The sequence below is a fragment of the Onychomys torridus genome, chromosome 8 (assembly GCF_903995425.1).
Source record: "Onychomys torridus chromosome 8, mOncTor1.1, whole genome shotgun sequence".
Taxonomy (NCBI): Eukaryota; Metazoa; Chordata; class Mammalia; order Rodentia; family Cricetidae; genus Onychomys; species Onychomys torridus.
In genome coordinates, this window is record NC_050450.1 from 89,651,898 (window position 1) to 89,794,382 (window position 142,485).

The following is a 142,485-nucleotide window of genomic DNA, read 5'->3' on the forward strand; positions in this document are numbered from 1 at the left end:
GAAAAACAAAAAACAAACAAACAAACAAAAAGAGCAATTGCTGTTCTTGCAGGGAACATGGGTTGAATTCCCAGCACCCACATGGAGACTCATAACTCTCTAACTCCAAAAAGTATTTTTAATGAAAACAAAACAAAACAAAACAAAACAAAACAAAACCAATCTTTAAATAAAGCCACAACAAAAGAACGGGCCTGGGGAGATGGAGAATGGGTAAATGGGCTTGCCATGCCAGCTTGAGGACCAGAGTGGCTCAGGGAACCCAGAGCTCACACATTTGGCTAGTCTGGCTAAGCAACTTGCCTTAGGGACCCGAGGTCTCTAGTCTCTGTCTCTCTTGGTGGCAAGTGCTTCTACCCCCTTAAGGAAGTCCAGGGACACCCTGTTCTGGTATTAAATGTGGTCCTGGGAACCCAGGGTCTTGTGAATACTAGGCAATTACTCCACCACTGAGCTACACCCAGATCCCCACGTGGTATCCTATAATAATAATAATAATAATAATAATCATCATCATCATCATTATTATTATTATTATTATTATTATAGTTTTGTTGTTTTTGAGTTTTGAGACAGGGTCTCTGTGTGGCTTTGACTAGTCTTAGACTCTATGTAGACCAGGCTATTCCTGGAACTCACAGAGATCTGCCTGCCTCTGCCTCCTGAGTGCTGGGATTGGCTCCTGGTGGTATTTGAGCTGAGTCCCACAGACTGGAAGGACCTCCAGGAACTGAGATGAGCGTGTTGAAAAGGCAGCAGATGCTCTTTGGAAACCCGTGTTTGCCTGGTCTTACATTCGGCCCCAAAGAGGGTAGTTTCTCCTCTCTCCCCTGTTCCGTCCCCTCCCTCTTCATCCTGGGCTTCTCCCCTGCAGCCCTTCTCCCTCATGTCCTCTCTCTCATCTCATCTCCTGTGGCCTCTGGCGTCCTTGGCTTTTTTAAAAGGTCACTGAGTTTTGGGTCAGTGCTTGTCCGAGCCACAGGGTCACCTTTGTCCGCTTATCAGGACACCGCTTCAGGGTTCTCCTGCTGCAGCCCGGTGCCAGGGCTCAGGGCTCAGTGAGACTTTGGCCGGGGGAGTGGGGGTAGGGGGTGTGAGGGTGGGAGGTGGGGTATGGGTGGGGTGGGGTGAGGATGAGGGGGTTCATTTCCAGTCCAGATTACTGAGTGAGTTTCAGGGCAGCTATCAGGCCTGTGTTGGAACTGCAGCTGTACCAGTCCAATCTTGTTCAGTTAATAATTTACTGCCGGGGAAATGGAGTAAAATGAGCCCGGAGGCATATCGTATGCGAACTTTGGGGGTACCTCTGACAGCAATTTGTGTAATTTGTCCAGGCAGATCCTAAAGCTGTCTGAATTCTAATGTTCTGCCTGCCACCCTGACCCCGTGGGCCCATTTTATTAACATGGTTGGCTTTGATTTATGTTTATTTTATTGCCCTGGTTTCTCTCTTAACTCATGACCGGTATGGTGCTGAGTGAGTGTGGAAATGACTTTGTGAGGAATTAGGTTCCCGGGTGTCTTTGTGTGAGGAGACCCGCCAGCAGCTGCAGCTCTCTGTTCCACTTTGCATTGCTGAGATGTCTGGCAGCAAACCCCTGTGTGCAGGGCTAGCTTTAACATTCTGTACTGAGCGTCTGCGGTGTTCCTTACTTCCAATGCTGTGAATAGAGTTTAGGGACCTCTAAGGTCATCATGTCATTTTCTCCTGTCCCGAGGCCATCCTGAAATCCTGATTGTTGAAGACCTTCTAGAAGGTCTTGGCAACTGTGTCCAAGAATCCTACAGTCCCATCCATTGAAGGTATTGTAAAACTTACACAGAAGTAAAGGATTTGCTTAGTTGAAAATGGAAATATATATCTGTAATTCCAGCATGTGGGGAGCTGAGACAGGAGGATTACAGGTTACAGAGTGAGACCCTGTCTCAAAATAAAAACAAGAAACAAAGGAAAAGTGAGAGCGAAGGAAGGAAGAAGGAGGTGGCCAGATACAATAAATTAACACAGACCGGAAGCCTGTAGGTGCTCAGGAGGCTGAGGCAGGAGGGTGGTAAGCTTACATACAGCCTGCCTGGGATGTAGAGTAAGTTTGGGCAGGGCAGCTTAATGGGCCCTTGCCTCAACCCAAAAAGCTAGCCAGGAGTGGTGGTGCACACCTTTAATCCCGGGGCTCCAGACGCAGAGATAGGGAAATTCTTGTGAGTTCACCCAGCCTGGTTTCCATTGAGAATTCCAGGACAGCCAGAGCTAAATAGAGCGACCCTGTCTCAAAATAATAATGATAATAATGAGGGTTGGGGATTTAGCTCAGTGGTAGAGTGCTTGCCTAGCAAGTGCAAGGCCCTGGGTTCGTTCCTCAGCTCTGGAAAAAAAAATGATAATAATGAATAATAATAGCAATAATAATGGTGATAATAATAATAATAAAGGGGTTGGAGATTTAGCTCAGTGGGAGAGTGCTTGCCCTGGGTTCAGTCCTAAGCTCTGGGGGAAAAAAAGGAAGAAAAAAGGAAAGAAAGAAAGAAAGAAAGAAAAAGAAAAGAAAGAAAAGAAAGAAAGGAAGAAAGGAAGGAAGGAAGGAAGGAAGGAAGGAAGGAAGGAAGGAAAAGTTCCACTTAAAAATTCTAGTGTATTCTGGCAAATCTCCGTCTACAGGCCAACACAGTCAGTTGTCTAATCATATTCTTACAGTCACTTAAAGTTGTTCAACCTTTGGAGAAACACCACCACAACCAGGCTGCCTTAAGTGAGGGTCAAAGGAACTGAAAGCGCTAAGCCCATTAAGCCAGCCCTGCATGCCTCTTCCATCAGTCCATGCTGGGAAATGAGGAATTTCAGATGCAAATGTCTGGAGGTCACATATGGCTCATCAGTGCCCCCCCCCCCATGACCCGTCTCCAGAGGCGTTGGAGGAGTCCAGTGGGTCCTGTCAGCTCCTGGTGATGGATGGCTCACATCAGCTGGGCTGTCCCAGGGGCATTCTTCAATGCATCCATCGTCTGCCTGCCTCCTGGACTTCCAATCTGTCACTACCACGGGACAGTTTAATCACTGTAAAGAGGCTGCCACTGGGCATGTAGTCCAATGACTCTAGAGGGAGAGCCAATTTCTCCTTCACCTCAGCTATCCTAAGCACAGGAGGTTTCCATTTGCCAGTCACAGGTCAGGGCAGAGAAGGACCCAAGGCAGCCTTGAACTCAGAATCAGAGCACCTGGATCCAGGTCTTAGCACATCAATTCTGTACCAGCAGAACTGATGGTCACTTAACCTTTCTGATCATTGGTGTCCCCTGCAGTAAAATGAAGCTAACGACTCCCAATTATCACATGAGTTTGTCACAGAACTCAGACAAATAATTTAGTGGAAAAACAGCATATGAACTTAAAGTGTTTTTGTTTTTGTTGTTATTTTTCAAGACAGGGCTTCTCTGTGTAATAGCTCTGGCTGTCCTGGAGCTTACTTTGTAGACCAGGCTGGCATTGAAGTCACAGAGATCCACCTGCCTCCGCCTCCTGAATGCTGAGGTAAAAGATGTGTGCCACCACTGCTTGGCCCTTGCTCTGCTTTTTAAATTCAGGCTGGGCTGGAGCTCACTATATACACAGTCCGTGGTTGCCTCTAACTCACAGAGATTCTTCTGTTTCAGCCTGCTGAGTGCTGAGTGACAGATGTGAGCCACTACCCACCTGTGTGTGTTGCATCTTTTACTGTGTATATGTTTACATGTGTATGAGCATGAATGTGTGTGCACACAAGTGTGTGGAGGCCAGAGGTGACATTGGGTGTCTTCTTCCACCTTATTTTGTGATAATGGGTCTCTTACTCAACCTGGAGCACACTAGACTAGCCTGGCTGGCCACCTAGCTCCAGGGGTCTGCTGGCCTCCATTTCCCCAGGCCCAAGGATCATAGGTGTGTGTGTCACTGAGCCTAGCTTTTATGGGTGCTGGGAAGGGAACTTGGTGCCTCATTCTTTTTTTTTTTTTTTAATTTTATTTTTAAATATGTTTATTTATTAAAATTTTTTTCCATTTTACATACCAATCCCAGTTCCCCTTCTCCTGCCTCCTCACCTCCCTCCAACTCTACCCCCATCCACTCCTCAGAGTGGGTAAGGCCTCCCATGGTAGTCAACAAAGTCTGGTATACTAAGTCAAAGGAGAGCCTAGCCCCTCCCCATTGTATCAAGGCTGAGCAAGGTATCCCACCACAGGGAATGGGCTCCAAAAAGCCAGTTCATGCACCTGGGATAAGTCCTGGTCCTGCTGCCAGGAACCCCACAAACAGATCAACGGTCACCCACATTCAGTGGGCCTAGTTCGGTCCCATGCAAGTTCCAGAGCTCAGTCCAGAGTCAGTGAGCTCCAACTAGCACCGGTCAGCTGTCTCTGTGGGTTTCCCCATCATGATCTTGACCCTCTTCTTCTTCTTCTTCTTCTTCTGAATGCCGAATGCCATTTATTGAAGGAGGGAGGTCTTAAATATTGGCTTACCGCACAATGGGAGAACCCCCCCTTTTTTGGAGCTGAGGATTGAACCCCCAAGCTTGCTAGGCCAGCACTCTACCACTGATCTAAATCCCCAACCCCGCTTCTGATGTTTTACAATCTTGCATCTAAGCTGTTAATGCCCAATATGCTGGATACACAGACAAGGAGCTTCCCTTTAGCATTCAGGCGGGTGGAATCTCGCAGGGAATTAGGTGCCTCATTCTTGTGTCACAAGCATTTAGCCATCACCCCAACCTCATCTGTTTTGTTTTGGTTTTTGTAAGGATTTCTCTTTGTAGCTCACACTGGCCTCAGACTCACTATGTGGAAGAGACTAGGCTTGAACCCTCAAACTCACTATGTGGAAGAGACTAGGCTTGAACCGACATTAATTCTGCTGCCTGAGCCTCAAAGGGCTGGGATTCCAGTCACGTGCTACCATGCTCAGTGAATGAATTGTGAAATGTTCTGTAAATGTAAAGCATTTTGGATCTGAGGGTATGGACAGCAGGTCTTAAGTGACTTCTTTAAAAAGGATTTATTTACTCTGTATGTGACTGCATGTGTGTATGTGACTGCATGTGTGTATATGCATTGTGTGTGTGGGTGCCCACAGAGGCCAAGCAGCAACAGCCCCATTATCATCTAGAAACTTGCTAAGAAGGCAGCGTTCCAACCTAATTAAAGCTAGAGTTTCTCCCAAGCTCTTACCTTGGCACCTGGCAGTCCCTGGAGAATGATGTTCTTGCAATTGAAAAAACCAGGCCACTTTCTCAGCACTCCTGGGAGGGAGTATCTTCCCAAAAGTGCCTGGGAAGGGAGGAAGTGCTGGGCCCTGGGGCCAGGGAGGGAGGCTTTCTCACACCGTAAGCCTAGAGAGTGTGCTGCAGTAAAGGCTGGGAGCCACCCTGTCCACTGTCTGGCAGGAAACCCTTTTATCCTCCAAAGTGAATAGACAGTGGTAATAACAATTTGGCGGGGGCCGAGTGTGTGTGTGTGTGTGTGTGTGTGTGTGTGTGTGTGTGTGAGTGAGAGAGAGAGAGAGAGAGAGATTTAGTCTAGATGGCCCCATACCTACTATGAGGAACAGTTAGGTCTGTCCTGTAGTGAGCTACAAATTAAGACTGTGAGAGGTTCAGTGGGTAAAGGTCCTTGCCACTAAGGCTGATAAACTAAAGTTCATCCCAGGAACTCACACGGTGGAGGAAGAGACAACTTTGACTGCCATATGAGATGCTCCTATGCCCTCCTGCCAACAAATACATTAAAAACAAGAAAACAAAAAACCAACCTAAAACCTCCAGGGGCTGGGGAGAGCAGAGCTGGTAAAGCACTTGCCACACAAGCAAGGAAATCTGAGTTCAGATCCCTAATTCCCACGTAAAAGCCAGACACCGCAGCAAGCAGGAGTCTGTAATCCTAGTGCTGGGGTAGGCAGGGACAGCTGATCCTTGGAACTCATTGGCCAGCTAGCCTAGCTGAACTGATGAGTGCCAAGGGTCAGTAAGAGATCTTATCTGGCCAGGGCAGTGGTGGCACATGCCTTTAATCCCCGCACTCTCGGGAGACAGAGAGACAGGTGGGGATCTCTGTAAATTCAAGGCCAGCCTGGGTTACAGAGTGAGTTCCAGGAAAGGCACAAAGCTACAGAGAAAGCCTGTCTCGAAAAAACAAAACAAAACAAACAAACAAACAAAAAAACTTATCTCAAAATGAGATGGAGAGTTATGGAGGAGGACCCCTCTGGCCTCTGAACACATCATGTGTATACAAACACAAGAACATGTACATAACACTCCACAAGGGGGGGGGGGGGGGTAGGGCGGGGATATAATTCCAGCAGTCCAGCAGGGCAGGTGCAATAGCCACACTATAGATCTCAGCACTTGGAGGTAGAGGCAGAAAGATCTTAAAAGTTCCATGCCAGTCTGATTAACCTAGTTAACCTTGTCTCAACAACCCCCAAACCAAACAAACCAAAGATAAAAAAAAAAACAAGAAAAAAGGAGAGGGAGGGAGAAATTAGCTTCTAGCACCTTCCATTTCCAGGGTAAATATGGCACCGAGGCTGCCAGTTGCTCTGTCTTTGCCAGTGTCAGACCCGACACCTTCCCACCCACAGGTGGGGAAGACACAGGAAGAAAGCAGGTTTGCTCTGGACTGGGAGGGAGTCCGAAGGTGGGAAGACAATCAGGCCCAGCCAGGGCAGATCAGGCCTCAGTGGAGCTCACGTTGTTTCATACTCAGGACAGAAATCAATTCTGAACTCTGACAAAGCCTGGAGGTGAGAAGTGGCTGGTGCTTGGTGTGGGATGATGTGCTTGAAATGAAGTAAGTAGTACATGCTGGGAGCGAGGTGGTGAAGCGCTAGCCCTGGGTTCCATCCCCAGCAGAGCAGGAAAACGGAAATGGAACTGTAATACTCTAGCCTCCATAGCACAAGCTCCAGAAGCAGGGGTAACTCACCAGGCTGAGGAAGGCAGTGTCTGGCTCCTGGTCTGATGGCAGACGCTAGCGGCCCCTCATCTGTTCTCTCCTTTCTCTGGGACTTGGGGTTAGAAACTGGATGTGAGTTAGGTATCCTGGGGCGGACATGCAGCCCCAGCACGTGGGAGACCGAAGGAGGAGGAGCAGTGAGTTTGAGGACAGCCTGGGCTACACAGAGAAAGTGTTTCGGGACTGGAGTGCTGGCCCAGCTGTTTAAGAGCACTAGCTGTTCTTGCATAGGAATCTAGCCAATTATGTGCGTGCGTGCGTGCGTGCGTGCGTGCGTGCGTGCAAACAAATGTGCATGTGGGTATAGTACAAGAGAAGAAAGGAAGAATAAATGTAAGGGAGTGAAGGACTGAGTGGATATGAGTTATGAAAGAGGACATTAACATAATTAAGAGGACACGAACATAACTTATTTTTCTGGTTCCAGTTCTGTCATGGATATTTTAGTTTTGATGATTGTACTGGCTGGTTTTGTGTGCCAACTTAACACAAGCTAGAGTCATCAGAGAGGAAGGAGCCACAGCTGAGGAAATGCCTCCATGAGATCCAGCTGTAAGGCATTTTCTCAATTAGTGATCAATAGGGGAGAACCCAGCCCATGGTGGGTGGTGCCATCCCTGGGCCGGTGGTCCTGTGCTCTATAAGAAAGCAAGCTGAGGGCTGGAGAGATGGCTCAGAGGTTAAGAGCACTGGCTGCTGTTCCAGAGGTCCTGAGTTCAATTCCCAACAACCACATGGTGGCTCACAACCATCTGTAATGAGATCTGGTGCCCTCTTCTGTCAGGCATACATGTAGGCAGAACACTGTATACATAATAAATAAATCTTAAAAAAGAAAAAAAAAAAAAAAGCAAGCTGAGCAAGCCATGGGAAGCAAGCCAGTAAGCAGCACTCCTGCATGGCCTCTGCATCAGCTCCTGCCTCCGGGATCCTGCCCTGCTTGAGTTCCTGCCCTGACTTCCTTCAGTGATGAACAGCAATGAAGAAGTGTAAGCTGAATAAACCCTTTCCTCTCCAACTTGCTTTTTGATCCTGGTGTTTCATGACTCACAGCAATAGAATCCCTAAGACAGTGATCCATAAGTACATAAAATATGCTAGATACTGTAAAATTTAATGTGAAGGTCCACAACTATTCCAAATGTCCAGTTGAACTGTTCATGGGGTTGTATAGTTTTCAGTATGGTTAAATTTGGTATGTAAAGCTGGGTGGTGGTGGCGCACCCCTTTAATCCCAGCACTCAGGAGGCAGAGCCAGGTGGATCTCTGTGAGTTCGAGGTTAGCCTGGTCTACAGAGTGAGACTCAGGACACAAACCAAAAACTACACAGAAAAACCCTGGCTCAAAACAAACAAACAAAAACAACAACAACAAAAATTTGATATGTGATATTTTAATTTATGTGCAATTATTTTTGTAATAAAATTTATAAACATATGTATTTGGAGAGCTGATTTAGTGGTTAAGAACATTGCCTGCTCTTATAGACGATCCAAGTTTGGTTCCCAGAATTCACATGGCAGCTTACAACCATTTGTAACTCTGGCTCAGGGTGTCCATCACCTTCTTCTGGCCTCCATGTGTGCTTGCACTCATGTGGTACACATAAACTTGTGCAAGCACACACACAGGAAAGTTACAAATACATAATTTTAATAAGTGCACATTTATTCTTGTTTGCTTGTTTGTTTTTAATTTATTTTATGTGTTTTGTCAGGTGTCCACCTATATGCCAACATGCATGCTTTTTTGTCCATGGAGATCAGAAGAGGGCATTGGATCTCCTGAAGCTGGAGTTACAGACAGTTGTGAGCTGCCGTGTGGGTGCTGGGAACCGAAACTGTCCTCTGCAAGAACAGCCAGTGCTGTCAGTCACTGAGCTGTCAGTCACTGAGCCGTCTCTCCAGCCCCTGTCCTTGAGCTGCGTGTCTTCGAAGTTGGGTTTGACCATGCACTACATTGTCCTGGCCCACCAGGCACAGTATAGTAAAAGATGGTCAGAGGAAGCATGACCTCTTTCTCTTTCTGATAGAATTGCCTGTAGTCCAGGTTGGCCTCAAACCGTGGCTAAGGGTGATTTTGAACTTCTGAGGCTCCTACCCCTCCTTCCAGGGGGCTGAGGTTACAGGCCTATACCACCATGTCTGGCTATGATGTGATGCTTCCTGATTCAGGATTAAGGTGCCAGGTGGAATAGTTACACTCATCCATACTGACAAGCATGACACAAAGTGGGTGAGGAATGTGTACTAAAACTACAGTACCATAGCAAAGACTAGAAAAGAATGTAAACTATAGCAACATCCACCGCTACTCCTGAACCGGGTAGTTGGAGAAACAAAATACCATCTTGTTCACTTTTCTTCTTTTCTGAGACTTGTAGCCCAAGCTTGTTTCAAATTTACTATGTAGTCCTGGTTATCTTTGAACTAGCAGCAAAACAAACAAAATGTATCCATTATTAGTGTGCGTGTGGGTGGGTGCATGTTCCGTGACACACACCGTGGAGGTCTGAGGACTTTACAGAGTTCTCACCTTTCACCTTGATGTGGGTTCTGGGAACGAAACTGGTTTCCAGGTTTGCGTAGCAAGCACCATTACCTGCTGAGCCATCTTACCAGCCCCGTTTCCATTTAAGAGATGAGAACATGGAAGTGGAGAAGTTAAGTGATTTCTCTAAGGTTAACTAGGTAGGAAATAGCAGATTCAGAACTTGAATCCAGGTTCCAGATCCTTCGTTATATTGTTCTGCATCTGGATGGCCAACTTGTCCCGCATTTGCCCAAGACTCCCACAATTTGGGATGCTAAAAATCCCATCCTGAGAACATCACCAACAGGCAACCCGAGAAGGTTGGTCACCTTGAATCTCAAATACAGATTTTCAAGGTCAGCTCTTTGGTAAATAAGGCCGTAATTACCTCTAGATAGAGCAGCACCCAGTTTGCTGATCTCTACTAAGATAGAGGGTTGTAAAAATGACCTTGTGAGGCTGTTGCTATTAAAATAGATGCTATGTAGAAGAAATCTGTGGAGGGGATAAAAACGGGAGCCAAAGAAAACAATTCCAAATGAATGATAATGACCGGGAGAGAAAGGGCTTGGCAAAGGGCTGGCGTGGTGAGGACAGCTTGTGGTAACCAGGGATAGTGAAGGTGATGACGGTACTAGCTTTGCATCACATGCCAGGGTCCGTCTTGTCAACTTTCTGAGGCAGCCATGTGATGACACTTTATGGTGATCCCACTATACCGAGACAAGACTGGGGTTCAGAGAAGTTACAAGAATCCTTTTTGTAACTGTGGAGGCAGTCCACCCTGCTGGGAGGTTATTTGACATGGCCCCAGGAGGAAAGATATAGACTTCGTCTCCGTCTTGACCCAAATGGTTGCTTCCAAATGTTTTTGAGGTGCAGTTTGTCTTGGATCCCCTCAGGACAGGTTTTTGCAGGCCTGTGGTCTTGCCCACATTGGAAGTGGAAATCCCAATAGGGCTAAAACACCAATCTAGTCCTTTCACTCACCAAAGACGTTACATTCCTATAGTCAGTAACCTTGTATTCAGAGCTTGCTGCATGACTCACGGTTTGTGACTTGGCAAGAGCCAGCTATCTCCTGGGTGACTGACTTGGCTGGATACTTGGATGGTAATGAGTGACCCAGGAGAACACACGGAAATGGGTGTCCCACGATTTGTCCCCTTGCTTCAGGCAAAGCTCCACCCCTCTGGCAGAGCTAGTTTCAGTTCACACACCTTGGTGTGTCGGTCATCTATCACCCTAGATGCTTTGCAATTAATCTTCATTTGTCCCAATCTCTCTCTCTCTCTCTCTGGTTTTGTTTTGTTTTGTTTTTTGAGACAAGGTTTCTCTGTGTAGCCCTGGCTGTCCTGGAACTCACTCTGTAGTCCAGGCTGGCCTCAATCTCAGAGATCCGCCTGCCTCTGCCTCCCGAGTGCTGGGATTAAAGGTGTGCGCCACCACCGCCCAGCTGTCCCAATCTCTTTTTACAGGGGTTACCACTGGCTTCCTTCCTACTGTTTCATAAGATTCTTTCCTTTTGGGCAGGAGCAAAGGCTCAGCAGCCAAGAGCACATACTGCTCTTGCAGGGGACTTGAGTTTGATTCCTAGCACCCAAGTCAGCTCCAGGAGATCCAATACCCTTTTCTGGATTCTGAGGGCACCTGTACTCACATGCATGCAGTTAAATAACGTGAATACACATAATTTAAAAAAAAATCTCTCCTTTAAAACCAGTGACAGTCAGAAGTGGAAAAGAGCTCTTTAGAGCTGATAAACCCACAAAGAACTTCTGCACTAGTGGGTGGTATGTTTCAGAATTCAAATGGCTACAATTGGATTTGCCATAATTCTGTTTTGTTTTGTTTTTTTGAGACAGGGTTTCTTTGTGTAGCTTTGGCACCTTTCTTGGAACTCACTCTGGAGCCCAGGCTGGCCTTGAACTCACAGAGATCCGCCTGGCTCTGCCTCCCAAGTGCCTGGATTAAAGGCATGTGCCACCACCACCTGGCCATAATTCTGTTTTTAAAAGATGACTCAATGGTTAAGAGCACTGGCTGCTCTTCCAGAGAACTGGCGTTCAATTCCCAGTACTCATATTGCCGCTCACAACTGTCTGTAACTCCAGTTCCAGGGGATCTGACACCCTCACAGAGACATACATGCAGGCAAAACACTAAATACTCTTAAAAAATAAAAATATAATCATTTAAAAAAGAAAAAGAAAAAAACAAAAACACACATGTTGGGCTGGGCATGGTGACACATACCTTTAATTCCAGCAGAGGCAGACAGAGCTCTGTGAGTTTAAGGCTAGCCTTAAACTCTACAAAGTGACTTCCAGGACAGCCAGGGCTATGTAGAAAGCCCCTGTCTCAAAAAAAAAGTGGGGGAAGGGGGACAGGGGATAGCTCAGTCCTTAAAAAGTTTGTGGTTTGTGTGCTTTGACACACACTTTTAATCCCAGCCTGGTCTACAGAGCAAGTTTCAGGACACCAAGACTACACAGAGTACCCTGTATGAAAACCCCCCAAAAAAGAAAAAAGAAAGCTGGGTTTAGTGGGGTTTGGTGGTGCACTGCTTCAATCCCAGCATTTGAGAGACAGAGGCAGTAGGATCTATGAGTTCAAGGAGGCTAGCCTGGTCTGTACCGTGAGTTATAGGCCATTGCCCCCTAGACTCAAAAGGGGTGTCATTACTGGAGGTGTGGTTTTATTTGATTAGGCGTCTCCCTTCTTGGAGGAAGTACGTCACTGGGGGTGGGCTTTGAGGTTTCAGAAGCTGAAGCCAGGCCCAGTGTCACTCTCTTCCTACTGCTGCTGATCCAGTTGTAGAACTCTCAGCTACCTCTCCAGCACCATGTCTGCCTGTGTGCCGCCATGCTTCCCGCCATGACAGTAATGGACTAAACCTTTGAAACTGTAATTAAATGTTTTCCTTTGTACAAGTTGCTGTTGTGATGGTGTCTCTTCACAGCAATAAAACCCTAACTAAGAGCCATCCAGGCTTGTAAAGTGAAAACCTGTCTCAAAAACAAGGAGAAGAAGAGGAGGAAGAGGAGGAAGTGGAAGTCAGGAAGACAGGGACATACGTGAATGCACAAACAACATTTTTTTTTTCCGAGGCAGGGTTTCTCTCTGTAGCTTCGGAGCCTGTCCTGGACTAGCTCTGTAGACCAGGCTGGCCTCAAACTCACAGAGATCCACCTGCCTTGCCTCCTGAGTGCTAGGATTACAGGCGTGTGCTGCCACCACCGCCCGGCTACAAACATTTTTTAAGAGAGGAGCCACTGTTGGTATTGGAGGGCTTTTCTTTATTATTAAAAGTTTTGCCCCATTTGTTAGTTCCTGTAAGGATCATGCTGAGGACCTGATGTGCATGCTCTGTCCCTGTACTATACCCCAGACCCAGTTTTTAAAAGGAAACCCCGGCTTAGTGGATGTGTGGGACATGATTTAGTCGTTATGAGTAGCTATCTTCATGTCTCCAAAACTCTGTGACAAAGCACATGTTAACATGAAATTTACCTTCTTAGCTGCTTCCTGGAATCAAGTTCAATGACACCAAGTCCATTCATGTCACTGTGTACCCACTGCCACCTGCCATCCAAAGAACCCTTCTCTCACAAAACTGAAACTCTGAAATCATTGAACTGTAACCCTCATTCTTCTCCTCCAACTTAAAAAGAGAAAACAAATTATTTTAGGATGTCCCTAGAGAGCATTAAAAGTATGCAGTTGTCTCCCTCAACTGCTCAGGTCTCTTTCATCACTGTTTCTGGGAAGAGATTATATAGTTGTATATTTATTACATAGCATCTACCTATATGGAAGTTAAATTTCAAAAAAAATTCCCCTGTACAAACGTGGAAAGGAAAGGGACCTCAAAGCTCAAAGTCATAATTCCTTGAGGCTGATCAAGTTGTTTGTTTGTTTGTTTGTTTGTTTGAGACAGGGTTTCTCTGTGAAACAGTCCTGGCTATCCTGGAACTTACTTTGTAAACCAGGCTGGCCTCAAATTCACATCTGCCTGCCTCTGCCTCCCGAGTGCCACCCTAGCCCAGTGGCAGCTTATCAAGTTTAACAGCAAAGTCACTGGGTAATCAATGGTCCAGACAATAGTTAGGTGGGATAGATGGTTGCTGGACTGACAACATTCTGAAGTAAGATAGGTCGAGTTGAATTTGGGGGGTGGGGGGAGGTACGGTCAGAGAGGGAGTTCAGTGTGAGATGGAATCCATGACCTTGCACATGCTAGACAAGCATCCTACATCACCAGTCTGGAAGATAGTCTTCCTCCTCCAGTTCCTCCTCCTCCTCTTAAAATAGCATCTTGCTATGTAACCCAGGCTGAGCTCAGATTTGGGATCCTCCTTCTCTAGCCTTCCAAGTGTTAGGGTTCCAAGTGTGAAACAGCCGTGGCTGACCCTTCCACAGAGAGCTTTTAAATTGCTCTTAGCTGGCCCACAGGAGTCAGTTTATACTCAGTTCTCAGTTTCCTGTCTCCTCTTCTTCTTCTTCTTTTTCTTCTTCTTCTTCTTCTTCTTCTTCTTCTTCTTCTTCTTCTTCTTTTTGTTTTTTGTTTTTTGTTTGTTTGTTTGTTTGTTTTGAGACAGGGTTTCTCTGTGTAGCTTTGCGCCTTTCCTGGAACTCACTTTGGAGACCAGGCTGGCCTGGAACTCACAGAGATCCACCTGCCTCTGCCTCCCGAGTGCTGGGATTAAAGGCGTGCGCCACCACTGCCCAGCTCTTCATTTTTTTTTTTTTTTTTTTTTTTTTGAGACAGGATCTTGTGTAGCCTGGGATAGTCTTGACTTCATCATGTAACCAAAGGGCTATAGAAATGGTTCAGTGGTTAGAAAGAGTTTGAGTTTGAGATTCATACCCAGTTCATTTATCTGTTGCTGTAACAAGATATGTTACAGGCTTCTGCCAAGGCATCATAAACAGAACATTGGTGGGGCTGGAGAGATGGCTCAGGGGTTAGGACTACATATTGCTCTTGCAGAGGGCTGGGGTTCAGTTCCTAATCACAACTGTTAATGACTCTAGTGCCAGGAGATCCGATGCCACCTTCTTACCTCTGAGGGTAAGACTTACACATGGCACACAAACTACATGCAGGCAAAATACTCACCTGAAATAGAGTAAATAATTTAAAAAAAGAAAGCAGAATATTGGGGTCTGTGTTGCAGCTTAATTGGTAGAGTGCTGGCCTAGTGTGCACAGAGACCCAGATTGCATCCCCAGCACTACATACACTGTGATTCCATCACTCTGGAGCTGGACGGAGGAGGATCAGGAGTTCTAGACCAGTCTAGACCACTTTCTCAAAAATAAAACACAAAGTAGAATAGGGCTGGTGAGGTCACTCAACAGGTAAGGGTGCTTGCTGCCAAAGCTGACGGCCTGAGTTCAATCCCCAGGACACCCAAGGTAGAAGGAGGAGGCAGATTCCTTTCGGGAGACCTTCTGACGTCTGGTGTGTATGTGCCTCTCCTCCTAAGAAAAAAATAAAAAGCAATCAAAATTGCTCCAAAAGTAGAGTAATGGGCACCAATGGCCAAGCCTGTGGCCAGAGAGAGCTTAGAAGCAATTTCTCCTGAACAGCTAACTGGTTTGCTTGCTTCTCCCAACACCTCCTTTAAAATTCAAGGATTAAAGGGATCATGGGCATTTGCCCTGGTGCTTAGTAACCCAGATCCTGTTCCATACACACTGCTCCTCCTCTGGCTCTTCACGCTTACCTTTCAAGACCTGGGATGGAGAACTGCCCTTAACTCTGTGTCCTTCCTTGCCCGGGATTTGTATGTCAAAACCATTGCATGCCTTTTCCTTTTGTGGTTGTATGCTGCATGTGTGCCTTCCATCTAAAGAGCTAGCAGATACCCACACTGGATATCCCCCAGGGATGCCTGGGGCAGGGGACATTCCAGTAAGAGTCACATAGGCAAGCCGGGCGGGCGGTGGTGGTGGTGGCGGCACACGCCTGTAATCCCAGCACTCTGGAGGCAAAGACAGGTGGATCTCTGTGAGTTCAAGACCAGCCTGGTCTACAGAGCTAGTCCAGGACAGGCTCCAAAGCTACAGAGAAACCCTGTCTCAAAAACACACACACACACAAAAGTCACATAGGCATAAGTGGAACATAAGTCAGCTAAGAGACACTGAAGACTCTGCTGGGAGAAACAGGTTTCCTGCATAAGGGACCCCTGGTTGTGGGTCAGGTGACTGGGCATTAAAGTACCCTCCCAGTCAAGGGAGCCTGTAAAAGGCACATTGCAAAGACCTAAGCCCTCCTCCTCTTTCTTCCCTGCTACAACATGGTGGCTATCTGCTCTGCCATCAGAACCCCAATTTAACGGGCGTTCTCCAAACACCAGAGAACATAAGCATCTGTCAGGTGCCAGGAGAGTGAGTGACAGATGCCTCTTAGGGGATGCAAGAAGGCAGCTTCAGCTGAGAGGTGGGGGTGGGGAGATTCCCCAAGTGACAGTTACGCCTCTGCCCACATTTACATCTTGATCTAATTTCTGCATATGATTTCAGAATCAATATTCTTCTGGTGGCAAGGGACTCAAAGATTGACAGGCCTGAATCATGTTCGTGCACAGAGCAGGGGCTTCCCATGATCTGTTCCTGGGATTGACTGCTAATAAAAGGGCAGAGGTTTTCACCTCCCTGGGGTTTAGGAGATGGAATGCCCTGCTGTCTTCTTCGATTAATATCACTGACCGCAGAAAGCAGCAAAAAGTGACCTGGGCTCTGTGCCCAATCACTTGCCAGCTCCTGCTATAATCCTCCTTCCCCCTTGAATGTTTTTGTGCCCGAGTCACAGGGTCTTGATAGAATTTGCTTGAAAAGTGAGACTTTGCAATATTAGATCTGGATCTCCTAAGACTGCAAAGAAACAAGACAAAACAAAACCCCGGGCACCCTGGGCAGCCAGCCCTGGCTTGGCAAGTTCCAGGTCAGTGAGAGACCTTGTCTCAAACATCAACAACAACAACAATGGGAATAAAACCCGATCCTTGCATCTGGCCTCTACATGAATACACACACACACACACACACACACACACACACACACACACACACGGCGGGGGTATTCACAGCTTGGGACTTGATCTCAGTGCCCCCTTGCTAGCTGCTTTACTGTTTTTTGTTTTTTCAAACAGAATTATGTAGACTGGACTAGTGAACTATCCTTGAACTTCTGATCCTCCTGTCTCTATCTCCCAAGATCTGGGATTGTAGGAATGTAACACAATACTTGGCTTTGTTTGTTTGTTTGTTTGTTTTGGTTTTTCGAGACAGGGTTTCTCTGTGTAGTTTTGGTGCCTGTCCTGGATTTCGCTTTGTAGACCAGGCTGGCCTCGAACTCACAGAGATCTGTCTGGCTCTGCCTCCTGAGTGCTGGGATTAAAGGCATGTGCCACTGCTACCTGGCCATGCTTGGCTTTTTTTAAATGTGATTTATTTACTTGGTTTGTTTGTTTGTTTATTTATTTGTTTGTTTTGTGTTGGGGCTCGAACCCAGTCTCGGACATGCTGGGCAAATACTCTCTCTTTAGCTTAGCTGTTAGGGTAGATAGATAGTCACTTCATGTCATGAAGCCATATTTTCTCATTTAAAGTGGTCTGTACTGGAAGTTTCTCGGGTCCTGCCTAGCCCCGTGGTCCAGACAAATCTCTCCCACTGCAGTCCCACAAGCTGCTTATAAAATAATCACTCAGAGGCCTAATATTAATTACAAACTGTATGGCCTGTGGCTCAGGCTTCTTGCTAGCTCTTATAACTTAACTCAACCCATTTCTACTAATCTGTGTATCACCACATGTTCCGTGGCTTTACCTGTGTTCTATTACATGTTGCTCCTTGGATGATGGGTTGACGCCCTCCCTCACTCTGCCTTTGTCTTCTCGCTGTCTCTTGGATTTTCCCACCTGGCTCCGTTCTGCTCTGCCATAGGCCAATGCACCTTTATTTATTAGCCAATGGGAGCAACACATATTCACAACTTACAGAAAGGCATCCCACAGCAGTGGTCACTGAGTTTTGGGAGCCCATGGAATGAACAAATCGACTGAGCGAATGCTATGCCTCTGGCACTGTGCTAAGTGCCTTTTACCTCTTCTGTGAAATGTAGTCAGAACTGTACCTGCTTTCTGTCCCTCCTGGCTTGCCACAAGACAAGACCACGGGCAGGAAAGTGCTCTGCAACAGCAGAGGATGTAATCGTGTAGAGGCCTGTTACCTTTGCCCTTTGCTCTGGCTTTCTCCACCCTGTTATGCCCTCTCATCCCTCTGCGTCTGCAGGAGTTTGCCTAGGTGTGTCTTCACTAGGCTGATTGAGTCCAAGGCTGACTGTCACACTCTGGGAATGTAGCACTTCCTTCTGAACTCATGCCCCGAGGCACACAAGTCATCTTGAAATGTTCTACATCGGTAGGGCACCAGCAGATTAAGGCTGAACTGTGTGTGACTCACGTGAAGTCCAAGGGGCTGGGTTTGGTGGCTTGGCCCTGCTCATTTCCATGTTGTCTGAGGCAAGAGCTGTGCCTGTGATCTTGGTCTCCTGGAGGAAATAAAGCAAGGGCTTTGAAGTCCCACCCTCCCAGCCAGGCCTCCGCCCCCTGCCATTTTCCAGTTGTGTAAAGATGGTTTTATTCAATGTGGACAGGAAGTTGAAGCATCTTAGGGCTCTTAGAATCAGGGATGCTTACTAAGGGACTTGTAGGGCATCCTGGTTTTTGTTTTGCTTTGCTGGGGAGGGCTTGAACCTGGGGCTTTGTGCATGCTAGGCAAGTTCAATTCACATTGAGCTACACTCCAGACCTTCCTCCGCCTCCTCTATTATTCTGTCCAGCTTTCTCTCCAGAGAGATCATGGTTTCCAGTAGCTCTGGTGTCTCATGGATCACAGCGGTACTATCAGAGGGGACCTTGTCTCTTCCTTCAATTCCAATTAAAAAGAAAAAAACAAACAAACAAACAAAAACCCAAAAAACCATGGAGTAGAACTCTGATTGGCCTCACCTGGGTCTGTTGTCTTTTCCTACCAATCAAGTGTGGCAGGTAGGCAGGGGTAGGGGGATAGGGAAGTTGGGGATGGAGGAGGTAAAGGAGGTAGAGAGAATGGTTAGTCGATTAACCAGACTCAAGAAGACAGTAAACTCAGAGGTAAGACCTTGGGAGCACTCCCAGGGCCTGGGAGGTCCCCTTGAGCGTGCAGCCCTCCTAAGACAGTCCCATCATGTCTCTACACCTCTTCTCTCAGATGTAAAAAGAAACTAATTGTGGTTGCCGATATAGCTAAGTGATAGAGAGGGCTTGCCTAGATAGAATACGTGGTCCTGGGTTTAGTCTGTAGTTTTGTAAACAAATTAAAAATTTAATACGGAAGCTGGAGAGATGACAGTAGTTAAGAGCACTGGCTGGGGTTGGGGATTTAGCTCAGTGGAAGAGCACTTGCCTAGCAAGGGCAAGGCCCTGGGTTCGATCCTCAGCTAAAAAAAAAAAAAAAAAGAGCACTGGCTGCTCTTGCAGAGAAAGGACCCGAGTTCAGTTCCCAGCACCCACAATGGCAACTCACACTGCTGGTAACTTCAGCTCTCTCTTCTGAGATCTGTAGGTGTCTGTGTGCACACACACACACACACACACACACACACACACACACACACACACATACACCATGTATTAAAGGCTTCTGCTACCACTGCCCGGCTAAGATAAAATTTTATTAAAAATAAAGAAGATGCAAGCTTGTCCCATGAATTAACAGAGCTGACAAAAGACACTAGTGGAGGATACTGGAACCTGAGTGAATGTGAAATTCTTCGTTTACATAACCCAGGTTTTCAATTCATAAAGGAGAAGGGAAAATGTAGAAAATGTAAAAGATTCTTTCTTTCTTTCTCTCTCTTTCTTTCTTTTTCTTCTTCTTTTTTTAAAAACAGGGTCTTTATATATAGTTCTCTTCTGGAGCTCACTACATAGCCCAGGCTGCCCTTGAACTCATAGAGATCCTCCTGCCTCTGCCTCCAGAGTGCTGAGATTAAAAGCTGTGCTCCACCATGACTGGCTAAGAGATTCTTTCCATGTTAAGAAATTTAGGCTTTCATCTCAGCACTTAGGAAGCAGATGCAGGTGGATCTCTGTGAGATTGAGGCCAGCTTTATCTACAGAGTGAGTTCCAGGACAGCCATGGCTACACAGAGACATCCTGTATCAAAACAAACAAATTTAAACCAGGCAGTGGTGGCGCACACCTTTAATTCCAGCACTCACGAGGCAGAGGCAGGCGGATCTCTAAATGTGAGGCCAGCCTGGTCTACAGATTGAGTTCCAGGACAATTAGGGCTACACAGAGAAACCCTGTCTCAAATAAAACAAAACAAAATTTAATCCAGGTCTAATGGTGCTTGCCTGTAATCCCAACTCTTGGGAGGCAGAGGCAGGAGGACCTCCAAGTTTAAGGTTACCACGGTTTTCATCGCAAGTTCCAAGCCACATGGGGCTACATAGTGAGATCCTGTCTCAAAAAGACAAATAAGGGGCAAGGGAGACCGCTAAATGGGAAAATTGCTTACTATACAAGGGTGAGGACCTGAGTTCGAATCCCCAGAACCTGCATAAAGCCAGTAATGTTGCCTGTGACCACAGTACTCCTCCAGGGGGATGGAGGCAGCAGCAGGAGAAGCTCCTGAACCTTCATTGAGACTGGAGCACACAGCAGCAAACAGGAAGTGCTGTCTCCAAGAGAAAGTTAAGGACCAACACTCCAGGTTATCTTTCGCTTCCACATATGTACACCTGCGCTCACACATGTGAACATAGATACTCACATGCACGCACACACATCATGCATACACATCACACACGTATAAAATGCATGGGAAAAACCCCTTAAAGCTATAGTAAGCCAATACGTTAAAAATGTTATTATGGGGGTCTGGAGAGATGGCTCAGCGGTTCACAGCACTGACTGCTCTTCCTAAGAACCCGGGTTCACTTCTCAGCACTCACACAGCAGCTCATAACTGTCTGGAACTCTAGTTCCAGGACATCTGACACCTTCACACAATTGCACATAAAATTAAGTTAAATAAACTGTAAACAATAGTATTGTGGGTCTAGGGAAATGGCTCAGCAGTTAGCATTGACTGCTCTTCCAGAGGCCATGAGTTCAGTTCCCAGCACCCACACAGAAGCTCTTAACCACCTGTAACTCAAATTCTAGGGGATCCGACCCCCTCTTTTGGCCACAGTGCCCACGTAGAAGTTGGAGGACAACTTTGGGGAGCCAGTGGGTCTTGGGGAGTGAACTCAGATGGATGGCTATCTTGGCAGCAAGGACTTTACCTATTAAGTCAATCTCCCTGGCCCCAACTGGGCTTTATTTTATGTTAACAAAAATAGCTGGACATTGCCTGAAGAACATGTTTCCCTGTGTTCTGAAGGAAAAAAAAAAAAGATCTTGTGAACAAGAGTGATAATAAATTTAAGTGGTTGAGGGGATAATTTCTTTGTTGTTTTTTTGTTGTTGTTTTAGTTTTAAATTTTTGTTTTATTTTACTTTTTTGAGATAGGATTTCTTTGTGTAACCCTGGCTGTTCTGGAACTTGCTCTGTAGACCAGGCTAGTCTCAAACTCACAGAGATCTGCCTGCCTCTGCCTCCTGAGTGCCTGTTTTAAATTTTGATTACATTTGTCTATCTGTCTATCTATCTATCTATCGTGTGTGTGTGTGTGTGTGTGTGTGTGTGTGTTTGTGTGTGTGTGAACACTCAAGATACTGCAGGAGTACAAAAGTCTGAGGTCAACTTGCAGGAATCACTTCTCACCTTCCATCAAGTGTGTCCTGGGGATCTAATCAGGACCTCAGGCTTGGAGGCAGGTGTACTTACCCACTAAAACACCTCACTAGCCCAAGGGGACAATTTCTTAGTCACACACCCAGATGACATTTCCAGGTATCTATGGATGACTAGCCTTGAGCCTCTTAACTGGGGCAAGATGGCTGTTAGGAGTTAGAGCATACAGTTAGGGTTTAAATCACTCTGCATAAATTTACTTCTGAAAAGCAAGCCAAGGTAGAGATTCCATCATTTGAGGTCTGGCCGGAAGTCCCTGAGGCTCATCTTCCCACCTCCTTGTATCTTCTTGCAGATCCAGGATTATAGTAACAACAAAGTATCCAGACCTGTGCCCAAACAGGTGCTTGATAACAGTGATTTGCTTTCTTTTTCTGATGCTTAAAACCCTCTGTGTGGGGTGTGGTCATAGACAAGGAGGCACACTGTTGTATATGTATAGTCAAAGCTTCTTGGGGCAGGGGGGCTGAGGCAGGAGGACCATTTGACCCCTCAAATGAGTTCCAGGCCAGCTTGGGCAACATAGGCCCTACAGAGCTTATATTAAAATTATCATGAGCACACAAACAAGGCTATCTGCATGCATTCTACTATAAATGTGACTCATGTCGCTCAGATATTGGCTGTGGTACCCTCTGATTTCTTTTAACTGGACGCACAGGATCTCACCATGTTCTCAACTGGGCCTGAGCAAGTTTAGTTTGATATCCCCCCCCCCCCCATCCGAGACAGAGTTTCTCTGTGTAGCTTTAGGAGCCTGTCCTGGAATTCACTCTGTAGCCCAGGCTGGCCTTGAAATCACAAAGATCCACCTGTCTCTGCCTCCCAAGTGCTGGGATCAAAGGTGTGTGCGCCACCACCGCCCAGCCAATTTGATCTTTTCAACGTTTTGCCTGGCCTGTGAAGAATCAGGCAGGCATCTAGTCCATGTCAATATAAAAAAATGCTTGTATTATTTACATGGCGGGATACAGGCACATAGATGTAATGATAGCGTGTGGTGTGCCAAAGACTCAAAATAGCGAAATGGCTTTCTAAATTGCAGTTTAAGTATTCTCAAATCACTGCTTTTCCCTAACAAGCCTGTGTCCTTACGACGCTGTCAGCACAATAAAAAAAGGAGGGATTATAGCTCTCCTCATTTTCTGGCTTCTGAATGTATGTCTTCTACCACGTGACAGAATATTTGTGACTAGCCACGTGGCTGTGGGCAAGCCAGGGTATTTTCAATTTGGAAAACATTTGTGTGTTGATGGGATTCAAGGCTTTGGGATGGACTTCTAAGAGATGACTCAGACAAGCCTTTAAAGAGAAGGGCATAATGGGTAGGGACTTTCAGCAGTCCAGGGTCTGAATTGTTTGAGAAGTGTAGGACATATTCAGGAGTGGGACTAGGAAAAGGTGTAAGGCCATGGTGAGAGTGCAGGAGGCTAAGGAGGCTGGACACTGTTAACTAAAGGGGTCATCAGGGATTGCGGCTCAGTGGAGGAATGTGTGAGGTTCTGGGTTTGATTTCCAGAACTGTAAAACAAATGAGCATGTAAGTAAGTAAATACATAGAGAAGTCCTAGCTGGGACAAGCACCATCCCTGCTCCTTCATCTTTGACGAAGGTGTTGAAGGAGGCAGTGTTTCCTGGCCATCTGCAGCTGAAAAAGAAAATGTGTGTTGTGTATGTATGCAGAGGCCAGAGGTCATTGTCGGTTTTCTGCAGGCCATTGAACTCCAGGGTCCTCTTGTCTCTGCTTCCTCAGGACTGAGATCCCAGCTACAAGCCCCTGTTTGCTCCTGCCTGGCTTTTGAATTATATTTCTTAATGTTTTTGTTTTAAAGATGTATTTATTTATTATGTACACAGAAGAGGGCGCCAGATCTCATTACATGGTTGTGAGCCACCATGTGGTTGCTGGGAATTGAACTCAGGACCTCTGGAAGACCAGCAGCTAGCGCTCTTAACCTTGGAGCCACCTCTCCAGCCCCTACTTCTTAATTTTTAAAGTGAGTGCTGGGGATTGGATTCAGGTCTGGGTGCTCGATGTGGCTTTATCAGCTGAGCCATGGTCTCCCTGTCTCATATAAATTCAGCTGACACTAAAAGAGCCAATACAAGGCGAAAACAAAAGAAATCATCTTTGCTCCAGATGTACCCACATAATAGAGGGTTATTTCCCCTTCTTTCTCCCTTTCCTCCTTTAGCCAATTTGCAGTTAAAAAAAAAGAAACAAAACAGGGCAAGATGGTCATATCCTGGGGCAAATGACTTTGTAAGGCCAAACCGCAAGTTGGTGTTTATGACTAGCTCAGACTCACACTAATGTGTGGCAATTGGATGCTTGTTAGGGACCTGGGATCCCTGTTGGTCGGGGGGGGGGGAGGGGTGGGGGACCAGTCCCCTCCTAATTGCCCATATGCTGTTTTACTTGGTGGCTCATCTGGGTGGAGGGAACTCTGGGAAGAGATGAATTCATTCTTAGTTACCTCACCAGACTGCTAATTTTCACTGGGGTGGCATAATTACTGCGGTCCCCAAATGGAGAGACAGCTATTCTGGCCAAGGGCAGCAGCTCTTGCCAGTACTAAGGCTGTCCTATCTGGGGTCCATGGAGCATGTGGCAAGCTTTGCTGAGATGCTCTGGGATTTGGGATACAGTGCATGCAGGGCCATTACTCTCCATCACCAGGAAGGCATGACAAAGGAGGAGCCTCTTCTGGGTTAAGGACAGGGGCCTGTGGCTTATCACAGACCTTTGACTAAACGGAGCTCAGCGGCAATTGTCATACTTAAGAAAGTCCAAGGTCCTGAGCCCAATCCCTAGCACCTAAATAAACAAGCAAATGACCCTTGGCTCCAGCCCCACCCCCAGCTGCTTTATACTTGGCTCACAAACAGGTCAGTCAGCACAGTTCCAGGCTCTTCTCCCTCTTCTCATGAACTCACTTGTTGGTGTGGCTTGGGTTGTCTTTCTCCTGAGGAAAAATGACCTAAAGCAAAAGTCAGAGGCTGCAAAAATAGCCAGTCTCTAGATGGGGAGGCTAAATTTCATTAGGGATAGGGCAAAAAAACTAATGTAAGTAGTTACTTTGTCTATTACCTGTAATGTTGATTTAATCACACACATACCCAACCCCCCACACACCATACCACACACATAGCATACCCCCCCCACCACACACACATACCATTAACCAACACCCACCTATCCATACCATACACAAACCACATACCACATTACATACCAACCACAACATACCATACCACATAACCACATACACACACACAACACTACACAGCACACCACACACACCACATATATACCATACCACACCACACACATACAACCACCCTACACATCAACACACACTATACCCCCACACTACCATCCAAACCCACACAACACAAAACAACCAACAACACATACCAACACAACATAATACATGCACACCACACACATACCATATCACACCTCACACACATATCACACCACACATACACCATAATACCACACACACACAAATACAACCACACGACACAAACCAACCATACCCATACTCACACATACACACACATACATAACACCCACATCACACACAAACACACACACATACACACAACACACACAACACACACACACACACACACAACACACACACACACACCCATAATATACTCACGCAGAAAACAACATACATCAAAACATCACACATCTCACAAACATACAGAACAAAACACAACCATCCCTCCCACACTAATGTGCTATAAATTAAAAAAAAAAAAAAAAGAAAGTGAAAATCTAGTGTTAGATAAAATCAGTGTTAGAATGCTTGCCTGGCAGCTAGATGCCCTGGATCAATCAATCAATCTTAACACTACAATAAATAAACAAACAAACAAATAAATAATGGAATAAATAAATACATAATGGAATAAACCTATAATGAGATCAAAATATAAAATTTCGTAAACAAATATGCAATAATGACTTAGCAGTCGCACAGAAGGTGGAGAGGTAGACAGCACAAGAGCCACACTTTCTTTGTTGCTGTTCCTTTTTCTGAGACAGGGTTTCACCGAGTCCAGGATGGCCTCACGCTGTGCTGATCTGGGACTGTAACTCAGTTGCTAGCTTGTTGGCCTGGCTTGTAGGAAGCCAAGGGTTTGATTCCCTGAGCTGTATAAATTACCCAGTTTATGGATGGCTCCCGGTTGGGATCCCAGCACTCTAGAAATAGAGGCAGGAAGATCAGAAATTTAAGATGATTTTCAACTATACAGGAAGTCAGAGACCACCCTGGGTGACATGAGACCTGTCTCAAAAACAAAACAAAACAACATCAGAAATGAAGACAAACAAAAACCTAGCTCTGTGGCTGAGGACGACCTTGAACTCCTGATCCTCCTGCCTGTACCTCCCAGGTGCCCGGACTTACAGGTACTAGAGAGCATGCCAGCTAATGCATGTGCTTTCTGCCTCTGTTTTCCCTCATATCCTTTTGTTACTTTTTTGACATTTATTTGTGTGTGTGTGTGTGTGTGTGTGTGCGCGCGCGCGCGCGCCTTTACCTGCTGAGCTGTCTCATGGACCCTCTTTTATATTTTTGGTTAGCATGCTAAGGAAAGGTTTTCACTGTAACATTTTCATATATGATCTGCATAAGAATCATTATACTTCTTGTTCACTCCATCCTGTTTATGTATTCCATTACCCCATCTTGTCCCTCTCCTTCAAATCTCTCTTTCTTCTCTTTCACTGTCCCTTTTTTTACTTTAATGTCTTACAGATACAGATGAAATACATAGTTTGCTTTTATTTTTAAGATTGGGTCTCAGCTGGGCATGGGGCCTCATGCCCATCCCAGCACTAGAGAAAGGGGTGGGGAGGCGAGATATTCGGTTCTCTGAGTTCAAGGCCAGCCTGGTCTACAAAGAGAATTCCAGGACAGCCAGGGTCACAGAGAAACCCTCCCTTGAAAAACAAAACAAAACAAAAACAAAAACAAAAACAAAACACACACACACACACACACACACACACACACACACACACACCCACCAAAAAAGATAGGGTTTAACTATGTATCCCTGGTTGGTCTCAGGAGCTCACTTTGTAGACCTGGATGGCTTTGAAATCACAGAGCTCCACCTGCCTTAGCCTCTTGAGTGTTGGGATTAAAGGCGTGCACATATGAGAGAAAATACACAAAGTCACACAGTTTCTTGACTAGTCCATATCACAGTGTCTGTTTTTTCACTTTATTTTTGCTTTTTTTTTTTTTTTTCTTTTGGCCTGGCATTTTAAACACAACCACCAGGAGATGCGGGTGGGGGCTGATTAACAAAAGAAAAGGCCTGCTGAGGAGGAATGTTTTTTTTGCCTAATACTCTAAAGCTGGATGGATTTAGAGCCCAGAGCATCTGTTATTGATGGCAAGTTGATGGCCTAAGAACAGAGAGAATTTTAGGTCAGGAATGTTTTGTGCAAAATCGAGGCTGCGCCTGGCCACTGGAAGATAACAGAGACGAATAATGGATCGAGATGGGATAAGTGGTCTGGCTAGGGTATGCTCCTCCCTCTCCTGCCCCAGCTGCCCTCGGAAGACAGGGAACAGACCTGCTTGTGTTTTTCTGACTTCCAATCACCTGCCTCCGTGTTTAGGCAGCAGACAGACTTGTGTTATAAACACAGCTCAGCAGAAAGCGCCCTTGGTCAAGTATGACATTTCTAGTATTATAATTCTTTTGATGTTTTTCACTATCCTTTACGTCCCTCACGATTCTATCTGGAACACACCACAGTGCCTAGACACAAAGTAGATGTCCAATACAAAATTTGATAAATAGGTTCCAATTTAGAGAAGAATTTGAGGGTCGTTGTAGAGCGACAAATGGCTCCCTTCTCTGGCGTCTGTCTCTCCCCATGAGTGCCTAGATGAAAGGACTGAGGTCATTCTTGGTTGCAGGATAGTTCAAAGGCTCTCCAGTGGGGTCAGGCCATGTTTTATGAAGCAACCCTGCCTTAAAGACAATGGCTGTTGGGTGGTAGTCACACACTTGGAAGCAAATGATTGTGATTTTGCCTTCTAGAACAGGGGTGTTTCCCTCAGCAGCTCCTTTTCACACCTGCACAAAAGGCCACAAGTAAGGGCTATCTTGGTCACAGCAACACTGTTTTGGTGTCAGAAAAGCCTGTGGTTTCTCTTACCAATCCCAGAAGACCTACAATCTCCTTGCTCTCAGTCCCTGGGGTCACTATGAGGTTCAGTACCTTTTTCTCTGCTTCTCATCTCCTTCCGAGCCCCAAATTCTTACCCAGATGTCAGCATCTGGGACAAACCAGCAACAACGTGAGAGTTGGGGTTAGGGATGAACACATATATCAGCCTAGGAATGGGCACGAAGGCTGAGGCTGGGGACGCAGCTTGGAGCACAAGGCTCTGGGTTCAGTTCCAGGGAAGGAGGGAGGACAGGGGTGAGGGAAAGCGAAGCAGTACTGCTGTCACTTTGAGGATAATGGCAGGAAATCATGTTTTGGTTTCATTTTTTGGTGTGTGTGTGTGTGTGTGTGTGTGTGTGTGTGTGTGTGTGTGTCTTCATGAATTCATGCACACCCATATGTGCACAGGTGTCCATGGAGACCCAAAAAGAGTTTCAGATATGTACCAGGCCTTTTTCTTTAGGGCCATCAACCAGCTCCCAAATCATGACACAGAGGCTTATTTTGAATGCTCAGCCTAGTTTAGGCTAGGCTCTGGCTAGCTCTTTTACCGTCAATTAACCTGTTTATTTACCTTTGCCTCGGGCCTGTTAACCTTCCTTCAGTCTTACTTTCTCTGCTGCTGGCGGCTGGCTGGGGCTGCCTGGCTTCTGGCCATGGGCGTGGCCCTCTTTCTCTTCTCCCTTCCTCTCTGGTTCTGCCTTCTCTGGAGCCTAGATTGCTCCCCCTATCAGCCCCAGGAACAATTGTTTACTATATTTATTATTGTGTGTGCATGGATGCAGGTGTGCACATGCCCTGGAGTGTGAGGGTCAGAGGAACAGCCTGCAGGAGTCACTTCTCTCTTCCGACCACGTGGGGCTCAGGGGTCAAACTCAGGTTGTCAGGCTTGGCCACAGGTACCTTTGCCCACTCATCTGTCATCCAGCCTGGTGATAATGTCTTTTTCCTTCCTTCCTTCCTTCCTTCCTTCCTTCCTTCCTTCCTTCTTTTCTTTCTTTCTTTTTTTTTTTTTTTTTTTGTTGTTGTTGCTTTTTTTTTTTCAAGACTGGATTTCTCTGTGTAACAGCTCTGACTGTCCTGGAATTCACGCCATAGCCCAGGCTGGCCTCGAACACACAGAGATCCACCTGCCTCTGTCTCCCCAGTGCTGGAATTAAAGGCTTGCACCACCACCACTGGCTGGTGATAATTTCTTATTCAACTCAAGTTATGAATAAGTAGTGACTGCATATAGGCTGTTGGTTTTAGTTTTTTTGTGGTGCTAGGGAATCTCAAATTCAGGGCCTCAAGCTTGCTAGGATTTATCATTAAGGGAGGGAGAGAGGGAGAAAAGGAGAAAGAAAAGAAGGAAGGAAGGGAGAGAGGGAGGGAGGGAGGGAGGGAGGGAGGGAGGACAGGCCAAGTAACATCTTCCATGTGCTAGGATTTCAGTTGTGTGCTACTATGTCCTCTATGTTCACTTTAAAAAAGATTGAGAGCAGGACGGTGGTGGCGCACGCCTTTAATCCCAGCACTCGGGAGGCAGAGCCAGGCGGATCTCTGTGAGTTCGAGGCCAGCCTGGTCTCCAAAGCGAGGCACAAAGCTAGACAGAGAAATTCTGTCTTGAAAAACCAAAAAAAGAAAGAAAAAAAAAAGGAAAAAAGATTGATAGAGGCTGGAGAGATGGCTTAGAGGTTAAGAGCACTGACTGACTCCAGGGGTTCTGAGTTCAATTCCCAGCAACCACATGGTGGCTCACAACCATCTGTAATGAGATCTGGTGCCCCCTTCTGGCGTTCAGGCATACATGCAGGCAGAACACTATAGCTAATAAATAAATCTTTAAATAAATAAATAATAGGGGGTGGGGATTTAGCTCAGTGGTAGAGCACTTGCTTAAGTGCAAAGCCCTGGGTTCGATCCTTAGCTCCACATACAAATAATAATAATAATAATAATAATAATAATAATAATAATAATAATATGATGCATGTAAGTGCAGTTGCATGTATGCCAAAGAGCACACATGGTTTCAATAGGAAAGCTTTCGAGGGTTCTCGTCTTCAATCGTGGGTTCTAGGAATGGAACTCAGTGGCTCAGGCTTGTGCTGTGAACACTGTTACCTATAGAATGATCACACCAGCCGGACATTCACTAGTTAAGAAAAGTTATCTATTTACTTGTTAGTGCGGGTGTGTTGCAGGGTGGGGGTGGGGTAAGTGCGTGGAGGTCAGAGGACAGGTCCTTTGTTGTTTCTTCTCTCTGTCCACCGCTGTTTCCTGAGCCATCTTTCCAGGCCCTTGCTCACTTTCTTTCTTTCTTTCTTTTTTTTTCCAGACAGGGTTTCTCTGTAGCTTTGGAGCCTGTCCTGGACTAGCTCTGCAGACCAGGTTGGCCTCGAACTCACAGAGATCCACCTGCCTCTGCCTCCCAAGTGCTGGGATTAAAGGCATGCGCCACCACTGCCTGGCTCCTTTGCTCACTTTTGATCTGCATTTGTTCTCATGTGTCTTTTAGGGAGTTGGGGGCTGGATTCCATGAACACACGTTTAGGCTGTTCTATATACTGTAAATGTTACAGCTCTGAGGGGGAAAGGTATCTTGGCATCTGGAGCCAAGGAATACCACAAAGTCACACCACACCCCAAGCCTCACACAAGAGATTTATTGGGAAAAACACAGGAGAGTGGCTGCCCTTGCTTGCAAGACAAGCCGCAAAGAAGTGAGCTGGAGGCAGGCTTTATATGGGGTTTCTCTCCAGCTCCACCTTGCCTACTTTTATATATTGCTGGGGATTGAACCCAGGGCTTCCTGCATGCTACCAACTGAGCTACAACCCCAGTCCTCAAAATACAATGAAAGACATCTTTCTGTTCATATTTACTGTTGAGACATACATGCAACAATTCCCAAGCAATTCTAAAAGCTCCTACAGTATTTATTACGATGACACATTATGATTCTATAACCCTTTTGTTTGTTGACAGGGTCTTCTTCTTCTTCTTCTTCTTCTTCTTCTTCTTCTTTTTTGAGACAGGGTTTCTCTGTGTAGTTTTGGTGACTGTCTGGGATTTCGTTTTGTATCCCAGGCTGGCCTCGAACTCATAGAGGTCCACCTGGCTCTGCCTCCTGAGTGCTGGGATTACAAGCATGTGAGCCACCACCGCCCAGCAACAGGGTTTTTCTTGCCCTGCAGCTCAGACTGGCTTCAAACTCACCATGTAGCTGAGGCTTGCCCTTCAACTCATGCTGCCCCTGGGATTTGTCAGATATGGGTTACACTGGTATAGAGAGTCTTTTCTCTTAGTTCTGGCTGTTTTGGAACTCACTCTGTAGACCAGGCTAGCTTCAAACTCACAGAGATCCGCCTGCCTCTGCTTCCTGAGTGCTGGGATTACAGGCCAGCTTAGAGTCTTTTCTGACAGAGCTTTTAAAATAGCTCCCTGTCTGACTGTGGTGGCACACACCTTTAATCCCATGGGAGGCAGAGGATAGCCTGGTCTACAGAGCGAGTTCCGGGACAGCCAAAGCTACACAGAGAAACCCTGTCTCGAAAAACAAACCCAAACCAACCAACTAAACAAAACACAGCTCCCTATCTCCCCTGCTTCCTGTTAAATGTTAAAAGTGCAGCTAGATAGAAATATAAAGTTTTAGTAACAAAGAGGTGCAGAGAAGGAGGGTCAAGTTGGATAAGCTCCCAAAATCTCAACTCCATGCTGGCAGGTGAGCATGCCACTGAGGGCAGGCTTTCCTGTTCTATTCACAGGGGAAAGGAGGAAGGAAAAGGAAGGGTACTAGGGGCTCAGATGGCATAGTACTAAGTCCTTGGGAGTTTGGAAGCACAGAGCTGTTGGAGGCTCCGCTGCTTTGGTGTTCCTCTGCCTGCCTCACTAAGTAGCTCTTGCAGCCCTCCAATTCACAGAGGTTGGCCAGCTTCTGCTTCTCAAGAGCTGGGGATCAAGGAGAGCACCACCATGCCCAGCTTGCCTGCAATTCTTTACTCATCATTGAGGTGCTGGAGAGAGCTCAAAGACACAATAGTGCAATGGAATCACAGCAAAAAGTAGCAGGGGGGACCCAATTTCTTTTTTTTTGATTGATGGAAGGACTGTCCACGTTGAGGGAGGGGGTTTCTTATTTCTCACACAGAGTATTATGATATGTGAAACCCTTCACTCCCCCTGTAAGGCTCTGCCCAAGGGAAAAGAGTTGGGACACCTGAATTGATGTTCACAGAACAGCTGACATTTAGGGGAACAGGTTCCGAGAGGACTGAGGGTATTGTCAACAGGAGTGCTGAGTCCAGCTTTTCTGGCACACGGTCTCAGCTTTGGGGTATAATAGCAACTACCATTTGCAGTGTGCCTACTGTGGGTCAGCCTCTTTGCAGAGCTAAAGTCTGTACCTAAGCCATTTAGACCGTGTTACCCCAATTTACAGAAGAGAAACCAGAATTCATCGTCTGGCGTAAGAGTCACTTGAGATTTCTTGACAAGAGGTCACAAACTGAGCCGATCAGGGACTGAATATAAACATCAATTTTACTTTTCCCAGAGCATCTCGATTTGCCGCTCCCTCCTTCAAGATTCTAATGCGCAGGCGCCGACTGTTCCGTCGTACGTCTTCGAGGGGGCCCCTTGCACAGGCTACGGTCGCCCTCTGCTGACGCAGTGCGGAAGCGCGCGGAGCGTGAACGTTAAGGACCCTAAGGGCGATGAGAGTCCTTTCGCCCGATAGATGGCGCCATGCGACGTACAGCGTAACTCGGAGTGTCTGGCCCTTCTATGAGGACTTCCTGTCTGATCTCTCTGGTTCATACTGCGGCGATCGACGTTCTTCAAGTCACAGTAAACAAAAGAGACGTGCGCCAACCCGGAAGTGGAAGCTGTAGTTCGCGTTCTGGCCGACCGGAAGGAGGCCGAAGGGAAGTTGTAGCCATGGCTGTGGCCGTGGCTACTGCCGGGGTCCTAATGGGCTCGGAGCCCGGCCCCGCGGAAGAGCTCGCTAAACTCGAGTATCTGTCCTTGGTGTCGAAAGTTTGCACGGAGCTGGACAATCACTTGGGCATCAACGACAAGGACCTGGGTGAGCTGAAGGAGGCCCCCACGGCCTTTCAGTTTGGGATGGGGGAGGCAGGAGAAAAGTGGTTACTGGGCCTAGTGTGTGTTTGTCATCGTGACTTGGGCTGCGGGAACCTGCGACAGGCGCCCCTGCTTGAGAGCCCTCCAGACCGAGCTGTTAGAAATCGTTTCTCAGAGCTGCCCATGCAGGCTGGGGGTACCAGCTCTGCTTGATTTTTGTTTTTCAGTTCTGGGTGGTTTAACGGCGTTAACAACAGCAGCAGCAGCCCCCGAAAAGATGATGATGGTGGTGATTAGGGCCGATATTTTCTAGAAGCTCACGAGATACTATTAATGGCTAGCTTTTCATCGACATTGTCTTGTTTGATCTTCGCTATCCCGAGGCGATGGTCAGCTTTGAGCTTTGAGCTGTGTTTTTGACTAGTCACATATTCTGCATTGTCTAGGGACGAACTATGACTAGGGAACCCAAGCAGAAATTAAGAAAGCCTAGGGACCCAGCTCACACATACGTAGATGGAGTCCTCTTGAAAATGAGAGGGCGTGCTTGTAAGTCAGGGGCATGTAGGGAGCAATTCCATTTGACAGGGACAGAGTTGCTTCATTTGTTGTCCCAGGAGAAAGTGGTTGTAGATGGATGGAGGAAAATTTAGAGATTGGTGGTAGTAAGATGAGTGAAAGTCACCTGTTTTTCATTTTTAAAAATTTTTTTCCTTTATTTTCCGTTTATGTGTATGGGTGTTTTGTCTACATGTGTGTCTGTGCATCATGTGGGTGCCTGAGGCCTGCAGAGACCAGAAGAGGGTTTCAGATTCCCGGGGATTAGAATTACAGACAGCTGTGGGCCAACTTGTGGGTATTGGGAATAGAACCTGAGTCCTCTGGAAGAGCAGCCAGTGCTACTAACCTGTGAGCCAGCTCTCCAGCCCCAAGTAGTTTCTTTTAAGTGCATGAGTGTTTTGTCTGCATGTGTGTCTGTGGGTCTGTGTGTCAGCTGCATGCATGGTGCAGGGCTTTGGATGCCTTGAAACTGTAGTTACAAATTGTTGTGAGCTGCCACGTGGGTTCTGGGAATCAAACTGAGGTCCTTTGGAAGAGCAGCCAGTGCTTTACCGCCCACTCCCCTGCAACAGGGTGTCTCTATGTAGTCCTGGCTGTCTTGGAACTCACTCTGTAGACCAGGCTGGCCTTGAACTCACAGAGATCCACCTGCCTCTGCCTCCCGAATGCTGGGGACACCACCGCTTGGCTTCAGCCAATGCTCTTAAGTGCTGAGCCATTGCCAGCCCCCTCCTGTCTGTCTGTCTATTTATCCCTCTCAGGTCTAGAACAAAAAATGAGACATCTGCTGGGCTCTGCCTCCCCAGTGCTAGAATTAAAGGTGTTGGCCAAGAAACCATGAACATGTTTTTTGTTTGTTTGTTCATTTGTTTTTGTTTTGGGGACAGGGTTTCTCTGTGTAGCCCTGGCTGTCCTGAAACTTACTCTGTAGACCAGGTTGGCCTTGAACTCACAAAGATCTGCCTGCCTCTGCTTCCAGAGTGCTGGGATGAAGGCATGCCCACCACTCCCTGACGAAGACAGCTTTTTAAATGAACATGTGAAGTCATCAGGTGGAGGATTCCAGAGAAGGGGAATGTTACAAGAGAGGTCAGGGGGAGCTGGGAATTAGTAGAGTGCATACATGGGCTATGGGGTCCATCTCTAGCACCACCAAAATAAATAATAAACAAACCACATCAACAAAACAACCCCAAGGGGCCACAGAAGTCAGATTTAGGACTTCAAGTGAACTCTTTTCTTACCGGAAATGGAATGTTACCTCTTTTCCTAGGTTAGCAGATGGCACCTAAGCTGTCCCACAGCCAGTATATGTCAGATCACACTTTCTCCCAGTCAGGTGTGCCTATTTTGTGCAGATTTAGCATCCCTAACCTGGAATAAAAAATCTGCCCACTTTGAGCTCCACCATGAATCTGTCAGTGTGAATGTACTTCTGCCAGCTTTGAGATTAGCTCTTTGAGTATATAATGTGCTAAATATGATTCATTTTCTCTCTACCTTTCTCTAAAGAACTTGGTTGAAGTCAGTATTGCCTGGGTTCCAGCCCTGGCTTCATCAATTATTGTGTAGGATGCTATTTCAAACATCAAGACAATAGCAACAGCCTACTTAGGTTGTTATAAAAATATTGGAAGTAACAGTGCTTGACAGACAAGCTTCAAAATATGTTAACTATAGGCACCCCCCCCCCCCCCCCCGAGACAGGGTTTCTCTGTATAACAGCTCTGCCTATCCTGAAACTCGATTTGTAGACCAGGCTGGCCTCGAGCTCAAACAGATCCACCTGTCTCTGCCTCCTGAGAGCTGGGATTAAAGGCGTGCGACCACCACCGCCCGGCAACTATAGGCATTCTTATTAACTTGCAGTTATTTGTAAACTCTGCCCATATAGTTGGGTGGTATTTGGCTTTTTCTGAATGTCATCAAAAGTTAATGGCAGTGCTGGGTTGTGGAGGCAGAACCAGGCGGATCTCTGTGAGTTTGAGGCCAGCCTGGTCTACAGAGCAAGATCGAGGACAGGCTCCAAAACTACATGGAGAAACCTTGTCTGGCAGCTGGGCAGGCACCTGTAGTCTCAGGCCTGGGGATGTGGAGGCTGGAGGACTAGTAATTCCAGAGTCATACATAGAGAATCGGAGGGTAGCTTGGGTGAGTATGTGAATCAGGGGTGACTCTGTCTCAAAAACATGTACAATAAATACATGTTAGTACATTTTTTCAAAGATTTATTTCTAACTATGTATTGTATGCTTGGATTCCCCCTAGAACTGGAATTATGAGCAGTTGTGAGCCTCCTGATGTGGGTGCTGGGAACTGAAATGAGGTCTTTTGCAAGCAGAGGATGTACTGTCTAATTGTTGAGCCATCTCTTCAGCCCCAATGCTGATCTTTTTTTTTTTTTTAATTTAAAATTTTTACTTCCTGGAGATAGGGCTCATTGGTTAAGAACACTCACTGCTTTTATGGGGAACTTGAATTCAGTCCCCAGCACTCACATTGGATGGCTCATAATCACCTATAACTGCAGCTTCAGGAAATCTGATGCCTTCTGGCCTCTAAGAGTATCTGCATACATATAGATATTTCTTCTTCTTCTTCTTTTTTTGTGGAGCTGAGGATCGAACCCAGGGCCTTGTGCTTGTTAGGCAAGCACTCTACCACTGAGCTAAATCCCCAAGCCACATGTAGATATTTCTTAGGTACCATTTTATTGCTGTGAAGAGATACCATAAGGTAACTTTTTTTTTTTTTTTTCCCCTGAGACAAGGTTTCTCTGTGTAGTTTTGGTGCCTGTCCTGGATCTCGCTCTGTAGACCAGGCTGGCCTCGAACTCACAGAGATCCACCTGGCTCTGCCTCCTGAGTGCTGGGATTAAAGGTGTGTACCACCATGCCGGCCCAAGGTAACTCTTATAAAATAAAGTGTTTGATTGGGGGCTTGCTTATAGTTTCAAAGGGTCCTAACCTTTGAAACCACAGGGAGTGTGGTTGTAGGCAGGTATGATGCTGGAGAAGTAGCTGAGAGCTCACATCCACATCCTGATTTACAGGCAGACAGAAAGACAACACACACATACACAGTATTCCTGGCATGGGCTTTTGAACCCCCCCCCCAGCACCACCCATGACACACCTCCTCCAACAAGACCACACCTCCTAATCCTTCCCAAAGAGTTCCACTAACTGGGAACCAAGGAGTCAAACATATGAGCCTATGGAGGCCTTCTCATTCAAACCTCCACACTTACTCAGCTGAAGATTGTATCATCTAGTAATAGCTAGCTGACTTCTTTTGTATAGATTGGGTCTGACCTTCTAGAAAGTGTGTGTGTGTGTGTGCGTGTGTGTGCGTGTGCGTGTGTGTGTGTGTGTGTACATGGGCTTGTGTTTTTCATATGTTGCCCCTTCAGAAACTGTGTGGCAGTGTGCATAGTTCTAGCTTTATGGTGAGAGGGTATGTATGTACTGTCTGGGACAAATCTTTTCCTAGTTTATATGCATTCTAGAGCTTAGTTGAACATTTGGAGTAATGTCTTCATTTATAAAACCCACCAGAACATACATGAGCAATCTCATCTCAGCCATTTACACTTTCCTCCTTTGGGGCTTTTTTCTTGCCCACTAGTCCACTTGCACTCCCAGGAGTGTTCGTTCGTTTGTTTGTTCGTTTGTTCGTTCGTTCGTTCGTTCGTTCGTTCCTTCTTTCCTTCCTTCCTTCGTTCGTTCGTTCCTTCCTTCCTTCCTTCCTTCCTTCCTTCCTTCCTTCCGTCTTTTAAGGTAGCGTCCCATGGCAGCATCCCACTCTATAGCCCTGGCTGGCCTAGAACTCACTATATAGCAAAGACCAGGCTGGACTCAGACTCAGAGATCAGTCTGTCTTTCCCTGCTGGGATTAAAGGCATGCCTATATGGTTTCCTTTTTTATTTATTTTTCGGTGCGTGTGTGTGTTTTGCCTGCATCTATGTTGTGCACCACTTTGTGTAGTGCCTGTAGAAGTCAGGAGAGGGTTTGGACCCCTTGAAACTTAGAGACAGCTGTGAGCCTCTAATTAAGTGCTGAGAACTGAATCCAGGTCCTCTGGAAGAGCAGCCAGTGCTCATGACTGCTAGGCCATCTCTCCAGCCTTCCTCTTCCTCTTCATTCACTGTCTTTATTTCAGTGTCTATCCCTGATGCAGTCCTTCGTCTTGGGACATAAGAACTTGGAATGGGTGGTCCTGAACTCACATCTGTGGCCTGGTACAAGCATGCTTTTGCTGTTTCTTCTCCTTATCTTATTTTCAGTCTGCTTTTCCTGGTGCTCTGGACTTCCTCACTGTTTCTCTAGCCCCCGTGCCTAAACTAAAAGGCCTGCCTTTCCTCAACCCCCCTAGCAGCTGCCAGGAATTTCAGCTTGCCTGTCCTATTGTTTGCTCCCAAACACTAAATACATTTTTCTTGAGCTTCAAAAACTAAATAAAAATAGTTTCCTGGGGCTGGAGAGACGGCTCAGCAGTTAAGAGCAGGCCTGCTCTTCAGAGGACCTGAGTTAGAGTCCTGACACCACACCCATATGGTGGCTCACCCCATCTGTAACTCCAGTCACACAGGATCAGCACCCTCTTCTGGCTTCTGCAGGCACCAGGAGTGAGTGTGGTATACAGACATACATGCAGGCAAAACACCTGTCTTAGTTAGGGTTTCTTTCTTTTTCTTTTTCCTTTTTTTTTTTTTTTTTCGAGACAGGGTTTCTCTGGGTAGCTTTGCGCCTTTTTCCTGGAACTCACTTGGTAGACCAGGCTGGCCTCGAACTCACAGAGATCCGCCTGCCTCTGCCTCCCAAGTGCTGGGATTAAAGGCGTGCGCCACCACTGCCCGGCAAGTTAGGGTTTCTATTACTGTGAAGAGACAGCATGACCACCTCTTATAAAGGAAAACATTTTATTGGGTGGCTTACAGTTCAGAGGTTCAGTCCATTATCATTATGGTGGGACATGGTGGCATGCAGGCAGACATGGTGCTGGAGAGGTAGCTGAGAGTCCTACATCTTGCACAGGTAACAGGAAGTGAATTGAGACACTGGGTGTTATCTTGAGCATTTGAGATCTCAAAGCCCACCTCCACAGTGACACACTTCCTCCAGCAAGACTATATGTACTCTAACAAAGTCACATCTCTTAATAGTACGACTCCCTTTGGGGGCCATTTTCTTTCAAACCACAGCAGCTATACACATAAAATAAACCATTAAAAAAATAGGTTTTGTTTTTTTTTTTTCCTTTGCTCCAAGTAGATTGTAGTTTTTAAGACATTTGGGTAATCTGATTATTTTTTTTTAATATACTTAAAACAATTTCTGGATGGAGTTCCCGTTTTTAATTCCTTTAATTTTTTTTTCATTTACAGCTGAATTTGTGATCAGTCTTGCTGAGAAAAATACCACCTTTGATACTTTTAAGGCTTCCCTGGTCAAAAATGGTGCAGAATTCACAGTATGTATATCTGAAGATTTTTTTTTTCTTTTTGTTTTGATATTGCTACTGGATTTATATTTTGATAGGACTAAAGGATTTTCAAGTAGGAAGGAGACAGTTTGTACATACCAATTAAATAAGCCATCAAATGTGTAATGTACCATACTGGTGAGAGAGCCAGATTTCCAATGATGCTTTCCTAGGAGAATTTCCATCATTAAGTCTCTGAGGATGTTTACATTCTTGTTCTGTGAATCAGGAAGTCAGGAACAAGAGTCTAGGTTTTGGAGGCAGTTTTAAAAGATGGGAAATAAAATGGTCCCTGGGCATGGTCTAAGCCAATGATTCTCAACCTCCCTAATTCTGTGATCCTTTAATACAGTTCCTCATGTTGTAGTGACTCCCCCAGCCATAAAATTATTTTCATTGCTACTTTATAACCATAATATTGCTACTGCTATGAATTGCAATATAAATATCTGTGTTTTCTGATGGTCTTAGGTGACCCCTGTGAAGGGGCTGTTTGATCCCAAAGGGGTTGCACCCCCAGGTTGAGAACCACCGGTTTAAGTTATTACCGTAGCTTCCCAGGGTGGCCTTCCATGCTTTCTTGCTTTAGCCAGCTCAGTTCAAGTGCATGAGCACACTTCCCTGCAGCACATCCTTTGCCTTCCTTGTAAGATTCAGTCACTGATCCAGAGCTGACTTGGTCTGTCTTGTACTTCTTTTCTTCAAAGGATTCTCTTATTAGCAACCTGTTGCGTCTTATACAGACCATGCGTCCTCCAGCAAAGCCTTCTACTAGCAAAGGTAAGCAGCGCTCCCAGCTGAGCTGAGTCTCCAGAAGGGTCTGGATGGTGACCACCCTGTAAACTGCACCTTGCTTTCAGCTGTTGCTAAGCAAAGGAATGCTCTAGTTAGATTCTGAGACATTCAGTTGAGGACTGACCTGCTCCCTCCCTTCCTTCATGGGCACAGAGCTTGTTGAGGCTTTTATAGCCTTAGAGTCAGATAATTAAATTGTTTCTAGTAGTTATGTGATTAATATGTAGCAAAATACTATTTGGTTTTCACTTGATACAACTCTAAAGTTGAAGTTATTTTATTAACCCGGTAATAATATTAATATATCTTTTTTTAACCCTTTCATGCTCCTTAATGAACTAAGATCCAGTTGTTAAACCCAAAACTGAAAAGGAGAAGCTGAAGGAACTCTTCCCTGTCCTTTGCCAGCCAGACAACCCTTCAGTTCGGGTACGGATGCTATCTGGGGAATGTCTGTCCTCGTGTGTGCTTTGTCCATTCTCATCTCCTTAGTGACTGTATGAATTTTAATTTTGTCCATTGTATGATGTTTTTCCAAGAATGGTACTCAAGGGCAATGAGCTTGGGGGCTCGGGGAAGCAGTGGTGAGGGATATGAAATGACTTAAGATTCTGGCCAAGATGCCCAGGGTATAAAATTAGAATTACATATTAAAAGATGTAGTTATTGGAATGTTTTCATTTGTAAAAATTTCGGTGGGGATTTAGCTCAGTGGTAGAGCACTTGCTACCAAGCGCAAGGCCCTGGGTTCAATCCTCACTCAGCTCAAACAAAAAATTTTCATTTTAGGCTAGATGTGCTGGTGAATCCCTTTAATTCTAGTATTTGGGAGGCAGAGGCAGGTGGATCTCTGAGTCCAAAGGTAGCCTGGTTTACATATCAAGTTCCAGGACAGCCAGGGCTACCTAAAGAGATTGTTTCAAAAAAAAAAAAAAAAAAAAAAGTCCATTTTAGAAAGAATTTACTGAGTACCTGTTAATCTCAGAGATTTGAGGAGAAAGACCACGACCTAAATCATGGCCAAATTAATTAAAGCAATCCTTTTAATTGGTGTACATGGGCTGCCTGTCCCTAAGGCAAAATTCAAGAGATCAGCATTGGACATGGAGAAGATAAGGTTTTATAGTTCATGGGTTGGGGGTTTCCAAATGGGGGATTTGGCAGGCAAATAGATGGGGTTACAGAAGCAGAACATAACAAGGTGGTCATAACAACTCCCTGAAACAAAGGTACTGTTGCAAGGTAGTCATAACAGTTTTTTGAAACAAAGACATGTTTGGCATTCCTGGAACAGGCAGTACAGAACCATTTGTAGTTAAGGTTACAGGTGGGACGTAACCCAGTCCTTGAGAAATAGATTTAATCATAAACAGGAATGAACCTGGTTTGTCTTTACTATAAGATGGCTTTCAAGCCCAAGATGGAGGCAGGCTGGTTCATCATATCTGCTGTGTGTGAAGCACTACTCTTAAGTACCAGGTTAAGTAACAATAAAGAGAACAGATAAGATTTTCTGTCCTTTTGCAAATTATATGCTATTTTTGGGAGGGAGAATAGGAAATTAGCATGTAAGTAGCTTGCCTAGTGGGAAAGAGATGGGCAGTAAACAAATGGGTGTCAGTGTACCCTAATATCTACAGGGGGTTGGTTCCAGAACTCCCAGGCACCAAGATCTGATAACTCAAGTTCTTCAGGCATATATTTGCATATAGCATACATGCATCCTCTCACATGCTTTACATCATTGCCAGATTACCCAGTACAGTGGAAGCACTATGTAAGTAGTTGCTGGGCCATATTGCTTAGGGGGTCAAGGAAACCTGTAAATACACAATTGACTAAGTCCAGGATGTTGTCGGTACGGAGGGTCAATAGTGTGTGTCACAGCAGAGAGCAGTAAGAACTATGGAAAGTAATGAAACGGGGAAGCGAGGAAGGGAACGCAGGGAGACTGTTGATTTTTAAAGTTCTGATGTCTGGAGCCGGAGAGATGACTCAGTGGGTAAAGGTGCTCCCCACCACACCTGACACCCCGAGTTTGATCCCAGGGTAAAGGTGCTTGCCACCACACCTGACACCCCGAGTTTGATCCCAGGGCCCACATCATGTGGGAAGGAGAGAACTGACCTCCGCAGGTTCGTGATGTGACAGTGGGCCGAGTTTTTTCTTCTCATTACTTCGTTGGTCTCTGACCTTGCAGACCATGTTGGATGAGGAAGACGTGAAAGTCGCTGTGGATGTTTTGAAAGAGCTGGAAGCTTTAATGCCCAGTGCAGCAGGCCAAGAGAAACAAAGAGACACTGAACACAGGTATAGCCTTGTGTCCCTGTCCTGTTCGTTTGTATACTATGACAGTTGGAGTTCATGGACCTATTAAGCAAACCCCGGGACGAGTGTGTGGATTCTTGACTGGCTGTGTACTAGATTGGGTTTTCATTGTTCCATGCCACAAAGGTATTCCGAAGTTAGAAATGGGAGCTGAGGGAGGCCAACTCTGCCTGTGGCCTGAGTTTACTGGCCTGTGGGGGTGTGGTGGTCGTGAAACTCCCCTCCAGTTCAGCAGTTAGAGGGCCGAGCTTACACATAGTGGCACTGTGCTGGGTGCTTGGGGATGCAGAGATGAAACTGGGTTGATTTATTTTTCAAACAGGTACTTGTTGATTTATTAGGGACAGGACAAAGAAGAAGAAGAGGAGTCGGAGCCGAGACCGCGACAGAGACCGGGACAGGGACCGAGACAGGGACCGAGAGCGAGATAGAGACCGAGACAGAGACAGAGAGCGAGATAGAGACAGAGACCATAAGCGGAGACATCGATCCCGCTCCCGGTCACATTCCAGGACCCGGGAGAGGACTAAGGGGAAGTCAAGATATCGGTCCAGGAGCAGAAGTCAGAGTCCCTTCAAAGATCGAAAGGATCGGGAAAAGTATGGGGAGAGGAATCTGGACAGATGGCGGGATAAGCATGTGGACCGCCCTCCCCCTGAAGAGCCTGCCATTGGGGACATCTACAATGGCAAAGTGACCAGCATCATGCAGTTTGGGTGCTTTGTGCAGCTGGAGGGCCTAAGGTAACGGTTGGGTACTCTTTCATGTCAGTGATGGCAAAACGTCTCTTACTGCTTTGTGTTTGTATTCTAAGAAACTGTGAACTGTTACACTTTAGTCATTCAGGTATTCAGGGGTTCTTGCAAAGTTTTACTTTTTGTTATTTTTTAAAATATATTTTATTTTTGAGATAGAGTCTATCTGCCCTAGCTGACTTAGAATTCTCTATGTAGACCAGGCTGTCCTCGAACTCACAGAGATCCACCTGTCTCTGCCTCCCAGTTGCTGGGATTAGAGGTGTGTGCCACAGTGTCCAGCCTTTTTGTTGATTTTGGGGTTGTGTTTTTTTGTGGTGCTGTGCTTTGAACTTAGGGCCTTGAGTATACTAGGCAAGTTCCCTGCCACATTCTTAGCCTTAGATTCTTTGTTGATTTTGAAATGTCCCAGAGCTTTTATCCCTTCCTCTGAGCTCGGGAGATCTGCCCTCTGCTGGTTGTGACAGTGGAGACTTGATGTCTCCTTCCCTCTCAGTCAGTGTCCTCTTCTGGAGAGTTGTAATGCTAACACTGTTTTATTGTTTGACCAGCTTCTTGGTGCTGCTTTGTGAGCTTAAGCCCCTTCCTCCTTTCCTTCCTTCCTTCCTTCCTTCCTCTTCTTTCCTTCCTTCCTTCCTTCCTTCCTTCCTTCCTTCCTTCCTTCCTCCTCTTTCCTTCCTTCCTTCCTTCCTTCCTTCCTTCCTTCCTTCCTTCCTTCCTTCCTTCCTTCCTTCCTTCCTTTCTTATTTGTGTGTTATATGCATGTGTGCATGTTCATGTGTGAAGGTGTGTGTGCCTGTATATGAGGGTACACACGGAAGCCATGTGTTGATGTTGGATGTCTTCCACAGTTGCACTCTGTTTATTTGTTTGTTTTGGTTTTTGGAGACAGTTTCTCTGTAGCCTTGGCTATCCTGAAAGGATATCCCTGTAGACCAGGCTGACCTTGAACTTGAGATCCTCTGGCCTCTGCCTCTTGAGAGATGGTATTAAAGGTGTGTACCACCACACCCAGCTTTTACCTTAGCTTTTGAGACAGGGTCTCTCACCACTCCTGGGGTGCTGATTAGGCTAGCCTGGTCTGCCAGCAAGCACTGGGGTCCTCCTGTTGCTGCCTCCCCGTGCTGGGGTTACAGGCATGCACTGTGGCGTCTGTTCTCTTCTTTTGCTTTTGAGACAGTGTGTCATGTAGTCCTGGCTACCCTGGAACTCACAGCGATCCTCTGCTGGGTTGAACGGCATGTGTTACCGCACCGGTCTGGCTTTGTTATGTGGTGCTGGGTCCAGACTCAGGTCCTCACGATTGTGCCGTGGGCACTTCACCTGCCGGGCCAGCTCCCTTGTTTTTAGACAGAGTCCCACCGTTGTAAACAGTGCATGGAGCCTCAGACTTGCTGTGCAGCCCAGCTGGACTGCAGTTCACCATCTTCCCACCTTGCCTCCTAGGGCAAAGGTCTCAGTCTGTGAAGACTGTTTTGTGCAGTCCCAGCAGGAGTAGAAGTCATTAGGGGAAAGGTTCCTTTTGGCACATTCCAGAAGTGTCTGACTTTCTCTCAGGAAGCGGTGGGAAGGCCTGGTGCACATCTCTGAGCTCCGACGGGAAGGCCGAGTGGCCAATGTGGCTGATGTTGTGAGCAAAGGCCAGAGGGTGAAGGTCAAAGTACTGTCCTTCACTGGGACCAAGACCAGCCTGAGCATGAAGGTGGGTGATGTCTAGTCTGTTTCCACAGCCGATGGCCTAGGGTGTGTTGAGACAGCACATGAACAGCACCCTTGTTATTGTGCCCTAGGATGTGGATCAAGAATCAGGAGAGGATCTAAACCCAAACCGACGCCGAAATCTTGTTGGGGAGACCAACGAGGAGACGTCACTGCGGAACCCTGACAGACCCACCCACCTCTCCCTCGTCAGTGCGCCTGAGGTAGAGGATGACTCGCTGGAGCGCAAGCGACTCACCCGGATCTCTGACCCGGAGAAGTGGGAGATCAAACAGGTGGGGCTCAGAGGCGTTCAGCATGTAGCACGGTGGGTAGGAGTGTGGGCCTAGACTAGCAGCCTGTGGTGGCTTCTGTCCACTTAGTAGTTGTGTGAGCCAAGTTATTGCACCTAGTACCCTCAGTGCCCTTAATCTGTCCACCAGGGCCAGTGGTGGCAGTGTGGGATCAGCAAAGTGAACAGAGTTGAAACTTAGTGCTACCTAGCCTGTGCAGATTGTAATTTTGACTTCGTTGTTATTTTCCTCGTTCTCGTGAGCTTTAGAACGATGGTGTGTCAAGCCCCGTGTAACACTAGCTCAGCAAAGACAGTATTTCATAGTTCCTGCCCTTAGGGAACTCACTGTCCAGTGGAGGAGAGACAGTGTCAGACATGAAACTGTAGGGCTACGTGCCACGTGATCAGGGTGTGCTGGGTGCTGTGGCAATAAGGGAAGGCCTGGTAACCCTTCCTGGGGACGATACCCCCAGCCCATGCCTTAGGACCATGTTGTGCTGTTCCCTGGGGATGGGATGTGTGTCTCTTTCTTGACCTGACATGCTGGGTTCCAGGAGAAGACAGATTGGTTTCCTTGTGTGAGATCCCTGGAGTTAGCACTGGGACAGAGTCTTGCTCCTAGTGCAGATCTTAGTTACAGATGCCGCCTTCTGCTCTTCACTAGATGATTGCTGCCAACGTGCTTTCCAAGGAAGAGTTTCCAGACTTCGATGAAGAGACCGGCATTCTCCCCAAGGTGGATGATGAAGAAGGTAGTCAGTCTGCCGCTTGCATTAGCTGGAGGCGGGCCTGGGAGGAGGATTGTCAAATCTGTCACTGGAGTGGGCTGTTTGTAGTTTAACTGAGTGGGTATTCGTCACTTGTTTCCTGGGGCTCACCACTCACCTCTGGATAGACAGAAGCCCATGTTTAGATAACCAGTATACCTGTGGAATTCATTCTACTTTGTTTGGATCCAGTACCTTTTTTAAAAAATATTTTTGAAAAGATTTAAGAAATTTTGTTATTTATTATTTTGAGGCAGAGTCTTTCTATTGTGTAGCTCTGGCTGTTGTAGAACTTGATAGGTAGATCAGGCTGGCCTTGAACCCACGAAGATCCACCTGCCACCTGCTGAGACTAGAGGTGCAGTGTTTGAGGAGGCCAGCAGAGGGCCAGAAATCAGATTTCCTGAAACTGGAGTTACAGTGTTGTGGGTTGCCATGCGGTGCTGGAATCGAACCTGTATATCTATTTCTCTGCAAGAGAAACAAGTGCTCTTAACTGCCGAGCCACTCTCCAGCCCCTCAGTGTTTATCTAGGTTGACACTTGAGTTACAGTTCGTTTGGTTCATTGCCTTGGAGTAATTTGCATATAAATTTGTTATTCAGACATTTTACTTTTTTTTTTTTGCATGGGATCTCATTATGTAGTCTAGGCTAGACTGGACTCTTTTTTGTGTGGATTTTTTTTAATATGTGTGTGTGTGTGTGTGTGGTTTTTTGTTTGTTTGTTTATTTTCTTTTGTTTGTTTGTTTTTGTTTTTCGAGACAGGGTTTCTCTGTGTAGCTTTGCGCTTTTCCTGGATCTCGCTTGGTAGACCAGGCTGGCCTCGAACTCACAAAGATCCGCTTGCCTCTGTCTCCCAAGTGCTGGGATTACAGGCATGCGCCACCACCGCCCGGTGTATGGGCGTTTTTGTTTTTTTGAGCTGAGGACCGAACCCAGGGCCTTGCGTTTGCTAGGCAAGCGCTCTACCACTGAGCTAAATCCCCAACTGTTTTTTTTGTGGCAGGGTTTCACTGTGTAGTCCTTTGTAGCCCAGGCTGGCCTCAAACTCAGAGTTCCACCAGGTGCTGGGGATAAAAGGCGTGCGCCTCCACTGCCTGGCGACTTGGGACTCTTGATCCTCCTGTTTCAGCCCCTCTAGTGCTGAGATTACAGCCATGTGCCAGAATACCCAACTTTTCTACTTTACTTTAGATGCATATATACATTTAGTTTCTAGGATTGTGTGTGATTGTGTGTGTTGTGGTTGTTATTATGTGCACTGATATTTTGCCAGCATGCATGTCTGTGTGAGATTGTCAGATCCTGGAGTTACAGACAGGTGTGAGCTGCCCTGGGAACTGAACCCAGGTCCTCTGGAAGAGCAGTTAGTGCTCTTAACTGCTGAGCCATCTCTCTACCCCTATCTATTTATTTATTTATTTATGACTTGAGGATCGAACCCAGGGCCTTGTGCTTGCTAGGCAAGCACTCTACCACTGCTAAACCCCCAACCCCTGTTTGTTTTTTTGAGAAATAGTTTCATGTAGCCCAGGCTGGCCTGTAATTCACTATGTGGCCAAGTATGACCTTCAACTGCTGATCCTCCTGCTTCTGCTTTCGAGTGCTGGGATTTATAGGCGTATGCTACCACGCCTGGCTTTTCATCTTCATATACTTTTTTCTTGGTGGTCCTAGGGATGGATTTGGCCTTGCATACATGCAGGTACTATCACTGAGCTACAGCTGCTTTTTTTTTTTTTTTTTTTTTTAAAGATTTATTTATTCATTATGTACACAGAAGAGGGCGCCAGATCTTATGACAGATGGTTGTGAGCCACCAGGTGGTTGCTGGGAATTGAACTCAGGACTTCTGGAAGAGCAGTCAGTGTTCTTAACCTCTGAGCTATCTCTGCAGCCCCTACAGCCGCTTTTTATCTTTATGAGTAAGATTATTATGAGGTTCCTAAATTGGCCTGTTAGTGCATGTGTAAGACCTTTTATTTTTAAATATGTAGAAAAGGTAGATCGTGATGGTGCACAGTTGTTACCTTAGTAGTCAAGGCTGAGGCAGGACCATTACAGGTTTGAGGCCAGCCTGGGCTACTTGGTGAGACTGTCTCTGAAATAGGAAAAGAAATTGTTCTATAATGAAGTTGGGTGGCAAATGTCTTAATACCATCTAGACTATCAGTACAGTATTCTCTCACCGGCTTGGCTTCTTTGGAAAGCAGTTCTAACCAGTTCTTGGACTGGAGCTGCGGGGCCTGGAGGTAGAATTTCACTTGTACTGACTGACACCTTTTTCACCTGGGAAGCTAAATTAAGTTCCAAAAAAAAAAAAAAAAAAGAAAAGACATTTGCTTATTTGTTTTGTGTGCACGTGTATGTATATATGTATTTGTGTATGCACATACATGTGTGCCGTGGCCCATATGTGGAAGACAGACAGAACATCTTGCTATAGTTGGTTTGTCCTTTTACCATGTGGGTTCCTGGGGATCAAACTCAGAACACCAAGTGACATTACACATGGAGTTGTCCTGCCAGGCTAGGGGAGCTATTTTTGTGTATGAATGTGTGTGTGCAAGCTTGTGTGCATTCATTCGTGTGTTTTGGTTGTTGTTGTTGGTTGTTTTTTTTTTTATGTGCATTGATATTTTGCCTGCATGTATGTCTGTGTGAGGGTGTCAGATCTTGGAGTTACAGTTGTGAGCTGCCATGTAGGTACTGGGAATTGAACCCAGGTCCTCTGGAAGAGCAGCCAGTGCTCTTAACCACTGAGCCATCTCCCCAGCCCTGAATTGTTTTAATGAAACTAACTGGTCATTTCTGTCTTATTTATGGCTGATGTTTGGGTGGACTTCTAGATGAAGATCTTGAAATTGAGCTGGTTGAGGAGGAGCCTCCATTCCTGAGAGGGCACACCAAGCAAAGCATGGACATGAGCCCCATCAAGATTGTTAAGGTAAGAAGAATGGGCTTTTCACCTGGAAACACCCCAGCTTGTTTCCGTGATAGTGCCAGCATAAGCAGGACTCAGGCTGTCTGAGTGGTACCCAGGGTCTCCATCTCGTATATGGAGAGGGCTGGGCTCTGTTGCTTTCCTGTCTCACCTTCGTCTGCTTACATTACCGTATTTTGAGAGAAAGCAGAGGTAAATAGAAGAGCTTACTCTGTCATGTTGCTTTGTTGAGGACTTAGGGCTTGCATCTTTGGTGTGCTGGAGGGCAGAGCTGCAAGAATACAAACCAGAATCCTCAAACATTTTGGTGTGGGAAAAGATTATCTGGAAGGTCTGCCAGCACAGCAAGCCCATATAATGCTCCTAACGGTGGTTTGTTTGGTTGTTCTTTGAGAAAAGGCCTTAACTATGTAGCCCAGGTTGGTCTGGAACTTTCAGATCTCTACTTGCCTCTGCCTCCCAAGTGTAGGATTATAGATGTGAGCCCACATCCAGCTGTGATCCATTATTACAGTCTGTCAGAGGTCTCGGCTGCTTGCATTGTTAGTGATTGGGAGTTCACTAACCTGTAAGGAAGCATGTGATGAATCTGATCATTAATTCTGTTTGAAACACTCATTGGTCTGAATTTTAGTTCTTAGGGTTATACTGAAAATTTTTCCACCTCCCCCATCCCACCCCCCCATGCCTCCCTCCCATGTTTGCATGTATGCACATTTATGTGTGTGAGTACAGGCATGTGGCTGTATTACAGTTCACATATGGAAATTTAATGACAACTTGAGGCAATAGTCCTTATCTTCCACCTTGTTTTTAATGAGTACACCAGGCTAGCTGACCCTTGAACTTTGGGATTTCATTGTAGAAATGCTAGGATTGCAAAGATATACACTGCTATGCCTGGTTTGTGTGGGCCCTGGAGATCTGAACTCAGATGCTCACACTTGTGGGGCCTGTGTTTTACTCCCTGAGACATCTCCCCAGTATTCCTCTCTTTTTTCATGGATTTTCTTTTGTTTTTGAGTCAAGGTCTCACTACATAACCTTGGCTAGCTTGGTACTCATTATGTAGCCAAGGATGGCCACAAACTCCCAGGATACTCCTCCTCAGCCTCTGGAGTTCTAGGATCATAGCTGTCTACACAGTACCTTGTTCCCGACTGTTCTTCTGTCCTTTATACATTTAAAAGTAGCATTGTCCCTCATTCCCTAAGGGTCCTCCTCCTCAAGCTAAACATTCTTTCACTGACTTTTAATTTTATTTGTATGTGTTACAGATGATCCATTTCTTTCATGTAGCCTGAGACATTGATGTGAACTTTATTCCTTCTCCCGATTTGAAATGTCCGTAGTTCAACCATCTGCCCTTTCCTCTATTCTTAGGCAGAGTCTCAGTCATGTTGCCTTGGTTGGTCTGAAACGCCCTATGTAAACCAATCTGCCCTCAAACTCAGAGATCTACCTGCCTCTGTCTCCCAAGTGCTGGGGTTAAAGGTGAAGAGCACCGGGCTGAGCTAACCACCCACTTTTTCCTAGGTGCTCAGTGCACAAACACACTCCTTCTTCCTCTGTTGCTTTAGAACCCAGATGGCTCACTCTCCCAAGCAGCCATGATGCAGAGTGCCCTGGCCAAGGAAAGGCGGGAACTGAAGCAGGCCCAGAGGGAAGCTGAGATGGACTCTATACCCATGGGACTCAACAAACACTGGGTTGATCCCCTGCCTGATGGTAAGGCTCTGGAGTGTGGACCTCTTTTAAAAATAAATCGGAGGCTTTGTCTATATATAAAACAATTGGTACTGCAGACACAGAGTGAAAGGTTAGCCTCGGTTTCTCTTTTACATTGGAGCCTAGTCTTAGATCATCATCTATTTGTTTGTTTGTTTGTTTGTTTGTTTATTCATTTTTGTGGCTTTTCGAGACAGTGTTTCTCCCTGGATCTAACTCTGTAGACCAGGCTGGCCTCAAACTCACAGAGATCCACCTGGCTCTGCCTCCCAGTGCTGGGATTAAAGGCGTGCGCCACCACTGCCCGTCCCTGCTTTAGTTTTTAAACAGTTGTTTAAAATAGGTGTTTCAGTGACCTTGGTCACATCATCAGGCTGAGTTTTTCTTCTTAAAACTTTTATTCTAAGATAGTGCAGTGTAAAGGCTGGAGATGTAGCTCAGTGTTAGGCTGTTTGCCTAGCGTGCATGAAGCTCTAGGATCAATTCCCAGCACTGGGGGAAGAAAGAGTATAATATGACATAGATGAGGTTGCCCATGCTTACAATCCCAGCACTTGGGAGGCAGAGGTAGGGGATCTCTCTTGAGTTCTACAGCCTGGTCTACAGAGCAAGCAAGTTCCAGGACAGACAGGGCTACACAGAAAAACTCGGGGGGGGGGGGGGGGGGTGGCAGTTCCAAAGCCAACTTCAGCTACCTTGGGACAATCTGGGCTGTATTTGATCCAGTCTCAAAAACAACAGAGAACCAAAACATAGTATAGTATTTTATGTATATGTGTGTTTGAATGTATATACGCATGCCATGTGCATACAGGTGCCCTTGGAGGCCAGAAGGGGGCAACAGATCTCCTGGAATTAGAGTTACAGGCAGTTATAAGCACCTAATATGGGTGCCAGGGGTTGAACTTGGGTCTTCTACAAGAGCAGTGAATGCTCCTGATGTCTGAGCAGCCATCTTTGCAGCCCCTGTTTTGTTTTGTTTTGTGTATAGGTGTTGTGCCTGAATGTTATCTCTGTGCACCTTGTGTGTGCCTGGTGCCCCTGGAGGTCAGAAGAAGGCTTTGGATCCACTTAGACTAGAGTTACAGATGATTGTGAGCCACCAGATGGGTGCTGGAAGCCCAACTTGGGTCTTCTGCAATAGCAGTCAGTGCCCCTAACCACTGCCTATCTCTCCAGCCCTGAGTTTCATTGTGTAGTTCTGGCTGGCTTTAAACTTACTGCGTAGCTCAGGCTAGCCCTAGATTTGCAACAGTCCTCCTGCTTTAGCCTTCTTTGTATTGGGATTGCAGGTTTGAGCTGCCATGACTGGCTAGAACCTGATCTTTTATAGGGTTTTGTAGAGTATGTGAAGGCAAGGGAATAGTAGCCTGTGGTAACAGCTTTGCAGTAGACTAAACTTGAGGAAGTCTGTGTGGATGCACTAGTGTGTTGTTCTGCTGGCAAGGGATGAAGCAGGATTGGCAGGCCAGGGCTTTGTAGATGGTATTAGGTATCTGGGCTAATCCTAAGTGCATCATAGAATATAAAAGTGTTGAATTCCTAAAAAATCATCAAAGGGCTCTGCAGGAGGAGTTGGAGAGGGCAGGAGCAGATGCTTCAGGTGGAGTAGCCAGCTTTTATGGTAGTGAGAGGAGAGGATGATGGCCTGAACATGGTGCTGTCAGAGAAGAGGAATGTATCTGAGAAGCATAGCTTGTTGAACAGGCATGGGGAAGTAGGAGTGGCCACATAGCTCCAGGTCTGATGGGAGCCCCGAGTGAGTGATGGTACCTTTGGGATAAGAGACTCACGAGAAACAGGTTTGTGGGGAAAGTGTGATGGACTTGTGTCTCAGGTAGCCAGAAGACACCTCAGTTGAGGATCAGGAATGCTGGGAAGAGGGATCTGTGCTGTATAGACAGAATTTGGGGGCATTATGTTAGCTTAGACAACAGTTTAGATGGATAGAACAGGTGGGTTAGCGTTAAAGGGCTAGAAATATTCTTCTATTTTTCTTTTCATAATAAAAAAAACCTTCTAGAGCCAGGGCGATGTAAAGTGTTTGCCTTGCCAGTACTTGGACTTAGTTCAAGCCCTGGAGCCATGTTAATGAAGCCGGGCATGGTGGTGTGTGCTTGTAATCTCAGCACTAGGCAGGCAGAGACGGGTGACTCGTGAGACTTCTGGCCTTTGGTACCCTCTAGTAAAAGACTCCCGTGGCACTCCTTTGGCTTCTTTCAGAGCTCACTGATCTGCTTTTTTTTTTTTTTTTTTTTTTTTGGTTTTGTTTTTGTTTTCCTTTAAGACAGGGTTTCTCTGTGTAGCTTTGGAGCCTTTCCTGGAACTCACTCTGTAGACCAGGCTGGCCTCGAATCCACAGAGATCCGCCTGGCTCTGCCTCCTGAGTACTGGGATTAAACACGTTTGCAACCACCGCCTGGCTGCATATGTGGTGTTTTAAGAGGGGGTCTTACTATGTGGCCATGTCTCAAACTTACATATATATGAATTTAAATGTTTATTTTTATTATTTTAAGTTATGTGTCTGTGTGTGGGTCTGAACCCACAGAGCTAGAGGTGCTGGACCCCCCTGGTGTTGGTTACAGGTGGTTGTGACCACCCACAATGAGCCATCTCTCCTGCCCCTGAGACTGGAATATATTTTTATGGGTGTTTTGCCATCAAATTTATAACATTTTTGCATTTTTGAGAGAGTGCCCAGAATTTTCTTTATCTTGCTTATTCTTTCACTCTCAGTTCAAGCTACAAATTTTGGGGTTAACCTTGAAAACATTAAAGCAGGTGAAAGCCCCCAAGACACCACACACTGTATGACCTCCAGCCCGAGAGAGCAGGTAGTGGTGTGAAGGGAAGGCGAAAGGGGGCAGAGGTTTCTCTGGGAGTGCTGGAATGTAAAGTTGTTGGTGATGGGTCACAGCTTTGGGATATTAGAAAGCCTTGAGCTAGCTCTTGGAAAGAACGCATGTAGCAGTAGCTTGAGGCCAGCACTCAAGTTTGCTTTCCTTTCCAGCGGAGGGCAGGCAGATCGCTGCCAACATGAGGGGCATTGGGATGATGCCCAACGACATTCCTGAGTGGAAGAAGCATGCCTTTGGGGGCAACAAAGCGTCTTATGGGAAGAAGACCCAGATGTCAATCCTTGAGCAAAGGGAGAGCCTGCCCATCTACAAACTGAAGGAGCAGCTGGTGCAGGTGTGGTGTGGTGTTTCTAGGTGGGCTGTATGTTGGGGTGCTGGAGCTTGAATCTGGCCAAGCACTGTTCTGCTAAGCTACAACCCCAGTCTCCTCATTGTGTGTGTGTGTGTGTGTGTGTGTGTGTGTGTGTGTGTGTGTGTGTGTGTGCGTGTGTGTGTGTGTGTGTGTGTGTGTGTGTGTGTTCTTATGTATGTGTGTGTATGATGTAGGGGCTGGGCACATGCCTGAAGGCATGTGTGGGGGTCAGAGGACATTTTGTAGGTTGGATTTCTCCTACCTTTAACATTGGTTCAAACTCAAGCTTGTGTCAAAGAGCCATAAGCCACCAAGCTGTCTCACAGGCTCCTTATTTTATTTTTTTAGGCATGGCTTCATTCTAGCTGGCACAGGCGGACCAGAAACTCTTTCTGTATCCCAGGCTAGTCTTGAAATAATGATGATCCATCTTCTTACCTCAGCCTTCCCAATGCTATGATTACAGGTGTGAACCACCACACCTGCCTTTGAAATATTTTTTTAAAGATGGGCTTTCATGTATTTTCCATCTGGCCTCAAACTTTCTGAGGATGACTTTGAACTACTGATATTCCTGCCTTAGTTCTGGAATTATGGGCATGTACCACCACATAGTACTAGGGATCAAGCTGGTAAACATTCTCCCAGTCCTTCCTTGTGATTTTTTTTGAGACATCTTCTCATACCATATCCCATGCTGACCTAAAACCTACTGTATAGCCTAGGTTGGCCTCAAACACAAAAGAATTCTTCCTTCCTGCCTGGTGTTTTGCCTGCCTGTATGTCTCTGTATGGTGTGCATGCCTGTTGCCTGCAGAAGTCAGAAAAGGGCACTGGGACTACTGATGTGCCATGTGGCTGCCGGGAATCAAACTCAGGTCCTTTACAAGCAGCCAATACTCTTAATGGCTGAGCCATCTCTCTGGCCCCTGTGGCTGATTTTAGTAACTGTTTATATTGTGCTGCTTTCAGGCTGTGCATGACAATCAGATCCTAATTGTAATTGGAGAGACAGGATCTGGGAAGACCACACAGATCACCCAGTACCTGGCAGAGGCAGGCTACACTTCAAGGGGCAAGATCGGGTGTACCCAGCCCAGAAGAGTGGCAGCCATGTCCGTGGCCAAAAGAGTATCAGAGGAGTTTGGTTGTTGTCTTGGTCAGGAGGTAAGTGGTTGGAGAGGCTGCTGGGTGAATTCCAGAAGAAAAACAGAAAGGCCCAGATACCAATCTATAAAATGAGAATATTAGTGTGTTTTTAGATTTCTCCCAAAGGAGAGAAGTTTTCATTGTCATCAGGTTATTCAGGGTCAAGTTCAGGGCAGGGCAGTCTTTGCTAGAGGAAACCACTGTGAACTTGGTTAATTTCCTCTCTACTAGGAATATGAGGTCCAGTCTGATGATTTCACAGAGGGACTCCATTCTTAGGTTATCTTCTTCTGTCCTGTGTAGGTGGGCTACACCATTCGATTTGAGGATTGCACCAGCCCAGAAACAGTCATCAAGTATATGACAGACGGCATGCTGCTGAGAGAGTGCCTGATTGACCCTGACCTCACTCAGTATGCCATCATCATGTTAGACGAGGCACACGAGAGGACCATTCACACAGACGTACTCTTTGGATTGTTGAAAAAGGTAAGTAGGTAAACCCTGGTTTCTGGGAGTAGGATTTGAGTGCCGTGTGACGTTTTGCACGGTCTTTTTTAGTAAGCCACCTAACATTTCCCTTTAGACAGTGCAAAAGCGACAAGACATGAAGCTGATTGTGACCTCAGCCACCTTGGATGCAGTGAAGTTTTCTCAGTACTTCTATGAAGCACCCATCTTCACCATCCCCGGTCGAACCTATCCAGTGGAAATTCTGTACACAAAGGAGCCTGAGACCGACTATTTGGATGCCAGCCTGATTACTGTCATGCAGATCCATTTAACAGAGCCACCAGGTGAGGGAGTGGAAGGCTTTTGTCTTAGGCCAAAAATCCTCCTGTGAGCTAGTCTTGTGAAAAACATTTTTTTTTTTTTTTTATTTAATTTTTTTTATCTTGTGTGCATTGGTGCTTTGCCTGCATGTATGTCTGAAAGAGGGTTTTGGATCTTGGAGTTACGGACAGTTGTGAACTGCCATGTGGTTGCTGGGATTTGAACCCAGGATCTCTGGAAGAGCGGTCAGTGCTCTTAACCGCTGAGCCACCTCTCCAGCCCTGAGAAACACATCATAAATATAGTTCTCTTAGTAAGTCTCAGGCATGCATATTTGGAATGGTGGTGGAAATGTTAAAAAGATGATACAAGGTTTACATGCACTTAATTAAATGTAGATGGGTGATAACCTCTTGGTTTATTTATTATGTATACAGTGTTGTGCATGTCTGCCTGCAGGCCAGAAGAGGGAGCCAGATCTCATTACAGATGGTTGTGAGCCACCATGTGGGTGCTGGGAATTGAACTCAGGACCTCTGGAAGAACAGGCAGTGCTCTTAACCTCTGAGCCATCTCCCCAGCCCCCCCCCCCCCCCCCTTTTTTTTTTAATTGAGACAGGGTTTTTCTTCGTAGCCTTCTTGGTTTTTAGAGTTCATAGTGTGAGTGTGTACTTTCTGTCTGTACAGCAGCGATGCTGTTGGTGTCGCTGTGGCCGTTCACACACAGGTGGAGTCTGGTGGTTTGTACCTGTGGGTCCAGCTATCAAGAGCTAAAACAGGAGGATTGCTTGAGCTAGAGGCTTGGGGCCAGCCTGGACAACATGCTTCAACTCTAGTTCAGAATAAAACAGAGCCAAGCCCACTTGCAGGCTCGTAATCCCAGCTAGCCAGCTATGCAGAGAGATCTCAAATTCAAGGTCTGCCTGGACAACTGAGTGAGACCTTGTCTCAAAACTTTTAAAAGTGAGAAGAGGGCGGGAATGTGGCTCAGTGGCAGACATGCCCAAGACCCTAAAGTCTACCTTCCGCCACAGAAGAAACAGTAACTCCCCCTACCCTCCCAACCCCCACCTCCTCACCCTACCCCACCCCAGAGACAGTAAGTGATGCTTCGTTCTCTTCCTAGGTGATATCTTGGTTTTCTTGACTGGTCAGGAAGAAATCGATACTGCTTGTGAGATCCTGTATGAGAGAATGAAGTCGCTGGGCCCTGACGTCCCCGAGTTAATCATCTTGCCAGTGTACTCTGCCCTTCCCAGTGAGATGCAGACCCGAATCTTTGATCCAGCTCCTCCTGGCAGCAGAAAGGTAACATGGGGCTAAAAGGAGGTTGTTCTGAATACTCGGAAGTCACGTGGGGTCTGCAGCCTCCCTGGTGGTGGGCTTACAAGCACATGCCACCATGCCCAGCACTTTTGTGTGGGTTCTGGGTATTAAACTCAGGTTTTCAGACTCTTAAGACAAGTACTTTACCAACTGAGCTATCCCCGTGTCTTAGTTTATCATTTTTAAATGAGAATAATTGATTTTACAGCTGGACATGGTGGCATGTGCACGTCATGACACGTGTGTTGGGTCAGAGGACAGTTTGCAGGAATCAGGTCTGTCCTTCCACCATCATTCAGGTCATCAGGCTTGGTGGCAGGTGGCTACCCACTGAGCCATCCTGCTAGACCCTGCATGATTATATTTTGTATATTGTTCATTAGTTGATAGACATGAGGTTATTTCCACTTTGGGATATACCATGAGTGCTTCTGCCGTGAACATTTGTTTACCGGTTTACTGGGGTGTCTTTCTCTGAGTGTAGTCCTACAGTGGAGATAGGTGGAGGGCACACGTGCTGTCAGGAGTGGAGGGGAGTGAGAGAAAAAACTCCCATGCTTCTCCCTTGCGTAGCTGGGTGGAACGTGGTTCTAACACGGGAGCAGGTTTGGGAGGGGCAGACGGGGAGTTCTTCCTCTGTCCTGTTCCTGTTGGTTGGATTGTTCTTTCTTTCTTTTTTTTTAAACTATTTATTTGTTTTTTAATGTTCATTGGTATATTGACTATATTTATGTCTGTGTAAGGCTGTCAGAAACCTTGGAACTGGAGTTACAGACAGGTGTGAGCCACCATGTGGGTGCTGGGAATTGAACCCAGGTCCTCTAGGAGAGTAACCGGTGCTCTTAGCCGCTGAGCCATCTCTCTAGCTCCAAGGTTGGATTATTTCTAAGCAGGGCCTTTGTGGCTTTGTGGCAGGTAAATCCTTTTCAGGGCCAATAGATACTGGTATGATGTGAGACATTTTGGTGCCTCCCAGCAATGATTTTGTGTTTTATGAGCTGAATCTCTGGGTGGAAAACCAGTGGCAGAGCCAGGCAGAGAGTCATAATCTCGTTCATTTTACAATAAGGAGAGAAGATGCAGTCCTCCTCCTGATTTTGTAGTGGCACATGTGACGCCAGGAAATCTGCGCTTTCCCAGGGAGCTAGAAGATTAAAATTATAGTAATCATCTGCTCTAGACAATGAGATACACAGCTATTTATACCAAATGAGGTTGGCTCTGAGCAGCCTTAGCTTTCCTGCTCTACACCTCTGAGGCACCACCCACTTCCAAAAGAGCCTTCAGGTGAAAGCTCCTTCCCTGTCTGGACACTGGAAACCTGAGCCGGGGTTAAATGTCACGTGTCTAGAGGGGGATAGCAGCAGATCCCTGGGAAATGTGAGACCTGTTTCAGCCTCAGCTCACTCTGGCTTTGTCCTTCTCATCTGTAGGTCGTGATTGCCACCAACATCGCGGAGACATCGCTGACCATCGACGGCATCTACTATGTGGTTGACCCGGGATTTGTGAAGCAGAAAGTTTACAATTCTAAAACAGGGATCGACCAGCTTGTGGTGACACCGATTTCTCAGGTTGGCTGCATCTATCATGAGCTTTTCTCAAAATCCCGGGCAAGGTCTTTCTGGGACTCACAGTTCTGGGTGGGTCCCTCTCCCTCCCTCCTTTCTTTCCTTCCCTATTTGTTTCAAGACAGGGCCTTGCCAGGATCTCTGTAAGTTCGAGACCAGCTTGATCTACATATGGAGTTTCAAGAGAGACCCTGTTTTTTTGGGAAAAAAAAAAGACAGGGTCTTGCTGTATAGCTTAAGCTAGCCTTAGATGTAGGACCCTCTTGCTTCTGTCTCATTATGGAATAATAGGCATATGGCACCACACTTAGCTTGGTTCTGTATTTTAACCCTTATTGTCCTCAAAGACTAACTTAGTGGGATAAGGGAAGGCTTCATATGATGTATGCTAGCCACTGTGTGTGTGTGTGTGTGTGTGTGTGTGTGTGTGTGTGTGTGTGTGTGTAAAAATTAAATTTAGCCCTGTATACATTAGGCAAATACTCTACCATTGAGCTATATCCCAGCCCTGTATTTGTAATCTTTTGGGTGGGATTTCAAAATTAAATTGCCCCATAAATCCCAAAGTTTTGTTTTATTTTAAATTGTCTTACATGTGTTAGGTATTTTTATTATTTGTATGTGTGCATACACTATGGAGGCCAGAAGACAGTTCGGATCCTTGGAGCAGGAGTTATAGAAGGTCATGAGCTGCCTAATGTGGGAACACTGGTCCCCTGCAAAAGCAGTATGTGCTCTTAACTACTGAGCTATCTTTCCAGCCCCCAAGAACACGAACACACACACACACACACACACACACACACACACACACACACACACACACAATGTGTTTGTTTGGTCTGTTTTTCTTTTCTTTCTTTCTTTATCTCTCTTTTTTTTTTTTTTTTTTTTTTGAGACAAGGTCTCAATATGTAGCCTTGGCTGGCCTGAAACTTGCTGTGTAGATCAGGATGGATGGCCTTGAACTCACAGAGATCTGCCTGCCTCTAACCTAGCCTCACCCCAGTACTGGGAATAAAGGCGTATGCCACCATACCCATCAAGCACGTTTTTTTAAGATTTATTTATTTATTATGTACACAGAAGAGGGTGCCAGATCTCATTACAGATGGTTGTGAGCCACCATGTGGGTGCTGGGAATTGAACTCAGGACCTCTGGAAAAGCAGTCAGTGCTCTTAACCTCCGAGCCATCTCTCCAGCCCGCAAGCACGTATTTTTAAAAATACTTAGCAGCAGATAGCTGAGATAGTAGTAATTCATGAGATGATTATCTATTTTTCTGATTATTATGAAATAATCTCTTGCCTAAAGTATATTATAAAATTAATTACCTAGTCACCTTTTTGAGGGAAATTTGGTGATAGCTTATGTAAAATTTTAAAAGTTTTCCTAGGAACATATTCGAGAGTTAGACATCATTGAGTACATATTCAAAGAACAAAAACAGCCGTTCATAGGAGGATGGCTCCTGGGTCAGCCAGAGGGGAAGCAGTTTAATCTACTGTAGTGCAACCATGCCATAGAGTATTGTGTGGAATTAACTGCTGGTGTATAGTATGATGAATGAAATAATCCAATTTTTGTTTAAAAAAATACATGATGTGCATTTCTGAGCTGAGCATATGGCTGTGCCCCACACTGGAAGCCTGTAGGCTTTTTTGTGGGTGCTGCTATACTACTGATTGCTCTGTTGGTGGATGATGGGAACTTTTTTGCTTTAGACACTTTTAAATATTATATTCATCCTTTTTTTTTTTGTTTTGTTTTGTTTGTTTGTTTGTTTGTTTGTTTGTTTTTCAAGACAGGGTTTCTCTGTAAGTCCTGGCTGTCCCAGAACTTGCTTTGTAGACCAGGCTGGCCTCGAACTCATAGAGATCCTCCTGCCTGCCTCCCAAGCACTGGGATTAAAGGCGTGCGCCACCACCGTCTGTCTTTGTGTTCATCTTTTATAGCAGGCATGCATTAACTTTTATAGTTTGTAAAATCTGACCCAGTTGACCCAGTACCAGGTACCCCTGGTGTCTCACATGCATTGACTCAGGATTTTCACAGCAGTCCTGAGGAGTAGACAGCACCATCATCATTTCATAGTCAGGAGGTTAGGGCATAGAGGGAGGAAAGGACCTGCCTGTTCCCACAGGCTGGCCTCGAACTCAGAGATCTGCTGCCTCTGCTGGGATGTGCCATCATGCCCAACCATTTCTTTTTTTAAAGGGCTTGATTTTCTTCACTGTTAACTTACACGCAGTACATTAGATGTTTACTAACGTCTAAGTGAAAGTCATATGGTGCTGGAGAGAAAGCTCAGCAGTGAAGAGTGCTTACTATTCTTGTAGAGGACTTGGGTTCTGTTTCCAGCACCTGTGAAGGGCTTTACAATCTCCTGTAACTGCAGTTCTGGGAGATACACTGCCTTCTTCTGGCCTCTGAGGGCTCCTGTGTGCATGTAGTGCACATAAACTCATGCAAGTACCTCTGTATCCACATAAAAATCATAAATCTAAAGAAATAAGCTGAGGGGTGGTGGCGCATTGCCTTTAGTCCCAGCACTCAGGAGATAGAGGCAGGTGGATCTCTGTGAGTTCAAGACCAGCTTGGCCTACAGAGAGAGTTTCAGGACAGCCGTGGTTACACACAGAGAAATCCTGTCTCCAAAAAACAAAAACGGAAGAAAGAAAGAAAAAGAGAGAAAGAGAGAGAGAAACCATGTATAAGCCACCATAGACTGAGCCACTGACAAGTTGTTAAGGTGTTTTTCTCCAGCCATTTCATCATAATCATTTATACAGACACATCAAACACTTCATACGCTGAACATGATGGTTCAGGCCTATAATCTCAATACTTGGAAGGCTGAGGCAGGAGGATCTCTGTGTGTTCAAGGACAGCCAAGGCTACATAGACCCCTAGGCATGATGTCAGGCACACACCTTCAACACCATTAATCCCAGAACTCTTCATTTCAGGCAGCCAGGTCTACAGAATGAGACCCTGTCCCCAAAAAACAAACAGAAGAAAAAGCCCACAACTAATGAAATTAGTGTCATATTGGCTGTAGCTTGCACTTTTCATCTGATGATGTCATTAAACATTGCGAAGTCACTGGTGTGGTCTGCATCCTTTTTTAGTTTGCTTCCAGTTTTGGTCAGAACTGTGGGGCTGGTGTCTTATGGTCGATTCTGCTCTTTCCTTCACCTGCCTTATGTGTGCTTCTCTGGAGCAAACTTCCTAGAAGTACTGAGAATTGGTAAGGCATCTCTAGTGTTGGGAATGTCCTAAACTGGTGACTCTGAGAGGCCCGCCCCAGTGCTGTGGTGGGTCTGTCTTTCTGAGCTGCTCTTTCCCTAGCTCTCGTGCTTAAAGTGTAATGATCCTAACTCCGCTTCATAAAAAGCAATCAGAAAACATTGGCCAGTCCTTCCCCAACAGATTTTCTGGATAGAGCTGTGAAGCGGTATTTTACAGCTGCTACTCTGTATGCTCACCCTCTAGGCTCAGGCAAAGCAGAGAGCTGGCAGAGCTGGGAGAACTGGCCCAGGGAAGTGTTACAGGCTGTACACAGAACGTGCCTACCGAGATGAAATGCTGACCACTAATGTGCCGGAAATCCAGAGAACCAACCTGGCCAGCACAGTGCTGTCCCTCAAGGTAAGAACCAGTGACTCCTGGGATTGGCCTGGGGAACTGCCTACCCCACAGACCTCTTAACCTCACAGAACCTCCCTTGGAAAGAAGTGCGGTGTTTTTCAGTGTCTTTGATAACAGCTCCCTGTTCAGGTCTGGGCTGAAATTGCAGTCTCCTGTGTGTGCACAGTTGTTTCTTACTGTAATAACCAGCAGGATATTTGGTCGTACTAGGTTTTAGTTGTGAGACATTTTCTAAAAAGAAATTAGACAATATAATCACTGCCAAACTACAGACAAACATATTTAACCCCAGCCACTTTAGCCTTCAGATACAAATCTATTCTTTCCTTGCAGTGTGTGTGTGTGTGTGTGTGTGTGTGTGTGTGTGTGTGTGTGTGTGTGTATGTGTATGCACGCGCATGTACATGCAAGGTCTTACTATATATTGGCCTGGAACTTGCTAAATAAACTAGGTTTGGCCTTGAACTCAAAGAAATTCACTTACCACTACCTCCAAGTGCTGGGATTAAAAGGCATTCCACTACATTGGATGAATTTTTGGTTTTTAAATCTTTAACATTTATTTTTATTATTTTAATTATGTGCATGTGTGTGCACATGTGTGCGTGTGGATCTGTGGATATGAATGCAGATGCTTTCAGAAGGGAGGGCCAGAGGTGTCAGAATCCCTCTGGAAGTGGAATTACTGACGGCTATGAACCTGACATGGATGTTGGGGATTGAACTTGGGTCCTCTGGAAGAACAGCAAAACTGCTCAGCCATCTCTCCAGCCTGGAATTCTGGTTTATAAAAGGGGAAAGGATATAATACTGGTTCTGAAACTTTGCAAGGGGAGGCTGTCCAGGCCCCAGCTGTCCTGCAGGGCTTGCTTTTCCGTCAGAATTCTGCCCTTCCTCTCGCTGTCCCCAGAGAGGATCTTCAGTCTCTTTTGGCAGGAGGAGCCACATGAGTCATTTCCCAACTCGTGGCGTGTCCCCTGACGCCAATGCTGCCCTGGAGCCCTGGCGCTTCACTAGTGCAGAGTGCTCTCTTGTCATTTATTATTCATTTCGTGTGAGAGAGACTAAAGCAGAGCTTCGGAGAGAAGCCCACCAGAGGGCCAGAGGGAGGCCTCTATGGCCCAGACTGCTTCTTTGGCCATGTGACTTTGGGCAAGTTTATCTGCTCAGCCCTCTCTCTGTTCTGTGATCTTGTCCTGGGAACTGTTAATAGTTTGTTGGAGATACAGCTGGAATGATGCAGGCGAAGGCACTTGGCACAGTGATTGCTGACATAACTCTTCATAGTTATTATTCACACAATAAGCAGTTATTGGATACCTGCTGTGCTTATGATTGCAGACACTTTATGAGGAAGAAGTGGAAAGCACATCACCCTTCATATAGACTTGAAGAGAGCATCATTCAGTCACTTTACCAAATTAGCTGACGATGTGTTAGCTCCTGTTTTGTGCCATACTGTGTTTGTGAACATAGTTCCCATACATGGAACTCTTGAATAGGAGATGTGTTGGCACTGTCATGTCCCAGGCCCCTACTGTGGTATGACACACTCCACAAATGTGCAGAAGACAGGACAGTGATGCTGTACTCTTTTATTATTGTAAAATATTCATAATATGTACAACTTTACAACTTGCTTCAAGCTTTTTTGTCTTTCTGTCTGTCTTCTTCCTCTTCCTGCTCTTCCTCCTCTCCTTCCTACTTCTCTTCCTTCTTCCTCCTCTTCTTTTTTTTTTTTTTTTTTCCCGAGACAAGGTTTCAGGCTGGCCTCAGACTCACAGAGATCCGCCTGGCTCTGCCTCCCGAGTGCTGGGATTACAGGCGTGCGCCACCACCGCCCCGCTGTCCTCTTCTCGTTTGTTGTTTTTTGAGAGTGGGCTTCACTGTGTAGTCCTGTGTGTCCTGGAACTCACTTGTAGACCAGGCTGGCCTTGGACTTTCATAAAGATCTGCCTACTTCAGCCTCGAGCATTGGCATTAAAGGTGTGTACTACCACACCTGGCTGGTGTTTTATTTATTTATTTTTAAGATTTATTTATTATTATGTATACAGACAAATTATTTGTCTGCATACAAATCTGCAGGTCAGAAGAGGGCACCAGATATCATTACAGATGGTTGTGAGCCACCATGTGGTTGCTGGGATTGAACTCAGGACCTCTGGAAGAGTAGTCAGTGCTCTTAACCACTGAGCCACCTCTCCAGCCCCTGGTGTTGGGTTTTATTTAAACCTACAGCCACAGCAGAGTAAGCTCTCACTCTCTCACTGAGCTGCACCACTAGTCATTGGAACTTCTTTTGCCATTTTTGTTTTTGTATTGAGGCAGAGTCTTGCAGTGTAGCTAAGGCTGGCCCCAAACTTGTGATCCTCCTGTTACTACTTCCAGAGTGCCAGGATGATCGATGTGTGCCATTGTGCTTGGCCATTGTAAGCTTTTAAGTGTTAATCCCACATTAGGTGCAGTCTTTGTACAGCCTTGATCTGTTCCCAGAACGTTCACATTACCCTTTAGCCAACTTCTCTTTCCCCGTTCTCTAGTCTTTGCTAGTGACTCTGCTGCATTCTGAGTGTGTGCATTTACCCAGTCTGTGTATCGTGCATAAGTGAATTCATACAGTATTTGTCCTGCAGTGTCTTCCTGGCTTCACTTAGCAGAATGCTTTTGAGGTGTGTACAGGGTGTGGTGTGTGCTGGGATCTCATGCCTGTTTTAGGATGACGTTCCACTGCAGGTGTTCAGTGCATTTCCCCTCCATTCGTCTAAGGATGGTTATTTGGGGGTGTTTCTACCCTCTGACTCGTGAGACTTCTGCTGCTGTGAACATGAGGGACAGTATCTGAGTTCCTGCTCTCAATATGTTTAGATTATTTACAAGTGTATGGGTGCTTTGTCTGTATGTATGTCTATCTACCATGTGTATGCTGTGCCCGAGGAGGCCAGAAGAGGGCATTGGATCCCTTGAGACTGAGGTTGCAGAGTTGTAAGCTGCCCCGTAAGTGTTAGGAATTGAACCTGGAGCCTCTGGAAGAAGCCAGTGCTCTCAACTGCTAAGTCACCTCTGACCCCTCAATATGGTTTTGTTGTTGTTGTTTTAAAAATGTATTTCTTTATTATGTATAGTGTTCTGCCTGCATGTCTGCCTGCACGCCAGAAGAGGGCACCGATCTCATTACAGATGGTTGTGAGTCACCATGTGGTTGTTGGAAATTGAACTCAGGACCTCTGCAAGAATAGCCAGTTCTCTTAACCGCTGAGCCATCTCTCCAGCCCTTCAATATGTTTTAAGATTTGTTTTTTGTCTTTTGCTTTTTGTTTGTTTGTTTTTTCGAGAGAGGGTTTCTCTGTGTAGCTTTGCGCCTTTCCTGGAACTCACTTAGTAGACCAGACTGGCCTCGAACTTACAGAGATCCGCCTGGCTCTGCCTCCCAAGTGCTGGGATTAAAGGCGTGTGTTACCACTGCCCGGCACGGTTTGTTTTTTATTATGTGTCTGTGTGGTGTGGATATGTGCACATAGGTTCAGGTACTCCCAGAGGCCAGACTGGTGGATCCCCTGGAGCTGGAGTTATAGGTGGTTGTGAGCCTCCTGACATGGGTGCTAGGAACTGAACTCAGGTTCTATGGAAGAGTAATGTGTGCTCTTAACCACTTGACCATCTCTCTAGCCTCCTCTTGATATTTTTAAGTATAAACCTAGGGATATATAAGTTGGGTTATATGGTAAATCTTTGTTTAACTTTTTAAAACATTTTATTTTTGATAATTTGTTAGCCCTGGTTGTCCTGAAACTTACAGAGTCCTTCCTCTGCCTCCTGAGGGCTAGAATTAAGAAAAACACATGCCAGCCTGTGTTTTACTTTTTAAACCACCACCAGACTACACAGTGGATTTTTATATTCCTGTAAGAAGTATACAAGGTGTCCTGTTCTGGAGGTCAGGGGACAACTTTTGGGAGTTGGTTCTTTCTATCATGGAGGGTGGGTGGGGTATCTAGGGATCAAACGCAGATTGTCAGGTTTGCACAGGAAACAGTTTTATCAGATACATCATATAACTGGACTTTGTGTGTGTGTGTGTGTGTGTGTGTGTGAGAGAGAGAGAGAGAGAGAGAGAGAGAGAGAGAGAGAGAGAGAGACAGGGACTCATGTATTCCAGGTTGACCTAGAACTTGATGTGTAGTCAAGAATGACCTTGAACCAAGTTTACCAACCCTCTTGGGGGGGGGGGGGGCCCGCAGTGAGACAACGTCTTACTATATAGTCTTGGATGGCCTGGAACACTCTATTTGTAGGGCTGGCCTTGAATTCACAAAGATCCACCTATCTCTGCCTCTCTTCAGTGCTGGGATTAAAGGTGTCTACCACCTCACATAGCTTCAGCCTGTCTTCAAAACTGAGTTAAAATTTGCCCTTTTGTTCTTTGCGTGTATGTGTGTGTGTTTATTTAAAGGTTTATAATTATGCAGAGCATGTGTATTTGCATGTGGGTGTTTGCACATGAGTTGCAGGTGCTTTAGAAGGCCAGAGCACTAGATTGACTGACTGTGAGCTGCCCAATGTTGGTTCTGGGACCTGAACTCCAGAAGAACAGCAAAGTGCCCTTACCTCTGAGCCGCCTCTGTAGCACAGAAGGAATGTTTTTTTAAGTTTCCTGAGGGGGCTAGGGATTTAGCTCAGTTGGTAGACTGTGTGCATACCATTCATAAAGCATAAACCTTTCCTACATCTGCATAAGTCAGACATAGTTGTGCACGCCTGTAATTCCAGCACTCTACAGTGGAGACAGGAAGAAAGTTTCCTGAGAAAATACATGGTTGTTAATCTTCTGAGCGCTGTGTGGTCAGAGTCTGGAGGTTCCTGCTACTCTGCCTGGGCTTCCAATCACATTGAAGAAACAGCGGAACATATAACAGGGGACGCCTCCGTGTTAACTGGGAGGCTCATCTTCCTATTGCTGTATTTTCTAGGCCATGGGCATTAATGACCTGCTATCCTTTGACTTCATGGATGCCCCACCGATGGAAACTCTGATCACAGCCATGGAGCAGCTATATACACTGGGTGCCCTGGATGACGAGGGCCTGCTCACTCGCCTGGGCCGCAGGGTAAGGGGCAGAGAGAACTTGTGGTGCTTTGTGGGGGGACGCCCTGGTCAGTCTTCCACCTTTGGTTTAGCAAAAGCAAGGGTTGAGGCCTTGGAGAAGCTTTGAATAGGATTAAATGCTCTTTAGAAGGTGGTGGAGGGAGAATGGATAGTGGGAGCCCAGGCTGGCCTTGAACTATTTATGTAGCTAAGGATGAACTCCAATCTTCCCACTTGGCCTCCCAAGTGCTGGGATTCAGGCAGACACCACCACAACTGGCCCTAAATGCCTTTTATTTCCTTTCAGGAAATGAGTGGAGTTTGTTTCTAGTCAAGGCTTATTATTACTGTTATTATTATTATTATTGTATGTGAATGCTGGAGGTGGTCATGGATGCCAAGTTTGTGGAGTTGATTTTCTCTTTCCACCTTTGTGTGGGTTCTAGGGATTGAACTCAGGTCACTAGGTTTATGTGGCAACTACCTTTATCTGGTAAGCCATCTTACCAGTTTGAAGTTTTGCTTTTTTATTTTATTTTGGTATAGACAGACTTTTCTTTTGGGCTGCCAGCTCACAAAAACTGACACAGACTTATTAGTAATTATAAAAGCTTGGCTTTAGCTTAGGCTTGTTCCTAACTAGTTCTTATAATTTGAATTAGCCCATTTTTATTAATTTACTTTTCTCCACATGGCTTTATTACCTTATCTCCGTACTGCCCATCATGTCTGCCCTTCTTCCCAGTGTCCTCTGTTCCTGGAAATCCTGCCTAACTATTGGCTACTCAGCTTTTTATTAAACTAAGCAGAGTGACACATCTTTACAGTGTACAAAAAGATTATCCTTCAACATTTTAGTTTTAGTTTTTGGGGGACAGGGTTTCTCTGTGTGGCCCTGGCTGTCCTGGAACTCACTCTCTAGACCAGGCTGGCCTAGAACTCAGAGATCTGTCTGCCTCTGTCTCCCAAGTGCTAGGATTAAAGGCATGTGATATCACTGCCTGGCAGGTTTTGCTTTTCAACTTGATTTTTTGTTTTTGTTTTTGTTTTTGTTTTTCCAGTTAGGGTTTCTCTGTAGCTTTGGAGGCTTACCTGGAACTCACTTTGTAGACCAGGCTGGTCTTGAACTCACAGAGATCCACTTGCCTCTGCCTCCTGAGTGCTGGGATTACAGGTGTGCGCCACCACTGCCTGGCTCAACTTGAATTTTATATTATCACTTTAAAATGTTTCTTCTTAATAAAAAAGACTGTTTACAGTTAGTTTTACTCAATATATATTATTGAATCCAGTCTTGGTTATATTTATGATTACTATTATTGTTGTTATTTTAAAACAGGTTGTTCTGTATGTAGCCTAGGCTAGCCTGGAACTTGCTCCCTATATAGTCTCAAAAACAAATAAAGGGTATCTGCAAAATTCCCATTTATATCAACAGTTGTGTTCTTAGGCTCTGGGAGCTTATTTAGCAAAGTGAATTTGTGGTAGAGACAGGCACCCCACATCATCATGGGGACATCCGTGATGTCTTTTCCACTGACTAGTGTCTTTCATGGCTAGTCAGTCCATGTGCATTGTCTACAGGGAAGCAGTTGTAGTTATTTCTTCTTCCTGTAGATGGCAGAGTTTCCTCTGGAGCCAATGCTCTGCAAAATGCTCATCATGTCTGTGCATCTGGGCTGTAGCGAAGAGATGCTGACTATTGTGTCCATGCTGTCTGTGCAGAATGTCTTCTACCGACCCAAGGTAAGGTGCTCCAACTCTATGTCCCAGTGGGTGAGGTAACAACAGCCTGGGCTGTGGTGTGTGTTGGAGGTGCTGTGACAAGGCGCCCATATGTTCTGTGCTAGCTGCTCACTAGGTAAGGTGTGACTTTCTGCCCCACTGCTTGGCAGGATAAACAGGCCCTTGCAGATCAGAAGAAGGCCAAATTCCACCAGACGGAAGGGGACCATCTCACCCTGCTGGCCGTGTACAACTCCTGGAAGAACAACAAATTCTCCAACCCATGGTGCTATGAGAACTTTATCCAGGCTCGCTCCCTACGCCGGGCCCAGGATATTCGCAAGCAGATGTTAGGCATAATGGACAGGTCAGTCGGGAATGGGTGACGTTAGTGTTGGGGTGGTCATGTCTCCCTGGGTCTTACGACTGCTCGTCTCCAAATGTGTCTGCACAGTTGTAGGCACCTGTATGCTTGTTTCTCACAGAACCTTTTCCTCCAGTGTTCACCTTACTTGTGGGCTGTCTCCTCAGGCAGGAGTATGGCTAGGATCTTCAGAAACTTCCAAAGAGGAAGATAATTGAATTAGTTAAGAATGCTTTGCATAGTCGGGCAGTGGGGGCGCACACCTCTAATCCCAGCACTCGGAGGCAGAAGCAGGTGGATATCTGAGTTTGAGGCCAGCCTGGTCTACAAACGAGTTCCAGGACAGCTGGGGCTGTACAGAGAAACCCTGTCTTGAGGCGGGGAAGAGGGCAGGAATGCTGTGCTTACAAGCCTCTGGATCATCAGTCTGGGGTTGAATTCTTGCCTGAGCCAAGTGTCTGGCTTTTGTCGCTTCCTATTGCCCTCCATGTCCAGTGCTGCCTCTGTAGTGCTGCGAGGAAGGTCTAGCATGTGCTCACTGACAGGCTTGTGTCTTCTCTGCTCTTACTGTCCTGATAGGCACAAGCTGGATGTGGTCTCCTGCGGGAAGTCCACAGTCCGAGTACAGAAGGCCATCTGCAGCGGGTTCTTCCGGAATGCTGCCAAGAAGGACCCACAGGAGGGTTACCGGACACTGATCGACCAGCAGGTGGTCTATATCCATCCTTCAAGTGCCCTCTTCAACAGGCAGCCGGAATGGTAGGTGGCACGTTCTGGGCAGAGAGGACCCCTAAGTCTCTACCACCCCTACTTCTCATTTTGATTTTGCTTGCATTTCTAGAGTATCAGAAGCTCAAAGTACGGACACTACCAAGCTCCCCTTTTTTCCTTTAATGTGTGTGTTTACGTGTATACAGGGGCACCTTTGTGCCTGTGTGTGGAGGCCAGAGGACAGCCTCAGGAGTCATCCTTGGGAACATGGTCTTTCTCCTCTTAAGATAATCTTGTTGTCTGGAGCTCACCAGTGAGACTTGATTGGCGCTTTTGCCTCCTCAGCACTGAGATTACAAGTGCACATCACCATGCCCAGCATTATGTTGGTGCTGAGAATTGAACTTAGATCCTCATTCTTGCAAGGCAAGCATTTTACCTACTGAGTTGTCTTTCCAGTCTATAAACAGCTCCTTTAAGCTGTTTAAGAAGGGAAAGATCTTAGAAGTCATCTACTGATGAGATGGTCTTAAAAAGGGTTTTGTTTGCTTTATTTTTGAGGCAAGGTCTCACTATGTAGCCCTGACTGTCCTGGAACTCTCTAGGTAGACCAGGCTGGCCTCGAACTAACTCACAGAGACCCGCCTACTTCTGCCTCCCAAATCTTGGGATTAAAAGCGTGCGTCACTACACCCAGCATGGTTTTTAAAAGTTTAAGCCAGGCATCAGTTCTCAGGAGGCTGAAGCAGGAAGATTGCTTGAGTTTGAGACCAGTCTGGGCTACACTTGGAAACGCAGTCTCAAACAAACAAAAACAGGGCTGGTGAGGTGGGTGTCTCAGCAGCTGGGAGTGCCTGCTGTGCGGGCCAGATGGCCTGAGTTGGGTCCCCAGATCCTGTCACATAAATGTAGGCGGAGGAAGAAAAGCGGCTCCTTAGAGTGGCCTAATCTCTACATACGAGCTCACACTCACACAGACACACCCATACACACACCACGCCACACCACACTACACACTGTGCCTTGTAGCCCCTCTCCAGAACCTTTGAATTCTGTGGAAACCAGCTGAGAAACCAGTTTGATTTTACAGATCAAGAAACTGGAATTTAGAGAGGGACAGAGCTGTTTGATTTAGAGACAGGACTAGAGCTGTTGCCCTGTAAGCGTCTTGTGTTGGAGGAGTGTAGGCCTGCAGTTATGGGGTGTGGCTTTCATAAGAAGACCACAATCTCTGGAAGGATTCGGCAGGAGAAATGATAGAGCAGAAGGTCAGCTTAGCTGTGGTCCCCAGGGGACCAGACTGGCTGTGGAGTAGAGTCTAATCCAAGGCCTGAGCCCTGTCTCTCTCCCACAGGGTGGTCTACCATGAACTGGTGCTGACCACCAAGGAATACATGCGCGAGGTCACCACCATCGACCCCCGGTGGCTTGTGGAGTTTGCTCCGGCTTTCTTCAAGGTCTCCGACCCAACCAAGCTCAGCAAGCAGAAGAAGCAGCAGCGCCTAGAGCCTCTGTATAACCGCTATGAAGAGCCGAATGCCTGGAGAATCTCCCGAGCCTTCCGGCGGCGCTGAAAGACAGCTGAGCACTCACTCACCTCTCCTGCATCACGGGCTTCCTCTGGCTGATGACAAGCTGGTCCTGTGATGGCCTATCTTAAATTGAGCGTTTTCCAAAGCTGTCTTCATGGTGTATGATAGAAACAGACTTAAGCAGGACTTTGGCCAGAGCCTTTAATCTCGGGAGGCAGAGTCAGGCGGATCTCTGAGTACGAGGCCAACCTGGTCTGCAGAGTGAGTTCTGGGATAGCAGCCAAGGCTACACATTAAAGAAAGCCTGTCTCAGAAAATCTCACACACACACACACACACACACACACACATACACACATACACACACACACACACACACACACACACACAAACTGGGCAAGCTGTTCATCCTGGCATGGGTGATGCATGACACACAGCAAGGGCCCTGATACCCCAGCTTGTGCTTGCTGAAGGAATGAACAGTGACACTCCTGTCCCATGTTGACCTCACTTCCTACCCCTCCCCAGCCTCTGTACTTGGATTTTTACCTCCTGGAAATATTTATTTTCTTAAGGAAACCATGGTTTATTATGACTTTTTCTTGGGTGGGAGGGAGGCAGCTGAAATGTCAAGTCTCTCAGCCCGAGTTCAGTGTGGGGCCCATGGTGGAGTCTCCTAACCACAGAGCTCTGGGCCCAGGAATGATGCTAAGGCCAAACCTCCAGTCTGTCAGCACCACTGGGACTAGCTCAGCCTTGACAGCACATGGCTCCAGATTAACCAAGTCTGTGCAGAGTGCTTCAGGCTTATGCCTGGTTGTTGGGGATTCAGCATCTGAACACACAGCTCTCCTCAATCCCGTCCCTTCCTGTTACACTCCTCATTGAGCAGTGTGTTCTATTTCTTTTGAAACAGCAAGTATTGACACTATGCGATGTTTGTGGCTTGTTTCTGGCTTTTCCTCCTGAAGTCTTCAATGGACTGAGCAAAGCCTCCTTCCCACCATTGCCAGCAGAAAGCAAGCATAAGACCTCGTAGCTGGCGTGTGCTGACGAGGCCTGTGCTCTGGGTAGTTCATTCATTCTCCTGGTGCCCCCTTCAGGGGAACTAAAGTGCTTCTGTGTGAAGGGAGGCCAGCATGTCCTGCTGGGCCAGACTGGAGCCAGCTTGCTGAGGAGCCCTGGGGGTCCTGAGCTGGTCCTGGGCCATGGCATTCCTCCTGCAGCCCTGGCCACGTTAGTAACTCCTAAATCTAAGTAAGTTAACTGCCCAGTGGAGGCCAGTTACCAAGAGATGGCAACATTCCTGGGCATGTGAGTGTGTGGTAACTGGTGGCAAAGAAGCCACCCCGATGACAAGTCTGAGAATCCAAGGGACAAAGACCAGGAGTTGACAGAATGTGTGTCCTTAGATGTCACCCGTGAGGACCTGTGTGAAACACAAGTAGCTTCCAGCTTCCAGCTCCTGGTCTTTTTAAGGAACACTGGACAGTTGACAGATGTACATGTCATCCTTGCACGGGGCCATGCTAACATCCAGACTGTTGTCCTTTTCTCCTCTCTCTGCTCTTTCTTCTCTCCTCCTCACTGGAGATGGAATGTATATCCTCCATACTGAGCCCCAGCCCCAGAAAGGGTGTTTAACAGGTCAGGATCACAGAGCTGATTATGGATGTATCTGTAGATATTCCTTTACTTTGTTACTAGAGATCTGGGGTTACTTCTCTGCCATGACAGTACCTGGGTTTGACCTGACTGCCCATCAGAATAGCCATTTCAACTACCGGCCAAGACTACCTTGAGGGGAAGAAGTCTCTTGTTGAGATTTGGAGGATGAACTGGCCTGTCATCAGTGGGCAGTGGGGCCCTTGGCCCTGATTTTCTTTCCATACCCCAATGTGTGTTTGAAACTGGGTCCCACTTTATAGCCCAGGCTGCCTTTGGATCCAGCCTCCCAAGTGCTGGGTTTACAGGTGTATATCACCAGGCCAGTTTTGTCTCTTTAGAAACAAAAATTGCTTAAAGTATTTTATGTGCATGGGAGCTTTGCCTGCATCAGGCATGTCTGTGTACCATTTGTATGTCTGCCTGGTCCCTGCAGAAGTCAGAAGAAGGTACCAGATCCCCCGAAATTCAAGTTACAAATGCTTGTGAGCTGTCTGTCATGTGGCTGCTGAGAATGAAACCCTTTGCAAGAGTCCCCAGTACTTTCAATAGCCGAGTCTCCTCTCCAGGCCCTTGTCTCTCATTCATTCTCAAGCCAGTATTTCTAAGGATTGAGAGCCAGGAGATATGTGGGTGGGTCTTATGCACAGAACTGGAATCTTCTTGGCCACTATGTGCATGTGTATGGAGGTGAGAGGACATCCTAGGGAGTTTGTTCTCTCTCTCTCCACCACGTGAATACTGGGGTTAGAACTCGGGTAGCTAGGGTTGGCAGGAAGCAAGCAACCCTCACCCACAGAATCAGCCTGCGTGGCCTAAAACTTTTAACCCCCAGAATTGGTTTTCTTCCTCTAGTTCCGAACTGAGTGAGTCACTACATTGATTTTCGGTGTTTCTAGGAAAAAGCGGTGCCTTCTATTTGTGGGTAGCAGTTGGCTTTCCACTGAATGGACTTGTTTTTAACTGAGCCAAGTTCTAGAAAGCTGGTTCTAGATACAGAATCTTCCCTTTCCTCTTCCTGATCTGCCTGTCACAGCTCCTCAGTCATACCCTGTGATGTTTCTGCCACCCCAGGACTGGTCTTAGGAGAATGTTTGCCACCCCCCTAAAAAGCCTACCCAGAACCTGCTGTCACCTCTTCCCCTGCAGCGTCTTGTTTGAGTACCTTTCTCTTTTTCCATTCTCTAAACACTTGTCCCTGACCTCAGTAAAAGCAGCAACCTAGAGCTGGTGTAGAGGGAAGGACAATCAGTTAGGATAAATATGGTCTCCAGGTTGCGGGAGCAACTAGGATCACAAAGCCATAGACTGGTGTCTCCCTGGGGACAGGACAGCCAAGGGACAGTCAAGGGCCCCATCTGGGTTAAAAAGTACCACCTCCATTATTTCTGGATCTTCAAATGATCCTGGGCTGAGGAAGAGCAGATTTCACCAAGTCCATTTTCTAGAGGAAAACCAAGGGCCAGAGGGGCTTGCTTTTCTCCAGACCTGCGAGGGAGGGCCTGAGCTAGAATCCAGTAACAGGGCATCATCACATGTGGTCATGTAAGGCCTTGGGACAGACTTCAGACCCTGGTCATCTGCTTTATCGCCATAGCTCTTCCCACCCTAGATCTTGCCTCACAGAAACAAAGAGCAAACAAAACTAACAGGAGAAGCAGAGGTGTTTATTAAGGTCTGGCAGATGAGGTGAAGGTGGAATTAGGCATGGGTAGGCCTAGGGCTGAAAGCCAGAAGACCCCTTGGAGCACCTCTCTGTCCCTGCCTCTACCTAACACCCACCCCAGCTGCCTCCCACCTGCTCCTGCCACCAAGAGCACAGCACCAAGAGCACAGGATCCCAGCTCAGGGCAGAGCCCAGAAGCCAGGCTTCCGTCTCCCACAGCAGGAGAAGTGGGGGTGTCCCAGGAACCCCTTGGCCCTGCTGCCATAATAAAAGTTTCGAAGCCCCTTGTCTGTCCCCGGAACAGAACAAACACTGGTTCTCTGTAGTGGGAATGGGGTACTGCCTCCGAGTAAGACCTAGGCAGAGGCCAAGCTGAACTCCTGAGGGCAGAGGTGAACCACAGTGGACTTCAGCGCTGCCACCTTTAGACTTGTCCTGCCTCCCCTGTCCTTCCTGCAGACTCTGGTTAGCAGCCGAGTCTGGCCAGGAATAAGATGGGATAGTGGAGAGCTGACCCTAGAAACTTGTGTGGGTATGAGCATGAGGGCTTCCCCAACACCAAATCTGTTGATATGTACACTGGGCAGCCCCACTCATGGCAAAGGGAAGCCACTGGGGCCTAGTAAGAATATCCACCTTTGTGGCTAAAGGGCTGAGCAGGGCCAGCCAGTTCTGGGAGGTAGACAGGGCTCTCATCCAAGTGGGACAAAGGGACTGTGTCCTCCTCACTGACTGGCCGGTCAAACTCGGCTTTCAAAGCTGGACGCTGATTATCTGGGAAGGCCAGAGAGAACAGGGCCTCGGGCTCACACACAAACTTGTACACGTAGCGTTCACCAGCCACCTGTGGAGAAAGGGCTGTCAGGCCAGACATGTGTACCCTGCCTCAGTAGGGAATTTAGAAGACCCTGCCCTTCTCATGGTCACAGAAACACATCAGGACCCCTTGCCTTCCCCCACTGGTTCCTCTTGAAACCCACTCTCTTCAGTATTCACATGTTTCAATCTCAGCATGCTTAGGGACCGCTCAGTCACTGTTTAGCAACTTTACAGAGGAACTGGGATTTTCCTGTTCCCACAAACCTGCTAAGAAATGTGTTCCCCCTCCTCACACCCCTCCTCATGGTCATGTTAGACCTCACCGGACCTTCTGCATGATGCCTTTCTCATAATAGTATCTCAGTGAGCGACTCAGCTTGTCATAATTCATGGCTGGCCGGTTCTTCTGGATGCCCCAGAGCCTGGCGACCTGGGGACAAGAGACAAAGTATTTGGGTGGAGATGCCATCTCTGAGGAAAAATGGGGGGTAGGGGAGGGTGGAAAGCGCATTGGAGATTCTTGGTGCTGAGATAATCTTGTCTTGTTACTACACAACTGACTCAGGCTTGGCGAGAACTAGGTCAGGCAGCTGGAAGGTGACAGTGAAGGCAAGTACCATCAGTAGTCTCCTCTTGAGGTTCCTGAGGTGCTGGAGAGGAAGGGTGGGAACCAAGACCCACCTCTTCAGGTTCAATTAGTTTAAACTCCATCCCCCGGCCTGTCCAAGCAATGAAGTGAGCATTGGTCGGGTCATCCAGCAGGGCCACCAGAAACTGCCACAGTTGCAAGGCACCCCGGCGCTGGTAGGGTGGCCCCTCCCGGAAAGCTCCGACCCCCTCCTGCTTGATGTCTCCTGGGAAAGCGGAAGTAGGTGTGAGGTACATATCCCCTATCCGACCTCCTTCCCTTCCCCATGGGATGTCCCCAAACTTTGCTGAGTGTCCCGACCTCTCCCAACAGTGAAATGTGACTCTTATAGGGCACAGTGTGACAGGGATGGAGAAGAAGGGCCCCCACCCTCCTATGCAGACACTTCGCTGACCTTCAAATTTTTCAGGGACGATGCAGACATCATCTGGGAATGGTCGAAGAGATTTCTCATAGCCATAACCTTGTGGAGGAAGTTGGGGATTGCTCAGATCTGAGGGTTCACTGATTGGAGACCCCACAGAATCTAAAGGCATGGGTGACTCTCCCCATGCAAGGATCCCTCCCCCTATTAGGAGGCCTTAGCCAGGAAAGGAAGGGGCTGCCTTACCCATCACTCCATCGCCTGGAGAGGGCCCAGAGAAGCCCTCTGCGTGGAGGTACATGGATGCACACCCAGGGACATCTGGGGGAGGAAAGAATGGGTGATGCTGTTAAGTGGCTGAAGCAAAGCGGAGAAGCTGGGGAGGGAAAAGCCCTATGCACACTCAAGAAGTTCGTGTCGCTGGCCTGCCGTGCAGCGACTGTCCTTTTCCTACCAAATCCCAGGGGAAGTTCACCCAGAGGGAGCTGGGAGGCTTGAGGCCCCCAGTTTGAGGGCATGGGGGCAGCAGCTGGGACCAGGCAGCCTGTTCCGCAAGGCCCAAGATTCCAGGGAGCAGCTGTTTCCTGTGAGTTCAGGGGAAGGAGGGGGTGAGAAATGAACGTCCGGGGGTTGGGAAGGGTTGTCTAAGACTTCCTCTGAATGGGCACATGTCCGGTCAGCAGGTCAGGTTCCAAGCCCAAGAGTCTGTTTTTGTTTCTGTTTCTCTCTCTCTCTCTCTCTCTCTCTCTCTCACACACACACACACACACACACACACACACACACACAGACAGAGAGAGAGAGAGAAAGTGAGAGAGAAGAGCGCAGGGCGGATTTTTCTCGGGTCTAAGAGCATTCTACTGGGTTCCACGCCATAAAACTGAAACCTCCCAGCTCCACCTAGGGAAAGCGACTGTGTGAAGCCACGCTTCAAGTTGCAACCCTTTCCCGCCCCCTCCACTCCCACCTATGAATGAGCCGCTGACACCCGACACCTCGGGGGAGGAGACAGGAGGGAGGGTTCATTCATGCCTCCATTTTGTGAATGGAATTCCTGACTCCATTCAGGGAAGCGGAGGGAGGAGGGGCAGGAGTTCAAGGGCAAGTAACACGATCCCTCCGGTCTCCAGCCTTTGAAGGTCAGCAACCCAGCATCTCCCTCTCCCAGCCGCCACTTCACCAGGCTGGGGGCGGGGGTGGGGAGTGGTGTTAACAGCCAAGGTGTGAGGAAGGGGAAGCACCCTATCCTGTTCTCCCTGGAGCTGCCGGGGGTTTGTGGTTCAGCCCCTGACCCCGGAAATACTGTGGGCACCAGGAAAAGAAAAATTCTACAATTCCAGCCAGCTCTGCAGCATTCTTGTGTCCTGCCCCCCATTTATTTTGAGACAAGGTCTCACTTCTGTAGCCCAGGCTGGCCTGAAATTCATTATGTAGCTCAGGCTAGTCTTAAACTCATGGCCAACTATCTGCCCTCCCCTCCTTAATGCTGGCATTAATAGGAATGAACAACCACGGATAATTTTTTTTTTTATAGACACTAGTCCAGGCTACCCTTGATGCTGATGATTATCCTGCCTCCACTTCCTAAGTGCTTGAATTACGGGGTACACATGTTCAGCTCCTGGAGACAAGGACTAATAATGAATCTTATTTTGTATCCTCTGGCTGCATACTCTTGTTCCAGGCACAGTACTCTGGGTCTTAGTGTGTTAATTAAAACTCCCAAACCTCTAACAGAAGTAAATGCCCACCCCTTCTTATTGCCAAAAGCTATAAGGGCAAAGGTGCTATACACCCTATCATTTTATCTGAATGTCAGCTGGCTAGAAAATGATCATTCTTTAGAATATATTTTTTAAACCGTGAATGAGCTGGATTATGAACTGATTATGGACCATGGAAAGGCACAAACCTTCTAGGGACCTTTGCTTAACCTCACTCACTGCTCATAGGAGTACTTGCCACCACCAACCCACCCCCAGTGACCCCCCAGAGTCTCTTACCTGAGTCATAGGAGAAGTCTGTGCGCTCCTGCTTGATCAACACCCCCGCCCCTGGGTACCTGTGCCCACTGACCCCACCCTGGCTCGAAGCCGGCTGGCCAGCCTGTTCATACAGGGGATCATGGTACTCCTGCTTGAAGCTCTGCTGGGGGTAGGCTGGGCAGGGCTCCGACAGCTGGTGTTGGTAGGGGGCTGGGAGAGGTTCCCGGCCCCCTCCCTGAGGAGATGTGAAGGAGTGGCACATGTCCAGAGGCTGCTGGAAGACGGAGCTGGATGTGAATGGATGGAGAAGGAAGAAAAGAGAATCTTCCATTAGGTCCCCTTGAGCCTATCACTTGCTGACAGGTTCTCCTCTCCTCCCAGCCAGGTCTCTACAGAGAACTAGGGAACTGAGCCCAGACTGCCTGGCGAGGCCTGGGTCCCTCGGTACTGTGGATCTGTCTCCTTACCTGTGCTCACCAAGGTACCCGTGGCCAGGGTGGGACTGGGAAGAGCTGGAGGATCTCAGGAGACTCTGCTGTTGTTCTGCCCTGGCAAAGGGCTGCAGGGGCGACTGTCCAGGGGCACCGGGGGCGGGGGACTTGATGCCGATTTGTCTGGGGGAGTCATAGGCACTGGAATTGAAGGGGAGATGGGAATGAGGGGACAGAGAAACTAGGTAACCATCTGTTTTACCCTTCATCCCCCCAGGAAGTGATTATTACAATTGCAGGAGTAGAGGAGCTGGGTGAAATTTATTTATTTTTATATTTATTTAAACTTTTGGGGTTTGTGCCTCCCCCCGCCAGGTGACAGGTATCATACTCTAGGTAGTCCTAGAACTCCCTCTGTGGACCAGGCTGGCCTCAAACTCAAGAGATCCGCCTGCCTCTGCCTCCTGAGTGCTGGGATTAAAGGCATATACCACTACTGCCCAGCAATTTTATTTGCCTACTTATTGTATTTTTGAGACAGGGTTTCTCTGTGTATCCCTGGCTATCCTAGAATTCACTCTGTAGACCAGGCAGGCCTCTGCCTCCCAAGTGGTAGGAAGGGTGTTTTGTTTTGTTCGTTTAAGATAAAGCTTCATGTAGCCCAGGGTGGCCTCAAACTCTCCAGACAATGACCTCCAAATTGATTCTCTTTTTTTCCTCCTCACAACTGCTAAGATTACATGCACATCATCACCCGCCAGGTTTATGTGGTGCACACAAGACAAGCAGGCTGCTGATTTAGCTACATTCCCAGCCCCCAGGCGAATTCTTTTATTTCTACCCCCAAAGGGTTTTGCTTGACCTGAACCTCTGTATGGAGCTAAAGCTGACCCCAAACTCACAACCCTCCTGCCTCAAGCACATGCCATCATGCCTATCTAAGTGAATTCCTTTTCTTAACCCATGAACTGAGCCCCTTAGCTTGACAATATCTCTCTGAGGCCCAGAGCAACTGGTTTGAGTAGGACTCCTTGTGCTCAGGCCTCAGCGCACTGGGGGCCATCTGTCAACTGTGTGGTGCCTCCTGCTGTTACCCAGAGGAATTAGGCAACCCTCCATCGTCCAACCTACAGCCCTACAGCTGCCTCAGCTCAGGGCTGCCCTCCCCTCCCCCAACCCTCAAGGAAGCCTCGCCTCGGCCTTCCTGACACCTTGGCCCAGACTTCCCCACACTCACCTGGAGTAAAGGCACTGCTCTCCATGGCGGTAGGGGAGTGGGGGCTTCCTGCTGCAGGACAGGGCGGGCTCTGGGCGGGGACTCTGGGGCTCCTTCTTGATCCTGGTGGTGGGGCTATGGAAAGCTACTGTGGGGTAGGACAGGGCAAAGCCCGAGGGTCACATGGAGGCCGCCAGGGCTTGTGACACCCCAGCGTTCTGAGGGCGGGTTAGGTTGCTGGTGCAGTACCCTCCCTTCCGGCTCTCGTTCTCTGAACACCGAAGTTGACGCTTTCGGAACATCCTGGTTACTCCTGGTATGACTAGTTTTACACATTAGGCTAACATCTGGTATTAACCAAGGGAACCATCTAAGAGTTAACACGCACACCCCAAGCCAAGAAAACACCTTCATAAAAGTGAGCATGTTAGACCCAGGGCCTTTGGCTTTCCTGAGTGCCCTGGAAAATTCCAAGTGAGAGACATGTTTTCTTATTTGGGGCTATAAAGATGCTTTGGTTTTCTGAGGGCGTCTGGCGATTAGCCCACTTGTTTGTCAGCTGAGTAACATACACATGCTCCTAATTATCTGTGAGGAGCATTGGCCTTTTCTGGGCGCTTGCTGGGTTCTCAGAGTCCAGCTACCACTGTGGCTGAGCCCTGGTGTGAGTGCAGGCCCATCAGATGCCCTGGAATCCACACTTCTGAGGTCTGCTGTATTCCATTCTCGTGCCTGTTTTATTTCATGGGTGATGACAGCTGAGAGCAGTACCTGATATCCAAACATCCTTTCTCACATTTCCTTTCTTTTTTGTTTTTTTTCAAGACAGGGTTTCTCTGTGTAGCCCTGGCTGTCCTCAAATTCACAGAGATCTGCTTGCCTCTGCCTCCCAAGTACTAGGATTAAAAGCACCACACCAGGCAGCTTTTTTTCATTTGAGGCAAGGCCTTGCTATGTATCCAGAGTGGTCTTAAGCTCACTGTCCTCCAGATTGCAGGTGTGGGCCACCCTACCTGGCCAAGCATTGTTTCTCAGCAGTGACACTTGCGACTTGGGGTCAGATGTAGGGGATGTCTTGAACATCATAGGATATTTTTGCAGTACCACTCACCATCCCATTTTTACCCAACCCCAGACTCTCCAAAGACACTGACAAATCTTTTCTGGGGCAACATCACCAGTGCTAAAGAGAATAACAGAACAATGGGTCTGGGTCCTGCTTAGCTGTCTCAAGTCCCTGGCTTTGGCTGGAGAGAGAGAGCATCTCTCTGTTCCAGGTCACACAGCTACAACTCCACAGGGGAACCAAGGTCTTCATCTCCAGTCACTGCGTTTGTCTTGGGGTCCATATTCCAGGATGAGGAGCCCTGACCTTCACCCTGTCTTTAGGGGAGAGCAAACTGCTCTCCTCTGGGTGACTCTCTGCCCCCCATGACTCACTTCCTGTCGTTCTCTGATCCCCACCCCCTACCCCTGGACCCAGCATTCACTACTCACAGTTTTCTGAATGGAAATCAGGAACGAACTGTTCATCGCTGTCTGGTACCTGAGCTGCAGAGAGAGGCTACAGTGAGTCTGGGGTGTGGCTGTGCAAAGTGGCAGCCCCAGGAAGACACCATTGTTGCCACCCTGAAGATTAGCTCCAGCCTTGAGGCAGTCAAGAGCTTTCCTTAGACCAAGGGTCACTCCATCCTAGGTCCTGCACCCTCCAGCCCCTGCTGATGAAGGCTCCAGGGAGGACTCTCAGAACTTGTCTGAGAAGACTCCAGTCTTTGCCTAGATGTTTGGTCCCTGGTCCCTCCATTTTTCTGAAGTGTAAGTGGACTTGCCCTTCAAAGTTTACAAGGCTTTGTCAGGGCTCACAGCAGAGTGCTATCGGAGTGAGCAGGAACTATATATAAACTGTGGGATCCTGTGGACCTGGAATCTGATGAGGAAATTCTGAATTTGGGAAGGGCCCACGAGTCTTCACTTCAAATAATTTCCCAGGTGCTTTGGAGACATAGGAGAGCTCTGGAGCCTAGGAAAGGGGATGGGGGGTGGGGGGAGAACAGCTGCAGAGATGTGAAAAGAAGGTAAAAAGAGGGCAGGAGGAAGTTGGAGATACCATCTCATCATTGATGTGTAGCCAAGGGAAAGGCAGGCTTTCCAAGCCTGGAGGTCCAGGGAGCACTCTCCAAGGGCCAGCATCTCTGTACCAGAGGGTACCTCAATGGGCTCCGTCATTCTTGTTTACTTTTGCCTCTCTATCAAGGGGGAAAAAGAATCACAGCAGAAAGAAGGACAGACACAAAGAAGGGCTTCCTGACTGTCTAGGATAATAGTGGGTCTGAAGCGGGACAATGGAACTCATGACCCAGGAGACTGGACTGTCACTCCCTGGAGACTGCTCACAGACTGGACAATGTCGAAATTGCAAGATAAAAGACTCGGACTTCAGAGTGGCTGGTGAGGCGTGTAAGATGAGGGTAGCCATGTAAGCACACAGGCTCAGCTCTTGGCCACAGGACCCTGTGTTTCCCCATTCACCAACTCCAGGCTCTGCAGCCCGCCCAGCTGGCAGGGTGATCTTTGGACAACAGAAACCAAATCGCTTTGCGCTCTCCCTTAAAATGTGAAATCTGAACTCCTACCCTTGGCCTCCTCTTGTCTCTCTGGCCTGCCTCTCCTTGCTGCTGATAGGCCCTAGCACCTTGGTCTCCTTTGGCCCTCAGGCTTGCTGAGCTGGGTCTTCCCACCCCCTAGATCCTCTGCTCTGTTCAGGATCTCACTATGTAGCCCATGCTGACCTGAAACTCAGCATCTTCCTGACTCTGCCTGGAATGCTAGGGTTGCACATGGGCCCCCTGCCAGGCTTATCAGAGGCCTTCTCTGACCACTCAAAGCAAAACTGTCCCTTTTGGCTTTCTGTCTCAGCTGGCACCGCCCCCCTCCATCTTATTAATGTGTATTCACATGTTAGTTAGTGTTCATCTCTTCACCAGGAAGTTAAGCTGTGTGGACAAGGGCCTTTCCTTCTTCAGATGACTACCTAGCATTCAGACCAGATACTGAATGATCATTATTTATGAATAAGCATCCAATGAGACTCATCCTCAGGCTGGGAGGAGCTAGCAAGCACCACAGATTCCGAAGGCAGGGCGAGCCTAAGCCAAGCAACCCTCCCCTTACCCTGCAGCTATTCCTCTCTACATACCAGCTACCACCAGCGTTGGCACACCACCGGAAAAGCTCATCTTACAAGGATGCTCCAGCTGTGATCAAATGCTTGCTTCAAATGTCAGAGGTATACTGAGTGATTGCAGATAATAGGTTTATAGTTGATTTTTACTTATTTACTTATTGCAATGGTGGTGGTTGAATCAAGGTCCTTATGAACCCCCCACCCCTCCAGCCCTTGTTTTCTTTTTGAGACAAGATCTTCCTAGGTACTCCAGGCTGGCCTTAAATTCTAAATTCACCATCTTCCTGCTTCAGCTTCCTAAGGATTGTAATTACAGGCCTATGCAACATCATATCTGGCTTACATGATTAGATTTTCGATAGAGAGACTGGCGTGAGGGAGTTTAAGAACCAGAAGTCTCCAGTAGTTAAGAACTTACTTAGATCAGTGCACTACAATTCCAAAGATGCTAAATCCCAAGGCAAAAGTATACGTAAGTCCCCAGCTTTTTGGAAGCCCAACTACACTCCCCAGAGGCTGTCCCCTGGTTAGCCTGACTGAAGAATCACCTGGTGTTGTTATCCCCACTGGTTCCCAGGTTTCTAGTCCTCAAATCTGGAAAGTCATTCTCTCAGACAGAGGTGGGCCAGGCATGCAGATTTGCAGTAAATGGCCCTGGCAGCTGGCTCATTTGGAGAGCACTAGTCAAAGGGAAGGATACACTTCTTCCTGCCAGTCTCCTGGCCCAATCAAAGGTGACAGACACCCTGAAGGTGGCTGAGACAAACAGGCTAAGTGGTGCTTCCCTCCCTGCTACTTAGGCAAGGAGGGTGGGTCCCTGAGGGCAAGGAAGGGGTGCAGAACTTGGCAGGGGGTAACTGACGTACTCTGGAGCCCCTCTTGGGGCCTCATTAACTACCCGTTTCCAGTGAGGTAATGGGCTGGGGGCATCTGCTGACGCCACTGGGCTAGAGAGCCCTGTGGGTCATCTGACCTTTCCTCCTGCCTCAAGCTTGGAAGTTTATCCAGAACCCCCAGAAGAGAGCTCTCTTCACCACACAGACTGAACCCCCAAAGATGACGCTATTCTTGTCCCAGAATGGGGAGTGAGCCCTACTGCCTGCTCAGCTTTCCCAATACTGGCCCTCTCCCACAGAGGTACCACAGGGCCCTCAGTCACCCAGAGACTATCAACGAGGGTAGAAATAGGAACAGAAGCAGAACCTTACGTTCCTAGAGAGCAGAGGAAATTTTAATTACCATGTTTGGTATTGAACATGCACCATTCTATTTGTTGACTCGGCTCTGTTTTGGCTGCTAAGCCAGTGTGCCAGAGTCTGTCCCCAACTCCACTGGCACTAAAAAGAGACTATCTCGGTGGGGACATGGCAGATGATTAAGGGAGGTGTGTGTGTACTCGTGTGTGTGTGTGTGTGTGTGTGTGTGTGTGTGTGTACACCCAGTGTAACTCACAAGCATACACACACACACACACACACACACACACACACACACACACACACGCAGAATATTCAGGGACTGTCCCTTCAACAGGAAGCCAGGGGGACCCCAAAGATGGGCTCCAGAAGAAATGGGAAATTCAACCAGCTAAGCATTAGAGGCTATCACAAGCTAGCTACCATGTATCCCACAAAGGGATGTCATCCTCTGGGCGTGATAAGAGTGAATGGTAGCATTCCCCACCCCGCACCCTGCCCCCACCCTGGCAGCCTCTATTTTGGAAGGAACCAGTTCTCTATATGTAGAGGGGACATTCCTCTCCAGGAACCTCCTGGAAGGGGAGGAAATAGAAAGATGGAAGAGGCACTGAACTAGGAAAGACTAGCGAGAGAACTGAGGATGAACCCCCTCCCACCCCAACAGACTGAGCCCCCCAGACACCAGAGTGTATGCACACTCTTTCCAAATTCCTTGTACTTCATTCTGAGAAAACATAGGGGTGAAAGCACCCTCCATGTTTTCTCTCCTCACAGGGGGTCTCTTTTGGTCTCTATAGATAAGGAGGTCAAAGGGCCCAGGGGAGGGTCGCCCTTGAAGGGGTGGGGTGTTTGGCTGCGGTAATTCTTGTGAGAGGATGAGCCAGATCCATCCCTTAAAATTCTGATAGAAGCTATAAACCATTCTCATCCTAGGAAAATCGGTATTATTACCATTTATGATGCAACACCAACAATTTTACACGCAGAATAGCAGCGTCAAGGACCCCAAATCTATCCACAAGTCTTGTAGAAATTCACAGGCCCCCCCCCCACACACTTCATACAAAGGGTGTACAGAGCTCAGGTAGTGTTCCCAACTACCAAAGAGACCAGAGTCATTGTCCCTAATGGTTCTTGAAGGCTCCTGACAGTCCTACAAAGGGACTCTCCACCAGATCCACAAATCTTTTACATAACCACCACATCTTAGCGCAGTCTGCCGGAGCCTGGGTTTCTCGGTGGCAGCCTGATCCTTTCCCCAACATCTCAACTGATCACAGGCACCCAGAAACCAGATGACCCTCTTTGGCTCAGCTCATCCTTCTACGCAGAAAAATCCCGACCCCGAAGATGTGTATACTGCCTCAGAAGAGCCTTACCAATAGTGACCCCAAAAGCCCAGTCAGCAGCCGATATTCCAGAAGCCACGTCCACTTCTCTCTACCTCTGCTTGGGTTCAGCCTGGTCACCACCACCTCCAAATCTTCACTGCCCCACCCACACTGTAAGAATTCACTGTTTCTCTCCAAATTGAGGTTTTAGGAAGAAACCAAGCTAAGAGAGGGGAGGTTGGGCTCTGGGCCCCATTCCTCCTGATGTCCCCCACTACTGGCAAGTTTCCAAAGGAGCTCGTCCCTCCCTGTCACCCCTTTGGATTGTAAGGGGGGCCACTGACCTGGTGGGAAGAGGCAGGAAAGGAGATTGGGGTGATGTTGGGATGGTGCAGGGGGACAGGACCCCGGCAGCTGCATCTGTTTCCGCAGAGAGAGTGAGGAGCGAGTGGCCTCAGCATCCCCCCCTCAGGCCTGGCCATCCATCGCCAGCTGGGAACCTGAGCTGCTCCCTCAGGAGGAAGGAGAAGGAACCAAGGAGATCCCAGCCCCCCCTTGCATTCCCCACCCCCACCTCCCCACCCACTGGATTTAAATGTACAGGGACTCCCAAGGCAGCAGTATGTAACACACACATGCACGCGTGCGCACATGCAAGCTTGCACACACACTTGCTGTCATACTAACACACAGACAGACACATGGACTGTCACCAGACCCACCACCAAGGGGAGGAGCTCCCATGGTTGGATGAAGAGAGCATTTTCCATCCCTTGTCACCCAAATGGACCAAGTACTGACAAAATGCCATCCTGAGCTAACTCACAGCCTGGGATCTGACCACCATGGGGACCCTCAGCTGACGGGAAGGAACGGGAACCCAGAGAACCAGACCCAAATCAGGTGGTAAAAAAAGGGGGTCCTTAAGAGATCATGGGAACCCTGAGTTCTTCAACTGGGGTCAGCCTACCCAACAAAGCTCTTCATGTAAGTAGGAGCTGGGCACTCAGCTGAGGAAGATACTCAATACCCCAGAACCCACCCACTCCCCATTCCATTTTTTTTGGAAGATGAACTCCATACTAAACAATCAATCTTCAATAATAATAATAGTAGTAGTAGTAATAAATAATGTGGTGTGTGTGTGTGTGTGTGTGAGAGAGAGAGAGAGAGAGAGAGAGGGAGGGAGGGAGGGAGGGAGGGAGAGAGAGAGAGAGAGAGAGAGAGAGAGATGGATGGCCAAAACATCTCATCCCACAGCTCTGCTTAGTGGTCTTTCTTCTCATCCAAGCCACTCCTATAGAGAATCCTGAGAGAGGTGGATTTGGGGCTTTTAAATTCCAAAAGAAAGGTACTCAGAGTGGAGGAATGGGAAAGCCCACAGGAAGAGAAAAGACCTCAAGAAAGAATTCACTTTCGGTTTCTTAGTTTTAGAGTATGAACACAAAGGGGGTGTTGGCTAAGATAGGGGTGTTAACCCTTCCTGAATCTCAGGGCCTGTAAATCACCATGCCTCCTTCTTCTGGCAGCCCTGCCAGCGACACCCTCAGGCTAAATAACCTCACCAAAACACCAACTAGGATCCAATAGGACACACTACTCCACCCAGCCCAGGCTGGGCCACTGACCCCATCCTGGCCAGCTCACAACCGACCCACCAGCATACAGGAAGGGGGGCATTTGCCTGGGGGTGGAGGTATTCAGGAGAGATGGATGGAGGACCAGTTGCCACTGGAATTATAATCAAGGCTATTTGGGGAGGCAGCCCTGAGTCTTCTCTGCCAAAGTGCCAAGAAAAGAATTATTGAAACTTTGGTTGTTTCTTTGGCTTGGGCAGTAAATTGGCTCTTGGAGTTAGAAAGTGAAAGGAAGTAAAAACCAATGTTCTCGCAGTTCCAGAAGATAGGTAACAAATTCCTCCTATGTCTCCTGTTCCTCACTGCTCTCTTTAAACATCTCAACACCCCAACACTACACCTAGGCCTGGAGCCTCCTGCCAAACAAACTTTGCAAATGAAATTTTCAACCAGGAAAAACGGGCCTGGGGCCAAGTTCCATTCAAATAAGCAAATACCCCACACAATAGTCTGATTCATCCCCAGGCCTAGTTATACAAGCCTGGCTCGGGGTGAGAAAATAAATATCGATATGTGTCCACACTGGGCACTGGGGAGACTTAAGTAGTTAGGGGCTGGGGGAGGGGAGCTGAAGGACTCCTTGAGACAGAAAAGACCCCCAAGCCCCACTTCTAAATTCTAGGAAGACAACAAAACTACTCACCTTCAGCGAGCCACGTCTCTTGGAAGTGACTGAGATCCTGGAAGAGATCTGCTGGGTGAATATTGGAATTGGTGATGAGGTGGACAGGATACAGGGAGAGACCTGCCTAGCCCGGGTTACAGCCTCCCCACTGGGGATAAGGGACGGAGAAGAATGATCAGAGTCCTCTAGGTGGTTTGACTTTTGGGGAAACGTGGGTTGGAGAGGTCCAGGACAGAGCTTTGGGATGTGTGTGGGTTGAGGATAGGGGTCGCAGTTAAGTCTGGTTCTTTACCTTCGGAGTCGGAAGGCGGCAGGGAGCCCGGGTCCATGAGCTTCCCCTGCGGGACCATCAGCGCTTCGCCCAAGCTCCCATTTCCGGGAGATTTCTGCTGGAAGGAGGGGGGAGAATGCCCCCGAATCACCCTAAGGAGTCTAGCTTGGGGGTGGGGGTGGGTTCCCCGGGTGGCTCAAGGGCTAGGCCGCCCTGGACCCCACTGAGACCCCCCCCCGGGAGGGGGCTGTGGAGCGAGTAGGGGCGGGGTGCGGGGCGGGGGCGGGCGTGGAGGCCGGCGAGGCGCTCACGCTGCAGAAGGTGTAAGGCACTCGCTGGTCCAAGTATCCGCCTTTCATCCTCCGCTCCATCCGGCCGCTCCCTCCGGCCACACGGCCGGGCCCCCGCGCGGAGGCAGAGACCTGGGAGGGGGGAGGCAGTTCGTACACGGTCCCGGGAGCGCTGCGGGGGGAGGGGGCGATCGCGAGGCAGCGGGTCGGACAGTGAAACTTCTCCGACTCGCTGGGACCTGCGCGGCCGAGCGCCGCCACCGCCACTCCCCTCCCGCCAAAGGAGGTCCCACCTGCTCCCGCGAGCTGGGGTCGGCGTGTCTGCTTTCTGCAGCCCTGCTCAGCCCGAGCTAGGTTACATAAGACGTGTGTGTGCGTGCGTGTGAGTGTGTGTGTGTGTGTGTGTGTGTGTGTGTGTGCGCGCGCGCGCGCGCGCTCAAGGCGCACACCATTCGCACGCCCATAACTCAGGCGCCCCCTCCAGCCCCGAATCCCGACGCCCCCCACCCCCGCCCCGGAATGTGCGGAAGCGGGCGCCGAATAGAGTGGTGTGTGGGAGACGAAGCGGGGAATCACAGACACTCTCCCTTCCTTCCCCTTCCGCAGCTTCACCTGAGGCCCGCGCGTCTGTGCAGGAGCCGCGGGGGGATGCTCAGCATGCCCGGGGGATGATACAACTAAGGTGGAGGGGCTAGGCCAGAGCGAGGCGGCCTGAGCCCCGGGTCCCCAGAGCCCCGGCTTGTTTTCCGGGCGCAGCAGACAGTTGTGAGCCCTGGGGAGCAGCTGATTGGTGCATTTCCTTTGCCTTAGCCTCCCCCCCCCCCCCCCCCCCCAGCCCCCCGGGTTCCCTTTGTTTCATTGACTTTTGTGAATGAAACCCCAGGGCCGGGCACGCCCGCCAATCCGCAGACTCGCCTAGCCTGGCTTGAGGGCGGAGTTTCCCATCCACGGAGGCCAATCAGAATGTAGGGGCTGTCTCCCGGCCTCATTCACTTCTTGGACTTCCATTCATAAAAAAATAAACTCCTTTCGGCCTCAGTTCATTCATAAAGAATTGAGAAAAAAGAGGGAAGCTGAGGACCGGGCAGCTTCTCTACAGGTTCCGGCGTGGGCTTTAGGGTCTGAGGAGCCCTGAGCTCCTCCCGCTGGCATTAGCACACACCTCTGTGCATCTGTGCGTACGTGGGAGTGCGAACACGTCTGTGTGCCCTGGGGGGAGGGGGAGGCAAACGAACTTGTGTGCCCAAAGGAACCATAGTAACTAGCATTTATGAAGCGCTCTGCCTCCACGTGCTCATTTCCTTCCCATAACCTGGTGCCGCGGAGCTATTGTTTCCATTTTATTTTACGAGTGAAAATGGAAGAGAGCTAAGAAAGGGATGTTGTTCCTCACCTGAGGTAACTCAGCTAGTCAATATTGCTGGGCATTAGCGTGTCAAACCGGTCACCGTCTTCTGTGCAGCCTGATGAGACCATGAGCTCAAGTGAATTAAGCTGTGTGAAAACAATAGCCGCACACTTGGTGCTCAGCAAATGTAAAATGGCATGAATATAGTTTTCTCAAGGGCCTGTGGTGTGTAGATCTGCTTTATCTGTGACCTGCTTTATCATTCACTCATGGCTGTGAAAACAAGAGGCTCAAGGACAGGTGATTGTCCCTCTCTGCCATCTTACTTTGTATCTGAAGGCATGCATCCCACAAAAGGAAGCACTCCCAATGATCAGAGGAAAAGAAGGGTTTCAATTTTGCTCCATAAGTTTGTAATTTCACTCCTTACTTTATTCAGTAAATATCTGCTCTGTTAGACCCCGTGCTATGTGGCAAGCAAGCAGCTGTGAGAAAGGCTACCTCCCTTGGGTTCTGGGTTGCTCTAGCTGCCACCACAAGGACCCACAGGCCCAGGGGCCTGCTTTCAAAATCCATCTATCTAATCAAGTACCTCCTCCTTTACAGGTGAGGTGGTGGAGGGTCTGAGAAGGAAGTGGTACATGCAATCTCTTCCAGCCTGTATGAGTCAGGGCTGGGACAAGAACATCAACTCCCCGGCACCTGAATAGGGCTCCTTCTACAGCATCAACACCCCCTTGTCTGCCAAACTCCTCCTTAAAACTCAAACCTGTGGCCCCTCTCCTCCAGGGAGCCTTCCTTCCATGAGAGCTGGGTCAGTCCATATTTCTGTTCACTCTGTTTGCTGTTACAGAAATCCCTATGTATGTACAGGGAGCTCTGCAGGACCCAGAGGAGGAGCTATTTGTAAGACCCCCTTGGAGCCTTGCTCATTTTCAAGAGCGCAAAATGCCTGTCAAGTAAATAGCTACAATAAAAAGCAAAGTAATGGAGTTTTGCAGGCACCCTGCCCAAGGAAGGAGAGGCAAGCCCTAGCAGATCCCAGCTTGGGGTGGGGTGTGAGTTCCTAGGCCAGAAGTGGGGGAGGAAGGCAGGCAGTTAGCTCTAGGAAGAGAGCTCTGATGTGGTCTCCGTGAAGGATCAGTTGGGTCCCTGAGTGAGCCCTGGGTGCTCCAGTTGGGGCCTGTCTAGGGCTGCCTGTCTGGTTCTGAGTTCCTTCATTTCTCTGGAGGGCCCTAGCTCTTTCCTTACCCTCCCCAGGCAGAGACCAAAGGAGCCTACCTCCCTGTCTCTTGCTCAGCCTGCAGACCCAGTGAGAGGACACTGTAACTGCAGCTGCCACACTTGCCTTGGCCTCTGACCAAACACTCAGGTTAAGATCAGTGACATTTCCAAAGGGAACACTGGAGCCTCTTCCCCAATGGGGCCCGAGGTAGTTGAGGAAGAAGAGAGAGAGGCTGGAGGTGTGGACTGGAACTCACAATGTGGGTTAAGAGACACTGAGGGAGCCAGCCTTGTGTGCATGCTCCCCATCAGTTCCTGCCACCTGCCACCCTCGCCTCATTTTACAAGAGGTGACAATGGAGGCCTTCCAAATGCACACTAACCCCAAGGGCCCCCACTCACAGACTGAGGAGACTCCAAAGACACTCACTTTATGGAAGCACATGAGGCCACTTGGAGGACCCTGCTAAGCCTGACCTACACCACCACCACTCAGATGCAGGATGCTCACAGCTCCTTTATGCTTCCTGACTCCTCCAATATACCTCCATGAGAGGTCGTGCAGGTAAACACCCTCTTCCTCCAGTAGATTGGGGGGCTAGACTCTAACCTGTTTCCTAAGAGGACTTTAGAGATGTAAATTTTCATACAAAGGCGACCCATAGTTTGCTGCGGGAGCTGTGGGACTGTAGTACAAGCATGGGAAGGAAGAAGGCTGTTTAAGGCACCTGAGTGCAACAGCACGCAGGCTTTGGAGCCATCGAGAGGTGGGCTCTCCTCACATAGCTTTTATTTATTTACTTTTTACCTTTATTTATGTGTATGTGTATGTGTAGACATGTGTGGGTGCCTACAGAGGCAGAGGCATCAGTTCTCCTGAAGCTGCAGGTAACAGGCAGTTGTAAGCCATCTGGTGTGGGTGCTGAGAACAGAATTCAAGTCCTCTGGAAGAGCAGCAAGTGCTCTAAACTGATGAGCCATCTCTCCAGCCCATGTTTTATTGTGGCTTTCTCTCCCCTCCTCCCCCCCACCCCTGTCTCTCTCCTCCCTCCCTCCCTCCCTCCCTTCTTCCTCCCTCCCTTCTTCCTTCCTTCCTTCCTTCTATCCCTTTCTTTCTTTCTTTCTTTCTTTCTTTCTTTCTTTCTTTCTTTCTCTCTCTCTCTCTCTCTCTCTTTCTTTCTCTCTTTCTTTCTTTCTTTCTTTCTTTCCTTCCCCTTTTTGAGACAGGGTCTCATATAACTCATTCTGATGCAGAACTCCCTATGTAGCTAGGATGACTTTAAAATGTTGATCCTCCAGCCTCTATCTACTTAGGGCTTGGTCTTTCAAAACAAGGTCAGATTCTAGGTCTTCCAGGCTGGCCTTAAATTTGTGATACTCTGCCTTATCTTCCTGGAGTGCTGGAATTACAGGTGGGCAAGAGCACACCTGCCCACATAGGCTTTGGAGAAAGAATGGCAGGGGCCTGGATTTGGTCCTCCTGTTGTGTTAGCTGGGGACATCCCGTGGGTAACCACACATGGCATACACACAGACACACAGACACACACACACACACACACACACACACACACACACACAGAGTAAATAAAAAAGGTGAGCAACATTTTTCTCCCTTTTCCTTTTTGTGTATATTGTGGGATGTGTGTGTGTGTACATGTTCAAATATGTGTAGGTACACACGTACGGGTGTCTGTGCATATGTGTGTCTGCAGCTGTGGGAGGTCTAAAGTTGAGACAGGTGTCTCCTTGATCACTCTCCATCTCATTTGCTGAAGCAGAATCTCTGGATGAACTTGGAGCTTGCCAACTTGGCTAGTGTAGCCAGCCAGCTTGCCCAGGGGATTCCCTGTTGTTACTTCCTTCACTGGGATTATAGACAGGTTGCCATGCTCACCTGGCATGTACATGAGTATTGTGGATCTGAACTCTGGTCCTCATGCTTGGGCAGCATGCTCTTTACTCACTGAGACATTCATAAAACCCCACATTTTAATGCCTTAAAATTGTTCGTTGCATCTATCTATCTATCTATCCAGCTATCATCTATCTATCTATCTATCTATCTATCTATGTATTTATCTATCATCTATCCACCTATCTATCTATCTTTCTATCTATGTATATCTATCTATCATCTATGTATCTATCCATCCATCCATCCATGTATCTGGAGGCATATGCTTGCTGCAGCATGTGGAGGACAGAAAACCATTTTCAGGCCCTCTTTCATTCCATCATGTGGATGGGGATCAAACTTGGGGGTCAGGCCAGCAAGTGCCTCAACCTGATGCACAATCTCACCGGCCCCATTTTAACATTTTTAAACAAAGCAGACTATGCAGTGTCCTGCTTTTCTTTAAAACACTGTGTCGAGAGGAAAGCCTGATCCGGGAGGCCTGAGACAGTGGTGGCCAGAGGAAAGCAGTTTCTATTTTTAGAAGGTGCTGGTGACTCCAGCTTTCCACATTCACTGCCTGCAGCAGCTCAGGCTCCCTTGAACATGCAGAGCTCTTTTTATTTTTGGCTCTGTCCGTCCCTCCCCGTCCATTTAGATTTCCACCTCTCTGTTTCTAGTTCAGCCGTTCATAGATTGAGCCCTCCCAGAACACTGCAGGACAGAAGGTTTTTGTTTGTTTTCAATTCTTTTCCCTTTTGGTGGGGGAGAGACAAACGGACAAATGTTAGCAGTCTGAAGGATCTGAATGGAATTGGAGCCAGGTGGCCAGAGTGCAGGATGATCCCCTTTTTAATTAAGTGTGGACTTGAATTATGAGGGCCGTGGCTCCTGCTGGGCGGGGCTCTGCTGAGGGAAGGCAGTTTCTCTCTTCACAGATTAAGCACCGTTATTCCACTTAGTCTCTCCTCAGTTCCCTGAGAGTGTCTATATTTGTTCTTGTCAGAAATAATGGACAACTCTATGCTCAGCCAGCTAAGGCAGGGCTAGGGAACGCCAGGGCTGCCCAAACCTGGGGACCATTCCTGGAAATTATTTTTGGAGGGAATAGTGGTGTGTGTGTGTGTGTGTGTTTTCTTTTTTTTAATTAATTAAAAAAAATATTTGAGACAGTGGCACTCGCCATTAATCCCAGCACTTGGGAGTCAGAGCCAAGCGGATCTCAGTGAGTTCAAGGCCAGCCTGGTCTTCAGAGCCAGACCCAGGACAGGCACCAAAACTACACAGAGAAACCCTGTCTCGAAAAAACAAAAAACAAAAAAACAAAACAACAACAAAAAAAATCGAGACAGTCTCATGTATCCCAGGCTAGCCTTAACTTAAACCCACACACAATGCAGTTGAAGATGACCTTGAATTTCTGCTGCTCCTGCCTCTCTGTCTTCAGGCTGCTGGGGTTGCAAACTGTACCACCACACCATTTTTTTTTACCCAGTCCTAGATACTGAGCCCAGGCTACTCAAGCACCTTGTCCACTGAGCTGTGTCTCCAGCCTAGGTTTTACTTCCAAAGGTTCTTTCCTCCACCCCACTCCACAACAGAAACTCGTTTATCACTTCTAGCCCTTAACAGCCCCAGAGTCACTAGGCTTCTCCTTAAGCTCAAGGAGCTGGCTGCCACCGCCAATTGATTTCTCCTGTGGATTTTCATGTGTCCCACTGGCCACTGGAGCCTAGACTCATCAGGTGGTTTATAGCAATGGTTGTTGGTATACAGTTTGGGGCAGAGCTGATCTCCCAGTCACTCTTCGGGGGGAACCTGGATGGAGAAGAACATCGGTGGGGGCGGAGCGGGGGTGGGTGGGTGGAGATGCACTCTGAGAGGACACAAGGCCTAGCCAGGTGGAGATCAGGCATTCATGACTTCAGTTTAAATAAGGTGTTTGTATGTGAGCTTTCAACTTTGTTGCTTCCTGAGCATGTCCAGATGGATCGTCTTGTTTCATTTTCCCTGTGCCCTGCAAAGTGGGTATCTGGAGTTCCGCATTGTAGCTGAGCCTTCAGAAGTCCAGAGAGCAATTAGCCTTGTGCCCCCTTTAGTGTGAGAAGGACCAAACTTTCATTTCCATACCTCCAGGGTCTCATCTTCCACCAGCTCAAAGGTTAGCAATTCTAAGCTGGAGGAGAGGGTAGCAGGTTGGTTCTTCTGGTTATTTGTTTTTGAGACAGGGTCTCATGTAGCCCAAGCTGGCCTGGAATTTGATATGTATTGAAGGATGACCCTGAACTTAAAAAGGAAATGATTTGTTAAATATTATTCCTTATGAATTTGAAATGTAATTTAATGTATACACTTGCATGTATGTCTTTGCTTCAGGTACATGAAGGCTAGAAGGGGACACTGGATCCTTTGGAACTGGAATTAGAGATGTGAACCTCCGTGGGAGTGCTGGGAATTGAATCCCGGTCCTTTGGAAGACAGCCAGTGCTCCTAACTGCTAAACCAACCATCTCTCTAGCACCCAGCTTCTGATCCCCTTGTCCCTGTCTCCTGGGTGCTGATACTAAAGGCCGGTGACACCACACTGGTTATACAGTACTGGTGATCGAACTCTGGGCCTAATGCATGCTGGGGAAACCTATCCACTGAGCTACAATCCGACTCTAGCAATAGCAAATTTTAAACAAACAAACAAAACAAAAAAACCTCCCCCACAGTATTGTTGTTTAATTTTCTAAATTATTTTTAGAGACAGGATCTCATTATGTTGCCCGGTTTGACCTGATTCCCAGTCTTGAGATACCTTGACCCTGCCTAACCCTTACCTGCTTGATATTTCCAATTTCTTTTCCCCTCCTACAGGTCAGTCTCACTTTTCCGGTAAGGCGTACATGGTACGGTCTTGCTGATTGTGTATCCTCTTAGGGGGTGCTCCGATAGTTTCTTAAATTGTACAGCAGACACGAATGTCTCCCACAAAGGGAAAGCTCATGGGGGAGGGGGAGCATTTTGCTCTCTAAAAAAAAAATTAAGAGTGTAAAGTATGTTTAATTAAAATGATAAATCTGGTTTTCACTTTCGGTTTTTACTACTGCTAAAACGAATATATTTTACACATATTTGCAGAAGGCTGCAGCCATCAGGCCAGAAGAGCTGGAGCTGCTTTTCAGATCTGTCCATCTGAACCTTTCATTTTATTGACAGAGAAAATGAGAGGCTCAAGTTGGGGACTCCAAAGTTCCCGTAATGAGGAAGTGGCCAAGGTAAAGGCGGGCACAGAGGTTCGTCCTCTCTCTTGCTTCAATTCCAGGTGGAAACTGTCAGCTCTTCTTTTAAAAGGCTGTTCCATTCTTGGGGGTGTCTTAGCAGCTCAGTGGGTGAGCTTACTTCCTTAGAATGCGCAGCGCCTTGCAGTGTTCCATCCCCAGCAGAGCTCACCCTGGGCATGGTACATACCTATGATCGCAGTGAAGGGAAGGAGGACCAGAAGTTCAAGGCCAGCCTCAGATGCACAATAACTTCAAGGCCAGCCTGGGCTGAATGAAACTCAGCCTCTTTTTTTTTTTTTTTTTTTTTAAAGTGGTTCTCCCCTACCATGCAGACAGACTCCGCCCCCCCCCCCCCCCCCCAGTGGATGCTATTCACTCTCGGCCAGTTCTCTCTGGCTTCTCTGGCCCCTTGTGGCTTCTCAGCCTGGAGCCTTAGTCCATGACCAGTTACATTTGCTTCTTCTCTATATTTCCTTCTGTCCTGCTGGTGACCAGACCTTTGTTTCTTCTTGTCCTAGCATGGAGTTGAAAACAGATGTGATTGAGTTCATATTTCATATTGTGCTTCAAGTTGCACGTGCAGACCATTTACTGACATCCACGTGGGACCCCAATTCAAAAGTCATGCAATGGGGCCTTCTTCCCTTGGACCTTCCCCTGCTCTTGGGAGTTCTTTTTTGCCTTTCCTTAATAAATCTACATTTATTATCCTGCCCCCTTTTAAAAAGTCATACAGTGTTCTTCAGTGAAATTTTACTTATTTTTGTAGCCCTTCAAATATGCAAGGCAAGGGCTTTACTCCTGAACCACACCTTCAGATCCAGTGAAATTCTAGTTTGTTTATTTCATTATTTTTATTATTAGTGTTTGATTGGAGGTGAACATGTGAAGGTCAGAGAACAATTTCCTAGTCGGTCTGGTCTTTGCTTCCACCTTTTACATGGATTCTGGAGATCGAATCCTGGTCACCAGCCTTGTGAGTAAAAATCTTTACCTGCTGAGCTCTCATTGACCCTCCACTGAAAGGTTATGGTTGTTCTTATTCCTATTCTTGGGGCTTTGGTGTGCCTTCCTGGAGACCGCCATGCTGTTCAGTCTCTTGTGGCTCCACCCTGAGGTGGCCTGCACTTATATCCAGGCCACCGTGGACCTCCCGATCAGACAGGAGCGTCTTCTTGGTCGACACACGCAGCTGTGGACTGTGAGCACTTTGGTATGAATGGATTAAGGACCCAAGAGCTGGATGTGGTGACAAACGCCCCTGGGTAAGTAGGTGACCGGAGAACAACCTTGGGTGTCCTTCCTCAGGTACCATCTACGTATCTTCTTTGCTTGTTTTTGAGTTGTGACCTCTCACTGGCCTAGAACTTGCCAAGTAGGCCAGGGCAGTGAGCCTCTGAGATCCTGCTGACTCTGCCTTCCCGGCCCTAGTAGGCAGGCATCACCACACTTGGCTTTTTTACATGGCTTCTGGGAACCAAACTCTTTGCTGACTGAGCTGTCTCCTCAGCCCGCTGGCTTCCTCCCTCCTTCCTTCCCTGACCCTTTCTCTTTCTTCTCCTTCTTTCTTTCAGCTTTTAGAGATGAGGTCTTGTGTAGCCTAGTCTTAGTCACTCTTCTCTTACTGTCTAGAGACTCCACAACCAAGGCAACTCTTACAAAGGAAAGGATTTAATTAGGGCTTGCTAACAGTTTCAGAGGTTTAGTCCATTGTCGTGGTGGGGAGCATGGTGGTGTGCAGGAAGGTGCTGGAGCAGGAGCTCAGAGCTACCTCCCGATCCATAAAGGGAGAGGGAGCGGAGCGAGGGAGGGAGGGAGGGAGGGAGGGAGGGAGGGAGGGAGGGGGAGGAGGGAGAGGGAAGAGAGAGAGAGAGAGAGAGAGAGAAGAGAAGAGAGACTGAGACTGGTCTGGCATGGGTTTTTGAAGCCTCAAAGCCCACCCTCCAGTGACCGCTGCCTCCTACAAGGCCACACCTCCGAATCCTTCTAATCCTATCAAAGAGTGCCACCACTCCCTGGCAACTAGACATTCAAATCTACAAGCCTATGGGGCCATTCTTATTCAAACTGGCCTTGAACTCTTGTTCCAGCTGTCTCAGCCCCCTAGAGTGCTGGAAATACAGACATGTACCACTGTGCCAGTAATATTTTTCAATGATTATAAAAGGCAAGCCAAAGCAAACAGGAAGTGGAGAGGGAACTTGGCAGATGGGAAAGGGCTCAGCCCACCTATCAACCCTTGGGCTATGATTTCAGAGGCCAAAGCCTTGACTACAGCCTAGGGGAGGCCTGAACTTGTTCCAAGTGGGGAGACAGGGAAAGCTCCTCTTGACTGCAAAGATCACAGAAGAACTTTTGGAGAAGGTGGTAATGGAGCGGGCATTGAGGTAGGACAGACTGGAGTGCCAGCTGGGGGCAGGTTATCCCTGCCTGAGGAGAGTAGCAGGACTGAAGACAGAAGGCTGGGATGCAGAAGATGCCCTTTAGAAAAGGGAAGACTCCAGGGTGTTGTGGAAGGGGTGAAGGAAGGCGGGAGACAGGACTTTGAAAACCTCTGAGATGTCCGCCTAAGAAGTTCCTCTGCGGTCTCTTGTCTCTGTGGCCTCTCAAGTCCATGTGTTGGCTGGCCATAGAGCAGAGAGAGAGATTCCAGGCCTGCTCACCCAGCTCTGCACACAGCAGTGGCTTTGGCCTTCGTCCCAGAACTCAGGCAGCAGGGTTTCCTTGAGTGCAACCTGGGCTGGATCCTCCCTGGAGGTTCCAGGTCTGGCTTGTGATTGTCCCATGGGTCCTCAAACACTGGTGCTAAGGGAAAGGAAGAGGAGGAGGAGTCAGTTCTCTTCACAGATGTGTATCTGTGGGTTCTCCTTACTGGCCTCGGCTGGACCTCTGCTGTCCTCTGGGGAAGCATGCTTCTGTCACGGGGGGAGCCTTAGCAGCGCATGTCCCAAAAGGATGAGCCCTCAGAGTTAGGAAGATGGGCCAAGTGGGTAAAATACTTGCTGAATAAGCACGGAGACCTGAGTTCAGATCCTCAGCACCCAGGTAAAAACCAGAAATGGTAGGGAGCGTTTGGAAACCCACGGCTGGGAGGAGGATCGCGGGTGCTCACCGGCTCAACCGTCTAGCCAGTTGGTGACCTCCAGGCTTAGTGGGAAATGCAGTCTCAAAAAATAAGGTGGAGAGCATTAGAGGCAGACAGTAGACCTCTGGACTCCACATACACACACATGCATGCATGGGCATGCACACACACACACACACACACACACACACACACACACTCACCATGAGCACACTAAAAAGGATGAGCCTCAGGCCTCCAGCCTGGGTCCTTGGCACCCTACATCAGTGCATATTAAATCCTTGTGGGTGGAGTGTACTGAGTGAGTGGGTGCCAGGGAGAAGATCGTCCACAGGGGTGTAGAGCAGGCCTCTACCTGCCAAGTGCTTCCTGTTTAGTCAGGGAGGTGGGTGGGCCTGGCAGAAGGAATTATGTTTACTAATAACATTGTTCCTAGCTCAAGTTTGAAGTACCAGAGGCCACCTGGGGGGATGGGCGCGCCAACGCTAGGGTGGCGGAAGCCACGCCCACTCCAGGAAGAGGTGTGGCTACTTCAGGCCCCTGCGGCTCTGAGCTCCCGGTGCCCAGCTGAGGTGGATTTCCTGGAGGTCTCCCAGGTCCTCATGCCAGCATCTCGCTTGGCCTTTGCCGTTCTCTGCCAAGGACGGAGACTTTGGGCCGTGACCTAGTGCAGAGGGGTCATTGATAGGTGTGTGTTTTGCTGGCACTATGGTAGTCAACTTGGGAATGGGGGTCGGGGGATCTTGGCGACTCCCGGGCCTGCAGCTCCCGGAGTTGTGCAACTTATTTTCTCAGCTTGGATAGAAAAGTGACAGAGGGGTGCAAAAATGAGCTGCACTTTTTCTTTTCTTTTTGAGAAAGAAGCTCACCACACCTGGCTTCTGTGGTGCTGGGGATCAAACCCAGGGCTTCCTGTATTCGAGGCAACTACTGACCTCTTGAGTTACATCCCCTACCACTTTATTTATCTTTTAATTTTATTATTATTGTTATTATTATTATTTTTTGAGACAGAGTTTCTTGCTGTAGACCTGGCTGTCCTGGAACTTGATCTGTAGCCCAGGCTGGCCTCGAACTCACAGAGATCCACTTACCTCTCCCTTCCGAATGCTGGGATTAAAAGCATGAGCCACCACCGCCGCCACCCAGCAAAATTTTACTGTTTTTATGTGTATGAGTGTTTTGCTGTATGTATGTCTATGTACCATGTATGTGTCTGCTGCAGGCAGAGGCCAGAACAGAGCATCATATTCTCTGGAACTGGAATTACAGATGGTTGTGATCTGCCATGTGGGTGCTGGGACTTGAACCTGGGTCCTCTGGAAGAACATCCAGTCCTCCTAACTTCTGAGCCACCTCTCCAGCCCCTTTATTTATTTCTTTATTGAGCAACTGCTAGATGGCAGGTACTTTGAGGAGGTGGGAACGACAGCATGGTTTTCCTTCAGCACTCACTGTGCACCAGACTGAATGTTTTACGCACGTTGCTCATTTATTCCCAATGAAATGTTCCCGGAGTTACCGAGCTGGTAAGTCACGAGAGGGGATGGCTGAGAAAGCTCGTCCCAGTGACCAGAACTGTGAGAGGTGCACTGTGTATGCTCTGGAAGAGCTGTGGCAGCTGTGAGGGGCGACTGTGCTTGGGGATTCAGAGAAGGGGTTTCATCGGGCTGTGCAGGTTGAAGGAAATGACACAGTTGCCAGGGGATAATTGTGGGCTGGAAAACAGCAGCAGTACTTGCAAAGGGGCAAGAGGCAGAAAGGAAGTCCAAGGGTGGGACTCTTGGGGTGCTGAGGGCAGGGGTGAGGAGGAGTGTGAGCATCTTGAAGAAGAAGGCCAGGAGGAAACAGTAGGAAGGCCTTCAAGAATAGCTCATCCACGATCCTGTCCTCAGGCCTATGTATTTCTCCTCTTGCCACATAGATTGGATGTCATCATTCAGCCCAGACAGATGGCCAAGGCATGATTGTGTTGCTGATGAAAACATGGGCTCTGGAGGCTAAAGTTTTTGCTATGTTACCAACAAGCTACAATAGCCTAAGTTAGCCTGCCTTCTTCCTTCCTTCCTTCCTTCCTTCCTTCCTTCCTCCCTCTCTCCTTCCTCCTTTTTAACTTTGTGTGTATGTGCATGTTGGCATGTGTGTGTGCAGGTTCAGGTTCACAAGTGTGTACACAGACAAGAGGACATCCTCAGATTTTTTTTTTTAAGATTTTATTTATTTATTATGTATACAGCATGTATGCCTGAGGCCAGAAGAGGGCACCAGATCTCATTACAGATGGTTGTGAGCCACCATGTGGGTGCTGGAAATTGAACTCAGGACCTCTGGAAGAGCAGTCGGTGCTCTTAACCACTGAGCCATCTCTCCAGCCCCCAGATTTTGTTCTTCAGGTAACATCTGACTTCTTTTTTTGAGACATGGTCTCTTACTGGGCTGGATGTGGCCAAGGAGGCTAGGCTGGCCAGCCAGAGAGCCCCAGCAATCTGTTACTAGTCTTCATCACTGCTGCACTGGGGTTACAACTGTGTGCCACCATGCCCGGCTCTCTGTCTCTGTCTGTCTGTCTGTCTGTCTCTGTCTCTGTCTCTCTCTGTCTGTCTCTGTCTCTCTCTCTCTCTGTCTCTGTCTCTCTCTCTCTCTCTCTCTCTCTATATATATATATATATATAAAATTTATTTCTTATTTCATGTGCATTGGTGTTTTGTCTGCATGCATATCTGTGTGAGGGTGCTGGATCCCCTGGAACTGGAGTTACAGACAGTTGTGAGCTGCCATGTGGGTGCTGGGAATTGAACCCCACCGTGCTCTTAACCTCTGGGCCATTTCCTCTCTCCAACCCTGCTTGGCTCTTTTATAGGTGTTCTAACTACAGAGCCCAGATCCCTGTGTCTAGGTAGCAAACTCTTTGTTGACTGAGCCCAGGCTCCCTTTTTGGCTTTTGAGATAGGGTCTCAGTCTACTACTGCTCAGAGTGGCCCCAAATGCTTGGTTCTCCAGCTTCTGCTGCTCAGGTGCTGGGATCACAGGTGGGATCCACCACACCTTGATGACTTAACCTTCTTTCTTGAAAATTTTTAAAAATTTATTTATTTGTGTGTGTGTGTGTGTGTGTGTGTGTGTGTGTTTGCACATGTGAGTGCAAGTATGTGCAGAGGTCAGAGGCCAGCTCTTGGGGGATGGCTCTCCCACTGTGGGATCAGGGATGGCATTCAAATTCCTCTACCCACTGAACTATCTCACTGGCTTGACTTAACCAGTCTTTGCCTCGGTTCACTCACCTGTAAAATAGCACTAACAGTTCGGGAAGATAAAATGACGATTTAGTGTCAGAGGCTGTTGGGAAGGGGGTCATAGATTTTTTTTGGGGGGGCCTTGATCAGAAGGACTTGGGCCCCCCACGAGCTGCGCCGGGAAGTGTGTCTTCCATACGCCACATTTCCCAGGCCTCACCGCACAGCGGGGATTCAGCGCTGGGCTTGATTCTTTATTATTATTATTATTGTTTAGAATTTTTTTGAGGCAGGGTTTCTCTGTGTAGCTCTGGCTGTCCTGGACCTTGCTTTGTAGACCAGGCTGGTCTCGAACTCAGAGCTCCTCCTGCCTCTGCCTCTCGAGTGCTGGGATTAAAGGCCAGTGCCACCACCACCATAGGTTCTACTTGCTATTATCAGATGGTCACTGTCAGGGTTGGTCCCCACCCACAGTCTAATCTAATTCCCTGCTGCTGTGATGGACCCTGGCTTCCCTGATAGCCTCCCAAGAGGGGAAGCTGGGTGTCGCAAGCACCCTGTCCTCACCTCACCAGCCACTCTGATCTCAGCGCCTTCCTCTCCCCTCCCCTGTGATTATGATAAACCCCCTCGAGCCAGTGGGCAGGCTCAGCTGGGCCTCCTGCCTCTTTGAAGTCCCAAGCCAAATTCCCAGTCCCACATACTGACTTCTGAGAAAGCTGCTTCCTATCAAATCCTGCCGCCAAAAAGACGCCCCTCTTAGGTATTCCTGCCAACTCCGTTTTATAATCTCCGTACTGGGGAGGGAGGACAGTGTAGGCTCTTTGTCTGCAGGAAGGAAGCAATTAAATTATTAGCACTTTGAGAAATTAAACGACATAACTTATGGTGGAATAAGTTTAGCAAAAAGAAAAAAAAAAACCCTTGTAATGTGAGAAAACAATTAAAAAGAATTATATAAGGTTGGGCTCGCTCCTTTATGGCAATAGAGTTAGCAGTTCATTGATTATCGTCTGGTTATAATGCAGCAGGATGGTGCGGGCTGCAGTGGTGGCCGCGATGTTCAGGAAGCTAAGCGCTTAGCTGGGTCCTGCAAGAGGGCATGAGGAGGAGCTGAAAGGTTTGCCTGGAGGGGTGGCAGGGAGGGGGAGTGAGGTCAGCGGAGGAGCACCAGAGCAGCCCCTCCTGTGCTCCCTGACTTTTTGGCTTTGACAGATGAGACTCTCAGAGTTTGTTCCTCTCAGCCTGCCCACTTCCTGTGCCTCAGCACCTCTGCTGCTAGCCCCAGTGAAACAGGTACACAACTCCATAAGGAGGCAAGGATGGCTGACCAGTGGAGGAACCTTCCTTCCCTAGGACGGTGGACCAGTGAGCCAGGTGCATGCTCTGAGGTGCTGCCTGCAGCACAGGAACCGGCAGATTGGATGCTCACAGAGGGGCATCCAGAAGTCCTCAAATTTGATGCCCTGGTAGCTGAAAAGAACAAAGAACAGCTGTCTACAACCATGTAGAAGAATCTCCTTGTCAGGATGATGGAAAGAGGCAAGACGTAAAGTAGGAGCTGGTTAGGATGTTGTGGAGATAAAGTTAGAACAAATTCAAATTGGGCATGATGGCACATGCCTGTAATCCCGAGAATTACATCGAGAGGCGGAAGTTAGAGTTGGCAGGTTCATGGGCCAGCTTTAGCTATATAGTGAGTAGGAGACTAGCCTGGGCCACATGAGATACTGTTTCACTCCTCACCCTCCCCCCCAAAAAAAAAATCATAACAAAAGGATAAATTTCACCAATGGGTGGTGATAGGATCTGGGTAATAAGCACTTTGACGTGGGTCGGAGTGTAGTTTACTGACTGAGAAGAGGCACAAATACCCTCTGTTAGTGCTATAACTGCTCTTTTCTTCTTCTTCTTTAATTCCAGGTGGAGCACCCACGTGTTTACAGCTGTGCCTTGGGATTTGTTTCAGGGTCTCCTGAGGATACCCACAATCCACTGTGTAGCATGAGGTGCAGTGTAGGGGTGGTGCAGAATTGGTTCAGAACTCAGGCACATCCTGGACCCTTTAAGCCACCTCCAGTTTGCTTACAGTGTCTAATACAATGTAAACTGTGGTTTAGGATAAAACAAGAAAAAGTCTACATGTTTGGTACAGACACATCTTAAAAAGTGTAATATCTTTATTCTGTGGTTGGTTGGATTTGTGGATATGAAACCCATGGTTACAGAGGGCCAACTAGACATATGTAAAAATCACCACGCTTTAAAGAAAAGGACAGGGGTTAGGGGAATGATCCAGTAGTTGGTGCTCTTTTGGAGGACCTGAGTTTGAGATACCCAGAATCCATATCAGGGGTTCATAACCACTTGTAATTCCAGCCCCAGGAGATTTAACACCCTCTTCTGGCATCTATGGGCATCCTAACTTGTGTGTGTATATGTACACACACACACACACACACACACATTTAAAAATTAAAAAATGTAGTAGAATTGTGGTTGTGATGGCAGCGGCAGCGGCGGCGGTGGCAGCGGTGGCGCACGCCTTTAACCCCAGCACTAGGGAGGCAGAGGCAGGTGGATCTCAGTCTGAGGCCAGCCTGGTCTACAGTGCAAGTCCCAGGATAGCCAAGGGCTACACAGAGAAACTCTGTCTTGAAAAACCAAATAAATAAATAAATAATAAAAAATTAAAAAGATTTTTAAATTTTATTTTATGTGCATGAGTGTTTCTTCTGGTTGTTATCTGTGTAACATGTTTGTTTGTGCCAGATGCCTATGGAGGTCAGAATATGGTGTTGGAGCATCTGGAATTGTAGTTATGGGTGGTTGTGAACCACCATGTGGGCCCTAGGAATTGAACCCAGGTCCTCTGCAAGAGCAACAAGTGTTCTGAATCGCTGAGCCATCCCTCTAGCTCTGAATTAAAAATTAAAAATAGATAAATGGGAAGTTGCATGCTACACATCTTGCTGTATGCACATTGTGCCCCAAAGGGAAAGGGGAGAGCTAGAATGTGGAAGGAAACCAGCAGGGAGTCAGAAGATGAACGACAAGATCCTGTTGTGGGGTATTTGTACACTGTGTGAGGGTGTAGTAAACAGCTGAAAGGCCAATAGCTAGGCAGGAGGTATAGACAGAACTTCCAGGCAGAGAGAACTCAAAATAAAATAAGAAGGCAAAGTCTGAAGCCAAACTCAGAAAAAGCGAAATGTAATGCCACATAACAAAACATAAATTAATATAAATAAATTAAATTATAAAAGCTAGTTAAAAGCAAGCCTAAGGAAGCTAAGGCCAAGCTTTCATAATTAATACTAAGTCTTCATGTCATTATTTATAAGTTGGCAGTCCCAACCAAAAAAATATTGCTACATCATACTACTTAGGTAAATAAAGAATCCACTTGTGAATGAAGTAACTACTCATTTTGCAAGAGCTCAACAAACAGACCCTATTGGACAGAAACAGAATTTGAGAATAAAGGGAATCGATGTGTGCATGTATGAACAGATGAAACTGAGATGGGGTTTTGTATGGACCAGTTGAAGTAACAGAGGGTAACCAAACCCTCTTTCTCCTAAGGTAGAAATTTTTAGAAAATCATTTCCTAGGTAGGGGCTGGACATGGAGCTTTGTTGGTAGAGTGCTCTTGTAGGATGTATGAAGCCCTGGGTTTGAGCTATAACATGGCGGACACCTGGCATGTAGCACACACATGCAATCTAGTCCTGGGGAGATGGAGGCCAGAAGGTTAGAAATTCAACACCACCCTTAGTGATACAAAGAGAAGCCAGTCTGGGTTGCATGAGATCTTGTAAAAACAAAACAACAGAAAGACAAAAACCACTTGTTAATTTTACCAGGAAGTCTTCGGGCCGGGTGTGGTGGGGGAGGAGAGTTGAGTATTCTGGTCTGAGGATGGGTGGAGATTAAGTTGCTGATGCCTGTTGGATAAGGGTACTGTTCTTAGAACCTCAGACTTCTCCGAAGTTTGCAAGTCCATGATGCCCTGGGCACTACCTTATATACTCCTGTAGGGGAGCAAGGCTCAGGAGTGAGCAGCTTAGAGCCAGCCTGTCCAATACCGCTTCCTAGAGGGTTATGTTACCCTCTGTGCATCTCAGCTGGGAAGGATGGGGGAGAATGACAAGAGTACCCGAGGCCGGGCATCGGGATGAGAGTACCATTTGAAAGAAGACTTGGCAAACTTTCTCTTAGGAGGGCCAGAAGGTAATATTCCAGGCTTTGGGTCCTGAGGTCTCTATCACAGCTCCTCCGGAAGTGGCCACAGACATAGATGAATGAGCATGGCTGTTTTCCAGAAAAACTATATTTATGGATCCGGACATTCAAATTTCATATAAATTTCATGTGTCGAGAAAGAAGGATTTTTCTCTTTATTGTTTTTTTTCCCTTTCTTTTCTTTTCCTTTCCTTTCTTTTCTTTCTCTCATTCTTGGTTTCTTGATTGTTTTTCAAACCATTTGAAAATGGAAGACCGAGTCTTAGCTTTCAGGCTGTGTACAACAAGTGAGGACCAGAATTTGTGGAGCTCTGGTCTCAGAGGAATGGTATTTGATGCATGGCAGGTACTCAAGGGAGCTGCAGTATTTTCTTTCTTTCTTTTTAATTATTTTTGATTTTTGATTTATGTGTATGCATGTATATCTGCCATGTATGTGAGTACACCAAAGGACAGAAGTCTTCTGAATCCCTGGAGTTCAGAAGGTTGTGAGCCACCATGTGAGTGCTGGGAACTGAACCTGGGCCCTCTGCAAGAGCACCAGGGGCTCTTAACTGCTGAGCCATCTCTCCGGTCCCAGAGCTATGCCGTTTTCTAACTTCACTGTGCAGATAAAGAGGCAGGGTGGATGGTGAGGTGGCTCATTCAGGGTGGTCCAGGAGATGTCATACGCTGAGTCCTCCATCTCTGAGTCTGGATTCAGCATTTTGAACAAATTGCTCTGTGTGTATGTGTGTGTGTGATGAAAGATAATTGCTACAGGTACTCATCCAGTGTGCTGTGTATACAATGTATGAAGTGTGTGTGTGTGTGTGTGTGTGTGTGTGTGTGTGTGTGTGTGTGTAAAAGTGGACAGTGTAAATGTGAAGGCCACTTTGAAAAGGGGCCCACAAATTTTCCTTTTGGAACTTGGGTTTGGGACTTCCCAGGGATTTGTGTGGGCTCACTGGTGGAGTGTGACATGCAGAGGGGTGGGCTATGTCTCTGTCACAAGCACCCTGTTTCTCAGCTGCTCTGGTGTGCAGCCACCCTATGTTTTTACGATGCAGACACACTAACTGCTATAGGTGAATTCAGGGAAATGGTTCAGTTCTGGTCATTCCGGCAGATCCTTTTAGTTGTCCATTTGGGCGGCTCTCAAGCCATCTATGGGTTTCTGGGTGGTTTGCTGGAATTCTCTCTGAAATGTGCCAAGCTTCCTGCCCAGGAGAAGACATTCACTTAATTTATTTAATCTGGATGATTTAATTCTCTCATTCAGATGGAGTGAAACACAAATTTTGCATTAGAGGGTGCTGATGGAGAGAGAGAGAGAGAGAGAGAGAGAGAGAGAGAGAGAGAAATGGAGGTTGAAAAGCAATGATGTCACTGTCCCTGCGGCAGAATGTCTCTCTTACAGACCACGGGCATCCCGCACTTGAGCTTGACATTTTGGAAGCCCAAAGAATAACAGCCTGTCTGTAGGGCCTTCCCATGCCCTACAGAATTGGTCTTGTCCAGTAGATTTGACAAAGCATTTCTATGCTTCCACTCTGGGCTTAGACCCTTGCTGATTGGACTTCCTAAGTCCCTGTCCTTGGCCTCCCCCTCACCTTGCTCCTTCTCCACTCCCTGTCTTGAACTTGAGTGCTCTGGTTCAGAGAACATTGGCCATGCCTCTACATGTTCTCACAGTTGGCCCACCCTGGGAGCCCTGCGTGCTCAGTTTAGGCTTTGTCTTTCTAGCTGCTTTCTCATCCCATCCCTTCCTCTGCCTCTTTCCCTCCCCTGTGTCTTGACTCTGGTGCTCCTACACCAAGCTGAAATTCTTGGTACACGTGATTGTCCCCCACAGGTTTCTTCTGGGCAGAAACTGTCTTGTTCATCTGTGACTCACCAGGTCGCAGGGTGATGCTCACCACAGAGGAGGTGCATGGGCCAACAGAAGCTTGCTGAGTGAATAAACGAACCCACAATGGAATGACCAGGATGAACTCCACAGGCCTCAAGTCCAGATGCACAGACATGCACCACCTCCCCACCTCACTCCTCCTGTGCTGAGGTCATCACACAGGTATTCACCCCCACAAAAGTCAAAGGGCCACCCCTAACTCATACGATGATCTTCATTCCAGCCATTGTTTATGTTCTGCACACAGTGACCCCGTGCTTTCAGATGGGCGCTGGGCAGCTGAGGCTGTCCTTTGAATATCATCCAGAGAGATAGGGTCAAGGGTGGGACTAGCGGTCGGTCCAGTGTGTGGCCACCAAGGCAAAGCTCTGGCAGAGGGACCCAGGGGGCTGCCCTGCCTGTGCTGACAGGCTGAGATGGGAGGGTGAGGGAGTAAAAGTCCCCTAAGTGACCCAGATAAAGATCAAAGCTGTTGGGGACAGATGAGTGCTCCTGCAGGTAACTGCCTCTCCTGTCTCCACTCCTCACTACAGCTCTGGGGAAGGCTTCCAAGAACCCAGCATGGTAATACGTGAATGCACATGCATATGAATGCTGTTTGACTGGGCACATAATTTCTCCTTCCTTCCTTCCTTCCTTCCTCCTCCCTCCCTCCCTCCCTCCCTTCCTCCCTCCCTCCCTCCCTTCCTCCCCCTCTCTCTTCTTCCTTCCCTCCCTTTTCTTTTTGGCAGGGTCTCATATCACAGGTGAACCTCGAATAATCTATGTAGTCAAAGACGAATTTGAACCTCTGACCACCCTGCCTCCATCTCCTCTCCCAAATGCTGGAATACAGACATCTGCTACCACACTTGATTTTGTGCTGTGCTGAGGGTGGAAAGAAGCACTTCAGGAATACTACCCAAGCTTTCTACAAGTGAGCTACACTCCTCAGCCTGTTTCAACCCTCTCCCAATCCCAGTCTCTCCTTTTCTTTCTGTGATGGGGCTTGAACCCACAGCCTCATGCATGCTAGGCAAGAACTGAAAAATCTGAGCTAATATCCCAGACTGTTATTTTACATTTTTGAGTCTTACTCTCCCCCCCCCCCCGCCCCCGACTTAGTTTATTTTTTAATTTTTATTTTATGTGTACCAGTATTTTGCCTGCATGTGTGTCTGTGTGAGGGCATCAGGTCTTGGAGTTACAGACAGTTGTTAGCTGCCATGTGGGTGCTGGGAATTGAACTGGGGTCCTCTGGAAGAGCATTCAGTGTTCTCAGCCACTGAACCATCTCTCCAGCACCCCCTTATTATTTTTTTTAAAGATTTATTTATTTTTATTTTATGTGTGTGAATGCTTTGCTTACATGTATGTATATGCACCATGGGTGTGCCTGGTGTTTGTGGAGGCCAGACGAGAGTGTCAGATTTTGTGGAATTGGAATCACAGATGGGTGTGAGCCACCATGTGGATACTGGGAACTGAACCCAGACCTTCCCAAGTGCTCTTAACCACTAGGCCATCTCTCCAGTTCCTTTCCCCCACTTATAAGGAGGAGGGGACTGATGTGGTTATCTCTAAGGTCTCTCTGGTTCTTCTAGGCCCTTTCCCCCTTTGTCTTCTTAGTGACCTGGGCACAGGTGTAAAGAATCACCTGCTTACCTTTCGTGTGACAATGGCCTCATAGCTGTCATTAGCTGTTTGAGCGCTCAGCCTAGAACAACCAATATTCTGAAGAAAGTTGAAAAGTCTTAGGTTTAGTTTTTGAATCCACCCCCCCCCCCCCCCGTGTGTGTTTGTGTGTGTGTGTGTGTGTGTGTGTGTGTGTGTGTGTGTGTGATATTTTGGGCAGGCTTCTTCTTTTTAAGCTTCTGTCTCCTATGCATAAAGTGGCAACAATTATCGTCTTATTTATCACTCAGGGTTGTAGCATGAAAGGAATGAAGAACTCAGGTGTTTTGCCATCTGTACATGTCACTAAGGAATTATGTATGACAAGCCCCCACATCAGGGGCTTCCTAAATGCTCACTCAACAAATGACTGACTTTCTGGCTCTGTGTCCATCCTTCCTGAAGCTCTGCAGGCTCCTGAGTTTTTCTCTTAATGGACTTTACCCTAGCGCTGCAGAGAGCTCCAGGCAGCCAGTAGTTCTCCATTACTCCATAAAGGCCACCACCTAAGTGCTTCAACTTTGTCCTCACCCTGCCCCCCCATAAGTCAACAGAGTGGGTGGGTGGGGGCTGGGGGGGAGAAACAAAGGAGCTGTTAGCAGGTAAGAGCAAGTCAGCCCCGATCTGTGCAAGTCACCACCAATAAAACCCAATCAATGCAGCCCTTTTTAAGTTGGTTGGATCAGTGACCCAGAAAATAGCTCCCCTGCAGCAAAGGAAATGATAGTCAATAAACCGAGCCGTCAATGGGAAAAATCTATTAAAGGGAGTGTGATAGCAGGAGACCTCTGGTGTTAACTGAGACCCTTTGGAACTGAGCCATGGAGCCAAGAGCCTTCGTTAACCCTCTCGACTCAAGGCCCAGAGTCACCTCTGTCGCAGTACAGATGCCTGCGCTTATGCAGCTTCTGGTCCCCTCAGATGGCATTGGAGGAGCGTGCTATGTAGTGTGTGTGTGTGTGTGTGTGTGTGTGTGTGTGTGTGTGTGTGTGTGTTGTTTACCCGGTCAAATGAACACTTTGGTGAGGGAGTGTTCCCGTTAGGTGGCCAGTAGGTAGGTGTATGTGGTATCTGCTTGGGGTGCTACAGAGAGGCGATCCCTTATAGCCTACCCGGGAAAGCATCTGGGGTCTCTTTAGCTTCAGATGTAGCTCAGTTGATGGAGTGCCTGATGGCATGAAGGAGGCCCTGGGTTCAGTCCCAGCACCGTAGAAAACCTGGGTTGATGGTGCAAACCAGTAATCCCCAAACTCAGGAGGTGGAGGCAGGGGGATCAGAGGTTCAAGCTCTTGGCTATATAGTGAGTTCGAGGCCAGTCTGGGTTCCATGAGATCCTGTCTCAACAATAAAATGAATATAGAGGTCTCTATTCTCTCATTTCTAGCAGCTATCCCGACTGATAGCTGATAGTGTTGGGAGGCAGGGGACATGGCTTATCTCATGGCAGGATGCTGACACCACCTTGCCAGACAGTAGGGCTTCCTTCTGGTATTGACAGAGAAAGTGGCTCCCAAGAAACTGGGCTTCCCCTCAGTGTATACTTTCAGCTCTCTGTCACCTAGCGAGGTGGGGACCAGGGACACTATGATGGGCTGGCAGGTTTCTTGTGAAAGCTATATTGAACATAGAAGTGTTTGGACAAGAAAACGGTTCTCATCGTCTGGTCCTGAGACAGCCACAGGGCCTGCCCTAGCCCTTCAGGCCACTTCTGCTGTCACCACTGATGCCAAGTCATTTGGGCTGCATCCGCACGTGTATCTGCAAAGCGGGTCCCCAGAGCTGAGGATGCTGTTGTGGAATGTCCCCTTATATCATGCTTAACCTCATCTTCGGTTAATTACACCTGGTCATGCTGATGTGTCACAGGTCGGTGTGCACATGTTAAGGTATGTCAAAGGCAGCATGCTGATGCACAGTTGGGGTGACTCAGAGGACAGGCTTTGGGACAAGACCTTGGCTGTGCTGTGGTTGTATTCTTTGCTACTGCGTAGAGCCTTTGGGGCTTAGTTTTGTTCTTATGTGTCTTGTGAGTATTGTTCTTACTGCTTTACATCCTCTGTTTGGAAGGGACAGCTTTCTAGGGCCACCCCCGTGTCAGTGAACCAGGGGATAGCTGTTGGCAGCTTCCTGGTCCAGGTGGGACATTGCCAGGGCCCATGAGTGGATGTTTATTCTGCAAGGGCCAAAGAGTGCATAAGAATATGATGACATTCTTATCCCTCCCCCTCTCTGATTGAGTCTCATGTAGTCCAGGCTGGCCTAGAACACTTTGTATAGTCAAGTGACCTTAAACTCTGATCTTCCTGCATCTACCTATCAAGTGCTATCCTGACAGGTGTGTGCCACCACACCATGCTTAAGATGAGTTTACGGATGTGACAATCATAGGTAATATCTGCAAGCTCAGGGAAGGTCCCCATTGCAACCCTCCCCTTCCTTTTCTCAGGTGGAGGCTTGAATTATTTGTGGGGTACCAGCTGCTACCATTCAGGGGAGTGGTCACATTGAGTGGGAAGGGAATTATGAAAGATGTTCTTGAATATTCATGGAGACAAGCCATAAGCAACTTTAAGATACACTCTTGAGAGCTGAGTTCATCTTGTTTCTTTGTCAAGAAGGGAAATGCTTTCCTGAGAACATGAGACTCAGATGGCAGCTGTCTTCATTGGTCAGCTCAGGTTGGAGGCAGCTTCGAGACTGGAGAGGGGGGGGAAGCTTCTCGTTCCTATTAGCAGAGTGAGTGGACACACAGACATGTGAGTTGAGGTTTTGGTTCTTGGGAGTCATGAGTTAATGCCTTTTAAAGGATCTAGTGGTTTCTCTGGCATTGAAACCAGAAAGCATCTGTTGTGCCCCAAGTCTGTCTGGCAATCCCAGAATTCCCAGTAAGGTTCCACCCAGTCCCTCTCTTCCTTGTCACCTTCAGCTCAGGGACCTCTCTCAACTCAAAAGGCTTGTGAAGGTGGAGTCAGTCCTACACAGCAGAGAAAAATGAACTACTCATTCCTAGGAGAGCAGTGTCAGGAAAGATTGTAGGCAGAGCTTTTCCTGAGGACCACCAGCCAGCTCCCAAATAACCACATGGAGACTTATTATTAATTATAAATGATCAGCTGATAGCTTAGGCTTGCTACCAACTAGCTCTTACACATAGTGGTACCTTTTTTCAGCATGGAATGTTTATCTTGCTTCTTGCCATGTCTCCTGGTGACTCCTTCCTCTTCTTCTCCTCCTCACTCTCCTTTTATCTGCAAGTCCTGCCTTACCTCTGCCTGCTCAGCTATTGGCCAGTCAGCTCTTTATTAACCAATGAGAGTAATACATATTCATAGTGTACCAAAAGATTGTTCCACAGTAAAAGATTTTTCAGTTTCAGGGTAATCTCATCCGTTTAGCTGTGTGACTCTGGGCAAGTCACTTCACTTTCTTTCTTTCTTTTCTTTTCTTTTTTTTTTTTAAATTTATTATGTATACAGTGTTCTGTCTGCATATATCCCTGCAGACCAGAGAGGGCACTAGATTTCATTACAGATGGTTGTGAGCCACCATGTGGTTGCTGGGAACTGAACTCAGGACCTCTGGAAGAACAAGCAGTGCTCTTAACCCCTGAGCCATCTCTCCAGTCCCAAGTCACTTCACTTTCAAGAGCATCAGTTTCATTTGCAAAATGAGGGTCAATAATGTCTTTTCACAGGATTGCTCTAGGATGAAACTCGTCAAGGTGTGTGCAGTAGAGCATGGTTAGCACCATAACTGGTGCACAGTAGGGACTTGGAAGTAGGTAAAATATTGGGGTTGGGTTAGGTAGAGTGCTTATCATGCAAACATGAAGACCTGAGTTTCATCCCCAGTGCCAATGTACCACACATCTTTAATCCCAGCACTAAGGAGGCAGAGGCAGGTGGATCTCTGAGTTTGAGGCCAGCTTGGTTGGTAAAGGGAGTTCCAGGAAGCCAGAGCTACACAGAGCAACCCTGTCTGGAGTGGGGGGAGCCAGATGCAGTGGCTGTTTTCACCTGCGACCCCAGCACCAGGGAGGTGGAGAAAGGAGGATCCTTGGAGCTCACTGGCCATCCAGCCTAGCCCAATCAGTGAGCTCCAAGTTCTGTGAGAGACTCTCAGAAAAAAACCCAAGGGGATGACACTGGAGGCTGACCTCTGGCCTCTATACACCCGGCACACATACATGTACACACCCACACATAGAAAAGATAGGATTTGGAGTTTGGTTTTGGTCTTTTCCAAGACGCAGCAATTTTGTTTGGAGCTTTAGAGGCTTGTGCCCAGCGTCATGGAGGAGCCATCAGAGGTGTTCAAGCAAGTTCTGAAGTTAGAAACTCCTCAGACCAGCGATGATGAAGACTCCTGTGATGATTCAGTCTCACAGTCAGAAATGTTAGCAAAGGACCTGAAAAAGCTGTTGCTCGACCCCAGTGCCGAGAAGTCTCCTTCTTTTAAACCAGTATGTTATCATCGCCACCGCCATTGCTGCCCCCGTCCCCCAGTGAGGAAGAGGGTGGTGGAGAAGAACAGTGAAAAAATCTTGAGAGTGGTCCAAAGTGCCTTTTCCCAAGAGAAGAGTCCACACACCACTGTCTTTGCAGAATGATCCTGTAGCAAGGATGAGAAGATTTATGCGGATTGAAAAGACACTAAGAAGTCGTAATGGAGATGGGGTGAAGAAAGTGAGCCGTTCAGATGCCTCTGCACTTGCTGCCTTTATCAAGGGTGGGATCCTGCTGAGGATGCTAAAATAGGGCAAAATTAGGACATTCAATTCAGGACTAAAGTGTACACTGCCCTGACTGCTGACAATGGCATGCAGCAGATGTGAAAAGCCTTTTTTTTTTTTTTTAAAGATCATTAAATGATATATATTTATGAAGTTTGAATGCACAAGAATGCCTTTAGTTTGACCCAAAGAAGCAAGAATGAGTCTCAAGTCTGGGGTTAAATACAATGACTTGAAAGAATGTCAGTAGAATTTGGGGCTGGTTTGGTTTAGAAGATAATAATTGGGATAGATCTTTGTATATCTAATTCACAGAAATTTGTAATAAAGGCAATTTTGCAATAAATTCTTGTTATCTTAGTTTTTAGTAATAAATACACAGAACAAATAAAAGTGAAAAAAAGAAAAGATAGGATTTTTAGAATTACATTTCTGTATCTATATATCTATCATCTGTCCATCCATCTATCTCCCTATCTATCTATCTATCTATCTATCCATTTCTGGGGGAGTAGTGAGGGGTGCCTGTGCCATTGTATTCATGTGCAGGTCAGGAGGACTTGTGAGAGACAGCTCTCTCCTACCATGTGGATTCCTCAACTAGAACTCAGATGGTCACACTTGGTTGGAAGTGCCTTTACCCACCGAGTCATCTCACCAGCCCCAAAGATAGGATTTTATTTGCAAAAATGGACACCCAATTCTGTAAACTGCCAGCGATTTCTTTGGGGGTGTGTGCGGTGCTGGGTGTGCAATGAATCCAGGACCCAGAGCCTCAGATATACTAAAGCTCACCCCTTTTCCACTGAGCCACAACCCCAGCCAGAGTGATTTAAAACAAAACAAAATAAAACACAAACTTTGGGTTGGAGAGATTGCTCAGTGGTTGGTGTATACTACTTTTGCAGAGGACCTGAATACAGTTTCTAGGGCCTCTCCTTCCCTCCCTTTGGGTAACTCACAGCTACCTATCTCCAGCTCCAGGGGATCTGATGCCTCCGGCCCATCCAGGCAGCTGCACGCATGTGCACATATCCACACGCATGCACACATAATTAAGATAAAATAAAACTTTGATAACATTATTAACAAGAAGAAAAACAACAATAAACACCTGGAGCCACTATGCTGATGGAGTGAGACTCTTGTTGCCTGGTGGCAGAGGAGTGCCCTGACCACCAGCCAAGAAGTCTCTACTGGAGTTGAGTGTTGCTGCCACCAGGTGGCAGTGTTGGCAAGCACACTGTATTCTGGCTGCTGCCAGGCCCTAATAGGAAGGAAATTTCACTCTGGTTCAAACTTTTATTTAGAATGTAGACACCCTCACAGACCACCTAATCCAATGTGTTTTTAACTCAGGAGATGGAGGCCAGAGAGGAGAGGAACTCGGCCCAAGACTACAGCTCTCTGCCAGCATCACCAGCCACGGCACCTCCATTTTCTGGTTGAGGGCAGGACACTGAACGAGAGGAGCTTGAGGACTCCAGGTTCAATCTTAGCGTCCCAGTTTTCAGAGCACGTGGGACCCCCAGTAGCTCACCTGACTACCCGGGGAAAGCTGCCCCAGGGTTCACAAAACCTGAACTGTAAGTCCTGTGCTTCAATTATGGGTTATTCATCATCTGGCTGTGAGAAATCATTATGCTCCCCGAACCTCAAGGACTCAAGGAACAGCCCCCTTCTCATCTCTCTGTCTCTGTCTCTCCAGTGCATCCTTTTGCCTCTCTCTCCAAATTCGAGGATTGCAGACTTAGGTGGGGTTGGAGAACAAACCCAGGGAGGGCTTCCTCCATGCTATCGAGCACTTTACATCCCCAGCCCTTCTTTTCTCAATCTTTTTGAGACAGGGTGTCACTATATACCTTAGACCGGCCTGGAATTCACTGTGTAGACCAGGTGGCCTCATAGCCACAGCAATCCTCCTGCCTCGGGCTTCACAGTGCTTGTATGGCACCTGGGCCACTACATCTGGCTGGTGTTTTAAGACAAGGGTCTATTGTTCTTTCATAGGATGGATGACAGGACTCCTGTCATCCAGTACTTGTTTAGAAGGTTCTTAGGCCTGTGCGAGGCTTCCGCTGGTACGGGTGTTTGCTGCCAAGCCTGAGGGACCCTCATAAGGGAAGGAAAGAATGGGCTCCCACAAGATGTTCTGTGACCTCCACAACTTCGCTGGGGGGATGCTCCCTCCATACACAGAATAAGTGGAAATGTAATTTTAAAAAAAGAAGGCTCTGGGATTGGGGATTTAGCTCAGTGGTAGAGCGCTTGCCTAGCAAGCGCAAGGCCCTGGGTGGCTCTGTGTGCAGCTGGGGCGCTAACCTTTGCCCTCACTGGGTCACAATGGGAGGTGCTTATACCCGGTTTCACTGAGACCACTGGGATCCAGAGAGGGAAGCAGCTCACCTTGGGCCACACAGGATTTGCTGAGTCTGAGCTTTTTGCTCTTTGGAAGCTGGTCGGATTGGGAGGGAGAAGACTGAGGCGGCCCACCTCCGTGTGGTCTGTAACCTCTGTTGGGTCCTTTGTCCTGCCTGGGAGAGTGGTGCGGAATCATGCTCTGCGCAGACTCCAACCTCCTCGCCCGCTCCCCCACTGCAGATCCCCATGAGTTCCTTTCCAGAGCACTCACTGAGTAGGTTGCTAGTGGAAATGTGGTTTTCAAATTTGGGAAATCTCCATTAAGTCCTTTTATTTAAGGAGGATGTCATTATCACGCCTCCCCGAGGACTATTACGGTTCTATTAGGCAAGGCCGCAGACTTCCTAGGTACTGTCTGGGGTCTGATTCCTGGGCAGGAAAATACGAGACAGGAAGAAGGGGGGCAGGGAGCGGGAGAGAGAAAACGGGATGCGGAGCGGGCAGGAGGGAGGAGAGGAGACGGGTGAAGAAGCAGGGAATACAAGAGGGAGCCTGAAAGGCGCGAGGCAGAGCGCGCCCCCTAGTGGTGGAGAGAGGCCTGGGAGCCCCAGGGCCACGTGGCCACCTGCTCCTCTTCAAGGTTCAAAATTGAACTGGCGGAAAGCTGCCTGGTTTCTGCCCTCTGCAGAGCCAGGGAGGGGCCACAGGGGAGTCCCGGTGCCCTCCAGCTCCTGCCCACCTTCGGAGTCTAGGTTCAGCTCTTGGAGGGGCCAGCGACAAAAAAAAAAAAAAAAAGAGTTAACTAGGGAAGGCAGTTCTGCAAACCGGGCCTGGGCCCTGGCCTTCCTGGCCGCTCTGAGACCCCATTTGCCTTCCACTTGGAGCTTCTTGGTGAGCTCCAGGGGAGCTCGGTCCTTCCCTCTGCTCTGTGATGTGGCCACTGACACCGGTAGGTGCTCAGCACATGTTTGTGTTACAACTGAGAGAGACAGAGAAATGGCCCTTCTGATTCCCATCCTATCTCCTCTCCCACTCAGAGCTAAGTCATATGGTTTGAGTTGCTCTTAGGAAGGCTTGGTGACCCTGGATGTCTTCAGATTATCCTACTGAGGACCCCCACCTCCAGCCCACCCCAACCCACCTCCTGGGTAGAGTTTAGGCAGGGTCAGGATCCGCATGGCAAGCAGCTGACACTCGTTTGGCTAACCGGGAAAGAGGAAAATATATGCTCCTCTTGAGAGCCCTGTGTTAGGGGTTACCAGCCCAGGCTGGAAACATTCACCTCCAGGCAGGAAGGCTGCTACTCAGAGGAGAACAAACATCCTGACCGGGCAATCCCCTGCTTGTGGGTCCCTGGGGCCTGGGCAACCTCCTGACATAGTCCCTGGTCTCTTTAGAGCTGCCTTGGATCCTGAGCCCGAGGCCAAGACACCCCCTTCCCACTCTCCTTACCCTGTGAGAGCTAGCCCAGCGCCCCTGGGGTGCCCCTGCCTTGGAGCTCCTGTGCAGAAGTGATTAATGAGGCGGGGATAAAACCTTTCTTCCCCAGCTGTGTCAACAAGCCCCTGTGGCCTTCCAGGCTGCTGGGATGGGGAAACAGCCCCAGTTCCCCAGGCCTGTTCTCCCTTTACCGCGGGCTCCCCTGGACCAGGAGAGGCTGACGGTGATAACGATGACAACGAGGATTATGATTTTATGGTACCCGCAGCACTTGCTATTTTCTGAGAAGGGAGGAGGGGAATCCCTCTCTCCTTTTCCTCTCCACTCCTCAGCTGCGTGAGCCACAGGATGTGACAGAGCTATCTTTGGCTGACAGGGAACAACTGGTGAACCAACCTCCTCTGTGAAGTCTTTCCTCAGGGTACCTGGTGGGCTTCATATATGCACACAATCTTCTCAAAGGCCCTGCCCCCTTGACAGAGGAGGCTGCGTGTGTGTGTGTGTGTGTGTGTTTTAAATCTTTCACCTTTTTAAAATGTTTTATTATTTATTTATTATGCATACAATGTTCTGCCTGCATGTGTCCCTGCATGCCAGAAGATCTGCTTGCACCAGATCTCATTACAGGTAGTTGTGAGCCATCATGTATGTGGTTGCTGGGAATTGAACTCAGGACCTCTGGAAGACCAGCCAGTGCTCTTAACCTCTGAACCATCTCTCCAGCCCCTCAGCTTTCCACCCCTTTTGAAAAGTGTTGGGTGGGTGCCAGGGCTGCACTCAGGGACGCGCATAGGTTACACATGTGGTCTGCTGTTGAGCTCTTTCCCAGTCTCTCTTAGGCAGCGATCTTTCCCACATCCTAGTCTTAGGGTGGCCTGGCCCCCTGCTTAGGCTGCTCCTATGAAATGCACAAACACCCAGTAGACCGGAAGGATCTGTGGTGCCAGGGCTTTGGTCCATGGTGTCCGTAGTTGTGGCTCAGACATGCCCAGGACCACATGCCTTGACCCTGCTTGTCTTTGCAGTGTTCCTAGGGTCTTCCGCAGACGGCATCTGATGGAGATCATCATGGGCCATTGGGTTGAGGGTACGGCAGGAGCAGGAAGCCAGCTGTTGTTACTTGATATTTACTTTATTTTATCTTATCCAGGTTGGTTTGGTGCTAACTAGGTAGTCCAGGCTGGCCTTGAACTTGTGTGATCTTCCTGCATCAGCTTTTCAAGTGCTGGAATTACAACCAAGAGCCTCCATGTATGGCGATATTTAAAAATAAACTCATTAGCTTTATAGAAAAGCTGCACTAAGACGTTTTACTCAGCTCCTCCTCACGATAACCCACACAACCAGGTACTTCGGGCAAAACTGAGGACTTTACATCATGATGGTCAGCTTTAAGTGTCAGTGAGACACAGCCTAGAATCCCCTGGGGAGGGGGTCTCAATGAGGGGCTGTCTAGATCAGGTTGGCTGTGAACATGCCTCCCTTACTTTTTTTTTATTTTCCAGAGCTGAGGACTGAACCCAGGGCCTTGTGCTTGCTAGACAAGTGCTCTACCACTGAGCTAAATCCCCAACCCTCTCCCTCACTTTTTTAAAACTGGGTTAACTAATGTCCGAAGATCCAGCCTGAATGTGGGCTGCACCGTTCCCAGGGTAGGTTGGGCCCTGGACAGTAGGTATAGGGAGTGGGCTGAGCACAAGGAGCAAGCATGCATTAACTCGTTCTTTCGGCTCTGGACTGCAGATGTGGCATGGCTAGCTGCTTCTGGTTCCTGCTGCCTTGACTTCCTGGCATTAGTGGGCAGTAACCTGGAATTGTGAGCAAAAACAAATCTCCGCCCTCGAAATTGTCTTTTGTGAGTTTTTGTTGTTGTTGTTGTTGTTGTTGTTGTTGTTGTTTTATCACAGCAACAGAAACAAAACTAGAATGGAAGCCCCCACTAGATTTCCTCAGTGTTCCCATGGATGGCCTTTAGTCCATAGGATTTTGTTGTTTGATTTGTTTGTTTATTTGAGACGAAGTTTTACCCTGGAGCCTAGGCTGGTCTTGAACTCTTGGAGATCATCTTGCCTCAGCCTCCGAAGTACTGGAATTAAAGGCTTGGTCTACTACACCAATTTTTTGGAGGCTGGATCTTGTTATGTAGGATATCCCAAACTGCCCTTCCTTAAACTTACCAGCCTCCTGCCTCAGCTAGCCTCCTGAATGCTGGGCTTACAGTGAGCAGAGCTACACAAGGGTTTAACCAACATAATTTTATTTTTTTACTTTATTTTATTATATTTTTCCGAGACAGGGTTTCTCTGTGGTTTTTGGAGCTTGTCCTGGATCTCACTCCGTAGACCAGGCTGGCCTCGAACTCACAGAGATCCGTCTGCCTCTGCCTCCTGAGTGCTGGGATTACAGGCATGCACCACCATGGCCCCCAACATAATTTTAAAATGGTGCTTTATTTAACAATTCACACACAGGGCTGAAGGTGTAGCTCAGCGGTAGAGCCCTTGCTTAGCATCCATTGGATTGATTCCCAATGCCACAAAATTAAAACAAAAAAGTAAATTATGGTAGTGTTGTTTTATTCCAAGTAGCCAAATTGAGTTATTTCATTGTAAGGATAAAAAGTTTACACTGGCAAATATTCTGGTTAAATATTGTGACCATTTTTGCTTCTCCCACTCTCTTGCACACTATCACAGGTTCTGTGTGGGGAGTAAAACACTGATTTTCTTTCAAAGATTTGTTTTAATTTTTAGATGTGTGTGATGTATGTGTGTCTGTGTATAAGTATGTGAATGTGGGTGCAGTACAGATGGAGGCCAGAAGAGGGCGTTAGATCCTCCTGAAGCCTTGCATGTGTGCGTGGAACTAAACTCTGTAAGAGTTTCTCTTAGCAGCTGACTCATCTCTCCTGCCCTTGAAACATCTTTTTGAAAGGATACTCTCAAGTTATAGTTTGCTGTACTGGGTAGGGCCTGAATCCAGGGCCTTGCATTTGTGTGGCAAGCACTCAAGCTACATACCTGGACATCCCCACTATTTTTTTTTTTTTAAATATGTTTGTTTGTTTTGAGAGGAAGTCTCTCTCCGTAGCTCTGGCAATCTGGAAGTCACAATGTAGTCCAAACTGACCTGGAGCTTGCAGAGATCCTCCCATAGATGCCTCCCCAGTGCTGAGATTACAGACATGGACCACAATCCCCTCACCCTGAGATCATCTACATCCATAACATTACCATCTGTTGACCGCTGGTTTGAGCAGGAAGTGACTGCTGGGCCAGTGGAGGATTGAGAAAAGCAGAGGGAGGGTTGGGAAGGAAGTAGGGTTGGGGCAGATCTGTGGAGGAGAAAGCTCTCTAGGTATGAGTGGGCTCTGTCTCCACCTCCCTGAAAGGCAGAGCTGTGCGTTTGAGCTGAGATTAGGGTGACCATGCTGGGCTCTCTGGTCCATTGATCTCAGCCAGTTTCCTGTCTCCCTAGTTACCCATCTTGCCCGTGTGCGTCTGTCTGTGGCATCACAGTGTCACAGTTGCTCTTGGTTTTACTTGCCCTTCTGGCCGACAGAAGTAATTAGGATGAAAATTTCAATTATAATGCCGCCAGATGCTCTGTTAATAAGAGAGGTGAGCATTCCACCCTGCTGTAAGGGAGCCAGGATCTTCCTGTGGAGTTGAGTCTTTGGAGGCCTGAAGGGCTGGAGGAGGGAGAATGCAGATGAGCCGAGGGGTCAGCTAAGGTCCCCACTCTCCCTAGACGGCTCCCCTTCTGTTTCAAAGGTCTCAGACAATGTCCGCTGATGTCGTCTTCCATCCTTGCTGCTTTCTAATTCTCTCTCCTTCAAGAGGTGGGCCGGCAGTGAGAGGATGTGGGAGGTGAGGCGTTTGGAATTTGGTTCTGGAATTACTTTTGGAAGGGGAGGCGGTGACTCCTGGGAGAGACCTCTGCAGGCTGTCCATCTGGGGAGGGGCAGGGCAGTCTGCCTGAGAAGGTAGGGAGAAGGCAGCTCAGTCTTGACTCTTGAGTCGTGTGCCCCCCTCATTCCTACCCCACCCCCCGCTGCTGAGGACAGGGTACTCTGCTAAGGTGGCCCGAGAGTCTGTGCTCATGCCCACCCTCAGACTTTCAAGTCTTGCATCAGGATGATGTCTGGTAGTGAAATGGGGGGCAGGGAGCCTTTAAGTGCAGCAGAGGCTTCTTAGCCACGGGTAGACTTTTCCTCAAGACTCAGGGTGCCAGAAGCTCATGGTGACATAAAACTCCCACCGAGTCGCCGGCTCCAAGTTCTCATCTTTTGAATACAGAGGAGAGCGAATTCAGACGGGAGTTGTCTTGGAGGGTTGTAGGTGGAAGCTTAAGATGAAGCAAGGCAGAGCATCTGTGTGGCAGAAAGGGGTCCTCCAAGTAGGGTACCATCAGGCTGCTGGGCCAGGAGCTTTTTTTTTTTTTCCAAAATTTATTACGTTTATTTACTTATTGAGGTGTGTGTCACAGCACATGTGTGGAGGCCAGGGGACAACTTTCATGAGGTGGTTCTTTCCTTCTACTGCGTGGGTCCTGGGGATTAGCAGCCTAGTGCTTTTACTTACTTTGTGTTGTGACAAATAAAGCTTGCCTGGAGATCAGAGGGTGGAGCTGGCCACTAGTTAACCATAGAAGCTGGGCAGTGGTGGCTCATGCCTTTAATCCCAGCACTCAGGAGGCCAAGAGAAAAAGTGGTAAGAGAGGCAGAGACAATCTCATCCCTTTTGGTTGGAGGATCTGGAGAGGTAAGAAGTCACTGGTGGCTGCTCCTCTGCGTCTCTGAGCTTTCAGTTTATTTCCCTGACATCTGACTCCTGGTTTTTATTGATAAGACCAACTAGGTTCATGCTTCATTTACTCGCCAAGCTGTCTTGCTACCCAAGTCCCGGGGGCTTATGGGAGAAACTGAGATGATGCGTGGGTCAGGTGGGCCAGTCAGTCCTGGTGACCCACCCATGGGAGGCCCAGGTGCCGCCCAGTTTCAGTCATATTCTTTAGTGGTCCTCAACCTTCCTAGTGCTGTGACCCTCGGATGACCCTTTAATACAGTTCCTCATGTGCTGACCTCCGACCATAAAATTATTTTCGCTGTTGCTTCATAACTGTAATTTTGCTACTGTTATAAATTGTAATGTAAATATCTTGTGTTTTCTGATAGTTTTAGGTGACCCCTGTGAAAGGGTCCTTTGATTCCCCACCAGGGTCACGACCCACATGTGGAGAACCACTGTTCCAGTGCAACTTCCAGTCACAGAGAAACACACAGACATCACACACACACAGAACACACAGACACACACACAGACACACACACAGACATCACACACACACACATACACACACACATACACACACCACACACACACAGAACACACAGACACACACACACAGACATCACACACACACAGAACACACAGACACACAGACACACACACACACACCAACACACACACACACACAGACATCACACACAGAGAACATACAGACACACACATGCAAACACCCAGACACACATATACACATCTACTCTCTCCGACCCATGCTATGCCACCTCTCCCCTCTTCTCAGAATGTCTCGAGGGAGCTGTCTACACTCTTGACCTCTGCTTCCTCCCTTCTCATGGAGTCCTCAACCCTTCCCCAGTGTTCCATGGAAAAGGGTGTGGTAGCTCACACTTTTTCCCACTTATTCCGATTTACCTCGGACTATCACAGACTGGGTAATTTGTAAAGAATGAAGGCTTGGCCTGGAGCGATGGTTAGGGTAGTAAAGTGATCATTGACCAAACGTAAGAACTTGATTGGATGCCCCAGAACCAAGAAGTGTCCCACACCTGTAATGCCAGCACTGGGGAGTCCCAGCCAGGTGGATCCCTGGACTCAGTGGCTGCCAGCCCAGCCTAGTCCGTAGGCAGTGAGAGACACTGAAAAAACAAGGTGAATGTTGTCTTCCTAGGGACTGCACCCAAGTTGACCTCTGGCCTCCATGCACATGCAAAGATGTAGACATGCTTATGTACATGTGATAAAGATAAAAAAGTCTAAACGCTTATTCAGCTCCTAGTTCTTGGGGCAGGAATAGCAAAAGGGAAAATTCAGGAGACAGAGCTAAATAGGCTTTTCATTTTCAATTTTTAATAAATCCTTTAAAAAATTGAAAAGCTTTAAAATATTTATTTTTATTGTTTTAAAAGATTGGTTTATTTTGTTCTACATGTATGAATGTTTTGCTTACATGTATGTATATGTATCATGTGCATGCTGGAGGCTGGAAGAGGGTGTCAGATCTCCTGGAGCTGGAGTTATGGGATGTTGTGAACCTCCATGTAGATACCTGAACTGAACCCAGATCCTCTGGAAGAACAGCCAGTACTCTTTACCACTGAGGCATCCCTCCAGTCTCCATATTTATTTTCTAATTTGTGTATGTGTGTATATGTGAGTTCAGGTACCTACAGAGGCCAGAAGAGGATGTCTGACCCCCAGAGTTGGAGTTACTGGCTGTTGTAACAACCACTCTGAAGCCCATTAATCATGAATGGACTCATTACTCATGAAAAGCTTGGTCCTCAGGCCCTCATCATCCCTTAGATCCCCTGGCCATCCCCATGTCATTTCTTAATACCTCAAATTGGGATGGAATCCCAACACGGTTTAATAGAAATGCAGATTTTGGCCGATGTTGAAATTCCTTTAGCAAAACTCGCCTACAGCCAGGCGGCTCTGAGCTGCAGCTGGCTTGTCTTTATGCTTCCCCATCTGCCACGTGGACACTTCTCCTCCAGTGTGTCAGCTCTCCTGGTCTCCTCGGCACCTTTTTCCTAGTCTTTCTTCTCCTGATCTTCCTGGCTAGCCCTCAGTGGTGCTTGGCTCTATTTAGTTATTTAATGCATTTCTTTTATTTATTTTTAAATTTATGAAGATGGGTGTGCTTTTGTGTGAACATATGCCATGTGTGTGTGTGTATAGGTGCTCATGGAGGGCAGAAGAAGGTTCCCTGGAGTTGGAGTTACAGATGGTTGTGAGCCACCCAACGTGGATACCTGGACATGAACTCAGGTCCTCTGCAAGAGCAGTGCGTGCTCTTAACCACAAAGCCCTCTCTCCAGCCCCATGCTTGTTTCTTGCACCCATCCTCTGTGACCTCTCATCTTGAGTTCTCACACTCTCTGCCCAGGCAGCCCATGGGCCCATGGGCTCTCTGCCCACAACCTCTGCCCACACAGGCCAGTATTAGTCTGAGCATGCCCCAAGCCCTGAGTCTTGAGCCCATCATTTCTCAACTGGTCATTTTACCTGAACAATCTTTAATACATCCTAGAGCCACAGGCCCACAGTTGAGTACACCCTCTTCTCTTCAGTTCCCCCTCCTCATACTTGCTTAAACACATGGCACACATTCACACAAAAGCACACTCTTACCATGGTGCACAGTTGCCAAAATCTCAAAGCTGCGTCTTGATCTAAACTCCTCCATTTTCTTGCCCTCCAGCTCTATGCTCGCCAGCTTGTGTGGCTTGGCATAAATGTCTCTGACTGCCATCCTTGCTCCTTGCCCCCTCCACTACTGCCTTGATTCAGGCCTTTATATTTTCTCCTTTTGTTAGTAAAATATTCCAATGGGATTTCTCTACCTCCAGAACCTTCCCACGACAGTTCCTCCTCTCTGCGGCTGGTGAGATGGCACAGTGGGTGTCCTGGTCAGCTTTATGTCAACTTAATACATCATCTTAATACATGGAGTCGTCTGGGAAGAGGGAACCTTAACTGAGAAAGTATTCCTACCAGATTGGCCCGTGGGGCATTTTCTTGATTGACTATTGATGTGGGATGGCCTAGCTCCCTCTGGGCAGTGCCACCCCTGGGGAAGGTGGTTCCGAGTTTTATAAGAATGTAGACTGGGCAAGCCGGGAGATGCAAGCCACTAAGGAACACTCCTCCACAGCCTCTGCTTTGATTTCTGCCTCGACTTCCTGCCCCAACTTCCTTTGATGATAGACTGTGCTGTGGAGCTGTAAGCTGAAACAAATCCTTTCTTTCCCAAGATGTTTTTGGTCACGGTGTTCCATTACAGCAGTTGAAACCCCAAGACAGTGGGTAAAGGTGTTTACTACCGAACTGGACCACCTGAGTGCTGTCTCTGGAACCCACTTTTTTGTTTTGTTTTGTTTTTTGAGACAAGGTTTCTCTGTGTAGCCCTGACTGTCCTGGAACTCGCTTTGTAGACCAGTCTGGCCTTGAACTCAGAGATCCACCTGCTTCTGCCTTCCGAGTACTGAGATTAAAGGTGAGCACCGCCGCCACCACCAGATGAGTACTGATTCTGGAAAGTTGTCCTCTGACTTCCATACATACATAGTGACACACACATACCCACACAATAAATAAAATTTAAAACTAGATTGAAACGTCTCATTGTATGCCTAAAAGCTTCCAGAGCCTTCTTCCCTACTGCCAACAGAATAAAGTCCCAGTTTTTAATCTTCTATTCACAGTCTATGCCGAATTACACTTTGCTCAGCCTCTGGCCTCTGGTCACCCACTATCTCTCACACTTGGCTATAGCACACACAGGTTCTTGTCTGAACAGTGACGGGCCATCTGTCTGCTACAGTTTTGCTTGTATAGAATTCAAGGTCCTGCTTTGCAAAACTCTCCCCTGACAACCAGCTAAATGAGTGACCTCTTTAAATCCCGACACTGCCTCATTGCTGAGGAGTGCCTAGCACTCTGTGTTGTAGTCATCTTTCCATGCCCATCTCACAGGACCATATCATACATATTTTTACAAAAATTGATTTCATGTGCTTGGGTGTTTTGGCTGCATGTTTTTCTGGGCACCGTGTGTGCCCGGTGCCCTTGGCGGCCAGACGAGGGTGTCAAATGCCCTGGAACTGGAGTTATAGGCAGTTGTGAGCTGCCATGTGAATGCTGGAAATTGAACTCAGGTCCTCTGGAAGAGTAGCCAGTGCTCTTAACCAAGGAGCCACCTTTCCAGGCCCAAGATTGTATATTTTGAGACCAAAGATCCCTTCTGACTTGACCAGTGGCCTGGCTGTGTTTGGCAAGAATAGGTGGCCTTTTAAAATGCTATGTATAGTGGATACTTATTATCCACTGAAATAGAAACAATGAATGAATAAATGAATGCAATTCTTATCTCATTTTGTTGCTGTGATAAAATATCTTGACCAAAGGCAACCTCGTGGAGAAAAGATTTATTTTAGCTTACGATTACAGGTTACCGTCTATCACTGCAAGGAAGTCAAGTGGCAAGCAGCTGGTCATGTCACGTCTATAGACAAGAGCACTGAGAAACCAATGCATGCATGCTGCTTATTTGCACTCAGCTTGGTTTCTGCACCCTTATACAATTCAGGACACCTTGCCTAGGGAATGGTACCACCCACTGTGGGCTGGGTCTTCACACATCAATTAACTTAAAGAAGATAGTCTTTTAGAAACACTGCCCACAGGCCAAGCCAATGTAGACAGTCCTTCATTGAGACCCTCTTTACAGGTGATCCTATATTGTGTCAGGCTGAAAATTAAAGCTAACCATCAGGCTAGATTTTTTTTTAAATCCTTGGGGCTAGGCTACAGTCTTGGGAATACAGGTCTCATGCCTTGTTTATCTGTTTGCGCTAAGAGAGTCTGGCATGTGGTACCCACTCTGTTGGAGAACTGGTTGAGTCAAGGTCCTGGGTTTGGGCAACTGTGCTTTTTATGGAATGAAAAGCATCAACCATTATTCTTTCCATTTACAGGGAAAGTGGCTGAGTTTAGAATAACACTTCCCAGGTGCACAGGTGCTTGAGATAACTCAAAGGTCCAACTTCTGTGGGGCTCTCGAAATCACCTCTTGGTGATTACCAGCTGAATTGCAGTGTGATCTATTTCTGTGGAATATTGGTCTCTCACTGGGGTTTGGAGGCTAGGAAAAGGCTTTCAGGACCACTTTGGTATAGGGAGAGGGTGTAAAGGGGCCTTTGTGGGTCTAAAGATGTAAGGCACACCAAAATTCTTTGACTAATAAATAAATAAAATCAAGGGGTGGAGTGGCAGTTGAGTGGTCAAGCCTGGAGTAATCGAAGCCTTGGGTTCAAGTACAAAGGGGAAGGAGGGGGAGGAGGAAAAATAGATTGAAGAGGGGAGAAAAAGGAGATCTGGAGGAAGAGGTGGAGGAGGAAGAGGTGGAGGAGGAAGAGGAGGAGGAGGAAGAGGAGGAGGAGGAAGAGGAGAAGGAGGAAGAGGAAGAGGAGGAGGAGGAAGAGGAGGAGGAAGAGGAGGAGGAGGAAGAGGAGGAGGAGGAAGAGGTGGAGGAGGAAGAGGAGGAGGAGGAAGAGGAGGAGGAGGAAGAGGAGGAGGAGGAAGAGGAGGAGGAGGAAGAGGAGAGGTGGAGGAGGAAGAGGAGGAGGAGGAAGAGGAGGAGGAGGAAGAGGAGGAGGAGGAAGAGGTGGAGGAGGAAGAGGAGGAGATGGGGAGGACAAGGAAGGGAGAAGGAGAAAGAGAGAGAGAGAGAAGGACGATTGTTTATGGGTCAATTGCCTGTTTGTTAAAATAAAGTTTTATTGAGACCAAGTGCTAAGCTTGAAAGGGGAGATGGACTGGGCAGTGTACATGGGGCAGGGCTAGATCTTTTTTTTTTTCTCTCTCAAAATTTCGATGTTTTGTTCATTGTGGGGTTTTTGTCTGTTTGTCTTATTACGTTTTTGAGACAGGGTCTCTGTAACCCAGGCTGGCCTACATCTTCCACATTCTGGGATTGCAGACACACCCCACCATACTCAGATTCCTTTTGGATTTTTTAGTCATTTTGGAATTTTCAAAAACTACAGTAGATAGTGTATAGTTTGGCTTCTGAGTTTGAGGCAAGACACCTCTTCCATTGCATGTCTGGAGTAAGTGGCTTCTTGGTGTCTCAGAGCCTCTGCTCAGTCCCAGGATGGGCATCTGCAAGCCTGTGCAAGGACCTCGGAGCTGACTGATTAGCTAGGCTGGACAGCCAGAATATCCCAGGGTCCTCTGAGTTCTGCTGCCCCAGCCCTAGGATTTCAGGCTTGCACGACCATGTGTGTGCTGGGGTCTTGACTCAGGTCCTCATGGTTGCATGGCGAACACTTTACTGACTGAGCCATCTCCCCATCCCTGTCGGTTATTTATTTATTTACTTATTTCGAGGTAAGAATTTGTTATGTAGCTCAGGGCAGCCTTAAATCTGTGATCCCCTTGCTTCAGCATCCCGTTGCTGGTTTTATGGTCTACACTACCATGCCCAGGTCTAGGACTGGGACACTGAATATCTTTTAGAACTTCTCCTGTTCTCCGTGCCCAGCTCAGCAGCTCCCGCTGTCTCTCCTGATTGGTCCCCCACCTCCAGCACCCCTCTGCACCCCAGCTTCCACAGTGCCACACAAGCACCTGCACATCTCATCTCCCTGTTTCTCAGTTGATCTTTCCAGTGCTTTCTGCCCAAACTCCCCGCTGTCTGAATTTACATCAACACTTTTTTTTTCCCCCGAGACAGTGTTTCTCTGTAGCTTTGGAGTCTTTCCTGGAACTCACTCTGTAGACCAGGCTGGCCTCGAACTCACAGAGATCCGCCTGCCTCTGCCTCCCAAGAGCTAGGATTAAAGGCGTGCACTGCCACCGCCCAGCAACATCAACCCTTTTTGACCAAACTTGAGTCAGGGTCCTCTGGGATGTTCTTTTGACCAAATCTTGACCTTGGCCTTGTCTTTTCAATCATACAGTCATACATGCATACATTGTGTGTGTGTGTGTGTGTGTGTGTGTGTGTGTGTGTGTGTGTGTGTGTTTATGTATGTTTATGGAGAATGAGAAAGAGAATGTGCAAGAGTTCTGCTGGGTGAATTTTGCAAAACTCCCCCACTCTTGACTGATGGCTGGTCAAATCCCTCATCCCCAGGCATCAGAGGCTCATCAGCCTGGCTTGCCTTCAACAGGAATCCCACTGGCCTTGATGCTTCCATTTACGGCTTGTCCACCTGCTGACCCTGCCCTGTCCTTTGGTTATCCGTCTTCACCGTCTTTGTTGTGTTGGGAGTTGAGCCTGGTCTCTCTTCCCCATTGCTAAAGCCCACTGTGGTTGACCTAGCTCCCTTACAATCTTGTCCTTTTTTACATTGAGATAAAGTCTCACTATGTAGCCCAGGCTACCCTTGAACTCTCAAACTTCTTGCCTTAGTTTCTCATCTTTTTTTATTCTTTCTTTCTTTTTCTTTTCTTTTTTTTTTTTTAAGCTGAGGACCGAACCCAGGGCCTTGCCCTTGCTAGGCAAGCGCTCTACCACTGAGTTAAATCCCCAACCCTAGTTTCTCATCTTTAACAACTGCCATGAACAATTCTTTCTTTTTTAAAAACGTATTTATTTATTATTGGTGTTTTGTCTGTTTGTATATCTGTTGAGGGTGTTGGATCCTGGAGTTACAGACTGTTGTGAGCTGTCATGTGGGTGCTGGGAATTGAACCCATGTCCTCTATAATAGCAGTCAGTGCTCTTAACCACTGAGCCATCTCTCCAGTCCCTCTTTCTTTTTCTTTCTTTTCTTTTTTGGTTTTTCAAGACAGGGTTTCTCTGTGTAGTTTTGTGCCTTTCCTGGAACTCATTCTGTAGACCAGGCTGGCCTCGAACTCACAGAGATCTGCCTGCCTCTGCCTCCCAAGTGCTGGAATTAAAGGTGTGCGCCACCGCCGCCACCACCACCCGGCGCTCTTTCTTTCTTTTAAAAAATATTCTTGGGGTTGGGGATTTAGCTCAGTGGTAGAGCGCTTGCCTACCAAGTGCAAGGCCCTGGGTTTGGTCCTCAGCTCTGGAAAAAAAATTCATTTATTTTTATTTTGTATGGATGAATTTTTGTCTGCATGTGTCTGTGTACCAGGTGTGTAATACCTACAGAGGCCTGAAGAGGGCATCAGAACCTCTGGAACGGGAGAGATGGTTGTGAGCCGCCATGTGGGTGCTGGGAACCTAATCTGGGTCCTCTGGAAGAACAGCCAGCACTCTTAACCACTGAGCCATCTCTCCAGCTCAGCAACTCTTTTCTTTTTTAAAGTAGAACAAATAGCGTGAGAAGGCCTGGCCTTCCGATCCTCTGCGGTCTCCTCGGGCTCCCCGTGGCGCGGGTGTGTGTATACCCCTTCTCTTGCTTCTCTCTTCATTCTTGGTCCCTTCCTTCGATGTGATCCCCCTTTCACTTGCCCTTCTTGGTTTAAAACACTTGTTTATTTGGTGTTTGTCTGTATTTGTACGTGCCTGAGTGTGGCGGTCTGAGGGCAGAACTCAGGTCATCGGCCTTGGCAGCAAGCTCTCTCACCCACTGGGCCATGTTGATGACCCTCACCTGCCTTTGAAGCAGCGTCAATCTTCCTGGTTCCCCCGCCCCCCTCCCCGCCCCCTTACCTGTGTCTGTGCGTGTTGTTTATTTGTTCACTGGGCTCTGCTAGCTCCTCGAGGGCAGGTCTATCCCCACACCCTCTACACAGGGCCTGGCACAACATAGGCGAATAACGAATAAGCGAATGAACAGAGTAAACCCTGCAGGACAAAGAAAAATCTTTTCCTCATTGCTTCTCCGGCCAGGTCTGGGGCGGCGCTCTGACCTCAATTCAGAGCTTGGAGCATCAGGTTTGGAGGTCCCGGTCCTGGTGCCCCTAGCCCAAGGAGGACAATAACGGCCACCTCTGGAGAGCTTGGCCATTCTAACGGAGGAAATTAAAACAAAATTGAATTAATTATTCTCCACATTGAACCCTGCTTCTTGAGTGTGCTAACTGTCCTATTAAACAAACAACCCCAAAAGATAGACTCGCGCCCCTATCATTTTTCATAGTAAGAGAAAAAACAAAGATGTTGATTTAAGATACAGCCCAGGGCGGGGGGCTTTGGGGAAAACCTGGGGAAGGCTCTTGTAGTTTGGGGTCGGAGGTCATGGGAGCAGCTGCTGCTTGGGGATCAAGCTGAAGGTTCTGGAGAGATGGAAAAACCTGGCTGGCGCTTTTCCTCCGCGGGCCCCTTAGCTGCTAACAGGAGCCAGCTGAGCGAACACAAACAGGCGCTGTGACCGGCACAGATCCCAGCTTCCTCTGAAATTTCCAGCCTCATTTTTCCTGTCGGATTCCAGACAGATGAAACTTTCCTGGCCCTGGCCTGGTCCTGGCGGCATCTCTCCTTTGAATCACCATAAATCAGGTCTGGGGGTGAGCAATGGGCTTTTCCTGATTGACAAGCTGCTGCCTCGGTAAAACGGGGTCTCTGCTTCCTAAGCTAATAAAATAGCGGGGGGGGGGGGGGGGGGGGAGGCTTGACTAAATCGTTGTCACGCCCCACCCCATCCCCCGTCCCAGGACCTTCAGGTATCCCTTTGTATTTTAAAGTTTTGAATCTGTCTATGATTATTATTTCTTGGAGAAGGGTTGCGGATGTACAGATATGGGCCTTTGGGGGGCTCTGGTGGTCGTAAGCAACACCATTGTTTGAGGGACCACAAAGGGGGCCTGTGCATTCCTTAAGGCCTCCATCATCCATGAGTCCCCAATTAATTTCAATACAAACACCGGATCTGGCCTCCTCTGCGTCTCTGCAGCCATAACACATGAGGTCATGCAGCTTTGGTTAACCAACCCGAGGAGGTGCCGGATGGAGGTGGGGGGCTTCCAAGCCCTTGGGACGCTGGGGTATCTGTCCCGCCTGACTCCAGCCTGGCTCTGTATTGCAGGGAGGGTTCATCAAGCATCTATTCTCTCTTGCATGGCTGCTTTTATTTACCCCAGCCCCCCACCCCCTTAGTCCCCAGCCATTCATCTGCCATAGTGCCACTTTATCTCTTGGTTGGTTGTTTTGTGACAGGGTCTTGAGTCTCTCAGGCTAGCCCTGGAAGGCCTTGAACATCTCATCTCCCTGTCCCCATCTCCTGAGTACTGGGATTCCAGGTGTGTGCCATGATAGCTGGTTTTATGAGATGGGGGATTGAACCTAGGGCTTCATGCATGCCAGGCCAGCACTCTACTGACGGAGCTACATGCCAACTCTCTATGAAAAAAACTTCTGCTATGAAAAAAAAAAAAACAAAAACAAAAACCACCCTGCCTGAGCTCAGGGCCCTCTGCTCTCACTACTGTGTCAGACAGACAGACAGACCAAACTCTGAGCTTGAAATAAAGTCTCTTTGCTTTAACATAGAGGAGTCAGTCTCCATGGTGGTCTTTTGGGGGTCCCTGCGATCTGGGCATGACAGACAACAGCACAACAATGAGCTTTGTAAGGTGAGAACAAGCAAGTGGAACAGAAGAAAAGCCGTTTTTAGTTAACTTGCAGTCACTCTTTTGTTTGTTTGTATTTGTTTGTTTTTGTTTTTCAAAACAGGGTTTCTCCATGTAGTCCTGGTTGTCCTGGAACTTGCTCTATAAACCAGGCTGGCCTTGAACTCAGAGATCTGCCTGCCACTGCTTCCCACTGGGATAAGAGGTGTACGTCACCACTACCCGGCATCAAGTAGCTCTTATATAACAGTTAAACCAAGGGTGATTTCCTTACAATGCTAAAAAGATCAGATATAAACCCTTGTTTTCTGAATGAGCCCATCTGTTTTGGAATCTATCTACCTCCTTAAAGCTATGGTTTGATTATGCAGAATTTAGTATGAATGACTCCATTTTTATGGATGGTCTGGTCAGTTGGAGCCAATTCAGGAGCTCAGATCAAACAATTGCCTGCTGTGGTTTCTGTTAGATGTTCATAGTTCATAGTTTGGGTGGAAACTGAGATCTGGCCCAACTGTGAGTCCAGAGCATTCAGTGGCCAGAGATTCAGCAGGGAGTAATTCAAGGGAAGGAGGTATGTATGGGGGAGGGCTCAGTCTATAAAATCCTACTTGTAATCCTATCGCAGGGGAGGCAGAGACAAGAGGATTCCCTAAGGTTTGCTGGCCAGCAAGTATAGCTCAGTCTGTGAGCTCCAGATTGAATGAGAGACCTTGCCTCAAAGAATAAGATGGAGAGTGATTCAAATGCAAGACATTGCTGGGAGGCGGTGGTGCACATTGCTGGGAGGCGGTGGTGCACACGTTTGATCCCAGCACTCGGGAGGCAGAGGCAGGTGGATCTCAGTGAGTTCAAGATTGGTCTGGTCTACAGAGGATGTTTCCAGACATCCAGGGCTATTACACAGAGAAACCCTGTCTTGAAAAACCAAATCAAATCACAACAAAATGCACAAAACATTTACTTCTGGCACACACACACACACACACACACACACACACACACACACATATACACACACACACCCCATATGGAATCAAAAGAAAAGTCATGTATTCTTTCATTATATGGCCTTCCCAGGTATCAGAGGGGAAAAAAATCAGGTTGAGCTCTCCTGATGACACCAGAACCATGAGGCCTGAAGACCAGCCCTTCTGCCCAGCAGCCTCCTCTGTGAGATGGGCGTCTCCAAGGGCCTTCTACTGAGCTCGGCAGTCAGCCAGTCTCCTCTGAATCCACAGCTCACTTAATCTGCAAACCTCCAGTGAGCTGCTTCCCTGTTTGCAGCTGTCTAAACCACAGGCTTAGAGAGGAAACCCACTGTCCCAGATGTCCCTGGGGGAGAGCACAGCAAAATAAGGGAGTCGTTCTGCAAGCCCGCGGGACTGTGGTAGCATCTGCGTCCCCTGAGAGCTCGTTAGAAATTCACATGTGCAGGCTCTAATCCAAGTCAGATAATCCAGAACGTGGGAGCAGGCCCACCAATGGGCACCTTCCTAAACCTTTCAGGTGATTCTGACGGGAACTGGTGTCTGAGAACCAATGGGTTTAGGAAGGTGCCGATGAGAACCAATGGGTTGTGAAGGACCACAGAGCATGGTAACTAATCCTGAATGAAGTGATGAGGGGGCAGGCTTCCTGAAGGAAGAGGCCCGTACAGTAAACAAGGAGCCAGGTCAAAAGGTCACACGATGTCCCAAGTGGACAGAGCTGTAGAGGGGAAGGGAATTCATAGAAGAACAGGGTGGAAACCTGTAGTGGGTATGCCTGTATGCCAGCCCCTGGAGGCTGAGACAGGAGGATCTTGAGTTTGAGACCAGGCTGGGTTACACAGTGAGACCCTATCTTTAAAAGGGGGTGAGAGAAAAAAAGAAGGAAAAAAAAGGCGGGAGGGGGTATGGTAGGGAGGAGAATGGGAGTGGTAGGGAGCTTGCATAGATGAGCAAAGCCCTGGGTTTGATCCCCAGGAGTACTAACTAAGTGTAGTGGTACATGCCTGTAATCCCAGCCCTCAAGAGAGAGAGACAGGAAGATCAAGAGTTCAAGATCAGCCTCAGCTACACAGCAAGTCCGAAGCCATATCCGTTCTTGGATACATGAGACCCTGTGCCAACCAATGAAAGGAGGGGTGGGTGAGGGGATTTACAGGGTTCAGGACCCTGATTGGCTGACATTTGTCTAGGGGTGCTGGGAATGTTTAGAATATCAGGTATTTGCCCTTAGATGCAGGCCTTTCCTGGGTGGGGTCAGCTCATGGCTTCTCCTGGATCCGGGTGTTGCCTGCTAGGAAGCCTGTCACAGAAGCTGTGTCTGGGTCTCTAAGCCTGTCATGGCAGTTGTGTGGTCAAGCTGTTTTGTCCCCTCCCCACCATTGTTCAGCAAATCTGTGTAAGAGAAGCTCCCTTTATTCATGAACCAACAGAATCCCCAATTCAAGGGCTGGGTCTCAGTGGTACAGCACTTGTCTAGTATGGGCAAGGGACCTGGGTTTGAACACCATCCTTGCAAAAAAAAAAAAAAACAAAAAACAAAAAACAAAAAATCCGTCTGATCCTAGCTATATTGCTGTTATCAGGTCATTTGCATCCTTTGCCTTTTTTTTTTTTAATTTGTTTTTTTTTTGAGACAGGGTTTCTCTGAGTAACACTGGCTGTCCTGGAACTCACTTTGTAGGCCAGACTGGCCTCAGACTCAGAGATCCATCTGCCTCGCTTCCAAGTGCTGGGATTAAGGTCTTTTTGTTTGGGGAGGTGGGTTTCAGGTAGCCCACAGCTGATCTCAAACCTGCCATGTTGTCAAGGATGACCTTGCACTCCAGATTGTCCTGTCTCCTCCTCCTGGATTTGGTTGTAGGTGGGTACTACCATGGGACTTTTCTTCTTTCTTTTTTCTTTTTTCCCCTTTATTTTTGTCTAACAAAGTCTCACTCCAGCTCAGGCTGGCCTTGAACTTGCAGTGACTTTTCTGTGTCAGCCTCCTGAACACTGAGATTATAGGTACGACTCTGCATGCCCAGTATACCCTATTTTTTAAATCATTTCTGTGGCTTACCCTTACTTCTCCTATAGCACCTTCAATATTCTACCACAGCTCAGAGAGCCTGATGGGAGAGGGTTCAAAGCCTGGTTCTGCCACTTACCACCTGTGTCTACTCGGATGAATTATAGGTTGTCACCAAGCCCCTACAGTTTCTTCACAACAAAGGGGATTGCTACCCCCAGCCTCATGCTTTGATGAGGACTTAAGAGGAGACAATTTGCCTGGTTCCAGACTCAGGGTGTGCCATGAGTCGCCTTTCCCTTGGACCAGACTTCAAGCCTGAATCTGGCCTTCGATCTTTGTCTTTCCCTGTCCCAGATGTGGCCAGCTTCCTGCATAGCCCCTTTACCTCCCTGACAGCAACCGAGAACAACGGCGTGCAAGGGGTCCACGGAGCTGGACACAAGCTCTCTTACCCAGTCTGAGTTCAGCTGGAAAGCCAGACCTCAGACGGGAGGGAGGAAAAATTATTAAAGGATTAAGTCCAGAATAATCCTCTATATCCCAGGAGGCTCAGAAAGCAATAAGCTCTGGACTTAAAAAATCTGATCTGTGGAGTCATGGGGGTGGGCCCAGTGTTTGGAGGCAGGGAGTAGGTTTCAAGGGTGCAGCATGGCCAGATCTTTGCTAAAATATGGTCTCATTCTGGACACTTGGACAGCATTTCCCACTCATCTTGTCATGGTTTTTAATAATAAGTAAGCTGCAAGAGTAGGGGCACTTTTTTTTCCCGGAGATTCCAAAAAATAAAAAATTTAATTAAAACCCACAAGTCATGAAATTTCATCCTTGTAAAGTGAGACATTTGGGACTCAGCCTCTAGCAGCTCTCACTCCTGGGAGCTGGGGTTCACACTGGCTCCTCCCTGGTCACTGATGGAGGACACCAGCCTCATAGATGACATTGGCTCCAGCATCTAGCAGCTCTGAACTATCTGGGGTGACAGAGACTCCTGTGGCCTGCACAGAAAATCTAGGAGAGTCACAGAGCTGGGGCAGGGGACATTTCAAGGGCCTGAAGATGGGCCCCAGAATGTGGGCTATGGGAGAGACTGAGTGTTCGGGATGTGGGGGACAGAAAATGCAGTTTCCACAGGAGAATTGGAGCCAGGGGTCTTGCAATCTGGTCCCTACGATATCACAAACTGGCTTATAACATGGTCAACTCATTTCTTTATGGGCCTCAGTTTCCCCATCTGTAAAATGAGTTGAGTTAGCTAGATAAGGGCTTTTTTTTTTGGTTGTTGTTGTTTTTGGTTTTTTAAGACAGGGTTTCTCCTTTGAAGCCTGTCCTGGAACTCACTCTGTAGACCAGGCTGGCCTTGAACTCACAGAAATTCACCTGCCTCTGCCTCCCGAGTGCTGGGATTAAGGGCGCCCAGCGATAAGGGCTTTCTTAAAAGGCACATGGAGGAGGCTGATGGATTGCTTCAAGCTCTCCTCGGGACTCCCAGGTGTCTCTGAGGATCAAGCTCCCCTCTTCCTGTCCCATGCCTGCCTCCTCTTGTCTGCGTCCCAGACTGGGTTTTCCTTAAGATTTTGCTTGAACAAAAGGTGCTGAGGCTGAGAATGCTCACAGCCCCCTGAAGACCCTTCTGGGGATCTGCCCTTGGCGTCTGGCCCTGGCTTCTCTCTGGCAGTGCTCCTTGCTTCCTTCAGGAAGCATGACTCCTCCCTCCTCCCAGCTCCTTCCTTTTTTTCTGTTTTCCAACTCTCAGGAACTGGTGAGAAGCTGGTGAAGGTATCACCCCTGTTTTGCTCTCGGCTGAGTCATACACGGAAGTGAGGCCCCCTCCAGAGCTTCAATACCCAAACACACTGTAGCCTTGGGGAACAGATAGGGGTGTCTCCTCTTGTGTACACAGTCTTTTGGGAGTCTGCTGTGGATATCATTCTGTATAATTAGAATGCTGATTGGCCAATAGCCAGGCAGGAAGTATAGGTGGGACAAGCAGAAAGGAGAATTGTGGGAAGCAGAAGGCTGGAGAGAGACACCACTAGCTGCCGCCATGACAAACAACATGTAAAGACACCAGTAAGCAATAGTCATGTGGCAGAGTATAGATTAATAGAAATGGGTTAATTTAAGATAGAAGAAGTAGATAACAAGAAGTCTGCCACGGCCATACAGTTTGTAAACAATGTAAGTTTCTATGTGTTTACTTGGTTGGTTCTGAGCGTCTATGGGCCTGGCGGGTGAGAGAGATTTATCCTGACTATGGGCCGGGCAGGAAAACTCCAACTACAGGAGTCAGTGATTGGGTCTCAACTTCAGTTTTAATTTTGATTATCTATTGTTATTATTCTCGTGTGTGTATATGTTCATGTCTTTGTGTTGTTCCATGGGTGTGCGCATTCACGTGTGTTCATGCCTGTAGAAGCCACCTTGTGTGCTGAGACAAGGTCTCTCACTAGGGCTTGGGGCTCACAAATTAGGCTGACCTAGCTGATAAGCCTAAAGAATCCATCTGTCTTCGCCTCTAGTGTTGGGTACAGGCAAGAGCTGCCATGCCCAGCTGTTTTACACGGGTTCTGGGGATTGAACGCAAATCTTCGTGCTTACCTGGTGAGTGATTTTGCCAACTGAGCCGTCTCTGCAGCTCCCAACCCCAAGTTTGGAAGAAAAACAGGAAAGCTAAGCTCAAGGGAGTGTCATTCACAGTGACAGCTCTCTCATTCAACTCAAGTGGATCTCTTGGCTCAGTTTCTTTGGATCTTGACTTCTTCCTTCTCCCCTGTGGAAAGGCCTCCTTCCCATAGTTAGAAAGATGACCCCAGCAGCCCCAGGCCTGACTCCCAGCTTAAGGTAAGAGACTAGAAGTCTGCAATTGAATGGAGCCAGGCTGTGGTCAGGTGCTTAACCCTCAGGCTGGGTGGACGGAGAATTCATATGGGATAACACTCTGGAAACATGGAATCGGGAACAAGGTAGTTCAGTGGGGAAAGGCACTTGCTACTAAACCAGATGACCTGAGTTTGATCCCTGGAACACACATGAAAACTGACTCCTGCCAGCTGTCGTCGAACATCTGCATGTGTGCTGTGGCACATGTACTGCCCCCACCACAGTAATCAATAAGTAAATAAAAAAACTAATAACCCAGGGATTGGAGAAAGTCTGTTGTCTTAGTTAGGGTTACTATTGCTGTGTTGAAACATCATGACCAAGGCAAGTTGGGGAGGAAAGGGCTATTTGGCTTACACTTCCAAGTCACTGTTCGTCATCAAAGGAAGTCAGGACAGGAAACCAAACAGGGCAGGAACCTGGAGGCAGGAGATGAGGCAGAGGCCACGGAGGAGTGATGCTTCCTGGCTTGTTCCTCATAGCTTGCTCAGCCTGCCTTCTTATAAAACCAAGTACCACCAGCCTGGGGATGGCATCACCCACAATGAGCTAGGCCCTTCCACATCACTAAGAAAATGTCTTATAGCCTGTTTATTCCTCTTACAGTTTACAATGTACTTGTAGATGAGTGATTTTTAAATATTTTAATTTTTCTGTACTGAATCATGGAGGAGAGCTGACTTCTGTTCAGGTCTACTTGGGGCAGCAGAATAGGGTGTACCTGTGGTTAGCAGGAAACAGGATGATCCCCACAGTTATGGTGATATATTGTGTACCCTAATAAAATTTGCCTGAAGACCAGAGAACAGAACAAGCCACTAGATTAAACATAGAGGCCAGGCAGTGTTGGCACACACCTTTAATCCTAGCACTCGGGAGGCAGAGATCCGTCTGATCTCTGAGTTCAAAGCCACCCTGGACTACATGAGATTGACTCAGTCTAGGACAGAAAACAGAGCCAGGCAGTGGTGGCACACACCTCTAATCCCAGTACTGGGAAGCACACATGCCTTTAATCCCAGGAAGCAATGGCTGGGCGGAGAAAGGTGTATAAGGCTGGAGGAGACAGGAACGAAAGGCTTTTCCACGGAAGCATCCCTTTCAGCTAGAGGCTTTTCGGCTGGAGCCTTTCGGGTGAGGACTCAGAGGATTTCAGTCAGAGGATTCGTGGAGTTGGTGAGGTGAGTCGGGACAGTGACTTGTTCTTTTGTCTCTCTGATCTTTCAGCATTTACCCTAATATCTGGCTTAGGGTTTTTACTGAAAGACCATTTTGGAAATCAAGCTACACACAATGAATCAACTTGGACTACTATGAAGCCAGTGATAACCAGGATGATCATTAGGCCTCAGAATCCCAGGGGCACCCAGGAGGGCTGCGTGTTGGATGTGGTTGGCACCGATTTTATGTCAACCCAGAGGACGGGGTGTTTTAGCTGATATCTGGCTTGTATATGTGAAACAGTGCACACAGTTCTGAGATTTGGGATCTTCTAGAGCCGAGGCGGAGGAGAAGAACGCCTAGATGGACTCTGCCTTTTTCTTTTGTCCCATTCATACTCTTCTCCTCACACAGCAGATTTGAGGATTCGCAGTCTCACCCGTACCTCAGGCACCTCTGGGCCACTCTGAGATCTGTACATTTCCATGTGAACTTTGTGGAATGGTCCCAATGGACGGTGGAGGAAATCTGGCATATGGCATCTGAACCAGTTCCCTCCCTCAGATGGAGACAGAGGTGCCAAGGGAGTAATCGTCTCCTGCCAACCCCCAGCCCTCCCGCCCCACTGCTGAGGATTCCACCCTCCGGATGATGTAATCTCTGGCTCATGGGCCTTGGCTTGGAGCAGCCGTGGGTCACCCATTGCAGGCGGCTCCTAGCCTGGAGGGGGGGGCGCTACTGCGACTCCATCCTGGGCCTCAGCTGCTGCGGGATTTATGGCTCCCTGCTTTTCTTGGAGCTGACAACTGTAGCAGGCTGGAGAAAGGAGCTTGAACTTGTCCCAAGGAAATAATTCAAAAGAAGGAAAACACTCCAGGCAAGAAGGTGTCCAGTAGTGTGGCGGTCCCACCAATCTGCAGCAGCCTAGAAGTCTTGCAATGACAATAACCATCATTTGCCCAGGCTTCACACTCCCCTGCCCCCTCCCACCCCTCACAGTTACCATGTGAGCTAAGTAGACCCCTGGCTGAAGTTTATGCAATGGTGTAAGGCAGGACTAACTTGAAACTGGAACTCATTAAATATACCTCTATCACAATGTGTCTGCCACCTAATTTGTTTTTTTTTTTTTTTTTTTGGTAAGAAAACGTCTCACTATAGCCCAGTCTGGCTTGAACTCATGCTGGGATTAGAGGCATGAACTCCTGGTCCCTGCTACTGGATTTTATCACTTTCTTTGTACAAATTAAACTTATAATGTAGGCCTCTTTCCTCCCCACTTTGTGGTAGTTCTAGGGAATCAAACC

The 142,485-nt window shown here is 47.7% G+C and overlaps 2 protein-coding genes across 3 annotated transcripts; one reads left to right on the forward strand and one right to left on the reverse strand.

The window, feature by feature from the left end:
• The first annotated feature begins 32,481 nt into the window (after positions 1 to 32,481).
• On the forward strand, positions 32,482 to 71,380 carry Dhx8 (DEAH-box helicase 8). The gene is made up of 23 exons (XM_036195717.1): positions 32,482 to 32,667; positions 38,612 to 38,697; positions 39,417 to 39,489; positions 39,848 to 39,933; positions 41,705 to 41,814; positions 42,174 to 42,575; positions 44,145 to 44,289; positions 44,378 to 44,581; positions 45,245 to 45,332; positions 48,199 to 48,296; positions 49,874 to 50,021; positions 53,035 to 53,216; positions 54,207 to 54,401; positions 54,687 to 54,872; positions 54,970 to 55,180; positions 56,284 to 56,465; positions 57,917 to 58,057; positions 61,551 to 61,706; positions 66,677 to 66,814; positions 68,410 to 68,538; positions 68,688 to 68,884; positions 69,461 to 69,640; positions 70,947 to 71,380. Exons 1-23 carry the CDS (start codon positions 32,520 to 32,522, stop codon positions 71,164 to 71,166), a joined length of 3,705 nt encoding a protein of 1,234 aa, XP_036051610.1. The 5' UTR covers positions 32,482 to 32,519; the 3' UTR covers positions 71,167 to 71,380.
• A 3,057-nt stretch (positions 71,381 to 74,437) lies between these two features.
• On the reverse strand, positions 74,438 to 89,265 carry Etv4 (ETS variant transcription factor 4). Of its 2 annotated transcripts, none has more exons than XM_036195718.1 (13): positions 89,069 to 89,265; positions 88,478 to 88,588; positions 88,188 to 88,281; positions 87,914 to 87,961; positions 81,417 to 81,470; positions 79,941 to 80,067; positions 78,740 to 78,904; positions 78,291 to 78,559; positions 76,534 to 76,608; positions 76,318 to 76,386; positions 75,956 to 76,128; positions 75,603 to 75,704; positions 74,438 to 75,299 (listed from the first exon to the last, which is right to left on the reverse strand). In XM_036195718.1, the coding sequence occupies exons 2-13, from the start codon at positions 88,535 to 88,537 to the stop codon at positions 75,075 to 75,077; spliced, it is 1,461 nt and encodes a 486-aa protein (XP_036051611.1). In that variant the 5' UTR covers positions 88,538 to 88,588; positions 89,069 to 89,265; the 3' UTR covers positions 74,438 to 75,074. The 2 variants fall into 2 exon arrangements, with proteins under 2 accessions (XP_036051611.1, XP_036051612.1); XM_036195719.1 differs by lacking the exon at positions 89,069 to 89,265 and adding an exon at positions 88,750 to 88,805 and having other exon boundaries at positions 74,447 to 75,299.
• Positions 89,266 to 142,485: the final 53,220 nt, after the last annotated feature.

What these genes read in the sequence shown, in the direction of transcription:
- Etv4 (XM_036195718.1), bottom strand. Translation starts at nt 88,537, where the DNA reads ATGGAGCGGAGGATGAAAGGCGGATACTTGGACCAGCGAGTGCCTTAC. An exon ending in GAGCAGTGCCTTTACTCCAG is followed by an intron (nt 78,905 to 79,940) that starts GTGAGTGTGGGG and finishes CTTCAATTCCAG; the next exon opens with TGCCTATGACTCCCCCAGAC. An exon ending in CGTCCCTGAAAAATTTGAAG is followed by an intron (nt 76,129 to 76,317) that starts GTCAGCGAAGTG and finishes CCGCTTTCCCAG; the next exon opens with GAGACATCAAGCAGGAGGGG.
- Dhx8 (XM_036195717.1), top strand. Translation starts at nt 32,520, where the DNA reads ATGGCTGTGGCCGTGGCTACTGCCGGGGTCCTAATGGGCTCGGAGCCC. An exon ending in AAAATGGTGCAGAATTCACA is followed by an intron (nt 38,698 to 39,416) that starts GTATGTATATCT and finishes TTTTCTTCAAAG; the next exon opens with GATTCTCTTATTAGCAACCT. An exon ending in TGGTGACACCGATTTCTCAG is followed by an intron (nt 58,058 to 61,550) that starts GTTGGCTGCATC and finishes CTCACCCTCTAG; the next exon opens with GCTCAGGCAAAGCAGAGAGC.